Raw genomic sequence first — 144179 nt, 5'->3', positions numbered from 1 at the left:
ACAACAGGGAAAAGACCTCGTCCTCCAGTGACCGGACTGGAAGAAATCAGAAGCAGGTAGAAACAGGAGGAATTTGTCCTGAGGTTCATCCTGGTGTTAGAATAGGGTAGAAGCAATGTTTGTGATGAAGGGAAAGAACCCTCAAATTTTACTGATTTATTGATTTAATTTTCTATGGAATTTGAAATTCTTTTATGTACCTAAGAGCTCTGTCTCTTCTAGAAGAGGAGCATGGATATTCTAGATCTCAGAAATGGTCTCAAAGACTCCGTTCTAAAATCAAAGAATGACTCCATGCACAATGTATGCTTCACTCACATCTCTAGTATGTCCTAACTCGAATAACCAAGTTCACCCCTGAAATGTAAATTGAAGATAAATGTTTTCACGTTTTCCATGTGTAGAACCACTCAAAGTTGTTGAGATCACTGTGGTACAGCCTTACAGTGGAATGATCTACAAATCCAAACACCATAAGGCAAAACAATTGATTACTGTAGGAGAAAGTTCCCAATGCTCACGGCAAGCTGCAAAGTATAATTGCATAATTGCATTGCGTTGCACGCTCACACGTGCTTTTGCGCATCTTAAAGGGCGAGCGCAAAAGGTTTGTGATGATGACCAACCGACGGTGAGCTTTAGGAATGTAATTTTTAAAAGTTAGGAAACAGGATTAGGGGGAATAATTAACCCGTAATATTCAAAGTTCTGCCCCCTGGCCTGTAGAGGATTGAACTGCGGTTTGTAGCGCTTCACAGAACCACTGGCGCTGCTGAAGCGACTGCAGGCCAGACTTGCTGGAACGCTGTAAATCTCAATAGGAGTATCTTCAACCGAGATACAACAACAACAACTTGACTCTGCCTGAAGTCTTCCTCATTTGAACGCCTGTGCCTGACACATTTTGAAGGTACCAGCGTCAAATGTAACGCGGGCTTAGAGTCTGTGAGGCATTCTGTTTTCTTTCTTCATGGCAGCAACAGGACTGCAGAACGGGATGCTTGTGGCATCGTAGGCAACAGTCCCGCTGGTGTCCTGTTCTGCGTTACACACAGTGGTTTGCTAGCTCACAAGCGGGGGTGCCCGTCGGCCCGCCCCAGGGCCTGGGAAGGAGATGGGGTCCCCGAGGCCCTGGTGACGTGCACGTAGTAACGCGCGGCGTTGGGGACGTTGAAGGGACTGGAAGACACTAGGGGCGGAATCCTGGCGTGAGGAACGCGTCCGTTTACCTTCGGTGCCTCACTCACGGGAAAGAGCCGGTTGACACGTGGCCGCTGCTCCACGGCTGCACGCCTGCCTCGCCCGCCGTGAGCGACGGGGCGCGTGTCCCCCACACAGCGCGCCTTGGAAGAGCAACGGTTGCCAGGCTGGCACCGGGCAGCGTCTCCCCGGCACCCGAGGACCAGCCGGTGAAGCCCCAGCGGCCTCCGCCTGGGCCGTCCGGCTGCGGGGGGCGGAGGGGGGCTCGTGGGACCCAGGCACCAGTCTCTCACCACGGGTTTGCAATCCCCACCTACACGGAACCCCTGGGCGCTAGTTACTTCGCATTGACAACACAGCCACTTGTGTGACCTCGCCCTCTCTCCGGTTTCTCCTCTCCCCTCCCCTTCTCTCTCTTCTTCTTTCTCTCTCTTTCTTGTTTCTTTCTCCTTCCTTCCTCCCTTCCTCTCTTCCTCTCTTCCTCTCTTTCTCTCCTCCCTTTGTGCCAGTACTTGAACTCAAGGACTGAGCACTGTCCACTGGCTCTCTTGCGCCAGGCTGGCTCTCCACTCCATACGCCACACTGTGCTTCCAGCACTTTGGTGGCTCGTTGGAGCTGCATCTCATGGGCTTTCCTGCTTGGGCTGGCTTTGAACTGCCATCCTCAGTTTTCAGCCTCCAGAGTAGCTAGGATTACAAGCATGAGCCGCTGATGTCTGACATTAGTTTGGGTCCTTTAAATAGACGAAAGCTTATATTTCGGGGTGCAGGAGAAGCAAGCAAATTAAGAAAGCATCTTTGACATCAAACAGCTCTGACCACATACAACCTTTTGATTATTTAGGTGTAAATGAAGCAGAAGCATAGGGGTTCTATTTCCCATCGATCGCACACAGTTCTAAAGACGCAAGGAGGGATGGGTTCTGCACCATGTGTTCTATCTGATTGAACCCAAAACATCTGAAGACTACTTGGAGGCTGATGAATCCAAAACGTTTACCCATCTCCGTTTATAACATTGGGGGGAAAGGCCTTGATTGATGGCGACAGCTAAACGCGCACACCTGTCGGATGGGCAACTGGCAATCGGTGTGAGCGTTAAGATAACCAGGTGTGCTGTTTGCCCCGGTCCAAAGGCTCAACTCAAGCTCAGTTCAAAGTCACCCACGCCCCAGTGGAACAGAGCTGCCTGGTTTGCTATAGATGGAGATTTTCTCACCCGCAAGAGTTGCACGTGACATCAAATTACACGACATTCCTCAGACTTACATCACTATGGGGTAACAGCGTCATCCATAGGAGACTCCTGATGGTGCAGCCCTGACAAGAGTAAACCTGGCTCGTTTCCCCCTCATGAACCGCAGCTGTGGTGCCCACACAAGCCCTGGATGGGAAGCGTGTCTCCCCCGCCACTTGAGAGCCTTCCGCCCGACGCCACGCAGAAGCATCTGGCCTTAGAGGGCTGAGGGTCTCGAATGTCTTTTGTTCTTTAAAGAAGCAAAACTTTGACACAAACTCAGTTTTACATCCTTCATTGAATTCGGAAAGTTTAACAATTAAAACATGGCACAAAGCATCCTTGGGTCGATGAGGAGGAGAGGAGGAGGGGGGGCACGGCTTGGGGGGGACGGGCGGTGCCTTGGACGCCCGGGGCCCACCCCGCCCCCCTCCACTGGTGCCCCGAGGGTATCTACCTACGTACTGTGGCCTTGGTGGGCCGCGGCCGTGTCAGACCTGTTGTCCTCACTCAGGTCTGTGGTCGGCTCTTGGCCGTCGGGCCATTTCAGGGTCCAGGCGGTGTCAGAGAAAGCCACCCACTGGCGGGCCGTGGGCTCCCCGCGGGGCGCCCTTCCCAAATCGCCCAGACCAAGAAGGACGGCAAGGCTGCCTTCCACCGCGGCACGAAGCAAAACAAGACCAAGTACACAGTCAGAAAGAAGCGGAACGTGGAACGGCTTCTCACGCACCGGGAGATTTGTGTTCTCAAACAAATAGGAATCTGGGAGCAACGCTGAGCTTCAAAATAGTTCTCTAGACAGAGATGAGTTTCCTGTTTTGTTTTTGGCCAGTCCTGGGCCTTGAACTCAGGGCCTGAGCTCTGTCTCTGGCTTCTTTTTGCTCAAGGCTAGCACTCTGCCACTTGAGCCACAGCGCCACTTCTGGCCGTTTTCTGTATATGTGGTGCTGGGGAATCGAACCCAGGGCCTCATGTATTCGAGGCAAGCACTCTCGCCACTAGGCCATCTCCCCAGCCCGAGTTTCCTGTTTTTTAGGTTGATGAGGCATTTAAGCAGGTGACATATTTGTTTATGCGGCTTAGGTTTGAATTCCTATTCCAGCCTGGTGCTGGTGGCTCACGCCCGTAAGCCTAGCCCCTCGGAGTGTGAGACCTGAGGATTGGGACTTTAAGCCAGCCCAGACAGGAAAGTCCGTGAGACTCTGATCTCCAGTTAACCACCAAAAAGCCAGAAGTGGCGCTGTGGCTCGAGGGGTAGCCTTCAGGCCTTGAGCCAAAAAGCCAAGTAAGAAAGTGAGGTCCTGAGTTCGAGCCTTAGTACTGGCAAAAAAGAAAAGACACACGCGCACACGCACACACGCACGCACGCGCATGCGCACACACACCAAGTATATGTGTCTGGGCATTCACAACTCTGACTTCCAAAGCCATCATGGCCGTCCCCGTTCACTCCGCCATCTGACCCAACGCAGCATTCGGTGCTCACCATCCACTTCCCCACTACGTTCCACGTGGACCTTTTCTTCTTTTGCTATTAAAAGATATAAGGACGCATTGATTGAAGACGACCAGTGCTAGAAAGTGTTAACGAAGAGTCACAAGGGAAGTTTCCTACTTAATATAATAGAAAATAAGCTTACCTCTCTAAGCTTTATGGCATAGGCACAATACACGTTAAATGAATACTGACGAGTTTATTGCTCAAAGACTTCTAAAGCTGGCTCAGCGTGACCCCGCTTGCGAACAGTGCACTACTTTCTGTGTTCAGGTGCGTCTTGTGAAGGGGAATGCAACGTCCTCGCAGAAGACGGTAAGTTATAAGAGTTAAAAGCACAATTCAGCCTCAAAGAAAAGCTGTGCCTGGTCTGAGATGTTACTAGGACCGAGGCCGAGACGCGCGCTCCCGAGTCTGTGCTGAACGGGCTGGCGGATGAGCAATCGGCGACTTTTCCCACACTGTCGGAAGGCAGTGAATGTCTGTACAGGGAAGCAGCGGGTAGGAAGGAAACTCAATGTCTACGGCCGACGATGGGGTGTCTTGACATGTGAACAGTCACCCTGCCTGGCTCCCTTCACAGCCCGTGCATTTTTTTTTTCTCTTTTAACATCACGTGCTTTAAGCAGCAGCTGAGCGGTAGGCACACAGTCCTGAACGAGTGAAGGGAAAATCACCTTGGCAGCTGGGAAAAGAACAGGCGCAGCCGGGCGCCTGTCATCCTAGCTCCCTGCCTCCTGGCACGCACCCTTTGGGTCCCCAGTGCTCGAGCTCTCCGGCCTCGCCCTCCACCACTCCACCCCACGCCCTGCTTCTCCCGGCCTCCCGATGCTCCTTCGGAGCCGTGGCCAGTGAACGTGGTTCCCTGCCGCCTGGTGGGGACCTGTTCGGATGTCCCATTGCTCTTATTACTAATACATTATCACGTCAACAGGACGCTCAGAACACTAGGGTGTGTGTTGTTTTTCTTGCTGGGACTGGGGTTGGAATTTACGGCCCCTGGACTCATTCGATGTTCCTGTTCGTGGCTGGCACTCTGTCACGTAAGCCATACCTCGAGACCCACATTCGGCTGGCTAATTGAAGGTGGAGTTCTGTCAACGGTTCTTCAAACCACAGGCCTCCAGGTCTCGCCTTCTGAGTAGCTGGTATTGCACACATAAGCCACCAGTGCCCAGCTAGACATTTTAATTCTGTAACTTAGAGTTCCTGCTTTAGGAAATAATCATTCATTTTCCCTCCCGTTCACTTGATTGATTGATTGATTGATTGCCAGTCGTAGGACTTGAACTAAGGGCCTAGGCACTGTCCCTGAGTTTGTTTTGCTCAAGGCTAGCCTTCTGCTATTTGAGCCATGGTGCCAGTTCCAGCGTTTTCTGAGTAGTTCATTGCAGATGAGAGTCTCATGGGCTTTCCTGCCCAGGCTAGCTTTGAACTGCAGTCCTCAGATCTCAGCCTCCTGGCTACCAGGCTTCTTCCACTTTATTTTAAAATATAGGAACTGAAGTTCAGAGGGAGGACATGGTTTATCCAGAGCCAATGAAAATAGCTTTTCCTCACTTTGTCTTTGAGTGTTTGCTTTCTTCAATCTTATCTATTTATCTACCATCCGTCATCCACATATACTCTAAAAAAGGGGAGGAAAAACAAAACAGAAAAACAAAAATTGAAGGGGAAAAAAAAACACAGTAAAATAAAAAATAAAACCTCCTTTTCACAATGACTCACCAGGTTCCCATTCTAGAAGTCTCCCCCATCAGCAACCTTCCGTACCCACATGTTGGTAATCCTTCCAGACCCCCCCCCCACATGCCATTCTCGTCTCCAGACCTGCAGGCCCCTCCCATCTGTCTGTGGCCACAACGCTGCTGTTGCTCAAGACGAGACAGGACAAAACAGATGACACACCGTGCTGAAGGAAACCCGGTGACTCAGGCAGACAAAGTTGTTCCGTGCACCTCTCATCCTCCTTGCCAGGTTCCCGTGCCAGTGTCAAGTTGGACATTCTTATTTACCGCGAAAAGGAAGGGACATGACGAGAATCTGAAGGCACTGAGGTTTCCGGTTTCTTAGTAAAATGTGTGTGTGATTTCGCGAGGCTATGCTCTCCCTTTGAGTTGACACAGAGAGGAAGAAACAAAACTAGGAATTCTTGGGCGTCACGAGGTCATTAGCAGATCTGGACCTCGGAGCTCAGGTTCCCCCGAACTTCGGCCGTGCCTGGTCAGCGTGCCAGGGCGGAGGAGCCAACGCCCCCGGGCCCGGTGGGCCGACCGGGCGGAGCCCACGGCAGGCTCCGGGCACCAAAGGCAAGCCTGGCGCATGGTGGCTTTGCCACGTGCAAGAAGCAGCTCTGAACTCAGCCAGGGCTGCGTTTCTCTTGGCTCGTAGGGCAGCCCTTGGACGGAGACTCCGGCCCTCCTCGTGCTCGCGGCCAACTTGCCTGAAAGTGGACGATTTTCACAAGTTTGCTTTGGCACCGTGGTATGGAGCCTTATTGAAAGTCACGGTTGTTTTCGTGAGCCCGACGGCGTGCCAGATTTCTGAGGGGGGTTCCAGCCAGTGCCAAGAGAACTGTGTGCACCAAAAGCAGGCCAAGGGCTGCGAGGGGTCCCCTGGCCCCAGTTTCTGCCCCCCTGTGTGCGATCAGGAACGCGAGCACCAGGGAGTGCTTGTTTGGCATCTCCAACGTCCGGTGCGACTTCTTACTGAGACCTCGCTTCCCCGTCGCCAAGACGTCAGTTCCTCTGAACCGCGTCTTGTTGGTAAAGCAACAACGGCGGCTACGCCGAGCTGGGGAGACAATAGTGCGATGGGTTTATTTGCAACGGGGACTTGGTAGCCGTGGGACCAATCACTCCCTAAGAGGCTTCAGAATACGCAGGTCTGCTTGGCCCCCGACCATACAAATCATCCTATAATCAGGAGGGAGCCACGCGGAGACTGGCTTACATGGGGCTCACAGGACCCTCGTCCCAGGATGTTCCCTGTTTCTTCCTGAATCTAAGACGTTTTGCCATTGCATTTTGCCTCTATGTGTGAGTGGAAGGCTTGCCACGATTTCGTTTTATGAAATGCTCAGCAGTGTTTTTGGCATGGCAGCCCTGGGACTTCAACGCAAGCCCTTGGGGCCTGGCGCGGCCTCTTCTGCTCAGGCATAGCCCCCACCACGCCAGCCACGCCGCCCCTTCTGGGTATTTTGCTGGTTAATTGGAGATAAGAGTCACATCGCTTCTTCTGCCTGGTATTGCTTCAACCCTTAGCCCTCAGATCTCAGCCTCCTGGGTACGATGACAGACGCGAGCCACCAGTGCTAAGCTAATGGCTCAGTCTTTTCAACAGTACACTGCTCGTTTTTAAAATTCATCTGAAATCCTCTAAGCCAAGTTACTTTACGGTTTTGCACAACCTTCTTCGTAAATGTTTTCAGGAAAGCTACAAAACTAACACAGAGCAGAGGGGAAAATGTACATGAGAATAACATTTATTAGCTGTTCTAGTGGATAAAAAGATTTCATACCCACTAGAACTAAAAAGAGACTTGTCATTTTATGGGCTTCACCTTCCCTTCAATTATGCTGGCTCCCAAGCTTTCCCTTTGAATTCCTCTGGGTCAGACACTGCTCTTAACCTCAAGATTATAAAAACAAGAAACTTTTCCAAAATCACATGGGTCAAGTCTCAACCTGCTGTTAAAAATACTGCCGCGAGGCCGGAGCCTCGTTCTCGGGGCGTGTTTACAGGCCGCGGGAAGGCAGCCTCAGCGGGCAGCGGGGAGCTTCAGGGAGGACTGACAGCCCTGGGAACCGAACCGTCGGTCACCCCGGCAGGACCGGGGCCGCCTGGGGGACGTCTCGGGGAGTTACCCACCTCAGAGCCCCAGTTGTGGACACCAGTTGCCCTTTGCTGTTTCTGCTGAAAAGGATGGGAAAGCAATCAAGCCCAAACAGAAAGTCCATGAGGCCCTTACCGTCAATAAACCACTGAGGAGCTGGACGGGGAGCTGAGGCTTCGATGGTGAGATACCAAGCTCCGGTACAAAACGCTCCGGAAAGCACCAGAACAGCACCCCGAGTTCAACCGCGAGAACTGGCACAAACACCAACCAACCCAGAGACGTGCTTCCGTCTCTCACGGTGTGGTTCCAGGGCAGATACGCAGCCCCAGCTTGGGTGTCAGGGGCCTCAGCCCTCCTTCAGATTTTTTTTTTTTTTTTGCTCAAGGCTAACATTTCAGCCACAGCGCCACTTGGGATCTGGGGTGAGTAGTTAGAGATAAGAGTCTCGCAGACGTTCCTACCCAGGCTGACCTCAAATCCTGGTCCTCGGGCCTCAGCCTTCTGAGTAGCTACAATTACTACTCAGGAGTGGTAGAACCCCTTGTGAGCCATCAGCACCCAGCTTACAAGTGATTTGTGAAGTGTACGTTACCTTTTAGGAATAACTACAGATATTACATTTCCATCAGGGCGTGGCTTCTCCTTTCCCAGGGGAGTCATGACCCCCACAATGCAGATTTGGAAAGAAATTCTATAGTGACCACATAATAATCATTTTCTTTTCTCTTAGTTCATTGTAGTTAAATTCTATTTAGCTTTGATACTCTTCACGTACAATCGTGCTTCCAAAATTAATTATAGGAGGGTCCCTAGCTGGGCCTAACCAGTGATACCCTAAGATACTGATCAATCTGAAGAAATGTTATTCCAAGTCTGCTAAGTTTCTATGTGCATAAGAACCCAAGGAGATGTTTCGGCAGGAAGCAATCTCTGAGAGGAAGGAATCCTCTAAATGCAATATTCGATTTTGTTTCTTTCTTGCTAGTAATTGGGCTCCAACACGGGACCTTGCACTCTTGCCTGACTTTTTCACGAAAGGCTGTGCTGTCATTCTTGACACTTCCACTTCCAGTTTGTTTTTTTTGCTGGACAATTACAGATAAAAGTCCCATGAATTTGTCTGCTTTGGCTGGCTTTGAACCTTGATTTTCAGATCTCGGCCTCCTGAATCGCTAGAATTATAGGTGTGAACCCTTTGCATAGCTCTTGATGCAATGTTTCATTTGGAATGCAGAGCCGCAGGTGGTAAACGTGTGTGTGTGTGTGTGTGTGTGTGAGAGAGAGAGAGAGAGAGAGAGAGAGAGAGAGAGAGAGAGAGAGAGAGAGAGACCAGACCTTAAACTCAGGACCTCATTCATTCATTTATTTCATTCATGGCTGACATTCTATCAGTTGAGTTACAACTGCATTTTCAACTGTGTGCTGGTTAATTGGATATAAGACTCTCAAAGATTTGTTGGGCTGGACTGGTTTTGAACTGAAATCCTCAGATCTCAACCTCCTGAGTGGCTAATATTATAGGTGTGAGCCACCAGTGCCCAACTGCAATAAACATTTTAAAGAAAGGAAAGCAGAAGGCACATACACGTTATAAAGCAAAATCTACACTCTTGGGGAAAGTAAAACTTCCTTTGAGAGAATGGTAGGACCAGGATCAAGGAGATGCCTGGGACCAGATACAGTCTGTTGAAGAGAAAAGGATAGCACATTGAAAATCATGGCATGATCCTATAGGACGGACTGTCTAAGTTTCTTCAATGCAGCTGACCAAGAAAAACCATACAGCTGGTGTATATCTTAACATTTAGTAACAGCAAACAGCTTGTTGGGCGTGTGGAGGAATGGCTGACGCTGCTGTGTTTTCCAAAGCCCCGTGACACCCGCCGTCTTAAAGAAGAATGTGGTGTTTACTCGTGGATTTTTAAAGTGCTTTGGCCAGCCTTGCAGATAACATAAAGACTTCCAAGATGAGAGGAATCCCAAAACAACTGCGGCCTTTCCTCACCGAGCACCCAGATGGCTGGCGGGCGGAGTCACTGCGTAGACAGCGAACGTTTTCTTTCCCTTCCGCCCCCTGTGCGACTGTGTGGCAAGTGTGCTGAGCTCCGTTCAGCCATGCGTCTACACCACAGGCCCGGCGCCCGGGCTGCTTCTGCCGGCCCCCTCGGCCCTGCCCGCCCCTCAGGCGGTGTGCTGGGCCTGGCAGGAGGGAGGCCCTGGCAGGGGCAGCAGCCATCTGCAACCACCGGCGTGGCGGGAAGAGCGCATGCCCTGCGCGCACAGACTCCCTACACACAGAACACCGGCCCAAGACTGACGCAAAGCACTGTGTGCCCGCCAGGTCTAGCCAAACATGGGGTACACGTCACACCACTCCAGGACTGAACCTCCAGTCCTGCTCAGCTGAAGAAGAGCGCTTCCCCAGCCTTGAGCAAAAACGGTAAGGGACAGAGTCCCAGCCCTGAACGAAGCCCCAGGACCAACACACACACACACACACACACACACACACACACATACAATACACACACATACATACATACACATATACCCATACACACATACACATACACCCATACACGTATACACACATACATACACATATACCCATACACACATACTCACATACACACATACACGTATACACACATACATACACATATACCCATACACACACATACACACATACTCACATACACACATACACTCATACACATACACACATACACACATACATACATGCACATATACACATACACATATACCCATACACATATACACATACATACACAGACACACACGTTGGCATCTGATGGTTCACAGTAGTGACGTACTCACGCGCTAGTCATGAAGGACGTGGGATTTCCCATGAAGCTACGAAGCAGGCCGCCTCCTTCGGCCTCCAGTCACTTTGAAATGGCAGTGCTCTTCTTCCACACACGCACACAGCGTTTCGGGTTTCCTTACCGGGTATGTTCAGGTATTGGAGTTATCCACTAATGTGTGCCTAATGTTCTGTAAGACAGTGGCAAATCTAATCCTCCTCAAATGAAACTTCACTTGGAAAACCTAGACGCTAGAAGACTAACAGGATGGGGCTTGAACTCAGGGCGCTGCCCTGACCTTTTCCGCTCGAGGCTAGTGCTCTGCCACTGGAGCCGCAGCGTAGCTTCCCGTGTTCTGGCGGTTAGCTGGAGGTCAGAGTCTCCCAGGCTTTTTTTTTATTGTAAAGGTGACGTACAGAGGGGTTACAGTTACATAGGTCGGGTGATGAGCACATTTCTTTTTGAACAGTGTCCCCTCTTCCCTTGTTTTCCCCCAGTTTTTTCCCCGCCCGCACCCCTGTGTACCCATTACTGAATTTTGAGCCCCCTTTACATATTTTAGGTTCAAACCCTCTATTAGGTAAATTATATTTGATATATTTGAGTAGTTTTTTTCTCGTCTTTGATTATACATTTCTCTTTAAATGTATTTTTAAAAAAACACTAAATAATTTAACAACCATTTTATTTGATTTTAAGAGATTAAATTGGCATCAATTAGTTATAAAAGAGGTTTTTCATCGTATTATATACACCATACATTGTGATCAGAGTCACCTCTCCAATCGCCCTCCCTGCTCCCTTCTCCCTTCCCAAACACGGCAGCTCTTATCGCTCCGTTGTCACGTGTGAACATAAAGTCCTCTGACCACAGTCACCTTCCTTCATCCCTTCCACTGACCCGCTTACCCACGCTTAGCACCCACATACCCAAATGGGACAGGCTTCCCCTTCCTAATGGTCACTTTAGTTGAAGTACATAGTATGTGTTCAAAGGGTTTTCACCACGGCATGTCACATGCACTATACCATGCTTTAAGGAAATTAATCACACACACGTGCATAGATGCATACATTCATGTGCGTACATGGAAGTGGCGCTGAGGCCCAGGTGGTAGAGCGCTAGCCTTACGTGAATCAGCTGCACAAGAGAGCAAGGCCCCAAATCCAAGCTTCAGGACTAACAAACACAATCAATCTCTTATTAAAAGAAGCTCTTTTCTATTTGCTCATAGTCATCTTTGTGAGAACTGGAGAGACTACTTTGGGCTCACCATCGGGGTTCACAGAGTTTCTGTTTATTAATTCAGGTAGTGAGCCTTCCCGGAGCCCTTGCTGCAACACAGGAACCGTGTCGGAGGTCAGCGGCTGTTAGCGAGTCACTCCTTTCCAAAACCGCATGACGCATGGCGTGCATCTATGGAGACATCCCGTGAAACTGCTTTCTATGGCTAGTACCTGTAAGGAAAAAAAAGGAAGAAGAAACTCCAGGACCCCTCTGTAACACTTTAAAGGGGAAAAAAAAAGAAGATAAAGAGATAGCTTACTTGATTAAAGGATGAAAGTAACACAGATGGGTACAAGAAGTGGTGCTTGCTGAGCTGTACTTAAGAATGTAAGAAAGTTGAAGGATAAACATTTTTACCAACATTATTAAACTAACCTTACTAGAGCCAGTGCTCAGATACACAAACCTGAAGGCACACCACAAGGCCCTGCTTTTATAAAGACCAAAATTTAGAGGAAAGCAGCAGCAATGATGGAAGGGAGTTCCATCCCTTTTTACTTTTCGACGCAGTACTGGGGTCTGTTTCTCTCAACGCTGGCACTCTGCCACCCCAGTCACACCTCTGCTCCCACAGGCTTGAACGTGAACTAGAAACAAGATTCCCACAGGCTTTCCGGCCCAATCCAACCCCGAGCCAGGGTCCTCAGGCGTCAGCCTTCTTAGTAGGTAGGATTTGCGGGTCCGAAGCACCGGTGCCCGGCTGACTTTCCCCTTCACTTAGGTAGTGCTGGACTTTGCTTTCTGAGAAGAAGTTAAGTGAGGCTGACTTCTTTTGACATTGTTGTTCGGTTTTGTTGTTTCTCTAGTTGACTATGCGTACCACATCTCGGGACAGATAGAAAGTTCAAGTAGATCCCAGACTAGAAATCAGGCTAGAGGACATTTCTGGCTTCTTCCCAGTTCTGGTGTGATCTGCAATTGTGATTTCCCAGCAGAGCCATTTGGCACGAGAGTTCCTCATTCAAGCAGTTTTTAACCAAGTATTGCAACACATAATTTTCCAGCAAAAAGCCAGTAATATACTTCAGGTTTTGGGGGTTCTCATTCTGACACCCAAAACCTAAGGTACAATTAGGTGATTTCTAGTGTATCTCAGGTGTCACCTTCACTTTTTCTGGGAGATAAGAGTCTCTTGGATTTGAACCCCCATCCTCCGATCTCAGCCTCCCGTGTGGTTGTAACTGTGGGCCACTGGCGTCGTAGAATCCGCCTCTTACCCAACTGTGCACCCTTTATCTTCAGAGCTTTGCCTGTGGCCTGAAGTTAGGTTCCATCCTAACGCAGAACCCTAAAATAAGCTAACAGACACTACTCACCAAGACCAGAGGAGGGCGCCTAGCCAACCAGTGAGGCAACTCAGCCACGGGGGCTCTGCTGAAGGAACACGCCTCGGCCCCACCCCCAACACTGCAAGTCCACGCCGCTGTGCAAGCGCACAGGGGCCAACGGTCATGGCGCTCTGGCAGTCCCCTAAGACCCCACACGGGGTGGAGACTGGTTTGCCTACAGCAGAAGGGCAGCCCTTGAATGCAACCCAACTGGGAAGGAGGCGTGCGCGTGTGCAGATGGTTTCCGAAAACAAACACTTGAGGGCCACCACAACGAAGTCAAGCCATCTTTCAGGTGAGGTTAAACGCGTACGTGTATTTGGTTCCCCCCCCCCCCTATATATATGTGTGTGTGTCTGTGTGTCTGCCCTCTCTCTATATATATGTGTGTATCTGTGTGTGTCTGTGTCTGTCTGTGTGTATGAGTGTGTCTGTGTGTATGAGTGTGTCTGTGTGTATGAGTGTGTCTGTGTGTATGTGTCTGTGTGTCTGTGTCTGTCTGTGTGTATGAGTGTGTCTGTGTGTATGAGTGTGTCTGTGTGTATGTGTCTGTGTGTCTGTGTCTGTCTGTGTGTATGAGTGTGTCTGTGTGTATGAGTGTGTCTGTGTCTATGAGTGTCTGTGTGTGTGAGTGTGTCTGTCTGTGTGTGTCTGTGTGCGTGTCTGAGTGTGTCTGTGTGTGTCTGTGTCTGTGTGTGTGTCCGTGTGGCTCGGTTCAGACTGTAAACCGCCCTCACAGACCTCCCCTCTCCACGCCGCCCAGCCAGGGGCCGGGCAGGGCTTCGCCACCCGCACAACAAAGAAGACGACGAAATCCCGAGTCTGCGGTTCCGTCGGGGCCGAGCAGACAGAAACAGTCCGCCGGCCGGCGAGGCTCTTCCGACGTGCAATTTTCCTTCTTCCTGAGCCGGACACTCCCTGAGAAAACACCAACGGCGCCTCGTTTCCAGAGCCTTCCACCGCAGGGCGAGCGGGCCGCGGTGACCGGGCGGAGAGGGAGCCTGGCCCGGAGGCCTCGCGCGCGCACCTCGGCACCGCGCCTTGGCTTCACGCATTTATACCCCGGGGGGGGGACGGGGGGGGGGGGGGGCCGGCGAACCCACGGACTCCCCCAAGCGCGGGGGGGGGCGGCGAACCCACGGACTCCCCCAAGCGCGGGGGGGGGGGGGGGCCGGCGAACCCACGGACTCCCCCAAGCCACGTCGCCGCGGCTCTCGCGCGGCCCGGAAGGAGCCTCCCCGGCTCCGGGCCTCGGGACCCGGGACCGGCTTTGAGGGCCCCCCCCCCGCCCCTCGCGAGCCCCCGGCGGGGCGTCGTCGGCTCGGCGCCACGCGCGCTCGCGCTCGCACCCAGGGCCCCGCGGCCCCGCTCGCCTCCCCCGCCGCGGCGGGCGCCCCGGCGGCCCCCGCGCCCCGCCGGCCGTGGCCGGGCCCGTCGGGGGGAGCGGGTCTGGGCCGTGCGGGCACAGCCGGGCCTCGAACCCGGAGCCTCGGGTCCCGGGCCGCGGAGGAGCCGCCATGGCGGGCGTGAGCCACCGTGGTCCCCGGCGGCCGGGATCCGCGGGGCGCGAGGGTGGGCGGAGGCGGGGCGGGGGCGGGGCGGGGCGGGGGCGGGGCGGGGCGGGGGGGCGGGGCGGGGCGGGGAGGAGGGGCGGGGCGGGGGTCGAGGCGGGGAGGGGCGGGGAGGGGCGGGGAGGAGGGGCGGGGCAGGGAGGGGCGTCAGGCACAGAGGAGCTGATTCACCACCTCAAACCCAGAACCAGAGCCGCCCGCCCTCACCTCCCAAAGCCGGCCGGCGGCTGCCTCGCCCTGGGCGGGCTACCCAGCCCCTGACCCGACCTGACCTCCGAACCTCCGCCCCTTGACCTCCAACCGCCCCGGCCGGCAGCCCTCCAGAGGAGCGGGCCCCTTCCCGGTCCTCCTTCCAGATGGCCCCGCCTCTCCGCAGGCCCCGCCTCTCCTCAGGCTCCGCCTCCCCGCAAGCCCCGCCTCTCCACAGGCCGCAGGTCTCACCTGTTCCCAGGCTCCGCCTCCCCGCAGGCTCCGCCTCCCCTCAAGCCCCGCCTCTCTGCAGGCCCCGCCCCTCCTCCACCGGCCCCGCCTCTCCACCCCGCAGGCCTTACCTGTTCCTAGGCCCCGCCCCTCCACAGGCCCCGCCCTCCCCGCAGGCCCCGCCCCCCGCAGGCCCCGCCTCTCCACCCCGCAGGCCCCGCCTCCCCTCCCCTCCCCTCCGCCCTCGCCGGCTTCCCCAGCGCGGCTGTGGAGGGGGCGGGCTGGGCTCCCCGCGCGTCCCCGCGGCTCCTCCTGGGGACGCCCTGTGGGGCTCGGAGCCGACGCCGCCGGGCCGCGCCCCCGCCCCCCCCCGCCGCCCCGCGGGCCTGGCTGAGCCGGGCGGGGCTGCGGGCTGGGGCGGGGCGGAGGCCGCGTGGCCTCGCGTCCCTCGTTTGCCCCGGAGGAGCCCCCCCGTGCCCGGGGCGGGGACCGGGACCGCCCGGGCTGCCCGGGAGGCGGGGGCGGGGGGGGCCGTGGGAGGGAGCCGAGGCGGCGGGCGCCCCCCCCCCCCCGCGCCCCCCGGCGATCCCCCCCCCGCCTGACCCCCCCCCCCGCGCCCCCCCCCCGCGATCCCCCCCCGCGCCTGACACCCCCCCCCGCGCCCCCCCGGCGATCCCCCGACCCCCCCGCGCCTGACCCCCCCCGCGCCGCGCCCCCGCCCCCGCCTGACCCCCCCCCGCGCCCCCCCGGCGATCCCCCCCCGCCTGACCCCCCCCCGCGCCCCGCGCCCCCCGGCGATCCCCCCCCGCGCCTGACCCCCCCCCGCGCCCCCCGGCGATCCCCCCCCGCCTGACCCCCCCCCGCGCCCCCCGGCGATCCCCCCCCGCCTGACCCCCCCCCGCGCCCCCCGGCGATCCCCCCCCCCGCCTGAACCCCCCCCCCGCGCCCCCCCGGCGATCTCCCCCCGCCTGACCCCCCCCGCGCCCCTCCGCCTGCCCCACCGCCTGACCCCCCCCCACCGCGCCCCTCCGCCTGCCCCACCGCCTGACCCCCCCCCCCGCGCCCCTCCGCACTGCCCCCACCCGCCTGACCCCCCCCCCGCGCCCTCCGCCTGCCCCACCGCCTGACCCCCCCCCCGCGCCCCCCGGCGATCCCCCCCCGCCTGACCCCCCCCCGCGCCCCCCGGCGATCCCCCCCCCGCCTGACCACCCCCCGCGCCCCCCGGCGATCCCCCCCCGCCTGACCCCCCCCCGCGCCCCCCGGCGATCCCCCCCCCCGCCTGAACCCCCCCCCGCGCCCCCCCGGCGATCTCCCCCCGCCTGACCCCCCCCCGCGCCCCTCCGCCTGCCCCCACCGCCTGACCCCCCCCACCGCGCCCCTCCGCCCTGCCCCACCGCCTGACCCCCCCCCCCGCGCCACCCCCGCCTGCCCCACCGCCTGACCCCCCCCCCCGCGCCACCCCCGCGATCCCCCCCCCCGCCTGACCCCCCCCCCGCGCCCCCCCGCGATCCCCCCCCGCCTGACCCCCCCCCGCGCCCCCCCCGCGATCCCCCCCCGCCTGACCCCCCCCCCCGCGCCCCCCCGCGATCCCCCCCCCGCCTGACCCCCCCCCCCGCGCCCCCCCGCGATCCCCCCCCCGCCTGACCCCCCCCCGCGATCCCCCCGCCTGACCCCCCCGCCTGACCCCCCCCCCCGCGCCCCCCCGTGATCCCCCCCCGCCTGACCCCCCCCCGCGCCCCTCCGCCTGCCCCACCGCCTGACCCCCCCCCCCGCGCCCCCCCGCGATCCCCCCCCCCGCCTGACCCCCCCCCGCGCCCACGAGAACGACCGGCGCCTGACCCTGGGGACGTGGCGGACAGGAGCCGGCGGCCCGCACCCTCTGCCCCAGCCGAGCGCCCCCGGCCCGCGCCCGCTGCCGGGCCGGCCCGGCGGGGAGGGCCGCAGGGACGGAGGAGGGTGGTTGGCTGCCGGACCCCGGAGCCTGGGCGGCCCCCGAGCTGCGCGGGCCCCTGGCGGGGGGAAGGGCGGGGCCCTGGCCGGCTTAACCGCCCGGTTTCACAGGACGAGGTTCATGAACTGTGACCCACCCTCCCTGAGCAACCCCGGGGGACCGTGTCCCCCCCCACACCTCCTGGGGCGCAGAGCCGGCTCCGCGAGAGCCGGTTCCAGGGCTCGGAGGGCAGGCCCCGTCTCCCCAGCATGGCTTTGCGCTGCACTCCGTCGGGCCTGCGGTCCTATTCTTCCTGGGTCTCTGGCTGGCAAGGAGGGGCACAGCCAGGCGAGTGAGCGGCCGCAGGTCCGGGGAGGTCTGGGGAGAAGACCAGCTTTTACCCCAGACCCCCCCCCCTCTCCAGCCTGTCCATCTTGGGGCTCAGCTACAAGGTCGTCTGCTTTCCTGGGAACTTAGAGCCGTCCCCTAGCTAGAGTGCCCACCGCGAGCGCTCTACCCTGTGAGTCAAGTCCTTTCCTGCTGAGCTGGTGTTTGATGAGAGAGCAGAGTCCCAGAGATCTGCTGCCTGGGCCGGCTTTGAACGGTCACCCTCCGAGCTCAGCCTCCCGCGCAGCCAGAGTTGCGGGGCTGGAGTTACCAGCCGCTGGCTCTTGTTTGCTTTGCGAGATAGGGTGTCACTACCTAATTTTTTTTCCAGTCTGGCTTGGGCTCCCCATTCTCTTCGTCTGCTTGAGCTTACCGGCTTGCACCATCACTCCTGCTGGCTACAGGTGTTTGACGTCCAAAGAGACGTGCCTCGTTGCGCAGGGCCAGAGAGGCCACGTCTGCTAACGTGGGAAGGCCGGTGGACGAAATAAAACCCCGGGTCCTCCCAAGGACTACTGCTCCAAGGGTGAGTCTCGTTCTTTCCAAAGCAATGCATTTTCATATAGGAATTGTGGCCCATGGCGCTGGTTTCGGCGATGCTGTAATTTACCAAGCCAGAGGCCCAGACTCTGTGATTGATGTTTGGCCACATCAGCCCAAGAGCCACAAGAACGATGATGCCTTTAAGGCTAAAGTTTCCCTGCTTCTCTAACCACATCGCATGGATGATTGAAAGCCCTGGACTTTTCATTTCTTTTTAAATCTTGCTGCCTTGCACGGCTGCCAATTTAGTTTGCCCATCCCCGTGCTCCAGCTGCACCAGAGCGCTTCCCGCCGAGTCCGTAGTTTCCAGGGTGCTCCTTTCAAGGTGAATCCGGGTGATGAGAATGTCACTGCCAGCTGCCAAAGCTTACTGTTTCCCAGACGGACACGGTGGCTCACACCTGCAATCCCAGCTACTCAGGAGGCTGAGACGCAGAGGATCACATTTCAAAGGCAGTCCAGGCAAAGAGAGTCTATCTCCAGAAATAGCCAGCAAAATTCCAGGCTGGTGGTATGGTTCAAGGGGTGGAGCACAAGCTAAGGAAGCATCAGGCCCCTGAGTTCAAATCCCAGTTACCACTCCAAAAGAAAGAACAGTGCAGTTATTCTGTTACTGGGAAATTGATCTTAGCTTCCTTTTCACTTGAGTAGGCAAAATGCCAAAGCATTGACCGAAACATAGTTATCTGGATTCAGTTACAAATAACTGGAAACATGTTGTCTTATACAGAAAGGAATTTTAATCGGGTAATTAGGTCCTTATGAAGTCACTGAAACTTATGGGGAAGAGGAGTCTAGCTTAGCTTCTAGAAATAACTGCCGGAAGACTCCATTCACTGACTTGGAAGGTGCTACGTCGGCCATCGCTGGGGAAGGTAGGGGCCTGGCTGCGGGCTACGAACCCCTGTTCCTGTAACATCTGCTTCAGCCGTGGACCAGGGTCCCAAGAGCTCCAGAACCGTTCTGCATTGCTTGGCTCTGTTCTGTGTCCTAAATCCACCAAGATACTGAACGCACCTGGCATCTTCTGCCACCCCAAATTCCAATTCGCCCATCTTTATGTGCATCAGAAAATCAGAAGACACCTGTTAGAAGATACCAGACATTTCCAGAAACCACGCAGACATCCAGGTTCAGAAGAACAAAGCAAAGGTCTGTCGCCAGCAAAGGGGCTGGCAAGGTCCCCTCTCACCGGGAGACGTGAGAAGAAGCGCCGTCTGTTGTGTGGGGTGGCTTATAGAACCTAGGAGGTTTTCGGAGGCGGGGACCTCGGTGTGGATGTGCAGACTGGGGGCTCCACCATGTCGGCTATGATGGATGGCTGTTGTGGGGGGGGGGCGGTCCTCCGCTTCCTTGACCCTGGAGGTCACTTGTAAGGGGATCCTGCTGCCTTACACGGTCATAAGAGGTACTAAGGAAGGTCGTCCAGGGAAGTCTTACTACTCGGGCCGTGGTTGCTTAGGAAGGGAGCATCCGAAGCTACGGGAGGGGCTACCAGGCCTGCACCACCACCTGACGTGAACCTGGACGACTTCAGTGACTCTCTGCAGAACCTTTTCCTTTTTTCTTTAAATTAATTTTTTCATCTTTAAGTCGTTGCACAACAGGGCTACAATTCAACATGTTAGTTGCTAAGTCCGGTGCCTCTGGGTCAATATCACCCATCCCTCCTCTTCCTCCGCCTTCTCAACCCCCAGCCGTCCCTCCCACTGTCCCAGTTCCATTTTCATACTGAGTTCACACTGAGTTTTATGACCTGACTCCAACTCCAGCTTCGGGGGAGCCGAAGAAGTCCAGCTTCGAGCTCTCCACAGGTTCGGAAGGAAGAAGTCACAAAAGAAAAAGTCAAGAGAAATAAGCCCACTCGTTCCCAGACTGGTGACAGTGAGGTTTGGCGATGATTCATATTTTTAGTCTGATTTTAGAGGATGTTGGGAGGATGAAGAAATGGTCTCGGCTTGAGGAATTCATTGTTTGGTCTGCTGGCTTCTTTTAAAATGTAGTTATTAGACTGGGTCCTCGTGAGCCGTGCTTGTAATGCTAGCAGTTTAGGAGGCTGAGAGCTGAGGATTAGGATTCAACGCCTGCCCAGGCAGGAACGTTTGTGAGACTCTTATCTCCAGATAAACACCCCAAATCTGGAAGGGGAGCTGTGGCTCAAGGGGTAGAGCGTTAGCTTGGGGGAAAAAAGCTAAGGGACAATGTCCAGGCCCATTACTGGGAAAAAAATTCAAGCCCCAGTACACACACACACACACCACACACACACACACACACACACGAATAAATTAAATAAATTAAAAACGTGCCTATCTTTTATTTATGCAAACTGATAAAGTAGCCAATTGTAGCTTGATTGGATGTTGGGGATTATTATGGCCTAGGAAAGACTGCCCTTCCACCAGCCTTGGGACAATAGAAGCCCCTCCCACCTTTTGACCTCCACCCCTTGGGAGGTGAACACGTGCGTGCCACCATGATGGGGTTGTCCCGCCCACAAAGGGAAGTTTCGTGATGTCACTTGATGAACGTGACCCCTAGCCTATGACTGACCCTTTGGCCAGCCCCCTTTCTTTCCCGCCATTACTTCTATATAAGTGCCCTTCCATATTAAAGTCTTTGAGACGCTTTTCACCACCGCAGCGTGTCCCTGATGCCTTCCTTTTCGCCTCCGCCCTCGGTAACATGTGAGGGGACTGGGGGGAGGGGAAGCTTCAGCAACCCGTCCTCAACTTAGCGTTTGCCCATGTGAGCACGCCTTTGGCCTTCCGCTGGCGGAGGGCCAGGCTGGGTGCTCTTTCATAGAGTTTGTGGTTACCATTCTCCCCGTGGGGGGAGAAAGGGGGTGTCCAGAACCCCAACAATTGGATGCAGTGGTTTTCCAAGGTGAAGAAGCTTACAGCGGCTGGGAAGACATAAATGCAGAGCGGGGCTGGGCTCCCTCCACCTGCCAGCCCTGCGCAAGCGCAGCCCGCTCGTGGACCGGCCCGCCTGGAAACGCCTCGTGAGGTCAGAACAGCGGCACGGGGGCTCAGCGTGCGTCCAGTGGAGAGGGAGGGAAACCTCATGCCTTGTAATCACGTGTGCTAGTAGCTGCAAAGTCGTTGCAAAGTCGATGACTCGAGCGCACACATGCTCAGTAGATTAAAAGGGGGGAAGAAACGAAGGCTATCAAGTTCACTTTTATTGCCTAATAAATGTGCACTAGTGGAAATTTCATTAAGATGTTTTTTTTTTCTTTCTATTTGGGCCCATCTGAAGTAACACCTGAGAGATGAGCCAACCCATTCACAAATGAATGTTTTAATTAAATCTTGCACTGATGAGATCCCGCTTACACATTCTTCATTTACACGGAATTCCCACACGTGTTTGGCTCCCCCCATGGCCACTCAGAAAGGGTGACAAGGAAATTTGATTTCCGCGGCAAAGAACGCCGAGGTTCAGAACCGCGTCCCCCCGCATTGCGGGTGCTGGGGGACACGGTGGCCTTCTACTTACTTCTTTCTTGCCATGGTTTCTCAGAGTTTTATGGTTGCTGGGTTGTTTCCAGTACAGGTATATTTGTAAATAACCATAAAACTTCTTCCTCCTCCTCCTCCTCCTCCTCTGCTTCCTCCTCTTTCCCTTCCTTCTGTTGTGCAGATACAGGGGCTTGAACCTATGGCTTTCTGCTCTCTCTCTTTTTTTTTCTATTTGACTCAAGGCTGGTGCTTTAACACGTGAGCCACTGCCCGCTTCTTGCTGGTAAATTGGAGCTGAGTCTCACGGATCTTTCTGTCCAGGCTGGTTTTGAACCACGATCCTCAGGCTTCAGTCTCCTAAGTGGCTAGGATGACAGCATGCGGGCTACCGGCGCGTACGATGACTTGAGCATGGTCTTTGTGCTCCTAGAGTCAGCTGTAACCCAATGAATGTGTATATCCACATTTCATTACTATGAGAATGAGCAAAGATGAAAACTAGAAAGAGGAGACAAAAATGCTGAGAAGAAAAGGGGAGAACCAGCAAAGTCTAATGTAAATTTAAGCTTAATGTGTCCAATTTGAACAAAACCCACTCCGTGTTTCTTGGATGGCTGTGGTGGCTTTACCAATAAATCCCGTTGAGCGCGCAGACTTGAGCTAGCTCACCAGCTAGCTTCTCGGCACACAAATGTTTCCACCCAGATACTCATTCCAAAGTTAGAGTTACTGAGGCAAATGCCTTGGCCAATCTATGAAAATTCCACAAGTAACCATTACCGTACTTGGCAGAACGCCTGTCATCCACCACTAGAGCTTGATTCTTTTTATCGACTTAAAAATACATTTCTAAAATATTTGTTAGATTTATTGCTACTTAGGATGGTGCCTTATCAAAATATAAAGTAGAGGAAGAAGTAAGAGAAGTACTTTAGACTAACGGAGAACAGTATTCTCAAGCAACATACTCTGTAACTGAAATCTAAAGACAATTGGATCCCTACCCCAAATGGCCTATGCTCAAATAGTACATAAAAGATTTGGAGTCTTTACTAAGTCTCTTGGTAAGGAAAAAAAAACTTCTGGAAATAAACAGTGTGCTATTAATATAAGCCATGTGAATTAACATTTTTCTCTTCTTTTGCACAGCTTGCTTGTTCTCCGTCTCTTCCTAGTACTCAGCTCCGTTCCCCGTCACCTTTCCTCTCCGGCTGCGTGCCGCCATGTCCCTGAACGCGGCCAATCTCACCAACAGCTGCAGCCGCCTGCAGTGAGTTTCCCTTCGTCGTAGGCTTTGTGTTGCTCATAAGAACTATCCCCTCATTCAAACTCTACATAGAAGTGAGATCCAGACGGAAAGAACTTTTCTCCATGGGGGGAAGAAACGGGAGGTGAAAAGTGCTATGGCTATTTGTAAATTGATACTGTTATTGGTACTGCTCCGTCACTCCTCCAAGTTTATTTTGGTTAGCACTAGGGCTTGAACTCAGACTCTGGGAGCTGTTCTTGCTGTCTCTTAGCTTTCTCTCTCAAGGCTGGTGCTTGACCACTTGAGCCACAGCTCCAACTCTAGTCTTTTGCTGGTTAATTGGAGGAAAGAGTTTCATGGACTTTCCTACCTGAGCTGGCTCAGCCCCTCAGCCCTCAGATCTCAGTCTCCTGGGTAGCTGGAGTACAGGTGTGAGACACCAGTGCCCAGCTGCCAGTGTGTGCGTGTGCATGCGTGTGTGTGTGTGCATGTGTGCGTGTGTTACTCCTGGGGATTGAATTCAGGGCCTGGGTGCTGTTGTTGAGCTTTGTTTGCTCAAAGAGCGAGCTCTACCCCTTGAGCCACAGCTCCACGTCCAGCTTTTCGGTAGTTGATTGGGGATGAGCGTCTCATGACTTTCCTGGCCAGGCTGGCTTCGTACTGCAAGCCACAGATCTCAGCCTCCTGAGTAGCTAACTAAGATCATCGGCGTGAGCCGCCGCTGCCGGGCCTGCCGTTTGTTTTATGTTTTTAGTTAGTCTTACGTTTTGACAACACAGCCCACTCCTCACTGCACTCCAGCTTTTATTTTCTTCTTCACTTGAGCCAAGTAGATTTCCCACCAGAAACTGGCAAGTGTACTTAGCCTAGGCCTGAGTTTCTCACAGAAAATTGGGATGGCAGAAATCCTGACTGAAAAGTAATCCCACTGGATCCTATATTATAGCAGGAAAGAAAAGTAATGCCATGAAGTTCTTTGTATTATTTGAGCAGATATGCCAGTCCAGCACAGACAGGGGGGTACACGCCGAGTCACGGATGTTTTGGGAACCCTGCAGTGATCAGACAATGTTTTCACTCATCCTGGGCTCTATAAAACATAAAGTTATGCAACTAAAAATGTCTCCAGGAATCCAAGACAGGGGGGCCTGTTTAACATAGGGCCTGGAAACCCATTCCAAGAGGCTGGGGTACCCTGGCCTCAGGATGTACGCCTCAAGTTTTCCCAAATCTGGGAGTTGGCTTCCATTTCACTCCCACAAGACAGCTATCTCTCTCCTGTCCACCTTGGCGATCCTCCAGAACTCATGAAGATTCCGGAATGCTATAGAAGGGGGAAGGCTACTTGAGGTTTTCTCAAGCCTACGATTGTTTAATCTTTTCTTATGATCAGGAGCGTGATCCAATTAGTTCTGATCCCGAGTTGCTCTACTGCCCCTCCGGGATCACTCATGTTAGTGGTTTTCCATAGGAAGACTAAAGCGAAGCTTTTACCCACTCACTATTACCGCCTCCACAACGAAATTCCAGCACGTCTTCATTCTAGAAACCAAGGAAGTCAACTGTGGAAAGGAAAATATGTTGTGGGTTTGACTCCACTAAACCTACAGGGCACATTGTGTGTGTGTGTGTGTGTGTGTGTGTGTGTGTGTGTGTGTGTGTGTGTGTGTGTTCAAGGAGGTCTACTCACGTAGTTTTAAGTCATTCACTAGCCATACCTAACATTCCATTTCTTGGGGAGGCACCTCCCACATTGTCTATGTGGCTCCTTTCAAATTCCCAGGAGCAGCTAGCCTGAATCAGTAAATCCAAAACAGTGTGGCTTTCAAGTCTCCCAGGGGGAGCCATGTTCCTAGGACAAGAAGATTTTGAAAAAGGATCAGTGATCTTAAACAGTCTCTTACGATCTTCCCCCTGCCCAAGAATTATGACAAGACATTGCCTTGAAAATTTCAAGAAATCAAGAGTTTTGAGAATACATTAAAAATCAAGGCCACAAATCAATAATCACTAGTGAATGTTTAGATGTCTGTGATAGACAGCTTTTACACTGTGCTGATAAGCCTAGGCCTGCATGTACTACAAAGTGTTCTGTACTCAAAAACCACAAAGCCCCAACATAAAAAGGCACCGAGAGGCCACCAGGAGCAGGGCTTCTCTGGGCTAAACAATGCCATGCATCTGTACATCCTCTCTGGGGCTAAACAACATGGCGTGTCTGCAGTGCACAGAATGGCTGGCCTCACCTCCAGGCCTCTGGAGCCGGGTGGACAGCCCCCATCGCCTGGCTAGGCACCAGGATGGCTGGGAGAACAAGATGCCTTACTTACACCTAGTCTTCCCTTTACTCCAAAAGCAGGAAGACTGAGGCTCTGGCACACAGGGGCAGGAAGTGAGACTATCTTTAAAATGATTGTGGAAAATAGGACTAGATATGTGACTTGGAAATACTGCACCAACGTAACAAGCTCAAGGCCCTGAGTTCAAATCCAAGTGCTTCCTCCCGCCACCCCCCCCCAAAAAAAAAAAAGAAATCTCTAAATCTACAGCATGGCATCTTCATGTAACTTGAGCTCCCGAAAAAAGCACGGGGTTGTCAGCTCAATAAACAACGGGACATCACCACACTAGCAGTGCTGCCGTCGGGAGGTACAGCATCCGAGGAAAACGGTCACGTAGCAAATGCGCAGCATGTAACAACCCTTTACACAAAGTCACTTCAGACAAGTCCTTCAGATTCAATCTCTAGCTCACCGAAGATAAACACTGAGTCCTGAGGACCCGTCTCTGACCTCAGAGATGAAGTTAGGGTGTCAGGTAAAATATGCCTTTCTGAAGAAAAAAAAAGGATAATTACATATAGCGTAATATAGTGTCGCAGTACTTTATTGGAAGATACTAAGGTATCTCTAGGAGAGAGTGTTTGTATCCCCAAATAATTAATGTGATATGCTATAGAAATGAGTGAATTATTTCAATGTGATAGTCACCACTCACTTTCTTCTATGGCTGAGTATTAGTAAAGGGTTACAGCATAATAAGAATGTTGATAAAGTAGTCATTTCTTGTTTATGCTCCCTCCTTGTCCCTCTAGCTGCTTGGGTTTTCTTTTTAATCTCTTAATGGGTATGAAATGAGGACGGTGGGTGTAGGCAGCCTCACCTGGTCCTCAGAGCCATCCTGGTGCCTTGCTGGGTGGAGGGGTGTTTCCGCTCAGCTCTGAGAAGCCGGGAGGTGACCGAGGCCATTCATGGAATTGCAGGTGTCAAGCTGTTCAGCCCCAGGAGAGATCGCTACAGGGAACATCTGCTTCTGACTGCTTCCCTGAATGGCTTACTTTGCTAGCCTCTGTGTATCCCCCCCAGGGAGAGTGTCGCTGAACCCTGAGCTACTTCTGCCGATGGAAAGTTTTGCCTGTACCTGAGTATTTCCCTGTAATTTCTGCTTCTGTTGGAATTGGATCTCTGCCCCTAGCATGTGGTTTTTGTCTTTGAACGCTTTGTTCAAGCTGCAGATCTTTGAGACAGGAGTCCGCCTGTAGAGGCCGGCTCTCCAATAAAGACTCCCAATTCAACCTTTCAAAATGTGGCTGCTCTGTTTTCTCATGACTGAATTCCCATACAACAAGCACACTTAGAAAATGAAGCCTCTTTGACTGTGTGCACAACTGTGAACATAAATGAAGTCTGCTGCGGTGATTTGTGGATTTCCTCTGTGGTTAGCTCGAAAGATTAGTAAATGATCACTTAGCATTTTACATATGAAACGATTACCATTGGGTTGCAGGTGGCACTTTTGGCGGGGCTCTGCTGTTTCCCAGAAGGAGCAGTTTTAGAAGCTGGGTCTGAGTTGGGGAGAAGGATAAAATGGGGGACATCGATCACAATGCATTGTACTGACAATCACCTTCTGGTCACCACACAGTTTGCTATACCCGCCCACAATTCTTAAGACAGCTCACACAAGAGCTAGGGTCCTAAAGATGTGTGAACGTGACCGCTACTTAGTTCAAAGGGTCATTCTGTTGCAGATGAACTGTAAGTGGCATGTTCCTCACACTATTGATGTGGCGTAGAGCTCTTACCTTTTCTGAACTGTGAAGCTTGTGGCTTTCTTCTTTTTGGCATGTGTAACGTGAGACCTGACGAGAGCCAGCTTGGTGTGGTCACCGATTGGGCAAGAGTCCTGTTCCTTTCTGCCAAGGCCCTGTCATGTCGATGAGAGGAAGGCTCGAGACCGCACGCTGCAGACACTCTGCTGTTGGGCTTCACTTAGGCCCGTCTCTCTCCCCCGTCACGATCCAGGCTGAGACAGCTGCGACGACTATTCATTTGGCACACACCGATCCTGACAGTGGAACGCATGCTTGCTGAAACCAGGCAGGGTTGGCACAAATACTTTTTATGATTATTAACATGTTGTCAAAAGCAGAGATTGTACTTGGTCCACAAACACACACATAAAGCAAGCCATAATTCCTACAAGTGGACATAAATAGCCTGAGTGAATGTATTAGTGATGCGGACTGTAGGCTCATGGAGGTTACAGTTCAAGTGGGAAGACGGACAATGAACGCATAGCTGCACTTGAACAGCTGGGGCCAGCACCGTAGGGACTGGTGGTCTTGGGGGTGGGGGACAGGCTCTGTTACACGGAGACTCAGAGGGTGAGGAAAGGTGGGTAGCAAAGGAGCAGAGGGAAGACGGCTTCTTGAAGGGAAGCCCCACGGAAGGAAGCGGACAGTGGGTCTGGACTCGATGGAGGCCCGGCAGGCCAGCGGGAGCTGTGGTGTGGAACTCGGAGGGCTCCCGCCGGCCACGGCCTGGCTTCTTACACCATCTTCATGGGATTCTCCTGAACTGCCCATTTTTTATGTGCCACTACCGGGGCTTTCACTTAGGCCTAGGTGCTTGTCCCTTAGCTTCTCCCCCCAGGCTAGCGCTCCTCCCCTTGAGCCCCACTCCCACTCCCAGGTTTTTGGTGCTTCACTGGAGAGAAGGAGAGGCGCATGGACTCTCCTGCCCAGGCTGGCTTTGGAGCAACCTCGTCAGATCTCAGCCTCCGGAGGAGCGAGAGTTACAGCAGGAGGCGCCGGCTCCAGTGTGGAACCGTGAGCGGCGCGCGTGAATGGACGTGAAGGCTTGTTAGGAGGCTGGGACTGAAGACAGAACGGCTTGTGACTTGAGAAGGGCCATTAGAGCGGAGACAGGGAGAAGTAGCAACGACCCACAAAGCTAACGGGCTGGGATGGGCCGTACTGGGGGCTGTGTTCATTAGAGGCTGGGAGAAGGTGTAGAGCGACCGAAGGTTGAAGCTCAGCTTTCTGGAGTTAGAGCCATGAAGACAGAGAACCATGAAGAACACTACATTGTATATTAAGAGTTTTAGAACACATGTGCATTCACATACTCATATTTATGGTTATTTTATAATGCTTTTTTAAAAATCTTTTCTTTTCCCAATAAACCTATTAGGAAATGGGCAAAAGAGCTAAAGAGAGACTTCACAAGAGAAGATATAAAAATGGCAAAGAAACACATGAGGAAATGCTCAACATCCCTGCTAGTAAAGGAAATGCAAATAAAAACAACCCTGAGATACCACCTCACCCCAGTTAGAATGGCCTATACCCTGAACTCAGGCAACAACAAATGCTGGAGGGGTGCGGGGAAAGAGGAACCCTTCTCCATTGTTGGTGGGAGTGCAAATTAGTACAGCCACTTTGGAGAACAGTATGGAGGTTTCTCAAAAAGCTCAACATAGACCTACCCTATGACCCAGCCATACCACTCCTAGGCATCTATCCTAAACAGCAAAACCCAAGATATCAAAAGGACATTTGTACTTCCATGTTTATCGCAGCACAATTCACAATAGCCAAAATTTGGAAACAACCCAGATGCCCCTCCACAGATGAATGGATCCAAAAAATATGGTACTTATACACAATGGAATACTACATAGCGATTAGGAATCGTGAAATATTGTTATTCGCAGGGAAATGGTCAGAACTCGAACAAATAATGTTGAGTGAGACAAGCCTAGAACACAGAAAACAAAGGGGCATGATCTCCCTGATATATGACTGTTAACAAAGGGAGATGGAGAGACAGTAGAGACCAAGTCTGTGAGCATTGTATATGTGCTTGATACATTGTATATTGCATATGGGTCTACCTGACCTAGACAAGGGATGGGAAAACAGGTTGTAAGATATCACAAGAAATGTACACACTGCCCTACTATGTAACTGCACCCTCTTTGCACAGCACCTTGTAAAAAAAAATTTTATGTTCAATTAATAATAAAAAAAATTTCAAAAAAAAAATTTCAAAAAAAAAAAAGGAGTTTCTATGAAAACTGCAAGAATTTGAAAAAAAAATCTTTTCTTTTATCTAGGATCGAGTAAAAAAAAAATCTTTCTTATATAAAAATATTGGTTTGGCTTCCTGCACATATAAAGTAAATTCATGTTAGACCAAGGCGCAAAGAGGCACTTTAGACAAAGAGTAATCTTCTCAATAAACAGTGTTGGATCAATAGATATTCATGCAGGAAAAGCATAATCCTCACTCCCACCTCCTGTCATAAACAAAAGTGTTTCAAAGTGGAACGCCGCTGTCAACACAGAGGCAACACAAGAAAGCACCTGGAAGACAAACATGGAAGCCAGTCTTTGTGTCCTTCAGCCAGAATAAAAGTTCTTAAGGTTTGAAACACATTAACCATAAGAGAAACTAAATTAACAAACTAGATTTTATTAGAAGGTAAATTTCTGTTCTTCCAAAGATATCATTAAAAAAATGCAACAGTGCCAAGTGGCAAGTGCCGGTGGCTGACGCCCGTCACCCCGGCCACTCCAGATGCCGAGGGCTGAGAGTCGAAGCCGGCCCAGGGCAGGGAAGCCGCGAGGCGTAGCTCCAGCTAGCGACAGAAACAGATCAGAAGTGGAGCAATGGTTCCACTACACAGAGAGAGAGAGTGTGTGTGTGTTCATGTCGAAAACTGTAGCCATTAAATAATAACATATTAATTTGCACCAAACGAAAGTGACAATGTAAAACCACTTTATACACAAAAGACAGGAAGAAAAGCGGGGGTGGGGGGGCAAGAGTGGAACTGAACTGTAATCACAGAGAGTATAACTGTAAAATAATACTAGTACTTACAAAAAGATTTGAGGGAATTTTTTTTACCAAAATGAAACTACTAAATCACTAACTGTACTTTGAACATTTACCAAAAAAGAATGAATGTTTACACATTAAATAACTTTTAAGACAACGGTTCATAGTAGCTTTACTCATAATAGCAGCAATCTTGGGATGATACAAATAAGCAAAGAAACAAATGAACAGTCGGACCTTAGGGTAAGCTGCTCATAGAATGGAAAACTACCCAGTAAGGAAAACAAATGAACCACGAACTGAGCAATGACACAGATGAATTTTACAGACATCCAAAAGATCAGACACAAAAACGAATCTGGTATATAATTCTAATTTATATGAAGTCCTCAAGTAGAGAAAACTAACCTAGGAAAAATAAACCCAGAGGAACAAGCTCAAGGAAAGTTTCTGCCGTTATGGAAATTTCTCTTTGGATTGCAGTACTCATTATAATGGTATATATATGTTAAAATTCATTCAGCTGTGCACTTGAAAGTTGTACATTTTGTTATGTAAGTTATTATTTATTTTTAAAAATTCTGACCAAAGTAACAAGACCAACACTTTACACAATTAAGAATGCCGGGCTGGGAATATGGCCTAGTGGCAAGAGTGCTTGCCTCCTACACATGAAGCTCTCGGTTCGATTTCCCAGCACCACATATATGGAAAACGGCCAGAAGCGCACTGTGGCTCAGGTGGCAGAGTGCTGGCCTTGAGCGGGAAGAAGCCAGGGACAGTGCTCAGGCCCTGAGTCCAAGGCCCAGGACTGGCCAAAAAAAAAAAAAAAAAAGAATTCCCCTTTTTCTATTTATAGAAAACACCACTGTAGCTTCTATTATTGATGATCCTCTTGTATCCCCTTCCTGTGGTTGTACCTACACTATCTCTGTATCTTATCTGAGTATATTGGAAACCATGTATACTGGTATTAGAACCAGGAAATTGAAAGGAAATACCAAAATCGAGAGACAGAGGGTAAAAAAAGACAAATGGCTACAAAAGCAATACTTGCAAAACTGTTTGGTGTAAATGAACTGAACAACTCATGGGGGGGGAGAGGGAAGGGGGGAGGGGGGAGGGGGAATGAGGGACGAAGTAACAAACAGTACAAGAAATGTATCCAATGCCTAATGTATGAAACTGTAACCTCTCTGTAATTCAGTTTGATAATAAATACTTAAAAAAATAGAAAACACCCTTTCTGTCTGGTTGCCTGTATACAAATAGTCTTCATCTACCTTGGTATTCTACATTCAAATAAAAAGTAGTAATGACCACCTACGAAGTACCTCATATAAGCTAGATTTTATACTGTGTATTTCCAAATATTTCACCCTCACAAAACTCCTACATATTATATTCATTTTTGCCATGAAGTTCAAGAGCTTACTGCTATAAATAGTAGTTATTCAAGAACTGTCTGTCTCATTTTCTTTTCCCACTGGTCATCTTCCCAGCTAATTTGTATGTCATCTTTATCCAATGCCGTTGATTCGCAGACTATGCACCAGGGGGACATTTCTGCTGCTTCATCATCTCTTAATTGCCCTAGCCGGGATTGCAACCTGTAGTAAATCACATAGCTTATTTCTCCGAATAATTTTTAAAAAGAAAATGAGAAAAGTAACACTTCGCCTTCTGGCTATTGCACGTGGTAAGAGTTCACCATGGTAACACCGTGGTCACAAGAGCGCAGATCTGGGTTCAAGAGCCAGTTTGCCGATTTGTGGAGAAGAGGGTGCCAGTCCCTGGGCTGGAACTCAGGGCCTGGGTGCCGTCCCTGAGCTTTTGTGTTCAAGACTAGCGCTCAACCACTTGAGCCACGGTTTCACTTCTAACTTCTTGGTGGTTAATAGGAGACAAGAAGTACCACAGACTTTCCTTCCCAGGCTGGCTTCAAGCTGCAATTCTCAGATCTCAGCCTCCTGAGTGGACAGGATTACAGGTGTGAGCCACTGGCACCCAGCCAGGTGTATCAATTTATAACTAAGAATGTTGCTTAGTCTAAACACACACACACACACACACACACACACAGAATATTAGAAGCTTCACTTATTTAATCCATAAAATGAAAGCGTTAAAGCCACCTCTCAGGGTTGTTGTGAGCATATGATAAATCATACCTTCAAGCTCTTGCATGTGCCAGGAGCATGATAAACAATGAGAAATGGAAATTATTAACAAGAATACAGACATTGTTAAGTGACAACAATTAAGTTGTCCATTTTTCTTATTATGTCCTTCCTCTGCTAGGAATTCATTTAGTAAACTCCGAAAGATTTTGCCGATTTAGCTCAATTAGTGAAGCATCAGGGATCGTTTAGCCACAGATCACTTTGAGGGTTTATAAATCTATTTAAGTTTTTACTTAATAGCGGTTTAATTTTTAAATTTAATCAGTGTAATACTTTCCAAGAGGCCATTGTGCTATATGTTCTTGTATTATTAGCTGTTTGCAAAAGCTGAGAGATCATTGACCATGAAATGTCATGACGTGTCCCCTGTAGCTAAGCCTGCTGTGTTACTGTAAGAAGACCAGGAGTCATGACAATCGGGTTTCCAATTCTCTCCAAGTCTCTGAACCTTCTGGAAGATGACTATGATCCACAAAAAAATAAATGTTACAGCTTGGTGCCGGTGGCTCACATCTTTAATCCTAGATCATGAACCCAGCCTAGGCAAGGTCCAAGAGGCGCGTGAGAGGGCAAGGGAGAGTCAGACACGCAGACGCGCAGCTAACTTCTAGGCTAACCCCCTTCCTTCCCTCCATTCTACTCCACGGGGCTTTGTAAGCTTGATCTTAATTTTGTTTATTCTTTTGAACTGCTTTTAAGAGTGTGTTCATTGTTTTTACTCAAAACTCACCTTGTTCCCTTGCCTTGGGTTATCATCTAGTGTACTTAGTCGTTTTCTCTGTTCTCTGGCTGTCCACTTCCTCTATTGTATTTGCTGTGATGACATGGTAGAGCCAGGCCTGCGGGCTCGCGCCAGAGTCCAAGCTGAAGAGGGAAAGAGCAGGAGAATCACATTTGGAGGTTGGCCTCTTCAAAAAGTTAGCAAGCTCCCACGTCCAGCACAGTCTGGGTACGGTGGATTCATGGAACCTCAGCTGTGTAGAAGGCATAAATAGGAGAGCTCTGTTCAAAGCCAGCTCTGGGCACAAAGCACAAGACCCTGTTAGAAAAGTAAACATGGAAAAGACTGGGGCACAGATCAAATGGGATGGCTTTCTACCAAGCAGGAGGGCTGGCAGACACCAGTACCGAAAGGAAGCAAGCCAACAAACCCCTACAGCGTAGGTGTCCTGATCCCATTACTTGGGAGAGCGAAGCAAGAGGATCATGAGTTCAAGGCCAGGCAGCAAGTGCATGGCAGGACGCTGTCTCAGAAACAAAACCATACAAATGAGAACACCACCACCAAACCTCAAACCTTCTTCATAGGCAGACTCATCTACCGTAAAAAGGAAGCCTTGTCATGAAAAGCGGGCTCAGCCGTGAATCTCACGCAAATTAAACAGCTGTTGAGTGGGGAGAAATTGGTTCCTTGAGTTCAGTTAGTAGTCGTTTTGCCGCTAGGCAGACAACGAATGTGTGGCTACCCCGTCTCCCCTTCCCACGGTCCCAATGCGGCGGCTTCCTTTGCAGCTGGGCAGGTCTTCAGCCGGAGTTTAGAGTAAATGAAAGGAGGAAAATAATCCAGCTTTTCCTTAGGCGGTATGACAGTGGGTTATGAGTTACCACCTAAGTTGTGTACCTGTGTGCGTGTGTCTATGTGCCTGTGTGTGTGTGTGTGTGTAGAAGGATTTCACTGATGGAAAACGTGTCCAATGGTTTAACGTTCAAGGAAAGGAATTAAGTATTAACAGACACAGGAACCATGGGGAATAAACTGAAATCGTGGAAATAACGTGGAGGATCACAAAAGTCAATGGTTTTGAAATGATGATGAAAAATGCCTTAGAAACTACAGGTTCATCCTCAAATGCCACAGAGCTCCTTGGGTGCAGAAGCACAGGGTTTGGTTTTGTTTAATTGAACAAAAGCATCAGGATCGGAAAGGAGCGCATTTTTCTCTGACTCCCGGTGTGAGGTTTCTGCTACCCCGCTGGGGGCTTCTGTGGTCTTCCGTGGTCGGCCACTCCAGCAGTTTGACCTCAACTGCAAAATCTCCCCTCAGAAACCTACGGTCAAGTAACAGCAGTTTGGAGCTTTGGTCTCCTAGAGAACAAACGTGCAGCGCCTTTTCCCTTCCTTCCCGTGTCTCCTATCATCCCACCTGTCCATTCAAATCATAGACACCCGGGTCATCTTTGGCTCCCTCCGTACACCTGAAGAACTTGAGTAGTGAATTCTAAGCACTGCCCACAGCGTGGGAAAGGACAGCCCTGGAGATCTCTGGCTTTTGTTCAGAAAGGAGTTCACTGCTGACTGCTCACCGGTGCGTTTACACTTGGATTTCGATCTTCATCCTATGAGCGATAGATTTGTCAACCCAATGTCAAGCTTCCTCGTAATATCCCTCCGTGGCCAAGGATGCCGTGTGATCTCAGTGTAAAGCTAAGTGGACTTAAAGAAGGCGGAACTCATCAACCCGGACTCCAGTCCTGTGGCTTGCCTAGCTGAGGGGCAGCCGGTCCTACCTGCTGCTGGGTGGGAAGCGGGTCTGAACGGCACCCAGGCCTCCCCGTGGCGGGTACGGGGGCGGGGCGCCCTCCCTCCGCTGCTTCCCTCCAGGCTGGTGGTCCGCCCCGCCGACCCGGCCCTGCTGCCGCCTGGAGAGGAGGGTCTCCCGGAGGCGTCCGCGCGGGGCTGGCTGGCTTCGAACTTCCGTCCTCCGACCTCAGCTCCCTGCGCAGCGAGGGTTAGGGGACAGTCACCCCGAGCCACCAGTTCAGGGGTGTGTGTGCGCGTGTGTGCGTGCGTGTGAGCGCGTGTGCGCGTGTGCGTGCGTGTGTGCGCGCGCGTGTCCTGGGTGAGTAACCGGCCAGTGCGCAGGGTCAGCGGGGGTCGGCGCATTGGCTCAGCCCGGGCGCGGGTCCAGCACCATCCTCGCGTTGCGGGGGTCTCAGCGTTTAACGAGGGGGCTCGCAATCGCTCCAGGCCGGGGAGGCGGAGGGGGCGCCGGGCCTGCTGTCGGCCGGGTCCGGGGGGGCTCGGGCCGCCTCCTTCCCGCCGGCTCCGGGGCGCACCGTGGCGATGGACGGTTCTCCCCGTGGGGAGGACGCGCGCTGCTCCTCCTGCGCCACCCGGGCGGGCGGGGGAGCGGGGCTGGGGGAGCCCGGCGGGCGCGTTCCTCCCGGGGGGTCCCCGCCGTGCCCTCCCCCGCCCCCCGGGCCCGGCCCCCCGCGCGCCCCCCGCCCGCGCCCCCCGCCCCCGGGCCCGGCCCCCCGCGCCCCCCGCCCCCCGGGCCCTGCCCCCCCTCCGACACCCCCGCCCGCCCGCCCCGCCCCGCCGGCGGTGACCTCAGCGCATTGTTCCCCCGCGGCGGCTCTTGGCGCGGGCGGCGGCGGGCGGGCGCGCGGCCTTGGCGGGCTCGGCCGGGGACATTCCTGCGCGCTCGCCCCGCGCGGAGCCCGGCGCCTCGGGACGGGACGTGTGTTCCGTTTTGTTCTCCCCCCCACCTCCCCCCCCGCCCGGGCGCCCTCCCCGTGGTGCCACGTGTCCGGGGGGCGGGGAGGGCGCGCGGGGCGGGGCCGGGCCGCCCCCCCGGGGCGCCGTCCGCCCCGCCCGGTTCCCCTCGCGTTCCTGGGCCGGCGCGGCGGGGCGGCGGGGCGGCGGGGCCGGGGCGGCGCGGTCGGGTCGGGTCGGGTGGCCGGCGCGCCCGGAGGTTTAAAGTCCGCCCGCCCGCCCTCGCCGCAGACGCGGCCGCTCCCGCCGATCGCGCCCCGCACGCGCCGTCCGGGAGGGAGCGCGGGCCCCGACCCCGACGGCGGCCGAGCCCGGCGGGCACCCGGACCCCGCGCCGCGCCCGCCTCCGCCCCGCGCCCCGCGCCCCGCGCCCGGCGGACCCGACCCCGCCGCGTCCCCCCCGAGGGAAGGCGCGATGCGCCTCGCCTGGACGGCGCTGCTGCTGCTGGGGCCGCTGCGGCTCTGCCCGGGGCTCCGCGGCGCCCCGCCGCCCGCGCCCTCCGCGCCCGCCGCGCCCGCCGCGCCCGCCGCGCCCGCCGCGCCCGCCGCGCCCGCCGCGCCCGCCCCGGCCCCCGCCGCCCCCGCCGCCCCGGGCGCCTGGCGCCAGGCGATCCGCTGGGAGAACAACGGGCAGGTGTTCCGGCTGCTGAGCGCGGGCCCGCGGTACCGGCCGCCCCGCCGCCGGGGCCCCGCCGCCGCCCGCACGCCCGTCCTGCTGCTGCGCGACAACCGCACGGCCCCGGGCGCGCCCCGCAGCCCGCGCCCCGCGCCCCGCGCCCCGGAGCGCATGCAGGGCGACGACCCGTACAACCCGTACAAGTACTCGGACGACAACCCCTACTACAACTACTACGACACCTACGAGCGCCCGCGGCCCGCCGGCCGCCCGCGCCCCGGCTACGGCACCGGCTACTTCCAGTACGGTACGCGCCCCGCGCCCGCCCGCCCGCCCGCCCGCGCCGACGGCGGGGAGCCCCGGGAGGGGGGGCCGGGGCGCCGCGGACCCCGCCGGCGCCGCCCTCGCCCGGCTCCCGGGGACCCCGGGCTCCCTGCGCGCGCGCACAGCCGGGGCGCGGGGCGCGGGTCTGGCGGTGCTTGCGGGGACCTCGGGCGGGGCGCGGGGCTGGCGGGGACCTCGGGCGGGGCGCGGGGCTGGCGGGGCTGGCGGTGCTTGCGGGGACCTCGGGCGGGGCGCGGGGCGCGGGGCTGGCGGGGACCTCGGGCGGGGCGCGGGGCACGGGGCTGGCGGGGACCCCGGGCGGGGCGCGGGGCGCGGGGCTGGCGGGGACCCCGGGCGGGGCGCGGGGCTGGCGGGGACCCCGGGCGGGGCGCGGGGCTGGCGGGGACCCCGGGCGGGGCGCGGGGCTGGCGGGGACCCCGGGCGGGGCGCGGGGCGCGGGGCTGGCGGGGACCCCGGGCGGGGCGCGGGGCTGGCGGGGACCCCGGGCGGGGCGCGGGGCGCGGGGCTGGCGGGGACCCCGGGCGGGGCGCGGGGCTGGCGGGGACCCCGGGCGGGGCGCGGGGCTGGCGGGGACCCCGGGCGGGGCGCGGGGCTGGCGGGGACCCCCGCGGCCTGGGTGCGGAGCGTGCGGGTCGCTGTCCGTAGGTCTCCCGGACCTGGTGCCCGACCCCTACTACATCCAGGCCTCCACGTACGTGCAGAAGATGGCCATGTACAACCTGCGCTGCGCCGCCGAGGAGAACTGCCTGGCCAGGTGCGGGACGCGCGGGGATCACGGGGTGCACGCGGCGCGCACGGGGGGCGCGCGGGTGGCGCGCGGGGATCACGCCCCCCCCAGCCGGCACCGGGGCGCCGCAGCCGGCAGAGGGCGCGAGAGGCGCCCCCCAGCCAGGGCCGGCCGGCGGCCACGTGTCAGGCGGGCCCCGCCGCCCCGCCGCCGGGGGAAACTGGACGGCCGGCCCCGCACCACACACCCGACGCCGCCGGCCCCGGGCTGGCTGCGGGGGACACCGGGACCAAGCCCTGCCCGGTCCCGCCCCCCCGTCAGACCTGCCCTGCGATCCGGGTGCCCGGGGTGCGGGGACAGTGCGGGCCCCAGGTCCCCCGGCCCCCCCGCCCCCCTGGCCCCCTTGCCCCAGGCCCCCCTGGCCCCCGGCCCCCGGCCCCCCCCCGGCCCCCTGGCCCCCTTGCCCCAGGCCCCCCTGGCCCCCGGCCCCCCGGCCCCCCGGCCCCCCGGTCCCCCACCGTGATCAGGACCTGATCCACCGGGCGGAGTTGAAACCTCCCTGCTGCACTCTGCAAAGATGATCATAAATGACCTCCCCCCCCCCCCCAACCCCCAGCTCGGCCTACAGGGGCGACGTGAGAGACTACGACCACAGGGTGCTGCTCAGGTTCCCCCAGAGAGTGAAAAACCAAGGGACGTCCGACTTCCTCCCCAGCCGCCCGAGATACTCCTGGGAGTGGCACAGTTGTCACCAGTAAGTGTGTTGTGGGGGGGTGTGCGCCCGTGGGGGGGGGCTGTGTGCTCCCCGGTCAGACCCTTCACACGCCCCTCACACGCCCCCCGAGTTCACTAGTGTTCACCGTCTACTGCCTGGGTAGCATTTGGAGTTGTCCCTCTCTAATGTGGCACCATCAAAGGAGTCTGTTTCGAATCCATCCTATCCACTACCGAGCCACACGGTCTTTTTGTGTGTCACATTTACTCTGATTTCATTGTTGTCCTGGCTGTTGTGGTCCTGGGGCGTACCCTCCGGGCTTGGCTCTCTGGCTTGGCTTTTTCACTCCAGGGTGTCGCTCTACCACTTGACCACAGCTACGCTTCCAGCCTTTTCCTTTTTTCACTGGTTAATTAGAGGTGAAAGCCTCCCAGCCTTTTTCTTCCTGAGCTGGCTACGATCCTAACCTCCTGAGTAGTTAGAATTATACCTGGGAGCCACCCGCCCGGCCGTGTAAACCTGGGTCACGGAGAGGAGACCTCGTGGTCTTTTGAACTAGAAACTCTTAGTTCTTGAAAGCTGTTGAGAGGACACACCAGTCAACTTCAGTAAAACTTAATCAACTCCAGATAGAATTTCACAAAATGTCTCTTGTAGCCAAGATCATCCACAGTTTTCATCAAATAGCATTAATAAAGACCGGGTCCCATTTTTCTCCAAGAATGGAAGCTCACGCACTTGTTGAACTGGTGCATTTCCGTGTTTTAAGGCCTGTACCAAACCCAGAGTGCTTGTCTGATCCACTCCGCAATGATTTTAAATTTAAACATATTTAAAGTTTAAGTTACACAAAGTAATGCCATCATTTGCCTCGGCAAGTTGTCCAGGGGGGTTATTGTCTAGAAATCCTGATGTATGCCCTTAAATGTTTAAAAAGTTCTGTTCTTTTCATTTTTTTCTCATTGGAAAAGAACAGCCTAGCACCTTCCATTGAAGGAAAGGAGAAAAGTGGGTATGAACCGCTGAAGCAGATAAGAGAGAGATTTCCTTCCTTCCTTCCTTCCTTCCTTCCTTCCTTCCTTCCCTCCTTCCTTCCTTCCTTCCTTCCTTCCTTCCTTCCTTCCTTCCTTCCTTCCTTCCTCCCCTCCTTCCTTCCTTCCTTCCTTCCTTCCTTCCTTCCTTCCCCCCCCTCTCTTTCTGTCTTAGGGTGTGTATTTTGTGTGTGTATGTGTGCCAGTATGAGCTTGAACTCAGGGCCTTCTGCTCTTGCTCGGCTTTTCTACTCAAGGCTGGCGCTCTACCACTTGGAGCCGCGCCTGTATTTCTGCCTTTCTGATGGTTAATTGAAAATAATTATGTCTTGGCTTTGTATTCTGAGGCTGCCTTCAAGTCATGGTCCTCAGATCTCAGGTTCCTGAGTAGCCAGGGTTATAGGTATGAGCTACTGGTACCTGACTAAGAAATACCTTACTTCCAAACAAAAGCTTATGCTATTTAAATGCCAGGAATGTACACATCAATGCTACTTACTTTCTTGTGTTTGCATTAAAATTTAAATGTGTGAGAACTCTGTTTCAAATCTCATTGACTTTCAAGAGTTTAAGTTGCTTCTTCCTTCCTTCTTTCTTTTTTTTTTTTAATTTTAATGAAGCATGAGAAGTGGCAGCCGGGGGAGATAGAGGAGAGAACATACAAGTTGATGTACAGGGGAAGAAAAATACTCACACAAATCCTTTTTGTCTAGACACAAAGTTGAAAACTCACAATTTTGATAGCTTTTCTATCCCTGGAGGTAAACAATCTAAACGTAATCTCTCTGGAAGAAGATAAATTTAGCCAGGTGCGGGCGGCTCCTGCCTGTAATCCCAGCCGTAATCTACCGCTGAGATCGGAGAACCAAAGCTAGCAGTCAGGGGCTGGGACTATGGCCTAGTGGTAAAAGTGTTCTCCTTGTGTACTTGGGTTCGATTCCCCAGCACCACATATATAGAAAAGGCCAGAAGCGGCGCTGTGGCTCAAGAGGCAGAGTGCTAGCCTTGAGCGAAAAGAAGCCAGGGACAGTGCTCAGGCCCTGAGTCCAAGGCCCCAGGACTGGCAAACAAAACAACAAAGCAAAGCTAGGAGTCAGCCTCTGTAGACCAAATCCTGAGTTTCTTACCGACAATGAGTGAGGGAGAAGCTGGAAGTGGAGATCCGGCTGACGTTGTGCAACTTCACCCATGAGCAGAAAAGCCCAGTGTGAGCGCCCAGCCCCGAGTTCCATTTTAACGTGACCGCAAATGTCCTGTCCGTGTGCTTTCTCTATGTGCGACTCGTGTGGGGTATCAGACACTACCACAGCATGGATGAATTCAGCCACTACGACCTGCTGGACGCCAACACCCAGAGGAGAGTGGCTGAAGGCCACAAAGCCAGCTTCTGCCTTGAGGACACCTCCTGCGACTATGGCTACCACAGGCGATTCGCGTGTACCGCACACACCCAGGTAACCTGGCCCGAGACTCAGGGCTCAGACGCTTGGAGAGAAAACCAAGTCCTCCACTATTTCCTTCTTGTCTTTCCCTTCCCCTTCCCCTTCCCCTTCCCCTTCCCCTTCCCCTTCCCCTTCCCCTTCCCGTTTTCCTTCCTTCCTTCCTTCCTTCCTTCCTTCCTTCCTTCCTTCCTTCCTTCCTTCCTTCCTTCCTTCCTTCCTTCCTTCCTTCCTTTCCCTTCCCTTCCCTTCCCTTCCCTTCCCTTCCCTTCCCTTCCCTTCCCTTCCCTTCCCTTCCCTCCCTTCCTTTTCTTATTTTTAATAAATGGCCTCATCTGGGGGTTAATATTATCAAGATGGTAGCTACCTGGGAAATGACAACTTGATGCAAAGTATTAACTGTTTCCAGTGAGGGATGTTGTCCCACTTCTGATCCCAGAAGGCCGCGCGGTCCACCACAAAAAGCAGGGCTGCACTCTGACATTCGCCGCCACACCCGCCTCCAGCTGGCCGTGCGCAGTGGCTGAGGGCGTGCCTCTGTTTCCTCACCTGCACAGCCGCTCCCATTCCCCCCCATCGCGCTTGAACCCCAACAGCGGTTGAAGCTGGCAGTAGGAGAGGGTTTCTTCAAGTCACTGTGCACATTGTCTCGCTTATTAATTCAAGTACCAACAGGACACAGTTCTTGTTTTTACACGCGCACACGCACACGCACACACACATATTTAGAGCTCCAGTGTAATTGATGGCAGATGTCGCTCGATGGCTCTGCCCGCAGCAGTGCTGAGCTAAGCAGCGTGCGTCTCGGCATGGGGAGCTGGGTGTGTGTTCGAAGCCACAGCCGTATTTCCACTTGAAACCCCCGTTGGCAGAGGGAGGTTCTAAGCTTCCCCGGCCGAGGCGGGCCGGGAGTGGGGTGTGCCCGCCTCGGGGCCCCGCCGGCCTCGTGGGAGGAAGCCTGCGCCCAGGCTGCGGTCGAGAGCGTTTGGTGACCTAAGCGCTCTGAGCGTAGACCACAGGGCAGAGGGGGGGAGGAAAGGTCCAGTCTGACACGAGGGGCCGTTCTCACCTTCCCCGGGGAGGAGGGGGGCGGGGCCCGCCATCCGCGTCCCAGGCCCTGGAGTGGGCCGCTCACCGCGAGCCCACGCGCCACGTGGGTAAAGCCACGCACCCCCGACGCGCCTTCCTGGGCCGAGACACTGGAATCTGCATTGCATGCGCTTGCAGCATTCTAGATGCTTTCTTCCTGTTGCTTCTTTACCTACGCCCGTTGTCTGGTTAATTGTCCTCTGCGAATGTCCTACTGAACTATTATAAGCAGTTTAAAAAAAAATTAGGTCAGTGTCTCCTGAAGGACAAAAATCTCACCAACTCCTTATGTTGACTTAGATTAGTTTTCTTATAATGCTGCTTAAATGTATCCCATCTTACAAGTACGTATGGCTTCCTTATATTTATACTCACATACCTCTCTTGTTCTTAGTCCTTAAGTTTACATAGGCAACGTAGATGCTAAAATTATTGTTACATTCATCTCATTAATTTAATGAAGTTAACAGGTTGTGTTAAAACCAAATAGCTCAGTTTGAGCTAAGGTTCTACTTTTAATCTGTTTTTATATTTTGACTTTGAATCCTTGAAATGTCTGCTTACTTTATAATACGATAGCATTAGTAACTCTAGTTTTTGTTGTCTAGCTCAAATAATCAAAACTCATATTTAAATACTGCCAAGGGATTGCTCCTAGTATTTCCTTCCTTCCTTCCTTCCTTCCTTCCTTCCTTCCTTCCTTCCTTCCTTCCTTCTTCCCTCCTTCCCTCCCTCCATCTTTCCCTTCCTTCTTTTTTCTTCTTTGTCTCTTCTCTCCCCCCCCTCTTTCTCCCTCCATCCCTCTCTCTCCTCCTCTTCTGTTCCCTTCTTGTTTATTTATTTGGACAGGGCCTCATTATGTTGTCTAGGCTGGTCACAAACTCTCAAGCTCAACCGATCCTTCCGCCTCAACCCCCTGAAAAGCTGTGGTTATAGGCAAGAACCACTGTGCCTAGCTGATTTCCATGTAGTTAAAAGCACATTTGGCTTCAGTGGATAGCTAGTCCAGTTAAGTATTTACAACCTCGTAAGTGTAGTAATAGTAGAAGTAATAGCATCAGCCAAAATTTACCAAGAACGCATGACACACAAAAAATCAGAATTTTGTGCTGTAATCAGATCAGAAGTTCTTGGATATGGAGTTGCTGTTCTTCCTGTAGTACGTATGGACCAAGGTCAGAAACAGGTAATCACGGTGGAATATGTTCCATGCTTTGGCAGTGAGCTGTTTCTCTGTGCTATCACAGCATCTATATTGCCATGACAGCTACAGTAAACCTAGCAGTACCAAAGCATATAGAGAGATCTTTGCCTGATCTTGGGGGATAAAGTAGATAATAACTATGAAGGAAGTTTTTTTCTTTTTTTTTGCCAGTGGGCCTTGGACTCAGGGCTTGAGCACTGTCCCTGGCTTCTTCCCGCTCAAGGCTAGCACTCTGCCACTTGAGCCACAGCGCCACTTCTGGCCATTTTCTATATATGTGGTGCTGGGGAATCGAACCCAGGGCTTCATGTATATGAGGCAAGCACTCTACCACTAGGCCATATCCCCAGCCCCTGAAGGAAGTTTTGAATGCTCAAACTGAATGGCTTTATTGAGTTAAGTTATTACGGTGTCGTATTTTTTAAATTTACTTTAGATTACTATCAGAATAAAGAATATAGCAATTAAAACGTCTTATGGAAAGCACTTAAAGATATACCAGCAGACATCAATAGGAGGAAATTCTCCAGGCTGTAGAGTTCTTCAGAGGCCAGACTGCATCTTTTTGGTAGTTTTCTCCTCTCAGCCCATACAAGACACTCATTTACTATTGAAGTGACTATCTTAGCAAGACACTGAATGGGGCCACGTTTGCTAGCTGAGGCGTGTATCTGTCTCCTATATTGAACAACATATTTCAGTGATTACGGCAGAGGATACAGTGTGCTAGCTAAGAACACAGACGCTTGGCTCTGAAGGCTTTCAACTGAAAACCAGCTCGGTAGGGTACGGTTTGCCTCAAGGAGACCACCACGTGGTTCAGGCAGAGAAGCAGCCATCTCAGAAGCTGGGGACCTCCCACGGGGGGGGCGTGGCTGGGCCAGTGACCTCAGGAGGTGACCTCCGCTGATGAGGAGGGGAGGGAAGTCACGAGACCCCATCATAGCCACACGAGTGCTGGTTACGGTGGGGCACGCTTGCTCTCCTAGCTCCCAGGAAGCACCGTGAGGGCAGCGATGGCCCGTACTTACCCCGAAGCGCGAGGGAGTGCAGGGAGGAGAAGCCCAGCCCCGGCACGGGCGGACATACCGGGAGACAATACCGATCACCATACAGGGCTGCAGACGTGGCTGGCAAGCGTAAGGTCCTGAGTTCAGTTTCTAGTACAGCCAAAAGAAAGGAAGGAAGGAAACCAAAAGATAGCTCAGTCACTCACTAGCTCCACACCCCTGATACGTTACTGCTCGTTACTATTACGAATTAGCTGTGCAAGGGGGTTTGTTTATGACAGACTTGAATGAGTTACTTGGCTTGAATGTGCCTCCATGTACCAGATGGATCACGTAGTTGTGAGAATTTATATATGAAACGAGTTCAAAACACAGAAATCCTCCTCTGTATAACTCGTGTACGTTACTTAAAAATAATTCAGTGTAGACTTAGGAAGCTTATAACTTCTGTATTTTTACATGCTACTGTTTTAATGCAGAACTTAAGCCGGCTGTTTTTGGGCTCACACCCATAATCCTAACTACTCAGCAGGCTGAGATCTGAGGACCAGGGTTCAAAGCCAGCTCAGGCAGGAAAGTCCAGTTATCTTATTTGTTCTTATTTTATCTCATCTCCAGTTTGCCAGCAAAATACCAGAAATGAAACTGTGACTCAAATTCTAGAGCTCTAGCCTTAAGCACCAAAGCCCAGGCCCGATTTCAAGCTCTGGCACAGGCACAAAGATACATCCATTTTTAAAAATCAGTACTTGTAAATGGATAAACACTATAAAAGCTACTGTGATGAAAATACGGAAAGTTTCAAGTTCAAGAAGCTGCTGGGCGCCGGTGGCTCAGACCTGTAATCCTAGGCTGAGATCTGAAGATCTTAGTTCAAAGCCAACCTGGGCAGGAAAGTCCATGAGACTCTTATCTACAATTAACCACCAGGAAACTGGAAGTGGCGCTGTGGCTCAAAGTGGTAGAGCGCTAGCCTTGAGCAAAAAGAGTTCAGGGGCAGCGCCCTGAATTCAAGCCCCGCAACAGCCCCCCCCCAAAAAAAAAAGAATTTCAAAAAGCTCATTTCTACTAGGGAAGCACGGGAGAGGATTTCACTAGTAGAACGTTACTTACTAAGTGATCTTTATTCTTAAACAAGTAATATTCTAGAATTTTGATGGGAGTCTATTTAGTCACATCACTAGTGACTAATCGCCTTTAAGAACTGAGTTGTGGGGGCTGGGGATATGGCCTAGCGGTAGAGTGCTCGCCTCGTATACGTGAAGCCCTGGGTTCGATTCCTCAGCACCACATAAAGAGAAAAAGGCCAGAAGTGGTGCTGTGGCTCAAGTGGCAGAGTGCTAGCCTTGAGAAAAAGAAGCCAGGGACAGTGCTCAGGCCCTGAGTCCAAGGCCCAGGACTGGCAAATAAAGAAAGAACTGAGGTGTGTAAACTATACTTGGTGTAATCCAGTACCTGTTTAACTCTTGTAGGTACGTATGTTTTAATTGGCAAACCGTCGTATATTGTTTGGTATAGTCAGAACCGTGCCGTGGGATCACGGAAGTGTTTTCTGTGTACTTTCTTTTAGGGGTTGAGTCCCGGTTGTTACGACACCTATGCTGCAGACATAGATTGCCAGTGGATTGACATCACGGATGTGCAACCCGGGAACTACATCCTAAAGGTAACCTTTAAGAGAAGTCGGCCTCCCCCTGTGATTTTAAAAATGTTGGCCTCGGAAGCAACTTTGCACACTTTAAGGTGGTTTCTAAATAAATTGGGTAAGTGACATACTTCTCATAAAAAGAAAAAACCTCTTCTGCCTGGAACTCGTGGCTCCGGCCCGTGACCCTAGCTACTCAGGAAGCTGAGCTGTTAGGATTGTAATTCAAAGCCAGCCCAGAAGCCAGAAACGGAGACATGGCTCAGTGGTAGGGTGCTGGCGTCGAGTGCAAAAGCTGAGGGACACAGTCCAGCCCTGAGTTCAAGCCTTAGCACTGGCAGACGCGTGCGCACGCACACACACACACACACACACACACACACACACACACACACACACAAAGAAGGAAAGGAAGGGAAGGACGGAGAGAAGGGAGGGAAGAAGGAGAGGAAGGAGAGAGAGAGGGAAAGAGGAAGAAAGAGAAGCACGCAAGAAAGAAAATAAGGAAGAGGGGCTGGGGATATAGCCTAGTGGCAAGAGTGCTCGCCTCGTATACATGAGGCCCTGGGTTCGATTCCCCAGCACCACATATACAGAAAACGGCCAGAAGTGGCGCTGTGGCTCAAGTGGCAGAGTGCTAGCCTTGAGCAAAAAGAAGCCAGGGACAGTGCTCAGGCCCTGAGTCCAAGGCCCAGGACTGGCAAAAAAAACCCCAAAAAAACAAATCAAAACAAGAAAATAAGGAAGAAAGGAAGCATTTATTTGGGGGGAAATTGTTCCGTTTCCTTGTAAAACGCCTCCTGGGTGGAATCGGCTTGCTTAACGGAAGCTTCTGCTCCATCTGGCGAGGCTCCTGGTCAACAGCTTCCTTGGGGTGGTGTTAATGATGACGAGGTCTTTCTCCGCCCCCGTTGGTGGTGTCTAGGTCAGTGTCAACCCCAGCTACCTGGTGCCTGAATCTGACTACAGTAACAACGTGGTCCGCTGTGACATTCGCTACACCGGACACCACGCCTACGCCTCGGGCTGCACAATTTCACCGTGAGTCATCTTCTTTACCACAGATCTTAGCGTTGCGCCCAGCATGCCCCTGGCTTGCCTTTGCTCAAGGCGAGCTCTCTACCACTTGAGCCACAGCGTGACCACAGTGTGGTCCTGAGGAATCGAACCCAGGCTTCAAGCACGCTTGGCAAGCACTGTACCGCTGAGCCACATTCCCAGCCTTTCTGTTCTTCATGCTTGAGTGCCCGCTTCCTGGCACCTGACATGAATCATTGTTTAAAGAAATATGTTTTATGATTGTTAAATGGTTGTTCAGAGGAGTTGCCATTTAACAAAGCAGTTGATGAACACTAACTCATTCCTCCTAACCAGCCCTTCCCTCCCTGTTGAAAAGGATTTTGTAGGATATGCATTGAATTCCTGACTGCATTCTTCCTCTCCTCCTTCTCTTCCTTTGTCTATTCCCTGAGGAAGGAGTCTACAAGAATAGATAGCCAAAAGCGAGAAAGCTTATGTAGATAAGCGGTATCGCGAGGTTTGACTTGATCTGCTTTCCACCAGTGCTAGAAAAAGGAGGGTGGATTAAAGATGTAACCATCCTAAAGCTTGCTTCTCAAGATAAGACGTGTGCAAAGACCCCACGGTGCCCAGGAAGGTAAAAACCCCCGCGCGGTAAAAACCACTGTGCCTTGTGGTAGACAAGGGATTGGAGGAGCTTTAGAAGTTGAGTTCCCTACGTTCCCTGAAGAACTGAAGAAATTCCTAGAGTTCGTCACAGTACATTTGACAACCACTGAATTAACGTATTCTGCTCAAGCTATCAGACCTTTCTTTCTCCCTGGGCTGATTTTTACATGCTCCATTTCCACAACAACAAGAACTCTATGTGGAGATTCCAAAACTTTTCCAACAGAAGAATATTAGTCAGGAGGGTCTGTGAGGGAACCGTCTGTCCTACCCATTTAAGTGTTGCCCATTCCCTTGCTGCTTTGGTAACAGAAACCGGAGGGGCGCCCTCCCAATGGTGGGAAGACCATGGGAGAGCGAGGATATAGCACCGTAGGACGTGCGTTAGCTTTGTGGATGTCAGAGGCGCTGGGCCTCCAGGTCATCCAGAGGGAGCGATGAGAGAGCTAATGCAAGAACGTTACAGCTAGACGTTGCTGAGCAGGCGCCAGCCGCACACCTGCAGCCCAAGCTACTTAGAAGGCTGAGATCTGGGGTTCCATCAAAGCCAGCCCGGGCGAGAAAGACCCGAGACTAACCGACGTTCGACCACCAAAAAGTTGTTCCTAACTGTGACTCAGATGGTAGAGGGCCCGCTCTGAGTGAAAGTGTTATGGCCTACGCAGCTGAGTTCAAGCTGGTGCATCACACACGCACACACGCGTGCGCACACACACGCACACACCGTGAAAACCCCCCCTTCATACTGACACTGAATGGCAGTCTGCAGCACCTGGGCTTGTAGTTGGTAGACGTTCCCAAGCCCGCCTGAGTCCGACGGTGCGGGTTTCCCCTCGCCCTGATGAGAGGAAAGGGAAGCCCAGCCAGCCCCGGCCCCGCCCGCGGCCCCACCCTGCGACCCGGGCTCTGTGCACCCCAGAGCAGCCCTTTACCTCCTCTGCATTCGGAGCGGAGCCCCCGACGGTAGTGCTAAGCAGACGCAGTCATTCGCACAGGCGGACAGCACGGACGCCCGGGCCGGCTGTGCGGCTCAAAGGGCGAGCAGCTAGACCCGGCAGGTAATTTAGCATGGAAATTCGCAATGGGATCGTTCCCCGTGTTTGCGTAGGTCCTTCATGCGCTCGCTCGCTTTCGTTGGTTTACTCGTGTCTTCTCGCGCACTGTGGTATGTGCTCGTCAGGGTTCTGCCCTGGATAGCAGAGAAGGAATCCCTGCCAGCCCCCATCCTGCCTGCTAGGAGACTTGCTGATCCAGCTGGTGTCTTGTGCTCTTCTGTTGAACGTTTGTCTTCTGCCCCATTCCATGGTGGCCAGCGGTCCAGGCCTAGCATGGCAGCCTTCCACATCACACTTAATGCATAAACTGCCCTGGCTCCGCGGCCACTTGGAACTGAGCAACGGGAGGGAGAACCCCCCACACAGAAGAAATAACAGCGCAACCCCGATGGAGGCGGGGGGCTCCTGGCTGTCTCCCTAACTCGGTAGGCTGAGGTCTGAGGGTCCGGGTTCGAAGCCAGACCGGGCAGGAAAGCTCATGACCTTCTTATCGCTGGCTAGAAGTGAGAGCGTGGCCCAAGTGTAAGGCCCCAGACTTGAGCGAAAAAACAAAAAAACAAGAGAAAGCACAGCGTTTTTAATTCAAGCCGCGGGACCCCCCCAAAAGGAACAATGACCAGAGGGGAATATGACGAAGCAAAATTGAGTTAGTGAATCATACTAAAATGCGAGGTTCTGCTTAGTCTATGTGACATAGGAGGAGATGTGCCGAGCGCTTCGCTGGGGGAAAGGCCTGTTCTTTTCAGAATCCCTTGCCCCTTATCTTTGGATTTTCACCTGAGGGGGCAGAGCCAGGAGGGAGACGCTCCTTCCCGCTGAGCTTCAGGACATCCTTTCCTTGGCCTCGAGGACTGAGGACTGCGTGGGGAGGCATCAGGTGTGCCGGGAGGACGTTGCGGGGCCTGCCCGCCCAAGGGAGCCTTCTACTTTGCCTCAGCATAAACTTCATGGGATTAAGAGCTGGATGAAAAGGAGGGAAATGTGCTTTGGGGTCAGATAGTTGCAGGGAGGTAAAGGGAGTATCGAAGAGCAAGCTAAAGAGTTTGAACTTGGTTTTTGGAGGCCAGGGGGAGTCTTGAAAAAAAAATTTTTTTTTTTGCTTTGTAACTTGTTTATCTTTCTTTTTTAAATTTATTTATTAAACAAAATTTTTTTGACAAGGTGTTGTGCAAAAGGGGTACAGTTACATAGTAGGGCAGTGTGTACATTTCTTGTGATATCTTACACCGTGTTTTTCTTTCCCTTCCCCAGGTCAGGTAGACATATATACAATGTATCAGGAACATATACAGTAGCCACGTGGCCTACGCCAAAGAAAATTCGCCTAGGGCTTTAAATGTAATGTCTACAATAGACAGTATGTCGACAATAGTCTTATATGAACGTACATACATAGCTTTTGAGCTATTGTGATCCACTGAGAGGTCAATTTTTGACCTTTATGTGTTGAGTAGTTGTTTGGTTTTAGTTACATACTGTTGGGTCAGCTGATCCAATCCTGTGGGAAATACCATTTGACAAGAGGTTTTTGGTTTCACAGACCTGGTCTCTACTGTCTCCCCGTCACCCCACTTTAACAGTCATAGATCAGGGAGATCATGCCCCTTTGTTTTCTGTGTTCTAAGCTTGTCTCGCTCAACATTATTTGTTCAAGTGAAAATTTTTGAGCAGAAGGTGTAACTTGTTTAAAGCCAGATGGTCAGTCCAGTCGCTACGTGTAAGTTCCGTGCTAGCATAACAAAAAACTGGAATGACATATCACTCTTAGGTCCCGGTTGTTTTTGTGTTTCATACCAGTCAGGTATATGAGAGCATTTGATTGGTGTAGAAACCACCCACAAGTAGGTCTGTTCCGTTAAGGTATCTCCGCGATAAACAAAACGGGTGGGCCCTGGGACCTGAAGCCTTTTCAGTTCTATGATTCGGTTCTCTTCTCTTCACAGAATGTGCTCTCTGGAAACTGCTGGTTTATGATTAGGGCTTTGGTCTTTCTTATGTGGAATTCAGGGTCATTAGTATTTATCTACTTATACTTGAATAGTTGTAGAGGGGGAGTTGAACTCAGTGCGTCGGTATGTGAGTACAGTGCAGCTTGATCAATGACACGTGTTCCGTAGGATCAAAATGTAAACGCAGCACGGCTTGACTGCATGTCTGTTAGCATGTCATTCTGCATTTACAGCACGCTCCTGACCCCGCCGCTTGCTGGAATGCCACTTCCCTTATACAGGAAATGAACTCTGCTGTTGGGGGGCGGGGGGGTCCTCTCAGTCCCGCTTCCCTCTGGGTCATTTCAGAGGCTGTTTCTTTGATTCAATGTCGAGATTACAGGCACCTGCTCTCTACTGATAACGTCCTAATGCTAATTTCACAAGATGGCTCTCGCTGAAGTGGAGGGAATTGACCCATGCAGTAGTCTATGGGCTGACTTTAATTGTATTACTATCAGGTTAATAACCTGTTTTGTTTTGTTTTCTTAATCTAGGTATTAAAAAAAGCAAGCCAGACTCCCAGTGGATAATTGAGTGCCTGGTGTTCTGCAGTGGGAGAAAATAGATTAGTTTCAGTAGGATCTACGGGATTTTGGAAAAGAGGACAGAAACAACAAAGGAAATTTTATTTGGACTGTTTTGCAACAAAGCACATAACTGGATTTTGAATATTTAAATAAGCATTCTTCAAAGAGTTTCAAACACTTATTTCCATTACTTTGTGAATAACTCAGTGTTTTGATTCGGCAAGTGCATACGCAACTCTCTCAGAAATCTAAAATTTCTTCTGCTTCTTTTGAAACTATACTGCAAAAGGGAAAAACAATATCTTAAAGATAGAGCCAAAGTTATTTTGATTAGTCCCTAACATGCTGAAACTTAAGTGAAACACAATAATGTGCTCATTGGTGTAATAATGGGCTCATGTGTGTCTAAGTGTAGATTAACTTAGAAATGAGGCTCTTAGTGTGTAAATAATGTTTAAACGGGGACAGATTTGGTGCTGAGAACGGGAGAAACATATGACTATTGGTATGAAGAGATATTTCTATATAGTAGAGAAATGGTAATAGATATGTTCAAATAGTTACACCCCTATAGAAAAATTATGTTTACATTTTAAAATCAGATATCTTCCTTTCGGTCCGGTGCACAGTCTCATTCTGACTTGAGTCCACTTTCGTTTTGGGATGCCCAGTTTCTGTCTGATTCTTGTTGATCGGTCTCTCTGCTCACTTGTGGGCTTTTTCATGGGCAGGGGTATTTCTAGTGGCGCTCTGTGAATGACCATTCTCCAGGTTGACAGACATAGGACCAGCGAGTAGCCGGAAAAGCCAGAGCATAGGTGTGATATCCACAAGCAGCCCGCTTCTAAGCCCAGTGTAGTCTAAGCCCGAGCCGAGTCCTCCTTCGCTCAAAAGTGATAGCGTCTGTAAAACCATAACTGCCTGTCAAAGTCTATAAAGATCATGAAAAACACGCTCGGTTTTTCAACTGGTCTACATTTCTAATATCCAGGTGTTGGCAAAGGAATGCTAAAAACGTTCAATCAGACTAGACGACAGTTTGCCTAGAATGCTGCAATGGTCGCTCGCTCCGGGCTAGCCAGGTTACTCGCTCTGGCTGCGCGGGTTTTTGGGCGTGAAGGAGGAAAGCGGGAAGCGTTGTGAACTTGAGGAGCTGCTGGGTGAGGGAAAGAAAGAGGCCCAGCAAACCTGAGGACTGTACTCCATGACAAGACGGCTGCGATCTTATTTTAAACTGTGAAACGCAAGGGGACCAAAGATTCTGAAGAACCTGTTATTGTCCTGAAATTCAGAGGTGCGGAAAGGAATCGCATTTAGACTCTTGACGTTCCTGGTGCTTATGCAGAAACTTGGCTCCGTTGACCAGTAGTGAGTTGTTGCGTCTTTTGCGTCAGTGCTGCGCAGTTGGCGCCGATGGCGGATACCGCGGTGCACTCACGGGTTCCGAGAGGCAGGATGGAGCGCCGGGCAGAGCACCGGATCCCGGCCAGCCCGAGGGCTCACTTAGCGGTGAGCACAGGCAGAACTTCCGCTCACCTCTGCCTGAGCTGTGGGGTTGCTTGCTGCAAGCACCTCTTTGCCTTCAAGTGCTTTTTAGTTTTAAGATTGTAGAATGAATCATTGACATTATAATCTTTCTAATAGAGATATTTCAATATACTTGCTGTAAAAAAAAAAACACCCCAAAACTACTGTCAGTATTAATAGTAAGCCTGACTGGCACCGTCTTAAGTTCTATTGTTTCACTAAGATTTGTATCCCTAGAAACCAGCCAATATCATGGCCTCTCTCTCTATGGAAAATCACATTTCCAGTCATTTCAGTGAGGCTTTTCATCTGAGTGCACCCGTCATCAGTTGAAGTCCTGTGTAGTGTAAGTCATTTACTCACACCTTGGACGTTGGGACCTAAGAAAGAACATCTCTAACTTCAGTAAATACAACAAAAAACGTCCCGATGTCCCCATTGGGTTCAACTCGTTCATTTTTAACAACAAGAAGTAAGTGTCTACAAATTTCCATTTTAAGCTCTTATTTCTCATGGCCATATTTTATTTCTCAAAAATAAACAAAATTTCAGCCTTCTGCTGTGTATGAGCAACTCAGGCTTGTGATGCTAGCTGGTCACGAGCCTCAGACCTGAGGCTCTCAGTTCAAAGCCGGCCCGGGCAGAAAGCTCAAAGAGGTTCTTATCTCCAGTCACATGCATGAGGCCCTGAGTTCAAGCCTCAGCCAGTACCGGGACACACAGACACACAAAAGTTGGACATTATACGCATATATGTATATATATTTCTAATAATTAAAAAGATGCCTCAAATCCCTAAAATGTCTGTCTTTTGAATATAACATCTACTATTTGGATAGTCTTGAGAATTCTTTTCAGTTAGGAAACAAAATATTCTTGTTTATTCGCCTTCTTCAGAGCACATCGCTAAATATGTATGAATGACTCAGAGTTGAGGTAACCGCAGTTGTTTTGAGACGCAAGTGTTTTTTCTAAGTAACTGTTACAGCTTGCAGATGATCAGCTGGTAAAGGTCGTTGACAGAAATGAAGAACACGGTGCAGGCTTACCACATTCGAAATCACTTGACGAAGGCAGGGTGGAGACGGCCGAAGCGTGCTGGATGGAGGCTGAGGAGGGACTGGTTTGTGCACGGACGGAGGCTGTGCATCGAATGGAAGGCATTTAGCGAGCCTGCCGCCTGCCCTGAGGCTGGTCTCCCAGTCGTGCGGCAGTCCGCCTTCACGACAGCGTGGCTTTACGGCTCGCCAGTCCCGAAACACAAACACGCTGACCTGTTTCATGAAAATCCTGCTTTGTCTTTCTGCTGTGGGGCTTGAACTCGGGTCTGGGCGCTGTCCCTGAGCTCTCTGGCTGAAGGCTGCCACAGCGCCACTTCTGCTTTCCTGGGGATTCACTGGAGGAGCGTCTCGCCGCCTTTCCTGCCTGGGCTGGCTTTGAACCACCACCTTCACATCTCAGCCTCCTGAGTAGCTAGGATGACAGGCGTGAGCCACTGGTGCCTGACTGAAAAGCCTTATATTTTTATATCATAATGTTATCAACAGTCCCTATCTAATGAATCACCAAGCATTATTTGTACAAGCAATTTCTCCTTGAGATTTCACATGATCTCACAATTATAAACATTCTCAATGTTCAGGGTTTAGAGGACGCATAGGTCACAAGTCTTCCTAGCAGGGAGAATTTATCTTTATCAGACTGCACAAAAACATTACATTCCCAGTCAGGAAATACTTTGTTTTAAAAATAACTTGTTTGATACTAACAGAATTTTAAACTGATAAAAGTGCCCCTTTGTATATTTTTTTATTTTTTAAAGTTATGTACACCATCAATACGTTCAACAAAAATTATATTTCATTCCCAGCTATGCAAAATCCTGGACCACTTTCAAACAGAAAGAATTTCATTTATCCTTGAAACTAAAATGGTGCTGAATTATTTCAACTTGAATGTAAAATGCATTAAGTCTTAGCTCACAGGATATGGACATGTAATTAATATATACCTGCTTGTTGCAAACTAAATGACATGTCATTTGATATTTAATGTTTCATAATGAAGTTTCAGTTTCTCCCCCAATTTCCAGGAATCTTATTTGTAACATTTTTGAAGAGCTTTTGTTATACAGCCCAAACACTGGCTTTCTATTCTTCTTTGCTTTCATATATTCTATTATTACATGCCTATTCTGTAGTTGCAAGATTATATAAAAATGCCTTGAATAAATGACTTCAAGTGTCCATGGTGGTCGTTTGTGGTTCCATATAATTAAATGATACACATTTCATTTTTGATTAAAATGTGGAAGGCATGCATATGGTTGCTGGTCTTGATTAACTGCTTTTCTACACACGACGTTTTTTAAAAGTTCTAGTCTCCCAAAGGCTTTGCAAGGGGGCTGCAATTTCAGGTGCCCCTCGACGTGCCCAGTGCTTCTTGCTAAGTCTCTCCTTCCGTCATTCTCCTCCATCGAGTCTTACCCCTTCTCACAGACGCAGTTCTCATTGCTCAGCTCCTTTATCAGACTCTGAGTCCTCTGATTACATTTGTCTCCTGGCCCCTTTTCAGTCATTTGCCCCCTCTAGATCCCCCCATTCACACTTGTTTCAGATATTCATTTCCCTATGTCTATAACCAATTATTTAATATAAAGACCACTTGACTCATAGCTTATCTAACTAGGATAGAGGAAAAAAAACATCTATTTTATTATTATTAATTATTATTTGCTAGTACTGGCCCTTGAACTTCGGACCTGGTCATTGTCTCTGAGTTAATTTGCTCAAGGCTAGCTAGCATTTTACTACTTCAGCCACAGTTCCACTTCCTTTTTTTTGGGGGGGGGGGTGGTTAGTTGGAAGTAAGAGTCTCATGGGCTTTCCTGCCTGAGGTGGATTTGAATCTTGATCCTCAGATCTCAGCCTCCTGAATAGCTAGGCTTATAGTTGTGAGCCCCAGTGCCCAGCAATACCTAATGGTTTTTTTAAATTTATCATACATATTTACTTCATCTATACAGAACTGAGTAGATAAAATCAGATTCACATTAGTGAAAAATCTCTACAAAACGTCTTTGAAAAGCAAAACAAGACTGCCTCTTAACAATTCGTATCCTCATGAAAGACGTGGGCTGTAAAAATAAAGCAGTGTGTTTAGCACAAACTGGAAGATAACTGCATCATTTTTTCACAGTTATTTCCATCTACAGTCTGAAAGAGGTAGATTTTTCTGCAACACCTGAGAATTGTGATAATCAGGTGTAATAAAACACCTGTCTTAAAGTAAATACTATTGGACGTGAGTCATTCATGAGTGGACTCTAACTTTGGTTATCTTTACTAGCTACTTCTAAGGGCATTCAGCAGTCAATGCTTTAGGAAATATACAGTAATCTCTTGATATTGATGTGTGATTTGCTTCAGGACCCCAGGGATACCAAAATCTATGGCTGCCCAAATCTTTCCTATAAAATGACAGTACTTGTACATCACTTACATCATCCTGTTTATTTCAATATATCTAGCTATCTTACAAGGCAGGCAGACTGTTTTATTATGCCTTACTGGATTTTACTTTGCAGATACTATGTTATTAATTAAACCTCAGTGGTAACCCCACATCAAACAAACATATTGGTAATTTTTCCAATAATGTGTTTACTTTGTGTCTCTGAATCATAGCCTCACAGTAGTCACGGCTTTTCGTTTTCATTATTATGGTATCAGCTATGATGATCTGTGATGGTTGATAAGCTCTGGTTTAGGGGTGCCACATTCATGTACGATTGAGAACGTAGTAGATAAATACTGTGTGCCTTCTGGCCGCTCCATTAGTCAGTCACCCCATCTTGTTCCCTGTCTTTGGGCCTCCCTACTCATTGAGTCATAATAGTAAAACCAGACCAGATAGTAATCCTGCAATGCCCTTTGAAGTATTAAGTGAAAGGAAAATTACATGGCTCTCCCTTGAAGTTAGACGAGTAAACAAGCTAGATGTGGTTCGTGAGGAAGGCACGCGATGCGGAAAGCCGGGGGGAAGCTCAGATGGGCTGAGAAACTACACCTTCTTGCCAGTGAGCCAAGCTGCGAATGAGTGCGAAGGAAAACTTCTTAAACTGAAGGTGCGGCTCTCGCGAACACACGGTTGATGTCAACTGAAGCCTCCTGGATGATCTAGCTAGAGGATTCAACCAGCCAGCACGTCCCCTTGAGCCAAAGCCGAATCCAGAACCAGGCCCTAACTAACCAGGCAGACCGGGAGACTTGGAGACGCTACCGGTTGGATTATGAGGTTTCAGAAAATATTTCTAAGTCACAAAAACGCAAAGGGAAAGCCAGGTGCTGGCGGCCCACGCCTGTCTGCCGAGGTCTGCGCGTGGCGGTGGGGAGACAGCCAGGGCAGAGCCGTCTCCCATTGACCACTCAGGACCTGGACGTGGAGCCGTAGGGCGCCAGCTTGGAGCACAGAGGCCCAGGGGCAGCGCCCAGGTTCTGGGTTCTCGCCCCGCGACCACCGCCACCGGCAACAAAAATGCAAGGTGCAGCCGCAGCCAGTGCCGGTGTGGAGGCCGCAGCAGCGGCTGCAGAAGATCCAGGGCCAAGAAAACGGAGGAAGGCGGCGCCACCAGACCGGAGCTTCCGCGGAGACCGAAGAGCCAGACGAGGGCAGGCGGCACCTGGCCTTGAAGCTCCCGGCGCAGTCTGATGGTTGATGATCCCACTGGACGTGGAAACAAATTCTCTTCCCATTTGGAAGCCACAAAATCCTCTCCTTCTCGTATAGTTAATTAATTAAAAAGCCTGTGTGCCTAAAGCAGATGCATTCAGTGGGGGATGCTGTCTGTAAGTCATTTCCTGTCTTACTAAACATAGACCATCCCTGTCCGTGACGTGAGTGATTCCATCTTCTTTCTTTCTCTCTCCCTCCATTTATTTTCTCCTTCTCCTCCTTCCTTTTCCTTCTCTGTTTTTCTTCCTTTTTTCTTTCTCTTGAACTCTGGACCCAGGCATTGTCCCTAAGCTTTTATATGGAACGATGGTGGTATAGCAATCGAGTCACACTTCTACTTCGTGGTGTTTGTTGATTAACTCGAGGTAAGAGTCTCAGGGATTTTCCTTCCCTGAGTGAGGTTTTGAACCTCAACCCCCGGCTCTCAGCCTCCTACGTAGCTAGGATTACAGGCACGAGCCAGCAACATCTGGAATTTAGGTCTCTTTTTTTTTTTTATTACAGTATCTTCTTTTTCAAAGTGTGTTATTCATAATGACCCACAGGGTAAACAAAGGATTGTGTTGTTTCTTATTTTGTTAGACATTATTGCATAAATTAAGTTTTCAAGTAAAAGTAAATTAAGTTTCAAAATAAAGTTTGGTACTTCTCCTAGGAAGTGGGGGAGAATGGATTGGAATGAATGACTCGGCAGGGCGGGCACATGTACATCCACAGATTCACTTTCTGTGGTTTCAGTTACTGGTGGTGACCGTGGTCCAAAAATATTGAGTGGAAAGTTCCAGTTAGACTACTCACATGTTTCAAATTGTACACCATTCCAAGTGGCATGATGAAATCTCACACATTCCTGCTTTTTTCTGCCCAGAACTTGAAACCGCCTTTCACCTGGCCCTCCACTCCACGCGGCTTCGTGCGCACTGGTCATAACTAACGCTCAGTTATCCCCTTGTCTGCCGTGGAATCACGGTGCTTGTGTTCAAGCAACACTGATTTGACTGACACACAACCAGGAGTCATGATGTCTGTAATTTGCACGTGCCAAAAAGAAGCCATGAAGTGCTTCCTTTAAGTGAAAGAGTGAAAGCAGCTTCTCTGGTAGTATGTTATTATAATTCTATCTCAGCAGCTTATTGTTGCTAGTTGTCACTGTTCATTTCTTATTATGCCTGACTTTGCAATTGAGCTGTGTCACAGAGAGGCACCTCTGTGATCGAAACCCTATGCAGGCTGCAGTGCTGAACAAGGTTTCAGGTCTGCCCTGGGGGTTCCGAGAACACGACCCCTTAAGAGAGAAAGTTGACGAGTGCACCTGCAGTTTGCTTCCAACAATCACCTTCTTAACCATGGCGTCGGAACTGCTTGGCGGAGGCTCTCCTTGCTAGATCTGTAGAGAGAAGCAAGGGCTGTGGCTTTCTGTGTTCGAAGCCCCGAGCTCTGAATGCCAGCGGCTTACAGGTGGGCTTCCAACCCAGAAGCTTAGAACCAAGTCCCGACGACCAGGTCAGGGCACCAGGCTCTCAAGGCAGAGACTTGGTCCTGCTGCTGGGTCCCTGAGGAGGCTGCAGGTCGGCCAGGGTCACCGCCCGTTCACTGACACCGGGCATGGCCAAAGCCAAGTCTCCCAGGGCCGGCAGACGCTGTCTGGAACGGCCATGACTGGGCTTGAGATTCCTGAAGCAGAAGTCATGCTTTCACGGGGGTCACGGCCGGAGCGTCCCTTGCAGCTGGTATGGGGTTCTCCACGGTGGCCGGGGCGGGCAGGGCCGCCACGAGAGCCCAGCTGCTTGCTAAGGAGCGGCGGGCTCCACAGCTCCCCTTTCAAGGCAGCCTGACACAAAGGGAAGGGGCCCGGCTGTCAGCCAAGCCGCCCACCGGTCTCCCCTGTCTACCCCTCTAAAACACCCGAGGGCAGCCCCAACACAGCTCACCATGAAACCAACATTCCCCATCTCCTAAACCCTGCTCACCTGCCTTTAAGGAGAGTCAGGGTCACCCTAAGAAATGGGCACCAACTTCTGTCATCATAAGAAATGGGCACCAACTTTGGGGAGGGAGAGAGAGAGAGAGAGAGAGAGAGAGAGAGAGAGAGAGAGAACAGCCTCAAAGCCAACATGAGAACCATCAATAGTGTCTGAGAAATATGTGGATGCTGTCAAAACGTAATCATTGGTGGTTCCCAATTACTTTGTAATTGTACCAAATCAAACCAGGTTCGTGACAAAACTGTATATAATAGAAATCAAAGGAAGACTGAAATGACAGAGACAGATGAGGGATAACACATTTTTGGTGGGTCTTCATTTTACATAGTGTTAACAAAGTAAAGTATCAATTTTTAGCCTCACAAATTTGTAGCTACTGTTACCAATTAGTCTCTGCAAACTCCTCTGAGCTATATAATCACCATGTAGCAAACTCTTTTGTCCATCACTGTGCGCTGTATCTTTTTACCAACCACAGAACAAGGGTAGGGATATATGGAATAGTGGCCTCTTTTCAAATTCCTTGGCTACAAAGAGGGTGGGGGGTGGGGAAATGGAACCAATCGCCCGTGGGGGGCGAGTTACCATGGGTGCAGCCCCCTGTGAAGATGGCTGGGGGTTAGCAAGCCCCAGTTTATGTTCATGACAAGGATGAGTAAAATGAACATTTATAGAATCCAACTCAAAACCTATCCCTCTAAGATATTTACTCATTTGATGGTGAACAAAGCTCTCGTGTTCTCAGTATCTGTGGAGTTTTTCCACACCTTCTTCTCCTCTCCCGCATCATTTTCTTCCCCTGCTGGCAGTTCTGAAGAGTCTGCTCCTACCTAGCCCATTTCTGGGGTTTCCTGACGCCTTAGGGCGTTTCCTTACTCGTGAGAGAACAGTGAAGCTGCTGCTTATTCAACCAGTCACACTGGAGTCTCTGAAATGACAGCCTGCCAGGCACCTGACGTTGGCCTGGAAGCCGAGCTACTCAGGACCTCGAGATTGCTGCTTAGAAAATCCCTGGTGACCCTGTTTCCTATTAACCAGCGAAGTGCTGAGCTGGAGCAGGGCTCAAGTGGCAAAGCAAGGAAGCCAAGAAAGTACCAAGGCTCGAGGTCAATTAAAAGAAGACGAAATGGGAAGGAGGAGGAGAAGGAAGAGGAGGAGAGAAGGTTCTTTCGGGCTTTTGCCCCTGTATTTGCTACCAATTCCTTCTCACCCTACTTATCATCCTTGTTTCCGTTATCTTTGACCATCAGTCGGGGACACAGTCCGCTTTTAACATATTCCCAGGTCCTGTCGGGACGGTACAGATGGCAAGGTCAGTGAGGAGGAGGAAAGTCCTTTCCAGCATGGCAGACACGCTGTACGGGTCACGGTGGCTGGGGCTGGAGGGAGGAGAGGACCGCTCGGTGGACAAAGCAGCCCGAAGGCTCAGAGCTTCCCTCCAAGAATATCAGTGTCGTCCTGAATCTGCCTTGCAAATCACGAGCCCGAGGGGGTGAGCTCTTCAGGGGACAGCCTGGACCCCCACCCGAGCTTCCTCAGGCCCTAGGTCCCCTGCCCTCCGGAGAGCCACTCGCGGAGACAAGATCTCCTCCAGGTCCCAGGGTGCCGAGGGGCGCCTGTTGGTCCCCAGGGAGCTGCTCTGCCACCCTCCCCCGGGTTAGGAACCTCACCAGGAGTGAGGCCACTGCAGAGGGTCCCCCCCTCCTGACACACACAGACAGAGCGCAGCACGGTCTCCGGGTTGCACAGTTCAGCTCCAGGGGGGCTTCCCGGAGTCTCTCTTTCCCAAGAGCCTGGTGACAAGGGACAGTGGGGGGCCAGCCACCTCCCCGATGCCCCCCATGTGAAACTGCTAGACTAGCCGGATGTGGATTTGCCCGGTGGGAACTTCTGGAGCTTTGCTCCGAGTGCTAGTTCCACCCTGGCTCCTCTGAAGCCACTTGGGAGGGGTGTGATCAACACAGCACGTTTGTCTCCCCAGAAACCCCGGCTCCCACAGCTCCTCTCTCCGTCCCCGCTACCGAAGCTGATCTGCAACTGTGAAGTCAAATGCCCCTGCGTGTAACAGGACTCCGTGTTGCAAACACAATCTGGCATAAGCCAGCAATGGCCCTGTTTGAGCAGAGTGGGGGTGGGGGTGCCGGCTTTCCCGAGAGCTCAGATGGATGCCACTATCGTCAAATTAATGTTTAACGTCACCTTTCTATATTCTAGACATAGAAGGAGGAGTCAAGTCATTGTTCCATCACACCTTTGAAACTGAGCGACTCCAACAGGCTATGACACTTTTTGAGAAAACTCAAGATCAGTTAAATAAATTAATATAAATTGAATAAGCTAACTGTGTAAGAGACATCAAGTACTTTCCTATGCCAGTAACAACTAGTTTGAAACTAGCCATTCTTTTTTGTTGTCGTTGGTGGTGGTGACCGGGCTTGAACTCAGAACCTGGGCCCTGTCCCCGAGCTCTTTTACTCAAGGCTAGCACTCGACCACTCTGAGCCACAGATCCACGTCTAGGTTCTGAGTGCTTAACTGGGGATCAGAGTCTCAGGGACTTTCCTGCCCGGGCTGGCTTTAAACCCTGATCCGCAAATCTCAGGCTCCTGAGTAGCTAGGATGACAGGCGTGAGCCACTGGTGCCCATCTTAAGGTTCTATTTTTAATATGCTACAATTAGTCTTGATGAAGGCTTATGTAAAAAATGGAAGCCCAGTGGCTCACGCCTGTCATCCTAGCTACTCAGGAGGTGGAGATTAGAGGATCATGGTTTGGAGGGCAGAAAAGTCCGTGAAATCTTATCTTCAATAAACTACTCAGAAAAAGTCAGAAGTGGCGCTGTGGCTCAAGTGGTAGAGTGCTTGCCTTGAGCACAGAGATTCAAGGACAGTGTCTAGGCCCTGAGTTCAAGCCCTAGCCTCCGCAAAAACAAACGAAAAATAAAAACTTTGTTAAATAATGACAGGTATTATATAGGAAAACTGGGCACTGTAAAGTTTGATTTATTATATAACTTTATTATGTATATTATATAACTTTATGATACATTCATATGATGATACACAGATTTAGTTATAAGTAACATACTTTGAATCCCTTCACACCTCAATATTCTTTCTTTCTCCTTCCCACCTTTAATGTCAGACCCGAAAGCACAAAAGTACTAAAGGAAAATATAGGGGAGAACCGGAAGATGTATCAGGCTTAAATAGTTCCTGTTGGGAAGTAATTATACCCTGAGGTACCCATCTGAAGGAAATAATCAAGCATACAGGTAAAGTCTTAAGAAACAAAATCAATTAATTTAATCATTAGAAATAACTTTCATTTTACTCTAAAAAATTATTGGGCAACCTCAAAAGTTTCTGTTTTAAATTTGGAGATACAAGAAAATGCTCTTCTATAACACAGCTAGTGATGTTACTATTTTTAAATGACATGATTTTAAATGTTTCTACATGCCAGTGTTTGCCTTTGAGAAAGTTTAGCGTCTGGCTTAGCAGCATTTACGAAGGCTCGGAAGAAAGGTTTTATTTTATCTCTCACATTTTCCCTCCATATTATGGATTTTCTCTTGTGGTAGCCTGCATTATTTCCTAATGGAAATTTCCAAACAAACAGAAAAATGAGAGTGTGCTGTGTATGCTGACAACCCATGAGCCTTGGCAAGGAGCTGAGCCGCCTTTGCTACTCAGGCCTCTGCTCGAGCCTTCTCTTGTTTTTCCTGTTAGTTTAAGGCATATGGAAGATACAATATTATTTGAACAAAATGCTTCAATCCATGTCTCAAAGGAGTTAGGATTTTTTCCTAACAAATGAACATATTGTCACCTCACTCAAAATCACATTTCCTTAATACCATCGACTAGAATTTAAATGAAAACAATTGCTCATAATTTCTCCTCCCTACCAAAAAAAAAAAAAAAAAGACCAACAAAAAAATCAACTTTTGTTTGAATTGGATCAGACAAGGTGTGAGGCCCAGTGGACTCGGGAAAGTGGGGCATGGGAAGACACAAACACTGTATTAGGGGACCATTCTATTCGAAATAGAATTACAGCTTACAAGTGCTGTCTGCTTTAAGCCTTACACTGACTCCCACGTCAGCTTCAGAGTCCGTCTTTTGGAAGAAGAGCAGCTCTTCGCCGGACCTTGTCTGCTTGCCACAAGTAGTGTGCTCCCCAAACTGAGCAAGGACAGGGACAGGGGGCACTTGGGAAAATGGCGCCCGTTGGCAAGGGCTGTGCCTTGCAGGTTTTACTCACCACGAGGATGAGTATCTGTCTTCACGGGAGCAGGTGGCAAAATCCACCCTTCCTTTGAAGGGATGCCAGGACACGAATGAGCCCAGGTCCACAAGCAGGCTGGCGTCACAGCCTCTGTGCCCAGCTGCTCGGGTGACTGACGGCACCTGATGCGCTAACGCGGTACCCAAGGCCAGCCGGAGGCCCTGCCCTGCGGTCCTCACTGGAGCGCCGTGGCCATTTACCTGTCCGCTAATAGCCCTCTCCTGGCTCCACGGAGCTGAGCATCCTACGCTTAAAATGGTGGACCGAGCCAGTTAGTAATGCTAATTTATTATGAATACATATATTTTCTCCTTTATCATTCTTTTTCCTGCTACTAATGGGTGGGAAAAACAGGTATTCTGTCTTAAAGGATTCCCATAGTGTTGTTCCTTATACACCCCATCGTTCCTCGTATTTGCTACCCGAAACAGTTGGTCTACAGGCTTTAAGTATGAGACTACCTTACGATGTTCTGTCGATTCATGACTGCACCATGAGGGAGCCATAATGAGTACTGCAAGGTGTCTTAGCATTCTGTGAGTCACGAGCACTGGGTCATATTAGTACCTACTCAGTTGGGTGTGCGTGTGTTGGTACTTTGGGCTTGAACTCGGGACCTCCTATTCCACTTGGCCTTTTCGCTCAAGGCCTGCACTGTACCACTTGAATCAACGCCCCACTTCGGCTTTTTGTTGGTTAATTGGAGAAGCGTCTCAAGGATTTGTCTGCCCAGGCTGGCTTTGGTTCTTAGTCCTCCCATCTCAGGCTCTCGGGTTGGATACGCTTATAGGAGGGAGCCACCGGCCCTCAGACTCCCCTCCACTCATTTTAGCAGCATTAATGTTTATTCCTTAGATTTGTTATCAAAATCAGGTTTTAAAAAATACTGAGAAGGTCTCATGATGGCCTATTTTTTTTTTCTGTAACCCAACTTGTTTTTTTTCATGAACATAGTTTATTAAATTAAATAACTTTTAACATGGAAACCTGATAATAGGCCTTGGTTTTCCTTTGAAATCTGAGCGTTTTTGGAATCTTATGAAAGTCAGCAAGGTACGGAACTGTTGAATGAGAAAGGGCAAATGTTGTTTTTGGAGCCGCATGTGTATTTTCCCCCAATATGATCAAGTGGAATTTTAACCTTACACAAATGATCTGTTGATTTGAAATATCCTGGGACAAATTTGACCTACAGTATTTCCAAAGGGGTTAGTAACTGGAAAGACAAGAAAGCCCAGACCATTTGGCAAGGTGCTTACGTGACATGCTTTACATAACAGTCTTCTTGGTCAGACCTTTTGATTTTCAATTTGGTTTCTCAATTTCCTGTAAAATAAACCCAAGCACGCTGACACCCAAGGCCTTGCTTTACAGGCATCCTGACCCTGCAGTGACCCTGCCAACTGTGTGCTCCAGCTAAACTGGACAACGGACCCCTTCCCGGAGGCCCGGCATCTTCTGGCGCTAGAACAATCGCTTCTCCGTGTATGAAAACGCTTCCCAGCCACAGCTGCAGGTCTATCTTTCCTCACTGAACCTGGAGTAGACAGCTACTGTTTCTTAGCTGACACTTTGTCTTCCTAGCATTTAAGAGAAATTAGAACCGTGATTTCCTACGTGCAACAGCGCATCACTGTGCCCAATAGCAACCCAACCTAAGCTCAAACTAGATATATCTAAAGCTTAATTATACTCCAAGTGACAGGAAATAATCACTAGAAATGGCTAATTGACAAATTAACACAGATGAGTTTCTCAAGAATAGCTAATATTTCCTTAATGCTTGTTAAAAATCTTTTTGTACTATGATAAATTCCTGGTGGTAAATGAAGCAGAGTAGGTCTTAAAACTTTTTTTTTTTTTTTTTTTTGCCAGTCCTGGGGCTTGAACTCGGCCTGAGCACTGTCCATGGCTTCTTTTTGCTCAAGGCTAGCACTCTGCCACTCGAGCCACAGCGCCACTTCCAGCTTTTTCTATATATGTGGGGCTGAGGAATCGAACCCAGGGCTTCATGTATATGAAGCAAGCACTCTGCCACTAGGCCATAGTCCCAGCCCTTTTGTTTTGTTGTTTCCAGTGTTTTTCTCATCCTTCTTCCTTGTGGTCATCTTCCTACCCTCAATTCATATTCACTAAAAAATACACACTCAGTAGGCACTATGTTGAAAATGAACTTTACAACGGGGTGTGTGTGTGCGGGAAGACAGGGATGGGGAGGGAAAACGGGAGAAAATGAAGGAGGGAGTAACAGTATTCGAAATGTACTCATTACCTTACTTTTATAACTGTAACCCCTTTTTACATCACCTTTACAATAAAATAAAATGAAAAAAATTAGAGGAGAATGGAAAGAAAGAGGGAAAAAGATCTCTCAGAGGTGCTGGAGACAGACGGAAGGCCCTATGAGCTTTCAACAGGGCTGCGTGTCACTCAATAGCCAGGAGACCTGTGAGCCACCAGAAGAAAGGGATTAGGGAACCCGGGTACCTACACGAGGCTGGGACTGACGCCTCTATACAGCGTGAGCGATTCTTCCTTTCTACCTACCCACATAGATGTAATTATATATATATATATATATATATATCAATCATTTTCAACAGCCCTGTTCTCAGCTTTCAGAACAAAATTAACTGGAATTAGTAATAGCAATCATATTTGTTACATTTCTGCATTAGGATAAAATGGGCTATTAATCTAAGATATCCACTTTTCATGTTAAGAAAACATCCTTGTTTCCCTGGATTTTGTAAATGTTTCTTAATTTTTCAGACTGAGGTAAAAATATTACAGTAGTTTCATCGATGTATTTGTTCAAATTCACTTTGTAAAACTTATTATCTATGGTAGTAATGTTTAGAAGCTGGCCTGCTGTATTACTTGGAATGTTCATACCTACATTCAGATTGGGCTCTTCCACTTTTATAATTGTTCATCTCTCGTATCAAGACTCAGAGTTGGAGGCTTGGGGAGACGCATGGATAACGAGAGTAAAACGTGCTGAGATCAGGGGTCTTACAAAAGGAAAAGGATGTCTGTCTCTTCCACCATTCGAGGACTTCCCTACAAGACCCAGTCTAGGAGGAATGGGCTCCGGACAACCTTGGAATCCACCAGCTGTGTGCCTTGATACTGGATTCCCCAGCCTCCAGAACTCTGAGGAAACTTCTATCCAATGTACTTTGTTGAAGTAGCCGAAGACATTAGTATGATAAAGCTATTAACAACACAAATTATCCAAGTTTACATCTCAGCTCCACTCTGACTTTAAAACATTTTTAAACTGTTACTATAAAGGTGATGTGTAGAGGGATTGCAGTTATAGAAGTCAGGTAGCGCTCATTTCCTTTTGGACAATGTCACCCTTCCCTCCCTCTCTCCGTTTTCCCCTCTCGTCTCCACCCACAAGTTGTATAGTTCCTTTTCAACATAGTGTCCATCGAGTACCACTGCTGGATTTGTTCATCCGTCTTCCTGCCATTTCTATGCCTCCCCTAACACTCCCAAAGACGGATAAAATGAACAAAGAGGACAAAAAGAAAACAAAAAAAGGAAAACAAGCAAACCTCGTTTTCATTACCTAGGGTTCATTTCGATAAATGTTATTTTGAATGATGAGCACACCTACCGTAATTTTTAAGGTCGCCGGACTCACAAGATGACTAATTTTATTGTTAAAGCTACAAACTTTAACAAGATTGAAGTGATATCACTAACAAATAATAAGGTGAGAATAAAAAAACAACAACAATGATGGGGCAAAGGGTGAACCAATTCAGCAGTAAAACCCTAGACACTATGTTGGAAATGAACTACACAACTTTGGGGTAAGGGAAGTTGGGAGGGGAAAACTGGGAGAGAATGGGCGAGGGGGTGACATTGTTCAAAAGGAAATGTACTTATTCCTGACTCAGCTAACTAACCCCTCTGTACATCTCCTGTACAATAAAAATTTTTTAAAAGAAGGTAAGTTTGCTATTTCTTCCTATTTTTATAGCTAGGGCCGGAATATATAATTTAAAGCACACAAATATATCCAACTGCCTATATGTGTATTATAAAGATAAAAACCTTAGAAATGTGCTAATACTCAGAAGCAAGAGAGCTAAGGAAGGATAGCTTTTTCACTAGCCAGAAAAGGCAGTATATAGATAGTTTCTGACCACAGTCCAGAGCAGGCCCTCCGCCTGCTTCCACTGACAGTGAAACAGAGCCTCACTCCATTTTTTTTTTTACATATTATTTGTGGATGGCGTGTGCTACAATATCAGCATTGACTAGTTGTCACCAAGATTTATTGGCCTGCAAACATAAACTATTTAGCAGCTCAACTTTTACAGGAAACGTTTTCTGACTGTTGTTATAAAGTAATGGAATACTGTTAATTGTAATATGAAGAAAACACAACTATAAAGACAGCATCTACTAAGAAGTAGAATTATTTCATAAAAGAGTAACTGACACACTAAAGATCTCTAAAAAGAATGTCAGTAGATTTCTCAATAAAATCAGAACCTGAGCTATTTTCACAATCATCAAGAAAATTATTCATTAAAATTAGTGACTCTACAATACTGTCTTTTGAGAATGAGACTAAAATAATAGGCATTATTAAAAAAAATGGTCAGACTGTCACTAAGTTATGCTAAAAATATTAATATTAGCCCAGGGGCTCGTGTCTATCACCTCAGTTACTCAGCAGGACTGAGACTTGAGGCTTGGGAAGAAAAGGCCGAAAGACCCCATTTCCAAAACTAGCAAAAAGCCAGGCTGGACTGGAGGCATGGATCAAATGGTCAAGTATCAGCCATGAGCAGGCAAGCTGAGGGAGCTAGAGGACCCGAGTTCAAGCCCTAGTATCAACCCTCCCTTTCAGATTCGGAAAGAAAGTAGCAAAACTTTAGGAAAGAAAATAGCAAAACCAGAGAAACAAAGAAAAAAATTATGAGAAAAGCGAGCTGGTAAATAGGTGAATAAATCCATATGAACGCTGATTGTATAAAGTGACAATGATAAAGTCAATTTGAAAACAAAATTAAAAGGAGAGTTAAACTATCCAACACGATGAACACAGGATTAACAAGAAGGGTGAAAGTACACGTGTGAAGATGCACTGCCACGAGTGCAGCTACTCAGATGAGCTTGGGTTTTAAACAAGTTATTAATCATTTACATGACATCATTTTGTAGCTGTAAAAATGCAAGAGCCACCACCAAGCCACCACCCCAGGAGGTGAGAAAAATGATCAGCGCATTGACATTTGCAACCTCTAAATACACCTTTAAAACCAGTTAGGAGGTAAAAGACTCTCTTTAGAACATGACAAAGTCAACTACTCTGTTTGGTAAAAAACAAATGACAGAATGGAGATTCTTTGTCTTCTAACTTACGAAAAACTCCTATAAACCATTCACAAAAAGACTAAGAGCCTCAAATAAATATAGTAAAATACACAATAATAATGTACCTGCAAAAGGCACTGCTGTCCCTTCGCACATTAATGACCGAAGACGTAAGTGGCTTCCCGACACTGTTACAGTGGCCATCATGACACTTACTTCAATTAATCTCCCAGACTTTCAGGAGTCAGCCACACACCTCTTCTTCCATCAACTACCAGTTCTCCTCGTCTCTTTCTCCACCACTGCGGCCCAAGCCCAAGCTGCCCTTTCTCACTAAAGAGCCTGCCTCCTAACTCAGAGCAACCACGGAACTAGACTGAGTCTTTGGGTAAATTGAAAAGAAGTGTGTATATCCATGAGCAAATACAGGGCATTTTTTGAACGAGCAAACACTTAACTCAGCCCATCAATGTAGCAAGTACTCTGCAAAGTTGGGACATAGCAGAAAGAAAAATTCCTGGCACTTAACAAAGCCTGTATTCAAGATGACAGGACCGATAACTATAGAAACTTGTCAGGCAATGAAGGTCATAAAAGAAAACCAAAGCAAGCAGGAACAATCAATTAATATGTGTACCGAGACCAGGAAGATTGAGGAAGGGAGCCTTCCAGCAACGAAGACAAATTTATGTACTCAAGGAAGCAAACTGGAGGCCTATTAATAATGCAGTTATAGTGCTCACTTATTACAGAGCCAACAGTGTTTGATAAACCTTCCTTTTGTTATCCTATGTTGTGTCTGTGACAATTTTAATTCAGAACTCATATTTCTTTCACCCAGGAGCTAAACTGATTGCGGGTCCTGTGCGTGAAGGCTGTGAGCTCTGCCCATGACAGAAAGAGCAACACTGACTATTGAATATTCAGACCATGTTTAGTTTAAAAATAAACACAAATAACCCTCTTCCCTTCAATGACCCTCTAATTCTTGGCCTTCTTTACTGAAAAACATCCTTTTAATTTTATCCTGAAAACAACACGGAGAATCACTTTCTTTCAAAACAAGTTTTCCCTTGAAGAGAAACACATGTTCAGAGTACAAACAACATTCCAGTGTCCAGCTTCAGGCTACTTAATTTCTACAGGATGATATCATAATTCAGCTAGACTAGGATCCTCTACATATTGTTTTACAATTCTACAAGTCTATAATTTATTCACAGAGACAGACCCGGATCTTATACAAATAATTAAAGAAGGGCAAAGGAACATATAGCCAAGACAATTAGGGAGAAAAAGACTTGTAGGTAATCTACGGCTGAGTTGTCTGAATAAAACAAAGTCACAGTACCTGTCAGATCAAAGGAAATGGACAAAGCGGGGAGGGCATCTTTAATACATACAACAGACAGTGGGCTAGCATCTTTGATTTTTGGAGAAACTTTAAACATTAGTGGAAAAACTTAATGGTTCAGCAGGGTTTGTAACCCAAACCCAAAAGTTCTCACCAGTGAAAAAATGAGCAAAGATAGGAAAGGAAAATTTACAAAAATGGGACATAAAAGTAGCTCTTAAATATTAAGTATTTAAATATGCCCACAATAAAAGAAACTGAGGTAGCATTTCTCACCCACTAAAATGCATGGCATCAATCTATTAGAAAAGATGAAGAGAATTCAGTCTCTCTCACGTACTGAGGTGACAATAAAAATACATAAAATACTCATGGAGGGGAATTTGCCAAATCTTCACAAAACTATTGTGTTTACTGTGATATAATATCCCTACTTGTAGGAATTTATCCCAAAGACCTACGAAAGCATATTTTGTATGTTTGTTATTTTTAACTGTGATACAATGGTTGCTTGTAAGGTACACAATTCAGTGGATTTAGTTATATTCACAAAGGTGTAGAGCTGATATTACTGTTCAATTCCAGAACACTTTCTCTGCAGAAAGAAATGACAGATTTAGACATTTCCTACTTCACTTCCCCCTCAGCTCTCTGCATTACTCATGTATTTTCGGTCCACACAGATTTACTTATCTGCACTCTGGAACCATCTGGGGTGTGTGGCTTTCCAGTTGGCATGATGTTCTCGAGGGTTATCCTGGTTGTACCGCATCGACATTTCATAGTTTGAGCATAATTAAAATAGTTCCTTTAATGACTTTCACTGTAGCCCTTCTGCCCAGGGTTTAGGGATGCTCCTTGGTTCCCTGCTGATCATATAGTGACTTTTCTGAACTACTTTTGGGAAGTCTGTGGTCTGTGACTCATTGAGTGTAGTGTTTAGTCACTGGCTAGGCTGTCCTAGGGGAGGAATAAAGCGGATGACCGCTCTATATGCTGGCACTCTGCGGGTAGGCGCGTACCTGCAGCGCTTAGTCAGAGAGATGACTACTCTCTCTCAATCTCCACCTCTCACTGCGTGGTACAGCAAAGTTAGCCAGTGTGTCCCGTCTCCTTCCCTCCCTCCTCCCTTTCAATGGATGGCACTGTTACGTACAAAACATTTCCTTTTCTGCTCAGCCTTTAGTGGAAATGCCTTCAACTTACTTCTTGCTAGAATTTGTTCTTAGGAATTAAAACCTGTGATTCTTCAAAAACAAAAAAGTTTCAATGTCAGGCCTAGTGAGACTTGGAATCCAGGCCCGGGGAGACTGAGGCAGGAGGACTGCAATCTGAAGCCAGTCTGAACTACACAGTGAGTTACTATCTTAAAAAAATTCAAAAGAGGAGTGTGTACATGGTCAAGTAAACAGACAATGCACATTTTAGTTACTGATTTTTGGTTGTACTGCTATATTTAAACAAGTTAAAGAATATGTAATCAAGAAACCTAAATTTGTTCCAGAATACTAAGCACAATGAAAAAGTGTCACAAGTAATTAAAGGCATAAAATATGTACTTACAAGGTTAAATATCTCTATAATCATACAGAGGTTATTATTCTTATTTTGCTAACTAGGAATAACTGCTAACAATTGAACATCTTTTTTCCACGTTTTAAAAAATTTATTTTGACATGTGCCTATAAGGTGAGAAAAAAAAATTACCCCCCCCCCCCCTTTTTTCTTTTTGTCGGTCATGTGGCTTGAACTCTGGGCCTGGGCTCTGCCTCTGAAACTCAAGTCTCTATTTGAGACACAGCACCACTTCTGGTTTTCTAGTGGATAATTGGAGATAAGAGTCTCTTGGACTTTCCTGCCTGGGCTGGCTTTGAACCAAGATCCTCAGATCTCAGCCTCTTGATTAGCTACGATTACAAGCATGAGCCACCAGTGCCGGGCAAAAACCTTTATCTTTAAGCTAACACTCAATATATATTTGATAAACAACAAATGAGAAAAGCTATGATTGCTATCATCTCCAAATTCATAGCTAGGAGAGACTACTACAAAGAATCACTAGGTACTTGTGATTTTGTAAATATAACCTGAATTCACTTAAAAAAAGAAAAACATTCTATGAAACCTTCCCAGACATTTATTCCAATTTTAGTTTACATTACAATAGGGTAGTAAAAAAAAAAAGTAAGTTTTAGACAAAAAGCTCCCAGAGAGAAGTTGGCAATCAATCATCAAATGTAATTTTCTTCCCCTGAAACACGGCGATGTTAGACTGCTGCTCTTTCCGCCTCCTGCTAGCTTCCCACGAAGGGTGAAGAGGGAGATGTGACTGAGATGTGCTGGGCCCAGCTCTTCTTGGGGCATTTTTATTAAATTGATTCTTCACCTGAGCTTTGTTTTCTGGAAAATCTTGGAAAAGGAAGCAAAGATAATAAAAACTAAGTACATATAAACAAGAAAAGAAAGAAATGGATTACATCTTACTTGAATACATGACTAAAGAAATTCTGCTTTACTTAAAGACAGTAATAGGTGATTTAAAAGTAGTTCCACCAGGGAATGGCTGGAAGGGGACATTTTACGTGTGGGTGGTTAATTTTGGTACTCCTCCTTCCTACATGGGTGTGTATTGACTCCAAAGCCTGTCGTGCTGCCTTCTTCACCATGAGGTAAAGGAAAGGAAGCCCGGTCCTGCTGGAGTGCATTTGCAGCTGTGATTTCCTCCTTCCACGGGGCAAAGCGCGGCTGCTGCATGTGCAGGCGAGCAGCCATGGACACGTACCTGAGACTTTGCTCTTGGGAGCTCGTTCTCTGTAATCTCTAAGAGAAGAAAGACACCATTGTTACTGCTATTGTTATTATTATCTTTGTGCTGGTACTGGGGCTTGAACTCAGGACTTGAGTGCTGTCCCTCGGCTGTTTTACTCAAGGACGGCTCTCTGTAACTTGAGCTACAGCTCTACTTTGGCCTTTTGGGTGGTTAATTGAAGTTAGAGACTCACAAATTTCCCTGCTTCAGTTGGCTTCAAATCTTGATCTTCAGATATCAGCTTCCTGAATAGCTAGAATTATAGGCATGAGCACCCAGTGCCTGGCAAAAACCATGATTATGACCTTAAAAGGTAAATAAATCCTTTCAAGCAGATGACATAAAAGGCTAAATCTCACCCTCAGGCCTGTCATATTCTCACATTCAACCAACACGTAATAAATGAATGTGCATTTTAGCTAGTTCTAATGTTTGAGTCCAATATCACTCCAGACATATAAAGGAGTTTTGAATCTATTCTTACAAGGACTTCTGTTTATAACTTAAAAATAATCTGCCAGGCGAGTTGGTGGTGCCAGTTTAAGGATTACAGAATACCAGTTATGAAGGAAACAAAGACTAGGAGGATTATAGTTTGAAGCCAGCCTGAACAAAATGTTAGCAAGACTCCCATCTCAACAACCAAGCTGGGTGTAGTAGCTCGTATCTATCCCAGATACTTATTGACAAAAGGATCATGACTGAAATCAGCTACTTGTCAAACCCCAGTATCTCCAAACAACAACAAAATAAAAACAAAACCACAAACTAGATTTTCTTTTCTCTGCTCTTATGGCCTATCTAAAAGATTTTAAACATCTTACTTACATTTAAGATTAAGATTTACATTTTGTGGAAAGGAATAGCGACCTGTTATTTAAAATGAAGAAAAAAATCTTGCCCTTTAGGAAAGAATGTAAGTAATTTAAATTAATTTTAGGCTCCAAAGATATAACTGGGCACTGGTGGCTCAGGCCTATAATCCTAAATACTCAGGAGGCTGAGATAAGAGGATTGTAATTTGAAACCAGCCCGGGCAGGAAAGTCAGTGTAACTCTTATCTCCAAATCTGGAAATACAGCTGTGGTTCAAGTAGTAGAGCACTATCCTGGAGCAAAAGACAATCAGGGACAGCACCCATTCATCCCTGAGTCCAATTCCCAGGACTGGCACAAATTTAAAAAAAAAAAAAACTTAAAAAAAGACACTCTACCATTTTAATACTCTTGTCTAAATGTTTATAGTACATTATTCTTTTCCATTAAGGAGTATTGCTGACCTATAGTAAAATAATTTACTAAAGAAAGATAGCTAAAGATACTAAAGAAATCTGCTATACATGAATTTCACTCTAACATGTGCGATCGTCTAACAGATAAGAACTTAAATGACTTCTGTAAGGACAAAGCGATGCGAAAACTGTGAGGCCGGCAGCCTTACGTCGTGAATAAAAACCACACAGAACAAATATTCTACAACAATGGTGCTGAGTCATCACAACTTCCCACAACATCCTTCTCCCCACGTTCTGTTTAAGCAGAGACACAAAAAAGTTTCAAAAAGTTTTTCACCAAAAATGAGTGGTTTTGAAGGTCTGACAATTCGAGTACTTAATCCCTATGTCACTTGGCTATTACGGCCTCTCATTTCACGCTGACGCCGGACGACCCGGGCACTGTCAGACATGTGTCTTTGTTAAGTTAGAGAGGGGTAAGTCGAGTTTGGGTTGTGCAAACTACAGTTACGTGTGGGAGGTACTTCTTCCCTTATTTTTGTGAATACATTGGTATTTTCTCTTCTAAAAAGTTAATACAAAAGCACCCTTACCTTCCAGAGCTTTTAGATCCAGATAGTGAGTGGAAAAACACGGATTCAAACTTCCTGGCTTCTGCAGTTGGCTTTTGGTTGCCTCCTGCATTCCAATGGCCCACCCGTTTAACTTGGGTGGGTTCCTCCACCTTTTGGGGAGGTCTCTGTCCCTTAGCTGAAGAACAGGCACCACTCTCCTTCTTTCTTGTCAGCCTGACTTTCCCAATGAAGAAGTCATCGCCACTGTCACTCTCTTCAGACGCAGAAGACTGCTTGTAGAACCTCTCCTCTGTGCTGTCATCGAAGTACTCCTTTTCCTCCTCCTCGGATTCTCCCTCACTTTCACTGCTGCCATCAAGGGAGGGCTCAGCCACTTCCTTCTTTGAATTCCCGCGTTCTGGTTTCAATCTGGGCTCCGCAGGTGGCTTCTGGCTCGCAGCGGGACCCGGAGACCCTTTTCCTGAAGGCTGTGATGGGGAATCTGAAATGTCCACTGCTTTGGGTCCAGGCTGTGTCTTGGCAACTCTTGCTTTTGAGTCACTGGCAGGTTTCTTTGCTGTTATTTTGGCTTCTTTGCCCTTCTGGTCACCAACAACGGTCCTCTCATGCTGCTGCAACTTACGTTCCTCACTTGCACACAAAGTGTTCTTAGAATGATTGTCTTCTGAAGTGGTATTTAATGGCTGAACATCAGTAGCATTCTGTCTTGCATCTTTAAAGGACTGGACAGCAGCTGTTGGAAAAATAACGCACGACTTGTTTCAGCATCGACACTGTTTTACATGTAAGAGAACAAGTGGAATTTATATTAAATATGTAAAATGGGTCGGAATTCAAAAGAAATAATTTGACTTTCTTGAAAAACAGATTTATGGAACGTACTCAGATATATTCTTGTTCAACTGCCAAATGAAAATTGTCCTTTTTTACATGTTTGAGTTATGAAGAACAGAAGTCACTAACACAAGTAAATAAAAGAAATTTGCACCTTTAATTTCTCTGGAAATAAGGTAGAATCATGACATTTTCAGATATAAAAATAAACACTATCAGTGACAAAAGTAACCCCATGTATTTTATTATATACAAATAAAATTTGTGACAATAGAAGATAAAAGCAATAGCAGTCAAATATGATATATATATTGTTAAAATTTGAGAAAAAAATCCCACATTTAGTTATTTTTCTTTTGACAGCACACTTTCTATATAGTTTTAGGCATCTGTCCACATGTATAAATACTGACTTATGTTTATAACAGCAAGCATCCTCAAGAGCTGATAAAGAAGTACAAGAACACTGAGCAGACTCACTTCAATTCATACCTTTTAGTTCATCTATTTTTTTCTTAAAAAGTGGGTATGTTGCTAGCCTGGCAATTGCTCTTTCTGTTGCAGTAGAATCTGGCTGCAAAATTGAACAAAAAGAAACAAGCATATGAGGCTAAAAATAACTCAGTTCTGTTGGAAGTCAGTAAAATAAAAAAGCTTAAAGGATGTAAAGAAAGCTAAACCAGTATGAAAGAGTCTAGTGACATAGAGGGCAAAGCCGTCTTTACAGACCAGCTATGACTGCTGCAGTATTTCAAGTCCTATCGGGTGAAGGTAGAGGAACAATGGAATGCCGTATAGCACGCCTGGGATGCTTCCTTGAGGACGATGGGATGGGAATGGATTACGATGCAACATTTAACCCAATGAAAAGCTAGAAAATTCTTGGCGTAGCTTACCCTGAGAAACTATGTAGCTACAACTTGTACATTCCTCCTTCCAGCTCTGACATGGGCCGAGAATGCCGTGCATCCACATCACTACCACCTATCTGACACACCTTGGCTGAGTTCCTTGATTATCCCCTCAAATATGCTTCTACTGTCTTCACTATTCTTTTCTTTCCTCTTTCTGTTCTGACTTCTGTTCTTCTGATTGCTCAGGTACAAAATTCGGAGTCTTCTATTTCCCTTTCCCTCCTATTTCACAATAAATTCCTCAGCAAATGACACGGCTCTACATGCAAGACGCACACAAAATCAGTCGCGTCTCATGATTTCTACTCTTCCTAGCTTTGGTTAAGTCACCAGCTCTACCTAGAGCAACACTGGAAGCTTGTGCATCGTCGCTCTCCTTCACACTGTGCCCTGTATTTTCAGATGTGTAGGTCGTTCTGTTGCAAGCTCTTTTTTTTTTAATCTGTAATGTTTTACTCACAAATACACAAATGACTGGTCATCTGTCCTCAGTTCTCAAATGGCATCTCAAACAGCACAAAACATCACTGTTAATTTTATTTACTTTACATAATTTAATGAATGCCAGTGCAGGCATTTTCATTCATTTTCTGTAGTCACAGTTACAAGGAGCTTAGAACCATGGTAATAACTGAATGTCTACAGTTGGCTCTGGAGAAACAGTATGCCTTGTAATCATTTTATTGCTGAATCCATTCAGCAAAGCAATCTCTCTGTGCTAGAGGATGTCCCAGAACTCGCTTTGACTTAGCAATCTCATGCCTATAGATTCTACTTTTAAGAAGGTTCTACAGTAAGCTCCCCAATTCTACAGTTATCTATTAGTCTAAAGATGTTCTTCTTTAGTCCCTCTGTTAGTTGCAATCTTTGTTGGACATCTGAGGAGAATATCAGGCTAGTTAAGAAGGGAGAACAATTAGAAAAGGGCCACTGTACTGCAGAATCCCAGCGCACTACTCACGCTGCTGTCAAACTGGAGCTGTGTATTGAGTTCGGAAAAGAGTACAGAAGTTTACATACACAAAATCATACATAAATTTGAGTCATTATGTAAAATAACAAATATCATAGGTTGACAACCAAGCAATTTGTGTTTTTAAAGAAAAACAGCAGTTAATACAAACAAATATATATATACTATCCTATGGATAAGTATTTTGTTGAAAAGATAGTTACTTTTAAGGAGAATATAAAACCTTAAAATGATTCATAGCAAACTGCTAATGCTAGATAGAAATGTGGTTTATTCAGGAAAAGGATAAGGTTGGACACGAGTTCCTGTAATCATTCTGTATCAGGGAATACATTTTAAGTACCACTGGGGAAGTTTTGAATAACTGTAAACATGAAGTCCAAATTTCAATCATGGGCACTAGTCGTGTCTCCAATGGTGGCTAAAACACTATTATTTCTTTCTTTCTTTTTTTTTTTTTCCAGTCCTGGGGCTTGGACTCAGGGCCTGAGCACTGTCCCTGGCTTCTTTTTGCTCAAGGCTAGCACTCTGCCACTTGAGCCGCAGCACCACTTCTGGCCATTTTCTGTATATGTGGTGCTGGGGAATCGAACTGAGGGCTTCATGTATACGAGGCAAGCGCTCTTGCCACTAGGCCATATCCCCAGCCCCAACACTATTATTTCTTAGGTAGGAATATAATTAAGAAAAATGGATTAAACATAAATGGCTTCCACATTGTTATTAATTTTGATGGTATCCTTTTCTTTTAATTTCTTTTCAGGGAATCAAATGCAAAGTCTGTCCATTAGCACTGTACAACTGTACCACATTTCCAGCAGTAGGAATCTAACAAAAATATTTTTGGAAGAGGAGGTACGGTTCAAATAGTAGAGCATTGGCCTTGAGCAAAAGAGCCAAGCAAGAAATGGGAGTTCCTGAGTTCAAGCCTCACTACTGGCACACACACACACACACAAAGCTGTCTTGTACCATTACAGTACAAAGGCAACACACACATATACATACATATATATATATACATACACACATTACAATTTGTATGCATATTTATTCTGAAAATGATTTTACAGCTTCCAATTTCTACGAAGTGGAAATCCGGTCACATCAGCTAACTACATTCTATGAGCATAGATTCTACGATCTTAGAGGGTGAACTACTCGTTATACTGAGATAGGAACAATGTCAGAGTCAAGACTACTTAGCAAATCATCAGAAATGATACAATATAGATAGCACAACAAATCTTGCTAAATGGGAGAGGATGGATGTGACTATTCTCCCCCCTCAAAATAGATCTAAACACTGAAAGGATAAGCCCTATCTTTTTCATCTAGTGCAATAACAATTCTTAAGGGGGAATGAAATGCATCACTACAACATTTGATCTAAAGGGCTCATAACATAAACGGGAAAAAAACAATCGGCAGAGATGACAGGTAACCTGTCTAAACTCACAAAACAAGCAACAGGTATTAGTTGAAATTTTTACTTCTATAAATTTAAGCCACTTTCCTTTGCTGAGAGTGAATTCACAGCCCCAAACAATACTATTGGTTAAGTACTATTACTATAACACTACAATAAAGTTATAAAGTTTTACTGAAAACAATTTAATCAAAGCATTCATATACACACTTCAGATATACATTCCTTATATTTAGCTAGTAGCTACTTTAATTGAAATTTGTTGTTGATGGCATGTTATTGAATAGCAAATATCAACTGAATAGCAAATATCAATTGTTTATTTATAATGTGGGAGAGTAGGAAAACTGCTTTGATGGGGGGGAAATACTGAAAATGGGAAAAAACATGGACATGCACATTTATAAATTCTAAGCATGAACTTTCTCTCTTTTAAACAAAGTCTGCTGGCTGGGCACTGGTGGCTCACACCTCTAACCTTAGCTACTCAGGAGGCTGATCTCTTAGGATCCAGGTTTGCAATCAGGCCAGGCAGGAAAATCGGGGAGACTTTTATCTCTAATTACCAAAGAGCCAGAAGTGGAACTCTGGCTCAAGTCGTAGCATGCTAGACTTGAACACACAAGCTCAGGACTATGACATCCAGGTTCTGAGTTCAAGCTCTTGGACTGGCAAAAAAGAAAAAGACTGCTAAAAAAGCTATAGATGTTCCTTCTCCTCCATTTTTTTTTCGGAGTGGGGGGAGAGGCAGTATTAGTAATTGAATTCAGGGCCTTGAGCTTGCTAGGCAGGCATTCTACAACTTGCCCTAAAATGTCTGAAGTCTTATCAAACTGCTTAAATTTAAAATTAAATTTCTTCCTAAAGGTGAAAGTTAATACTTTAAGTCTTTTTAAACTCTGATTGTTCCGGGCCCAGGCACTGTCCCTGGGCTCTTTTTCTCAAGGCCAGTCAGTACTCTGCGACTTGAGCCACAGGTCCACTTTTAGCTGGCTAACTGAAGATAAGAATCTCATGGACTTTTCTCCCCACACTAGCTTCTAACTTGTGATCTTCAGGGCTGTGATTGCCTACTAAGTGCCATGTCTTGAGTTTGATCCCAAGTACAAAAAAAAAGTTGAAAAAAGCCCCCAAAACTAAATAAACTGTGATTGTCATTTCTCAGCTGCTAGGTAGCTAAGATTACAGGTTGTATGTAAGCCACTAGCTTTAATAGTATTCTTAAGCAAGCAAATTTAACATTTTTCAGCTCTAAGTCTATTCTTAGGAACGCAATTTCAGACCTACCTTTAATTTTGTGTTTAGGCCAGACATTTTTGCTATCCAACTGACTAGAAATCTAGACTTGACTTCAAGATTATTTAGCTAGTTAGGAAAAAGCTAGAACCCCAAATCGGATTTCTGAATTTGGTGTAATATTCCTGACAAGTCTGTTTGTCATAGGATAACTTTTCTAACATTGAGTCTTACCTCTAAATGTTTTATTTACATTAAAATTTGTAAAGCCTACTTCAATGCTATATAAACCTAAGAAGAGGCCTGTGAAGCAACTGGGCTGAGCTTTCTTTTGGTGGTGGTTAGGGTTGCATCTACATGTTCAGCATGTTCTGTTTCTTATTCACCAGCATTGGGCTAAATGCAGGAACTGTGGGTTCAATGTAGGAACCTATAAGAAAGGGTGAGGCAGTCTCGGCTTTGAGCGACCTTAACCCTTCCTTTACTGCTTCTCCTCTCTTTCTGCAATGAGCCTTATTATCTTATACCTGAGGACGTAAAAACGGCAGATGATCTTTGGAGGCTTACAAGGTGACTTTTAAATTAAAAGGCTAAGATAAATGTACAAATAACTAACCCAGTTCTCAAATGCTAAACTTCGTTTGATAGATTGCAAATGTTACAGAGAGATAGAAAAGGAACACAAATATGGTGATATAGCTGAAATTTAAGTAAATCTCTTTTAAAGCTTACAAGTCTCCTAAGTAGTCTCTGTGAACAGTTTTTACACCTGCATGAAAAACAAATATTAGGAGGTATGAAGGAAACCACAGCTTTCCTTATTTAAAACTGACACAATGTTTGCCATGGAAATTTCTCAGGAAACTGTGGTTTTCACACACCTTTAGTTTCTTCCATTTCAAATAAATTAAATAAAAAAGTAGAAAACATCTCATTTTTTAATGGAAAAATTCTGTTTTGGCATACTGGCATTTATTGTGAACACAAAGCATTTGGTGTTCAATGTTGAAAAGCATTTTGAAAATGTACCACTGAATGTAAACAGACTAAAAAATAATAAAGGTTTCCTGTGTGTAATATTAATTCTGTGGAATGGTGCCTAAAATGAACTGCCTCTACATGAACTGGTAAAGGAAGAATGCTAGGCGCAATACTTGTTATAATTAGTAGGGCTTGGTAATTCTAAGCTTTATGTAAGGATGTAAAACCAACAAAGGAACATTTCTGTTATCAAAACCATTTAGGAAGACAATGGGAAACAATCGTTTTGGCTGGATAAGAAAGAAGTATGGCAAACTACACATGGATATTTCAGAGTTAATAAAACAGACAATATTTCCCACTGGAGGGAAAATATAGATAATCTGTCTTATGTTTAGTTTGCTCAATTCTCATGTAAGATGAAATTTTAAAGCATATTAAAGATAGTATAAATGTTGTTTTATGTTAAAATTAAATAAGGCTTCTTCTCACAGACTTAATCTGATATATAACTTACTTTGGGCAAGGAGCATTAACAATAAAACCACCCATTTAGATGTTAATAGAAATATTAGTCATTGCAGCTATTTCTCAATCAACTGGAGAGGGTAAGGATATTTCAGCAACTGTATTTCTTCTCTATTTGAAAGGACAGAGGATTCCAACAACACTTTGTTTCCCTTAAGCCATTAGGATAGCTTTTAGAGGATGGAATTCATTACCTTCCATTAAATACAATTAGACCTTCTTTAGGACCTATATTCAGTCACGGATCAGTCTCTTTAACCGATCCTACAACACAGAATATGTGTGTCCACAGGCAGCATACAGTCTTTGTGAAGAATAACCGCATTAAAAAAAATGGAAGAACAATGAAAAAGTAGAAAACAGTGGTTCACTCCATGTAACTGTAATGAATTCTAGCAAGCAGAGGGCAGGATAAAGCTTGTTTCCTCTAAACAAGAAAATCATTTTTTAAAAACTTCTCTTTTAATAATGTAAAGCCATAGGGAGATGATAGTATGACAGAAATACATCAACAGTGGAGAAGGTAGAGTAGGAAATAAGAGAAAACAACACATTTTGAGTAGTAACATGATTTAATTACAATTAATGTTCAATTAATGTTCAATGTACAATAGTGATGTTACACATCACTATTTTATAGGCATTTGCACATTCTAATTTGGTGCTGGTGGCAGTGTAAGTGGGAAGGAGAAATGGAAAGAGGTTAGAGCTGAAGGCTAGGACAGAGGGCAAGACAGGATGTTCCGCACTGACACTTAGTCTCTTCAAGAGATCTACCTTTTTGCAGATCTTTTCAAAGCTGATGTCATCACCAAGAGCAGATTTAGTCACTTCATCAGGTTTCAATTCCTGTGAAAGAAAAAAAAAGTACACTCAGTCAAGTTAAGCAGCCACAATTTTGAAATGAATTCCTTCTCTATCTTGCTTTAAGAAACACAGCATTGATTTCAATCTAATTTGTTCAGTTTGCATGCCTGGCTGGTTGTAGTTCCCCACTGGAGTTAACCTCCAGCCTGGCTTTGGCTGTTTTGTTTTTTGCACTGTATGTCATTTTATTATTTATTTATTGGAAGGGTGACAAACAAACAAACAAGGGGGTTACAGTTACGTAAGTAAGGTAATGAGTATACTTTAAAAAAAATCAGTTACCCCATTGGCTGGTATTTTTAGATATGAAATTTAACACTTTTCTCCCTATGCTGTCTTTGACCTACAATCTTTTTTTTTTTCAGGACAAAGAAACTTCTTTATTTTTGTTAAATACATATTTTTTTTTCAAATTTTTATTATCAAACTGATGTACAGAGAGGTTACAGTTTCATACGTTAGGCATTGGATACATTTCTTGTACTGTTTGTTACCTTGTCCCTCATACCCCCCCCACCCCCAGAGGTGTTCAGTTCACTTACACCAAAGTTTTGCAAGTATTGCTTTTGTAGTTGTCTTTTTTTACCCTGTGTCTCTCAAATTTGGTATTCCCTTTCAATTTCCTGCATCCAATACCAGTATACACGGTTTCCAATATACTCAGATAAGATTACAGAGATAGTGTAGGTACAACCACAGGAAGGTGATACAAGAACATCATCAATAATAGAAGCTACATATACACATGGGACGTTGAAAGGAGTTACAACTGTGATATAACAATTGTTTCCATAACATGGAGTTCATTTCACTTAGCATCATCTTATGTGTTCATAAGGGTATAGCTATTGGGCCTTGTGATGCTCTGCTATGACTTGCCTAAACCTGTACTAATTATTCCCAATAAGGGAGACCATAGAGTCCCTGTTTCTTTGGGTCTGGCTTACTTCACTTAGTATGACTTTTTCCAAGTCCTTCCATTTCCTTACAAATGGGACAATGTCATTCTTTCTGATAGAGGCATAAAATTCCATTGTGTATATGTACCACATTTTCCTGATCCATTCGTCTACTGAGGGGCATCAGGGTTGGTTCCAGATTCTTGCTATGACAAATTGTGCTGCGATGAACATTGTTGTGCTGGTGGCATTACTGTGATTTTGTTTGTGGTCTTTTGGATAGATACCCAAAAGTGGGGCTGCTGGGTCATAGGGGAGTTCTCTATTTAGCCTTCTGAGGAATTTCCATACTGCTTGCCAGAGTGGCTGAACCAGTTTACATTCCCACCAACAATGAAGTAGGGCTCCCTTTTGGCCACATCCCCTCCAACAATTGTTATTGTTAGTTTTCTTGATATATGACATTCTTACTGGGGTGAGATTTTGACCTGCAATCTTCAGTCTCAGCTTTGTAAGGAGCTAAGACTACAGGAATGAGCCACCAGCAATCTTCTTACAATCTGTATTTTAAACAAAAGAACTACAGAGAGAGAGATGGGGGGAGGAAGTGGGAGAGAGAGAGAAAGAGAGAGAGATTACGCTTAAAAGCTTAAGAGAAGCCATTGGCCTTGAAGAAGGAAGGCTGAGAGTGAAGATGGACTATGTAGATGTTGAAAAGGCAGCAAAGAAGCTGCCCTGGAGCCTACAGGTGTTTAGTTTTGAGGATGTTCGAGCCCTTTCAATCTCCAAAACTTTAACTCTAAACATCTATGTGGTTTTGAGCCACTAAAAATTCATGTATATTTTCTTAAACAGAAGAAATTAATATACTTTCTCCTACCAATTTTCACATTAAAAAATAGTCATAGCATATTTTTTGATAGATAATAACAACAATTTGGGCCATGTCATCTATTGCTTTAAATACAACTATGTGTGTATTAAAAGGTATGCCATCTATTGAGAAGTTTCACAGGAAATTTAAGAGTCAAGTTTAGCAAACATGTATGGACAGGAATCCTGTTTTATACATGAAATGTTTGTCAGCATAGTTCTAAGTAGACATTGAGGAATAATAAACATTGTTAGACAGTGCAAAAGCTACAAATATAATGAAATATTGTGAAATCATTTCTCCCTTCCCCGTTGCTTTTATTAAGAATAAAAGTCAGAGATTGCCTCTCAGAATAAGGCCCTACTTTGTGTGTTCTTACAAATGGACAAAAACTATGGTAAGTGAGTGTTAGTTTTCTTCTCAAAACCCAAGAGGAAATTTTACTCATAGCCTTTCTAAATCCTCCTAAGTCTGCTCTGGATTGAAGAGTTCATACTAAATTGATGGGTCTTGTAAACTGTTTCTTTTTCTTAAACCTAGATTTATCTGTCTTTTGACTGAGAACATTTAATATATAATAAAAGGAAAACATGTTAAACAACTTTTTATATTTAGGATTGTATTACAATTTCAATGATAGGATATAACTTGGTAGGAAATTTAATTAATTTACTCCCATTGTAAGAATAAATAAGTTAAGCTGCAAACTGATAATGTAAGCCAGTCATTACAGCAAAATTCCCTAGGGTCTATCAGATTAATAATTCAAAGTGTAGAGGACAATGGAGAACTGACTTTCAAAGCTCTGAAGTCATTTTCCATTTTAAAAGAATGCCTGGCCTATGACTTGAGGCTTACCCAACAATACATCAACTCTCTTCATTATAAATAAATGAATAAAAGAGTGCTGGAAAGTGGTGAAGATGTCATGGGTTGAGGATGAAACTTAAAAAGTCCCCGCTTCGTTAAAATAAAAAGAGAACTCAGACAAATGGTACTCAGAGGTTTGTAGTAATACTAATTTGTTTCTTTAATTTAAGCTTTCAAGTATTAGGATTACCCAATCTGCTTTAATGGTAAAAAAAACCAATTATATTCTTTACAGTCTATGCGCTTGAATTTGCGAATCCACTGACAAACACCAGAACTGAGCGAGACTTCAGCTGCCGCATATTCTCACTCGCGGAGCAGTTAAGGTCTGAGAAGGTCGGTCTCTTCAGAACAGGCCCTTTGCCAGGTCCTGGGCCAGGACCTATGCAGGAGTCCTGTGGCTGACTCTAATCTGTATCCTTGCAAAGCAACAAGCTCTAACTATGCACACAACAGCTTCTGCGGAGTCCAGAGAACACTACTAGAGACTCACTGACTAGTCTTAGGGACTGCTGGCCCATTCATTTTTATTTAAAAAAAAAAAAAGGGACTACATGAGATCTAAGGCATCACAACAGAGGTAGGACTAGAATATTATTGCCATATCCTGTTGTCAATGGTCAGTTTTGTCTGCCTGTCTGCCTGCCTTCCTTCCTCCCGCCCCCTCCACGCTCCCCCCCCCCCCCCCCCGGGATCTTTTGACAAGATTTCACTATGTGGCCTAGGTTGGCCTTAAATTCCTAATCCTCTTGTATTAACTTTTGGAGTGCTGGGGTGCCAGGCCTATCGTGCCATGGTCAGCTTAGAAATTATTTTAGTTCCTTCCTAAACTAACATTATTTGGGTTTTCTACATTAAAAACTGTCACTAGCCAGACCCAACAGAATTCTAGTTCCCTATTGTTGCATGAAGAGGCCAGGAAGATAGATTTATGTGTTCTATAGTATAACTGATTGCACTGCACTGCTCAGGTGTCTCAAAACAGGGTACAAAACAAAGCAGACCTAACGAGAACACTGCTCTGTTCATAGGATATTTACCAGCTCTCTCTCGTTCACGTTTCTCCCTTAACCATCCAAGTTAGAAACCCAGTTAATCTTCACGCTCATCCATATGGAGGTCTGAATCTAACTATTATCACCCTAACACAGACTTTATGTGTAGCAACAAGTAAAATAATCTGAATCTAAGGACTAAAAAAATTTCCAGATACTTCATTACAGCATAACAAATGAACAAAACCCTTGGAGCCAAAGCCCCAAAGGACACACACTTAAGTACATCACCCTAACTTAGGGCGGTGCCCTTACATTTTAAGACTCGGCTTTCTGCTCCAGGAGCCTTCCTTCAATCCTCAGACAGAGCTAGGCATCCCTCTTCTCAGGTGTTAGCCAGGACTTTTAAACGCAGCATAATGGAGTGCTCTGTTCTTGTGTCTCACTGGATGACAGCTTCACAGGCCAAGAACCATATTAATTTCAATTTCTATACAAAGGAGCACAGAATGTGTGACACAAATTATAGACTGAAACTATTACTGCTGAGCTCAAACAAATTGCTAGTCATGAGAAAAGCTCTGAGATGATATAAAAGTATGTGAACTTTACTAAGTACAGGATTAAATAATAGCAAATAAAATAGACAACCCCTGATCTGGGTTTCCATGTCACAATGGTTCTGGTCTAACTTTTCAACGACATTTCAATACTGTAAGCAACGATCATGTTAATATTTCTTTCACGCCATGTAAATGAAGAGATTGCAAAAACTAAAGTTCTCAAAAATATTTCTTCAGTGCCAAGATCATCAATTTTACAGAACTTGCTTAATAAGTCTGCAGGAATATTTCCAGTTTAAAAAGACTGAATTAATGTTACAATCCTGCTGATCCATTCTCACTTCCTGACCTTAATTCCCCCTATGTAGCCTGAAACCAATGTCTACACCTCAAAATATGGCGAATGCTGTACTGAAGTGCTCTATCATTTCGTCTTTCTCTGCCTCTCATCCTGACTCTGACATAAGAGGCAAGTGGCCAAGCATGGAACTGTTGTTGAGCCTGGAGTCTAAAAATCCAGTTTCAGTCCAGCACCAGTCACTCAAGCAAGCCAAGCAAGTAAGCTTGGTGAGCAAGCATAAGGCTCTCAGTTTAAGACCCTATACTACCTTTCCCAATCTATTTTACATGTGTTCAATTACATTAATAATTGAAACATGTTTCTAAGAGCTTTGTATAAGAATAACACACACAGTGACAAGACAACCAAAACAAAGTTTAAGTTCTGAAATACTTGAACGTACTTGACATAATAACATAAAATGTATTAACAGACTGCTGAAAACATTCCCAATGTACTATACACAGGAAAAAAGGATAATTTCTGTTTAGTGCAGGTCTTAATAGTAGGAACAATAGAAGACTGCTAATGTATAGAGGAATGTGCTTCAATTGCCTGACACTTCTATTGATCATGATCTATTTGCCTAGGCATGAATTCTCATGGATGTCTAGAACTGCTTTAGTTTTAGAAGTCAGTGAGAGTGAGTGTGACAATGATTCACTTTAGTTTTGTGAGACTACCTGTGAACTGGTGGCAAATATTGCCTCGTTAGTTCCCTACCCTATGATCCAACAATACCACAACTCTCGGGCATCTATCCCAAGGATTACAAATCGAGATAGAGTAAAGACATTTGCGCAACCATGTTCACTGCTGCACTATTCACCACAGGCAAGTTAGGGAAACAGCCCAGAAACTGTTCAATGGATGAATGGATCAAAAAAAATGTGGCATTTATGTATGTGTATATATATATACACAATGGAATTTTATTCACCCATCAAGAAGAATGATATTACTTTATATGCAGAGAAATGGATGGACCTGGAAAAACCTATGTTAAGTCAGGCTCAGAGAAATAAAGGATGTAGCTTATCTCATAAGTACATATTATATACATATATGTGCTTTATGCAGATATATTCGTAACATATATATGAAAACACACACTATGTACATATACACACCAAAGTATTAACTAAAGTATGGTATATATGGGGGAGTGTTCCAGTGGTGTAATTCTTTTGACCAACTAACAGTCTAACAAAGTGAACACCAGAAAACTGGAACCTAAGGTGTCAAAGGAAGGGGGAGGGGGCAGGGAAATGAAAAGAGAAAGAATGGGAGAATGCCACTATAGTATCTGATATATGCTTATATGTGTGTGTGAGAAAATGGAACTAGGAAAACTGAGGTGGGGTTGGGAGAGAATGATGAAAGGGGGGCAACTGATCAAGATGCACTGTACTCACACACTGACATGCTCAACAGAAACCCCACTGTACAACTACTTAAAAGGTAAAACACAACCTCCAGAAACAGAAAGGAAAATGCACAAAGCATGTGTGGGATAGAATGGAAAAAGGGTGGGAGATACTGTTAGTCACGATGAGAAAAGCTTTCACTGATAATGGAGAATTAACCATCAGTCTTGGCAAGCACAAGCAAACTAATTTAGGTCTTGAACAAGAGTGATAAAATAAAGTAAGTATACTACTAGAACATTTTACTGCTGTCAGGTTTTTTTTTGCTGGCAGCCATTGTAGACACTTAGCCAATTACTAAATGTCTACAACAGTGCTGTCTCATTTTACTTCCAAGTTGAATTTCATGTCAGAAGTTAAATATTCAAACTCTGAGATGAATAGCTTTTACAACTATAATTTATTTTCATCTATTTATGAAAATGAATATTTTGGGGAGCAAAACCTCAAGAAATACTTCTATGGTTTAATAGTCCAAAGATCTGTACATTTTTCTAGTTTAGTAATTTACTAAACATAAACCTAGTAAATAATTTAGTAAAAGGAAGATCTAAACCTTTTTTCCCCTTTTATTATATACTCTTACAGAAAAAACACGTTTTAGAAAATAAAGCAAAATGAACAGCTTACTTAACCTCAGGGATTAATCACTGTCACATATTTTATGCCAAATAAAACCATAAACTGTTCCTGAAACACAAAAGAATCCCTTTCTATGGCCATTTAAAAGAAAAGATAGGTACAGACGTGAGAGCCAAGAATTATGTCAGAGTGAATATCCTGCAAGGAACACTGGAGTTCTGAGGAATATGTTACAGCTCACCAGACAGATTCCTCTCATTCTGGAAATTCCTTTCTAACCAAGTGGCCAGCCCTGGGAGAACAGTTTATGGTTTTGAGGTGGAATCCAAGCATTTGTGTCAAAAGCATGTAACACACACAAGTGGCAAACTTCTAAGAGTAAAGAAAAAACTTACAACCACTGTTCTTATGTCACCTGGCAAGGAAGTACATTAGAAAAAGAAAACAACAAATGGAGTGAGAGGAATATATGTATTATCTGTCAAATTACATCTTATAATGAACTTACTATATTTACTCTTAAAAGATTTCATCTTTCTATCTGCAAGTTTATTTTTCCTTATCAAATTCTAAGGAATTGGGGGAAAAAAAAGGAAATGAATAAAACCTGGAATTTAGTGAATAATTATGCAAGCACAAAAATGCAACTGGGATACTGTAGTTCCAGGCTAAGATGTAGGGACAGGGACATTCTTTCGTGGAGAAGATGTAGGGAAATATTTGAAGGGATGGGATCGACTAAACAGGACACAGAGTACATTACCAGGAAGAGGTCTTTAAATAAAAAAAAATCAGGGGAAATCAAAATCTGGGGAACTCAATCTATTTGTTATTGGAAATTCTAATGCTTTCAAATATTTCCTTGGGAACCTTTACGTTTTTAGCCATCTTTTCTAGGGTACATATGATTTGTAAGACATATACTACGTTATGATATTTCCTCGTTAATAGTTTAAAAAACCTTTACCCGCTACTTTAATACCATGTTCTATTCACATTTGTCTAAATGTGAAGTAACAGTTAGTGGCATAAAACATATCCCTTCTTCACATTCTTTATTGGAGCTTGATCAAGCAAAATAAAATTAACATTTGTGATTCATCTTTTCCGAGAGATTTCTTTGATTACTATTTGTGGCAATGTCTAGGTCTTGCAAAATTTCTTTAATTTTTTTTTTTGCCAGTCCTGGGGCTTGAACTCAGGGCATGGGCACTGTCCCTGGGCTTCTTTTGCTCTAGTACTCTACCACTTGAACCACCTGAGCCACACTGCCATTTCCAACCCAGGGCTTCATGCAGGCTAGGCCAGCACTCCACTGCTAAGCCACATTCCTAGCCCAGTATTTTTTTTTTATTTGAAAAAAAAAATAGATCATCTGACACCCCCCCCCCTTTTATAAAATAAGAAAGCAATGCATGGCTTCTATCACACAATGCGTCCAAGTTCAAGTGTGTAGATATCTGAAAATAATTTGTGTCTACTAAGGAGATACTAAGTTTCTTTTAAAAAAGGAATATCTCATTTCTTGAGACAACCATTCAGCTGCTTTTCTCTATGCCCCTTTTGTCCCCCCAATTGCATTTCCAAGGAACTGTGTTGTAATATTTGCCTCTTTTCCCAAGCACCACATTATTTCAACAGCAATATTGGTTGCCTAAAACGTTTTAATTAATTGTTGAAAAGTGCCTTGGATACATATTAGGAAATGTCCTACCGAGGTTGAAAGTTCAAATTTCTCAAATTACAAAGCCTAAAAAAATCAAAACAAATAAAAAGTAAGGATGGTAAACTCCTAAGGTAACTTAATACTGCTTCTTCTTTCTCAATCTTGTTTACACACCGAGCAGCCTTGGAAGCAGGCAAGTCCTGAGAAGCAATTCCAGAACCAGGTGCTAACTAACTAGTAAGAGCACTCTCCTCATCCCTCTGGACTACAAAGGCCTGCGAGCTCACGTGTTTTCACCCTCAAGCAGGAGGCTGTAGGGTAGAAGGCGGCAGCATTTCTATTTGCCACATCTGTGGAGGAATGGTGTCTTTAGCATACTGACAACCAGATGTATTGTTCTATCAGTGTTATCGCCCACGTGCCCCTTGACCCTCACGTATTTCACGTGTTACTCTGTAACCCATGTTGCACACTACACATGCAGTGTGGTTACTGCCTCAGGAATATGACCTGTGGAAAACGCTGATTCAGGTGTAGATACCAAATGCTGGGAAGCAAAGTGGGAGCTCACTATGGTGATGTTTTCAATGAGTGTGGAAACCAGCATATACTAATCCCTTCAAAGACACCAAAACTTGTTTATCCTTTCATACGTTACCAGAGGTTAGCAGGACATCTTGATTCCCCTTTTAGAAACAAGGAAAAGTTCTGCCTTAAAAAAAATTTAAATTAAAGCTGCATGGCCATAGGGTACAGGCTAAGGTGCCTGTAAAATGAAGAAACTTTCAAGCCTTTGATTCCTAATATGCACTAAAAGCAACACCACCACCAACAACACCCCCCCCCCCCAAACTATAGCACAGTGTGGTGGTGTTATCCTGCAGTCTCAGCAACTGGGAGGCTAAGGCAGGACGACTATGAGCATGAGGCCAGCCTGCGCTACAAAGCAAGACTTGTACCAGGAACACAGTAAATGCTCAGTAAAACACCGTCACTGCCATTATCGTTCCCATCTTCCACACTTTGAGTAATATTGACATACGACTTTAATTTTTAACATCTTTGTCTCCAGCTAAGTAATCTCAAGGATCCTAGTGTAGTGACACGGGTATTTTAACTCCCAATGAAAAGGGGACTTTTAAAAGTCAGTATTCACATTAATATAAAAGTGCCAAGTGTAAACTTTTTTGAAAAATGCATCAAAGGCTTGGGATTTATACATGATAGCCTATAAAATTAGAACGTATGATTTTACAGTATCATAAAGATCAGACCATTTTAAATTGTGGCTAGAAAAATCAACTCACATTTCTAAAAATAGCGTAGGTTTTCTTCAAGAAGATGTCATCTGGCAACAAAATACCCTATTATTATAGGGAACGAGTATAGGACACTATATCATGGCTAGTGGTATATGAGCCAACCAACACCACTCCCCCCCCCCCTTTTTTTACTTGAAGAAATGAGTAACCAGAGGTTTTCCTCCAAAGTTAATTAAGACTTCCAAACCTTCTGCTGTGGCATTATTTCTTTGGACTCCCATATATATGAAAAAGACCTCCCTCCAAAATTACAAATGGCTTTTTAACTACAAAAAAACATTAAAATGTATTTGCTTATTTTAGAAAAGACCAATTTTGTAAAAGCATCACAAATGGCTGGCTATTCATGGCTCATGCCTACAATCCTAGTTTCTCTGGAGGCTGAGATCTGAGGAACGAGGTTTGAAGCCAGCAAGGCAGACAAACCTGTCAAAGTCTTATCTCTAATGAACTACCAACAAGCTGGACGTGGAGGTGAGGTGTGGTCAGCCTTGAGTGGAAAAAGCTAAGCAAGAGCGTGGGGCTTTGAGTTCAAGCTGTGTGCGGGCACGTGTGCCCGCACACAAGCACATAATGAGAAGTCAAAGTTGACACTCAAGAAAAGCAAACATTACCCTAAGAAGAAATTTATGTACCAAAAAAAGAAAAGAAGGAATACCATCTTTGTAGTAGTACATTTCTCTTTTGAAATTTAGTGCTTAAACAGCATTATAAGAGAAGAGAACTTTAGACCAGCAAGCCCAGAACATACAGACTATTTTGGCTCTCTACAAGGCCACAATTCCACATGGTTTCGTACAGTTATCAAAACACAAAAAACCAAACTATGATACTGACATACATAGAAACCTTCTAAAAGTATAAACTTGATCACTAAGATGGATTTCCCTCTCTGAGATATAACATATGAGATTTTTTCCTTCTAATAATTAAATCAAATTAATTACTGAGCATTACAAAACACAAGTATTATAAAGACTGTCTTTTATTCTCAAACTCTTCAAACACTGCCCATAAGTTATTGTATAGATGGTATTCTTTCTACAGCAAAATAAAACCAGCAACTATATATAGTGGCTCAGAGCCTATGAATAATGTAAGACTACAAAAGTGACTATTCAGAAGAAATTACAGAGGAAAACTTAGAGACAGTGTAATTTGACAAGGACCTTGGTTTGGAAAATGTGAAAGAGATAAATCACAACTTCCTATTTTGGTGCTATCCTCAAAGTACAACTTTCCAAAGATTCCTCTCTCCTAGTACACCATGAATGGAAGGTATATGAAAAAGCCCAATGCTCTGCAAATGGAAGGGACACAAATATCGAGGAGTCAAATACAAAGCACTTCTTTTTTTCTGAATGTATAAGAAAAACTGGATTATAACTTTGAGAATGAAAAGTTATATCCAATGGATTCCATGAATTTTATAGTCTTATGAAGTAGGGAGGGACAAATACAAGAACATATACTTCATATCAAAGAATCACTTCCAATACCTGTTTTTTATCCAAATTAATTGAGATAGCTCTATCCTGGTTCCATACTTTACCCATCCTTTCAAAGAAAGAGTAAAAGTGCCAGGCACCAGTGGCCAGGCCTGTAATCCTAGCTACTCAAGAGGCTGAGACCTGAGGACTGTGGATTGAAGCCAGCCCAGTCAGAAAAGTTCACTGGACTCTCATCTCCAGTTAACCACCAAGCTGGGCACCAGTGGCTCACGCCTGTAAGCTTAGCTAATCAGGAGGCTGAGATGTGAGAATTGTAGTTCAAAGCCAGCCCAGGGAAGAAAAGTCCCCATGAAACTCTTATCTTCAATAAACTAAAAAAAAAAAAAAAAAAAAGCGGAAGTGGTCCTGTGGCTCAAGAGTGGTCAAGCACTAGCCTTGAGCACAAAGAGGCTTAGCGACAGTATCCAGGTCCTGAGTTCAAGCCCGAGGACCAGCAAAAAACAAAACAAAACAAAACACAAAAACACCCCCAACCATCAAAAAGCTGAAAGAATGCTAGTCTTGAGCAAAAAGGCTCTAGGCCTGATTTCAAACCCCAGACCTGGCACACACACAAAAAACAAGAGTGAGAAACTTTGATAACATAACTCAACTAAAATACTGTTACAGAATTTTCTTGCTTTTTTATCTAGCTAAACAGCTGGCAGTAAATGTAAAAAAGTATATGTAAAAAGTATCCCGTAATTGCAATAATTGCTGGTACCAAGTTCTTCAATAAAACCGTCTCCCAGACATTTAATGGTATGTCATTTGGTAAATGGAGCAGTGAGAAGGGCTAAAAGTGATGCTAGGAAAGAGTCTGGTTGAAAAGAGAAGAATGTTGTCCAATTCTAATTTTAAGTTACTACAGAACTGAATAAAATGCTGACCCCACCGCATAAAAATTTATTGGTTTGGCATTAGGCAAAGCATGATGTCAGCCACCAATGCCATCATCTACATTCTCAATGGCACAGACACTTTAATTCAGACTGTAAGCCCAAGTTACAGTAAAATAAGCACTGTAGGCCTGAGGTATTATTAAACATAGGTGAGTTTGACTTGGCAGTTTTGACTCAGAATTAGTCTAGCACTTCAAAAAAAGTCAGTTAAATAAAAAGCAAGCCTAAGCATAGGACAGTTTTGTAAATGTGCTACATTCTCTACTGAACAGACCCACAAATAAGTCTTGAGAAACTCTCAAGAATATTCAAGCAAGTACCACACATACACAGAGCTTTGGCTCTCAGGAGACACCAAAGCGCATACATACACACACTCTTAGCTCACCTTCATGGCGTGGATTTCTTCAAGCAATCGTTGGACTCGCCTCTGGTTCTTTAACAGTGAATCTTCAGTTCCCCTGAAATTTTAGAGCAATATGATTAATGTCTTTTCCTTAAAAAAAAAATAGCATTAAGTAAAAAATGCTCCATCTTGTACTACCCTTTTCTCACTCCACCCAAACACTAATTTTATAAACAATAACAAGTTGTAGCCAGGCAATTTACACATCATCCTATTGTACTATTCCTGATTAACATTTGCCTTCCCTAGGCCTAAATACTAAAGTAACATGTCTGCTCAAAAGAACTTTAATTTTAATGTAATGTGCTACAAACTACAATTAGATTAGATATATTTTTATTAAACAAAAAAACTCCTGTGACCTTGAATTATAAAAAAGAATAAAGATTGTTAAATACCTGTCCATGACAGAGAACAGGGTTATCTTCTAGAACATTTACAGAAACAAAACACATCTGAAGGCTTTCTAAATATCCATGCTTAAACAATAAAAACTATAGGAAAGAAACTCTTTCACAAATACTAATGTTGAAAACATAAACTTTTTCCAGTTACATGGCACACAATAAAGTGACAAACCCACAAGATAGTGAGATTTCAAATTTCTCAATAATTCACAAAAAAGGTGATAGAAAGTCTTTATAACTTGTTGTTGGTTTTACTTTAAAATGACCTCTACTTAACAAAGAACATAAATAATCCCAAGGCAAATTTCATTGTGAAGAGAAAAGGAGATATTTCAAACCGCAGAAACTATCGAGGGTTTTAAGTGACTATGTCCCAGACCACGGCAGGCAAGGCTGACAGGACCCATTCTAGCTGGCAAAACAGTGAAGCCTAGTAACGCTCTTAGTGCTCAATCAAAACAATGTTAACATTTTACTTGTCTCAGGAGTATTATTTCAAACCACTAACTTTTTTGTCTTCAATCTGCTCACACTCCGGACAAGTTTTCGAATAACCAAGACTCGTATTCGCTTCACTTCTTTTCTCATCTTCACAACCTTTGAGAACAAAAACAATATTCAAACCAAGTAGCTTAAAATAAGCACACTTTTTTTTGCCAGTCCTGGGACTTGAGCTCAAAGCTAGAGCTGTGGTTGAGCCACAGCAACCACTTCTGGCCTTTTCTGTTTATGTGGTACTGAGGAATCGAACCCAGGGCTTCATGCCAAGTACTCTACCACGAAGCCACATTCCCAGTCCCTTTATGTTGAATCTTAATGTTATACATTTAATCTAACTCTTTAATTAAATTCTTGTTTATATTCATCATTTTAGTAGAACTTTTTCCATAAATGGTAAAAATACTCTAGAAGGCTGAAGAGGAAAAAGTTAAATTTTTAAAAAAATCTCACAGCATTTCCAGTAATTAATATATATTTTTTTCTTTTTTTGCCAGTCCTGGGGCTTGGACTCAGGGCCTGAGCACTGTCCCTGGCTTCTTTTTGCTCAAGGCTAGCACTCTGCCACTTGAGCCACAGCGCCACTTCTGGCTTTTTCTGTATATGTGGTGCTGGGGAATCGAACCCAGGGCTTCATGTATACGAGGCGAGCGCTCTACCACTAGGCCATGTTCCCAGCCCCTCCAGTAACTAATATCTTAATGCCATTTTTTAGACCTTGATGGGTAAAATAAACTTGGCCTGACACGAACTACCACTTCCCTGAGATAAGAGACTGTCCCATTATTCATCCTTGTGTTTGTAGGTGGTTTTTAACTTATTCAATGAGCCTGTGAATGAACAAAAGTGACTGTGGAAGAGACATTTGACTTAATTCACTTAGAAAGCGTCCCTCGCTCTTAGGGAGTCGGAAAGGAGAGACGGTGACGGCGCAGATGACAACCGTCCGCGAGGGAGCGGCGCGGGGGCGACGGCGAGGGGCGCCCGGGAGGGACCTGGTGCCCGCCGAGGCCCGGGGGAAGCCGGGCCGCCTCCGGGGTGGGGGGGACGGTCCGGGCTGACTCACTACCGCACCCCCGCGGGGCACCCGGGGGGAGGGGGAGGGGGGAGGGGGAGGGGGGCAGCTCCCGGGAGAGCGCGGGAACCGCCCGCGGCCGCCCCCCGCCCCCGCCCGCAGCACGTGCCGCCCGGAGGGCCCCCCCCTCGCCGCGGGCACGACGGGGTGGGGGCTGCTCCCCCGGAGGGCGCACGCCCGCCCCGCACGCCCGCCCCGCCCCGCCCCGGCCCGCGAGCCCGCCCCGGCCCGCGCGCGCGCCGTACTCACCTCGTTGTTGAGGTTCAGGGCCGCGGGCCCAGCCATGGCGGCCGCCGGAAGAAACTCGCCGGCCGGGGTCCCGCCCCCGGATGCACGGACACCGGAAGCGAGGTGGCGACTTCCGGCGCCCGGCGCCCACGGGCCGGAAGCGCTCGTTCCCCTGGAAACCGGACGCGGCTGCGGCCGACCCGCGGTCCCGGCGGAAGTCCGGGGTTTCCCGGCGTGCCTTTCGGCCTCCTCCGTCGTGGCCGCCCGCGTGCTGCGAGGGCCTGGCGGGAGAACCAGGCCGGAGGCGCGGGGCCCGGCGGTTCCGTTCTCGAGAGGCCCGGGCTTTGCACACGCACGCCTCGCGTCCACACGGCGGCGTGCACACGCACACCCTACGTCCACATAGCAACTTGCACACGCACATCTTGCATCCACACGGCGGCGTGCACACGCACGTCTTGCGTCCACACGGCTGCGTGCACACGCACGCCTTGCGTCCACACCGCGGCGTGCACACGGCGGCGTGCACACGCACACCCTACGTCCACATAGCAACTTGCACACGCACATCTTGCATCCACAGGCCGGCTTGCACATGCACGCCTTGCATTCACACGGTGGCGTGCACACGCACGTCTTGCATCCACACGGCGGCGTGCACACACCTTGCGTCCACACAGCAGCTTGCACACGCACACCTTGCATCCACAGGGCGGCTTGCACATGCACGCCTTGCATTCACACGGTGGCGTGCACACACACACCTTACGTCCACACAGCGGTTTGCACACGCACGCCTTGCATCCACAGGGCGGCGTGCACACACACACCTTACGTCCACACAGCGGTTTGCACACGCACGCCTTGCATCCACAGGGCGGCGTGCACACGCACACCTTGCGTCCACACAGCAGCTTGCACACGCACACCTTGCGTCCACACGGCGGCTTGCACACGCACACCTTGCATCCACACGATGGCTTGCACACGCAGTCTCGCATCCACATAGCAACTTTGCACACGCACGTCTTGCTTTCATCCACACAGCAGCTTGCACACGCGCATGTTGCGTCCACCCTGAGAGGACCTGCCCTGGGATGGCCGGGACATCCTCTCACACACAGCCGCGTGCGCACGCACGCCTTGCACCCACACCGCCTTTCAGGCGCGGGGCGGCTCCCTGCAGGGAGGGGAAGGTGTGAGCTCAGGTACAAGGGAACCTTGGAGCCCGTGAGAAGGGCAGGTCTGGAAAACCCGTGTGCGGGCAGAGGAGGCGGGCAGGGAAGACGGGATCGGGAAACGCAGCCGCTCTCCACGGGCCTTGAAGATGGAGTCAAGAGGTAGGCGAAGCCGTTGACACAGATGAGCTCCCGCAGGGAACAGAGCCGCCGGGGTGGCAACCGGTGCTGGTTTGCAGATGCCCGGGCCTGGGGCCTCCCATCGCCAGCCCCCAGGGTTTGTGCACGTGGAGAGCTCACGAGTGTGGCTCACCCTCCTTGCACCACAGCAGTTGATGGGCCTTAACCTGTGAGTGATAATGGCAGGAATGGGAGAAGGGGCACTGGGGTGACCTCACAGCCGCCTCCGCTTCACCTGACAAGCCTCACCACTGCTTTTCCTGTCATTTCTTACTTTAATTATTAAACAGCAGTCACGTTTCCAGATGTCAGCTCACCAAAGATGGTAGTTGGCCCAACAGAATGAAGAAATAGACGGAAGGACTGCGGTTCCAGGCCAGCCTGGACAGGAAAACCCATCAGACTCTCCAGTTCACCACGGAATGATGCCAGAAGTGGAGCCGAGGCTCAAGGGGCTGACCTTGAAAGAAAAGCCCCAGTACCAGCGCACACACACACGCTTTGCACACATGCACACACCCACAATCATCATGGACAAATGGATTTTGACAAGTTTATGGAGACAGTTCATTGGGAGAAAGGTAGTCCTTTCAACCACTTGCAAATAAGCAACTGAATACGAAAAACAACCATTTTGATACATATCCTACCCCACCTATTAAAGACAAGGCAGCAAAATGGCTCATGGCTAAATGCAGTAGATAAAGCGTGTAAAAACACTATGGGTAAAAGCTTTGTGACTTAGGAAAAAGATTTCTTTGGTTTATTTATTATTATTATTATTATTTGGTCAGAACTGGAGCTCAAACTCTGGGCTTAGGCTCTGTCCCTGCTCTCCTTTTTGCTCAAGGCTAGTGCTTTACCACTTGAGCCATGGTGACACTACCGGGTTTTTCTTTTTTGCCAGTCCTGGGCCTTGGACTCAGGGCCTAAGCACTGTCCCTGGCTTCTTTTTGCTCAAGGCTAGCACTCTGCCACTTGAGCCACAGCGCCACTTCTGCCTTTTTCTATATACATGCTGCTGAGGAATCAAACCCAGGGCTTCATGTATGCGAGGCAAGCACTCTACCACTAGGCCATATCCCCAGCCCAAAAAAGATTTCTTGTATATCGAACTAAAGTAAAATTCATGGAAAATATATTGACAATTTGCGCTGAAATAAAGGATAGGACAAAGATAGTATTAGGAATAAGAAGAGAAACCATGGGAGGTTGAGAAATTTTGCAATTTTCTGTATAAGAAGTGTGTGTGTGTGTGTGTGTGTGTGTGTGTGATCTCCAAATCCAATAAATCAAGAACTTAGTAAAAAGAACACTGAGTAGATACTTCACGAAGGTGGTATTTGGGCAGGAAATACAGACATGAAAATGCACTTAACACCAATATTTTTCAGTGAAATCAATATCTGGGCGCCAGTGGTTCACACCTGCAACACTAGCTACTCAGGAGTCTGGGATCTGAGGATTACCGCTGGCAGCCAGACCAGGCAGGAAAGGCTGTGTGACTCATCTCCATTAACCACCAGAATACCGGAAGCAGGGCTGTGCTCAAAGTGGTAGAGCACTAGCCTAGAGCCGAAAACCCAGGGACAATGCCCAGGTCCTGAATTCAAGCACCATGACTTACAAGACAAGTTAAATCAGCAATATTACATATCTAATAGAATCATTGAGTCTATCATTGAGTCTAATTATATGTTTCACGTGCTAGCTAGCAAGCACCTTGAAACAACCAGGACTCTCATATACCACTGACAACAACGTAAAATGATAACAATCGCTTTAGAAATCCCCTGGCTATTGTTCAAGGAAGTATGCCTCTATAAATCATATGACACAGTATTTCTCCTCAATGAAAAGAGAAACGGCGCATGTGCCATATAAAGACCTGTGTATGAATGAGAGCAGTTTTAAAAAAAATGGACTAACATGTTGACTGAGCTAAGTCAGGCTCAGAGAGACAAAGGATGCATGTTTTCTCTCATAGGTGGAAGTTAGATCTAAATTATAAATAGATAGGTAGACATATAGCTGGTCATAGATGGTCATACATATATACACAAACACATTAAGTATGTTAAAATCCAACGCTGGAACTCCTTTGAAGAACGTAACTGTTGAACGTAACGACTATCAGGAAGCCGGAGCGTGTGTTGTGAGGGGGAGGAGGTGAAGAGGGGGGAGGTAGATGGGGAGAGGAAGGCGGTCAGATGCCAGCGTAGCACTCAACGGACGTATGTGAAAACGGAACCCGTTCCCTTGAGGGGATGGACAGTTTGGGGAGAGGTGTGAGAAATTATGAAGTTCCGACATTGATCAAGATGTGTTCTGTTCACACACAGATATGTTGAATTAAAACCAGTCCTTTCTACAACTGTTTGAGAATGCAAACAATTGAAAAATAAGCAAAATTGTGAGGGTGTGTGTGTGTGTGTGTGTGTGTGTGCGCGTGCCGTTATTAGCACTTGAGCTTATGTCCTCTTTAGGCTATTTTGATCATGCCTGGTGCTCTACCACGGAGCGACATCCTCAGCTCCATGACAGCAGTTTTAACAGCCAAAATATAAGAAACAATCCAAAATTCTATACAGCTGGAGTATGATGTTTTACCCCAAAATACACTGTATATACAGTGGGATACGAAAAAGGAATTGTAAGTGTTTCAAGGATGAGTTTCAGAATAATTACACTGAGGTAATCCAAATAAGAGTGTGTAACTCTTTTCCATTTACATAAAAACACACTCCTGTAAAGTTCTAAGTAATACAAACTAGTGCTTATTGTTGTTGTGGACACCAAGTGGGAGTATTTTGGTATATTTGTTATGTAAACATTTTTTTCCAAGTGTTTTCTGAGTAGGAGGGATTTTATAAACATTGAGTCATATTGCCAAGAACACACTTGCTTTCTTTCCAGGCTTCATTAACATTTTAATATATTCTTACTAGTTTTGTTAGAACTTCCAAACCAATATTAATAACAATATGGATCCATGGTCTGGGTGCTGTTCCTTAGACGTTCTTCTCAGGGCTGGTGCTCTGTATTAGTGCCTCAACGCCCCTCCTGGCTTCTTTTTTTCTTTTTTTTTTTGAGTAACCACACCAAAGGAAAAACCAAAGCATGTTGGACCATCCTGCCTGGGCTGGCTTTGAACAGCGATCTTCGGATTTCACCGTCCGGAGTAGCTAGGATTGTAGGAATGAGCGTCGAGTGCCCAGCGTGATTTTAATGAGAATAAATGCAATACTTCATCGCTCAAGATGATACTTGGTGCATGTGATCATGAATAGTCAAGGTCCAATAACTTTATTTTGTGATAGGCATTTTTGGAGAAGTAGTAGAAATGGTTGCTGCCTTCTCTCCTTTACAGCTCCAATTTGGATGCGTTTGGACATATATGTGTGTAATATATATATATATATTTTTTTTCCATTTAGCCCGTTTCCCCCCTGCATAGTTTTAGTTCACCATTTGAAAGTTGTGCACCTTAACCACGAAGTGGCTAGGAATCTTCACGTTCGTCTTGTCCTTGGACAGCCGGGTACAAGAGAAGGTGCTGTTGAACGTCCTGTCGTTTTTCGGAAGCATGGGCTTCAGTGTTTGGCCCTTGAGCAATGCAGCTAACAGGTGGAGCTCACGGTGCCCCATGCCTGGTGCAGGCCAGGGCAGTGGGCTTCCCCTTGCACCGCAGCACAGGGCTTCTTCACCCTTAGCTGGCCCCCTGGCTTTCCTTTCCGAACATACACGCGCAGCTCCGGCCCCTGGAGGGCAGCATTGGTCTCCAGATGGCACACTGCCGCCCAAAGGCAAAGTGGAAAGCAGGCCGAAGGAGAGCCAGGGCAGGGGAGAGACAGCGTTGCTGAAGCAGAGGGGGAATCCAAGGCTCTCCTAGCTCCTGTGCTACCACGGGGCTTCACAGGTGAGTGCTGGTGGCAAAAAAATTAAATGCTTATTATTTATTTACTTATTTAATTTTTGGCAATACTGGGGCTTGAGTTCGGGGCTTTCTTTGTTCAACAAGATTCACTGTGTGAACTAGAGCACTTTCAAGCATTCTACCCCTTGAACCACACCCGGGCCTCCTTACCAATTACCAATTAATAAACAATGATACACTCTCCAATTGAAACACTGTTGGATTTATTTAAGGTTGTTTCCTTCCTTCCTTCCTTCCTTCCTTCCTTCCTTCCTTCCTTCCTTCCTTCCTTCCTTCCTTCCTTCCTCCCTCCCTCCCTCCCTCTCTCCCTCCCTCCCTCCCTCCCTTCCTTCCTCTCTCTCTTTTTTTTCTTTCCCCTCTCTCTCTTTTTCTTTCTTTCCCTTCTCTCTATACTGCTACTAGGGCTTAAACTGAGGCCCGGGCTACTACCTCTTAGCCTTTTCTGCTTAAGGCTCTACAATTTGAGTCACAGCTCCATTCTGGCTTTAACATTTTGGGGTGGTTAATTAGAGATGGGAGTCTCGTGGACTTTTCTGCCTGGGCTGGCTTTGAACTACGATCCTCAGATCTCAGCCTCCCGAGTAGCTCAGATTTACAGATAGGATATACCGGCATCCAGCAAGATCTACTTTGGAAAAATGATATAATATACTAAAGAATGCACCTAGCTGCTATAAAGAAGAGAAGTCACTAAGTAGCAAGACACTGATATTTTTACCGAATCTATTGGCCAACAGTATTTTTTTTTTTTAGTAAAATTCTATTTGAATTTTTTATGGAATGTTTGGATTAAATTGATTACATTATTTCTGCGGAACTCTAAAACTAAACTAGAAATCCTAGCTCTTAATATTTTGAAATAGCTAAAGCTTTTTGCAAAATTGAATTTTATAAAACTTCATATTTAGCAGCTTGGCTAAGGGTTTCACTCCCCGAATCAACCTGAGTCCATGTGATACCAAACGCCAGTTCTCACTCCCCTTCCCCCTTGCTGTCTCTCACGCTTGCTGGCAGGTTCTCTCCCTTCCCAGCGAACCTACAGCCCTATGTTTTGCTGGTCATTTTTGTGGTTGAGTCTTGCTTCCTGCCTGGGGCCTAGCCAGGTCAAGTCCACCGAGATTATGCTTCCAGGTCCCTGTGACTACGGACCCAGGCCTCCCATGTACCTAGGATTACAGGCTTGAGACACTAAAGCCCAGCTTCCAATCCCTCTCTCCCCCCACCCCCACTTTTTCTTTCTCCTCTCTCTCCCCTCTCTCCTTTATTCCTTCTTTCTTTCCTCACTTTTCTCCCTCTCTGACCCTCTTCTTTCTCCTCTGGGGCTGGAACTTGGCCTGAGCATTGTCTCTGAGTTTTATTTTTATTTATTTATTTATTTATTTAGCACAAGGATAATACTCTACCCCTTGAGCCTAACTTCCCCTTAGTGGTTGATCGGAGATAAGAGTCTCAGACTTTCCCGTGGGGCTCGCTTCAAGTCACTGCTCTCAGATTTTAGCCGCCTGAGTAGGTCACGGGCAGGAGCCATGGATGCCTGGCCGAATCTGTCTCTCAAGAGTTGTAGAAAAAAAGTCACGTAGGGTCTCAGAGCTCTTACATTTACTTGTAAAATAAAATGAGAATGATGATCTATAATGTGAAAACTAAAGGAGAGACCACCAGCCACTTTTCTCAACAGCTTGGGCTGCTAATATCTTCAGGGTTAAATTTGGTCTTGACAGAAACTTTGTAAGACAGGCATGGTTTATCTGAAGGATTCTTGTCCTACTTGTAACAAATTTGCCCAAGATTGCAGAGGTAGTCTAACCATTTATAAAGTGATTCAACCTTACCAACTTTAATAATTCTTTCACATACATGATTTCTTTTAATTACTAGCTAGCCAGTATAAGCTCAATGCTATTGCACCAAAGCCTGTCATAGTTTAATGAAAAGTTCAGAAAACATATAGCATTTAAATCCAGTTCAAATTCATTTGCAACATAGAAATTGCCTTTTACTCATTTTAACAAGCATCTTGGACATCTATTTTGCAATCGTAGGTACAGAAGGAAATACAAAAATGATGAAGCATTTTCTCAACAATTCTAATACTCACACAGATTTTACTATGTGCTAAGTTACTACTAAGTACTAGTAGTGGATCACAGATCAATAAGAGAGAAATGTGCCTAGCTAGACATCTTCTTGGAGATTAGATTTGACTTCAGTTTTCCATGGTAGCAATAGGAAGCTTTTCAGTACACAGAAAATTCCCAGCAGATGCAATCAATTAGAAAACAAACAAACAACAAACAAACAAAAAAAAACCCATGTGGAAAAAGGCAGTTACAGGGCCAGCCAGGTGTCTGTGTCTGTAATCCCGCTAGGTGGGGAGCAGAGACAGGGTCACGTTCAAGGCCAGCCCAGGCAAGAAAAAGGGGGATCCTGTCTCAAACAACCAGCGGGCGGCTCTTCTGTGCCAGCCTGAGGGCAAGCGGAAGTGGGAACTTCATGATCCGAGGCTGACCTGGTGGACACCCTGTCTGACAAACAACCACAGCGAAAGGTCTGGAAGCTGGCTCCACTAGAAGCATCTGGAAACGGTGAGGCCCTGAGTTAGACTCAAGCTTGTACCCTGCTCCCCAGAGTAGACGTCTAGAAGATCGAGGCGCTAGGCCAACCCCAGTGAAAAGTCAGTGATGCTCTCACTTTGACAAAGAACTCAGGCAGGCTTCTGGGCACCGACATTCCTAGCCGGTAAGGAGACACAGGGATGACCATCGCTGTTCCACGCTGGACCTGGGCCTCGATCTGACCTGTGAGCCTCTATCTGAGAAACAACCAAGCAAAACAGGCCAGAGCAGGGGACGGCCAGGGAAGAGCTCTTACCCAGCAAGCACAAGGTGTCAAGATCAAACCTCAGTACTGAGAAAAGATCATACTGCACACACAGAATACATATTCCAAAGGATTTTCATAAATATCTAAAGCTTCCCAAAGTATTGTTAGGCACAGAATTAAAAATTATCTAAATGTCTTAAATATATTTTACACCTCCAACTAAAAATAATTTTGTTCCCATAATAGTTTCTTTAAGGTTTGAAAATGTTGAAAAGTGAAGCAAGGTCCTTTAAAGTAAAGCAAGTTCCTTGAGTTTGTGAACGAATAGAGGGAGGCCTGCTTCAAAATGCTTGAGAGTTTATGGCCTGCTAATGGAAAGTTGCTGCATTTTATTTATTCATAAGTGTGGAAATTTGGAAGATGGAGGCGAATGGTATAAATCCTGTCCAGAAAAAAGTTTTATTGACTTATTTATTTGCCAGTCCTGGGGCCTGAACTCAGGGCCTGAGCACTGTCCCTGGCTTCTTTTTGCTCAAGGCTAGCAGTCTGCCACTTGAGCCACAGCGCCACTTCTGGTCTTTTCTGTTTATATGATGCTGAGGAATCGAACCCAGGGCTTCATGTATGCAAGGCATGCACTCTACCACTAAGCCACATTCCCATTTCCCACATTTTAATGTGGATGTGATTATCCAGGAGCAATGATTTTGGAGCAAAGACGTTGGGTACTAGTCCATCAAAACTAAGATTAGCAGGTTACCTGGCCTCTCCACCAAGGAATCTGAGTTTGTTTCTCCAGTAAGCAGTGGAGTTGAAGAAGCGTTCTTGTTTCTTTTTTCCCAGTTCCTCGTCTAATGTTGTCTCTCTTTTTTTTTGCCTGTCACTTCGGAGCATCAGATGCAGGGCCCTTTGATGAGTTTCCACTAACAGTGTTTGTCAAGAGTACCAGTGACCTTGTAGCTCTAAACCGGGCAACATGAACCCACCAGAGTAATCCAGTTCATTCTGTTTTTGAAGAGACTGTCAAACGTGACCAGTTGCCATAAAGTCTGTCATACTATAATTGAAAAATGACAGGAGTCAGTCATAATAATCTGAAAAAACACTTTCTTACTGGTATCTGGGTTTGAACTCAGGAACTAGTGCTCGCTTGGCTTGCTTGTTCAGCTGGTGCTCAGTCCTGTGTTTTGCTGGTTAATCTGGAGTTGGAGTTTTGCGTACTTCTCTGCCCAGGTGGCTTAGAAACCGAGAATCTCTGGATTTCAGCCTCCTGGGTAGCTATAATTACACGCCTAAACCACAGGCATGTGGCTTCCCTTGCGATTTTCTTTGACGTACTGAGCTTTCCGGTTCTAATACTTGCTTGCTTAGACCTTCGCTGCTGTGTCCGAGCGCCTGAGGGAATAACTGAAGTGAAGAAAGATTTGTTTTCCGAGTTTTCAGCCCGTGGTTGATAGATTGCCCACTGGTGCTCTGGGCCTGTGCTGGGGATGACACCATGGCAACGGCAGACTCCACCGGGACAAGCACGCTCACGTCACAGTCATCATGAAGCAGAAAGAAGGGGCCAGGCGAGACGCACTGTCTGAGCTGCGCCCTCCGACCTGTTCCTGCCAGCCGGCCATGACCTCCCCACTACTGCCAAGGGCCCATTGGCTTCCCAGCAGAGCCGTGAGTTTGTGAGAGACACATCTATAGACCAGAGCAGCTCATTTTCTGCTGCTTTGTTGAAATGGTCTTTTATTTTGTGTATTATCTGTCTTAATTCATTCACTATGCCTTCCTTGATGGCGTTGATCGTTTTTAAATTGAATTTTTTGACAGTCTTTCAGTTCAATGGTTTTTTGTTTTGTTTTGTTTTGTTTTTTGCATTCAGTAGTTGAAGAGAGATGAACTTCTGGAGGAGTTACAGAATGTATATATATATATATATATATACACACACACACACACACACACACAAATGTATTGTGTCTCTATATTGATATTCCATATCTGTCATGAGTGGATATTTTCTCAGTTTTTTTTATGAGAATCTTTTTAGTAATCCTCTCATGAGGTCTTCATTTCTAATCCCATTCAAGGAAAACAAACACAAAAACAAACCCAGCGTAGAAATACAGGAACAATACATTGAACAGAGAAGTTGTGCGATCAATAACAAGAAGAAATAAAGGAAAACATAGGATGAATTAAAAAAATGTATAAAGGCAAAAAGAACCCCAAAGTATTTTAAAAGGGAAGGCAGAAAAAAAAAAGGAAGAGAAGAAGCAATACTTCAAAAGGCAGTGAAAATAAGAAAGAGGAATGATCAAAAGAGAGGAAGAAAATCCAAGAGTTAAAAAGCGTAAATGAGCCAGGTGCTGGCGGTTCACGCCTGTATTCCTAGCTACTCAAGGGGCTGAAATCTGAGGATCGTGGTTCAAAGCCAGCCAGGGCAGAAAAGTCTGTGAGACCCTTATCTCCTCCAATTAGCTACCAGAGAGCTGGAAGCGGTGCTGTGGCTTAAAGTGGTAGAGTGCTAGCCTTGAGCAAGTACTCAGGAAAAAGGAAAAAGCTCAAAGCCACATAACCACCACCACCACCAACAACAATAAAAAAGTGAATGAGCCAAGCACCAGTGGATTGCAACCACGATCTTAGCTACTCCGGAGGCTGAGATCTGAGGATCACCTTTAAAAAAATGCTAAGGGACAGCATGTACCCAGGCCCTGAGTTCAAGCTCCTGGACTGCTACCAAAAAAAAAAAAAAGAAAAAAGAAAGAAAAGAAATATGAAATTACATAGAACATTTAACAAATGGGGGAGGGGGCGGGGTAGAAGTAACAGCATCTCTCCTAGCGGAGGCACTGGCTTTTACAGCTTCTTTCTGGATCCTGTGAACTTGGCGTCTGCCAGGACAGGGGCGGCTAGGTCAGGACAGGTTTGTTCTCCTTCCTGCCTTCTCCCACCAAGCAGGTGAGTGCTCTGTGCAGGTGGAACGAATTCTGCCCATCCTTTCCTCCCAGAAGAGCTGGCGAATGGTATTTCTTTTCCCTCGGCAGGGCAGGGGGGCTCTGAGACTCAGCATCTCTCCAGGGCTGGAGGGTGGGGGGGTGGTGGTCTCCCACTGAGACTGTGCCAGGCACACGTAGGTGTGCGAGTTCCATGCACTCTGATCTCAGTGCCCCAGCCGAGCCCCCTCTCCTTACAAAGCAATCTTGGTGAGGATGAATAAACAGCACAGCGTCGTAATGCCTTCCAACACGCGCGTGATTTGCTTTGGTTGCACTTAGGCTGTTTTGATTACCTTCTCTTTTGGTAGCCTCTCTCGATGGCTCCTGAGAGCAGCCGGTGGGGACGCGGTGAGCCAGGTCAGGGATGTCTGTTTTCTCCCAAGCCAGGCTGCCCTGCAGGATGAGCCGTTCCCACAGCATTCTCCGGTGGGCTGTAGAGCTCAGGAGCCCTGGGCTTCCTGATGACAGCAGCCTGCTGCTCTGCTCTGTCCTCGTGGTGTTTCTCACTCAGTGCTTCCCACCCCGGCGGCAGGGGCTGGGAGGGGGGACAGCTTCCTGCCCCTCTCTGCCTTTCCTTCCTCTGGGCTTCCTAGCTTTGCCACCTCCCACCCCCCACCCCAGAGACTAGAGTTTCCTGTGTGATTTCCTGTCCTGTCTGATTTTCAGACGTCTGGGGTGACACTTCTATCCCTGTCCCCACCCTGTGCCCGCCTATAGCTTCCTTACGCCGGGGTGGCTGCTGCCCTCATTAAAACCGTTGGCATTTCCCGCTCTCCTCCCTCCCTCCCTCCCTCCCTCCCTCCCTCCCTCCCATTTTCTTTTCTTCCCCTCCGCCCTTCTCTTCCCCCTCTTCTGGATCCTCTTCTTCCTCAGGTGAGAAGGCTCAGCATTCGTTCTTCTTGAAGTGTAATTTCACTTGGAAGTGACTTGGTTCTGGATTTGTTTCTTTTGGAAGATACGTAATTAGGGATTTAAAGCATTCTCCTTCTCCTCAGGATAGCCTGGGAAGGCTGTATCATATCGTGGGGGTTATCCGCTTCTTACAGTGTGTCTGATCTGTTGGTATATAATTGTTCATTATAGTTACTTCTTGTTCTTCTTTTTTTTCCAGTCCTGGGGCTTGGACTCAGGGCCCGAGCACTGTCCCTGGCTTCTTTTTGCTCAAGGCTAGCACTCTGCCACTTGAGCCACAGCCACACTTCTGGCTTTTTCTATATATGTGGTGCTGAGGAATCGAACCCAGGGCTTCATGCATGCTAGGCGAGCACTGTACGGCTTAGCCACCTTCCCAGCTCTGTCTGTAATAGTTACTTCTATGGTATAGTAATTTAATCAGGGAACAAGTAAAACAAGGTTCTATTATTTCCTGTAGCTATCAGAAATTACTAGTAGTCCATTCAACTGCTATCTTCCTTTATTTTCCCCTTAGATTCTTTTCTGACAAGTGGAAGTATTAGCACATCTAAAGATTTTATATTTTCTAAAAGGAAAAAAAACCCAAAAGGATTGGAGACAGAATTCTAAAGCACAAAAAGAATAAACTATAGGCTGAGAGTTGTGGATTGTCAGTCGACCCATCTTGAGGAGAGGAGTCACAAATCAGTCAGAAAAATACTTAGTTGTGAGTAGTTGTGAATAATCCTTTGTCAGAATACTTAGTTGTGGAGGAAGGCTCTGTTTAGGCTTAGTTTGATCACGAATCCCTAGAATTAACCAGTGCAGGCAGAGCCAGGTTTCCAAGTGTTTTGTTAAATTCAGGAGGTGAATGCTGAGTTGAAACCTGGAGGAAAGGAGCGAGTGGGTACGCACGTGGGCCACGGGATAAAGGGAGGATTAACCGAAGCACTGACACCATGGCTATAAACAGGTCAAAGGACCCAAGGCTCACTCTCCTGGACTCATTTACTGAGGAGTAGAAAGATTGCAAGCAGGAAAGCTCACAAGGCTCGGCCTGCTCCCTTTAGTTTATTTTTGGGGTGATTGAAGTCTTGTCATATTTTGGAGAAGGGAGTTGATAATAAGCATGTTTGACCACATACTGAAACGATATACACATATATTAATGGATTTCACTTTTAAATGGAGTTGCTCCAAGTTAATCATAACAGTGCTTGAGTTAAGCATGAATTTTTTGTCAGAAATCTTGGGGGAATAATAGTCTTGATAACAGTATTAACTTCTGACAGGATGGGCTACTTTCTTGATCTTCAACAGAAAGTTCTGGTAACACTGAGGCAGGGGTACAGTGTAAGTATAAATGAGTGAAGCTGTTAGAATTGGATTTTACAATTACCTCAGTCTTATTCAGTTGGGTGCAGATAAAAATAATATCATACTTAGATGCAGTCATTAATACGAGAAACACGAATAATTAAATCAAAACAAAAATAAAATAAAATGTCTGCAAATTCTTTAGAGGACAAAGGATCCTCTGGGCAGATAGAACGGCAAGGTTGAACGGGTAGAACGAAACTTACTACAGTGTACAAACGTTTTCATTTTACAAACATTTTTGTGTGTGATTTGCCTTTTTATTTTCTTTAGCAGGTCTTTTTTTTTTTTTTTTTTTTCTTGGCCAGTCCTGGGCCTTGGACTCAGGGCCTGAGCACTGTCCCTGGCTTCTTTTTGCTCAAGGCTAGCACTCTGCCACTTAAGCCACAGCGCCACTTCTGGCCGTTTTCTGTATACGTGGTGCTGAGGAATCGAACCCAGGGCTTCATGTATACGAGGCAGGCACTCTTGCCACTAGGCCATATCCCCAGCCCTTTTTATTTTCTTTAGGAAATTGTACAAAAGGGTTTAAGTTCAACACACTGGTATGAAACTGTTTTTCTAGAGAGTTTGGTCTTTTCTGTGAGAGCAGCAGCTACGTCTTCAGCACAGAGCACGCTGAATCCGCGTGCTAACAGAGGCAGTTGAAGAGATGCCCAGTTGTGATGATAAACTTGACAATCATTTATCTTACATAGCACCGAGTGGTTTTTGTTCACTCAGTCTAGATCTTGGTATCTAAACAGAAATGGGAAAAATATACTAATGAAATCAGTAGAATGATGAATACATGATAATTTTGTGTTTAACAAAGAAACCCAGTGTTAGAGTTTTACATGTTTATCTTACGTTATAATTAATTTTTTTTGTGAGATACCTTTCCTAACAATGTGAAAACAATCTTTCCCTTAGAGATAGATGTGGCAATATTCTTTTTCTTTTGATTTTTGAGGAAGTTAACTTTTAATTTCCATTTTATATTTAACATGGGAAAACTTCATAAGATTAACTTTTTAGATTCTATTTATTATTATTTGAGAATTTTATTTATTTAGAACAATTTTACAGTTAAGTATATTATATATTATATGTATGCCTATTAAGTAGACTTCACCAAGTGGATTAACATTTTTTATATTTGCTTTTACATTATCTCATATGAATATATCTTCTTCTCAGCTGCCATTTTCCATCATCAACAATTTCAGAAATCAGTATGCTTTCCCCTTTTTAATCTTAGAATGAACGTCATAAACTGTAATTGACTATACTTATAATAATAGTAACTGTCTCTATTTTAAACCATCTATATAACTATATTTTCTATTACTATAAAGCTGTAAATCATTAATATATATTCTAGTTGTATAATTATAGATATGTTATATGTATATGCATAAATGTAATTCTGTGATACATTTGTGTGCACAAATCCATTTATAAACACACATAGCAAATATTTGCATAACTATTGTACCTTCGCTCCCTTCAAGGTACAGATAATGATCACATATATTTATATCTTCAATGACTAGGCCAGGAGCATTTGTGTGTGATAAATAAATGCTAATGGAATGAAGAGATCTCACAGTAGAGCTAATCTAGCCAATTCAGATTATCGGGTTGCTTCCACTTGATCATTCCATCCAAAATCGGTTTACTTTCACAAATACTTGAGGGAAAAGGTATAATACTAAGTTTCTTGGGTCAAAGGGTGAACAAATGCAGCAGTGATACTCACTAGACATGTTGAAAATGAAAGTTGCAACTTACGTGGGCAGGGAGTTGGGAGGGAAAATACGGGGAGGACGCAAGGGAAAAGGTGACATTGTTCAAAAAGAAATATCCTCACTACCTGGCTTGTATGATTGTAACCCCTCTGTACATCACCTTTATAATGACAATGAACAACATAAAAAGAGCATGTCTGATTTAATAGTTACCTTTATTTTCTGTTGTGGTTAAGATAGTCCTGTTAGTAGCTTCGTATACAGAGAATCACCATAGATATAGTCCCTGATACAGATTTTTTTTCTAGATTGTGTTGTACCTTTGAATTAGCTTAAACAAGTCTACATTGCATACTGCATAAAGACATCATCAAGGAAGAAAATGTTCACATTCAGTCTTGTTGGGCTGTACGGATTATGTCTTTAATAAAGGTCTTAGACATCTATGCTGAGATTTCATGGTTGTCTGTTGTGCTTGTTGTACTGATGTCATTACTTGGGCTATGTGAAATACCATCTTCCCACCATGTGTGTAATCTCCTCCTAAGATAGTTCCTCCTCCTAAGATAGTTTTACTGAACAGATGCAAAGAAAGATGTTTCTGTGTTGCTATGACAGGGTGACACCATTCGCTAAGCTAAACAAGAAGCAGGTGCTGTAACTGTGGGCATTATATGATAGAATAATGCCTTTCAAACAGAAATGTGATCACAAAACCATCTGCTCCATAGTTACCATGCAAATTACATCTGCTATTACTATATGGCTTTGTTAATTGTTCCTAAATGATCCTGAAAACATAAAGTGAATGACTAAATGTCCATATGGCTTCCTTTTAGTATGTATGTTAACTTCATCGTATTTTTTAATTTACAGTAAGCATTGAACGGTTACCATTATCAGCACATATTAAAGAGTTTTTGAAGGACTAGGTAAACGGTGGTTTTTAACTCAGTTTTGTAAGTTGACTATAATTACATTCCTATTTACTTACTTCTGCCTACTAAAATAAAATGACAAGAATCCTTATTTCAACTGTGATGTGTATGACATACTATTGTGGGAGAAAATAATAAAACTTAAACAGGTAAATTAATGTAGAGCAGTATGTGGGTTCTGGCAGATTAAAACAGTCTATGTTTAGAGACCATCCTTACTTTTATTGTCACTAACATTAGATACGTTACTGTTGCACCTTAATATGACTAATAATTGAATTGAGAATATTTTCTGGTTGATGAAAATTATTTTTTACTGTAAGGAAAATACTATTTTCCTTAACAAAATTTCATAAGGATTTGAGGCAAAGTGGAATGAAGAAAGAACAAAACTTCTTAGTGTGAAGCTAGGCAGAAACACGAACAAAATTTGAATGGTGTTAGTTACTAAAACATGCAATTCAATAAAATGGATTTAAATGAGTGAAAGTAAAACACAAGATTATCCAACAGGATTGAAAAATAGTTTTATGGTCTTTATAAGGGACTTATTTTTAATCTCTCACTTCGTATAGCAAATGTAGCTAGTATAAGCGCACATGTATACTCTGTTGTTGGCATTAATTGCTCTGATAATTTTAAAAGTAAACTTGTACTATGGTGAAGAACTCTTTGAAAATTCATAGTGAGATAAAGTTTCAATGAATACACTCTCCAGGAGTTTAGGATCCTTGCATAGCAGACAGATATTTAAATAAACGCATGTACGAAATTCATTCCCAATAGAAACAACCTAACTATGAAACACATATTGGAAACTTTCAACGTGTTTGAAAGTTGCAGCTCACAGCGATTTTTAGAAAATATTGACAATGCAGTGTTAATGGAACAAAACAAGATCTAAACTTCCTGGGTCATTCATGCTTAAATTTAGTGCAAACATACTTTTTTTTGGTGAATGGTAAGACTGTGGTCAGCTATTTTATTGAAAAAAGTGTTCATAAATGTGTTATAAATTTTTCTATCATGCACATTTATGTTATGATTAGCAAAAAATTAAAAATTGGAAACATTAAGCAATTGATCAGGAAATAACTGACTTCTGATCAACTCCTGAGATGAATAAAATCACTTAATGACATTCAAAATCTATAGATAAAAATCTATAGATAAAAGTTCTTAGAAAAGCTAGTATGACAAGGGAACTTCCCTAAGCTAGTAAAAGCTATACACTAAAATTAAATATAACAATAGGAAGATTACATGCATTTCTTTCTGGTGCTGCAAAGCAAGAAAACAAAAAAAATGCAAGATTTGAATGCAAGAGAAAACTTGGTTTCAAATAATGTGTGATTGCTTATATTTTGAAGTACCATTTATTATTTTTTGCTATTATAAAGGTGATGTTCAGCAGGGTTACCATTATATAAGTGAGGTAGTGAGTGCAATCATGTATGGACAATGTCATCCCTTCCCTCCTTCTCCAGTTTTCCTTGTTTACAGTACTATTATAATAAAATGTATGTGTGTGTGTGTGTGTGTGTGTGTGTGTGTGTGTAAGGGTGAGTACCTGCACTTAAACTCAGGACCTGCTGGGTTTTTCCCCCCCAAATAATAGTTTAAAATTATAAATGTGAAGTATAGAGGCGTCTGGTAAGCGTTTTTGCTCAAGGCCGACACTCGACCACTTGAGCAATATTTGCTGTATTGGCTTTTTGCTGGTTAAGTATGGTCAAGAGGCTCACAGATTTGATTGCCCCTTCTGGTTTCCAATTTCAGTCTTCAGATCTTAGCCTCCTGAGTAGCTAGAATTACCGCTGTGAGCCACCTACCCCAGGATAAAAAAAAAATAAGACTTTAAATGAAGTTGTAAGAACATTATATAGAGAGTTGTATGTTTTCTATAGCAGCAAGTAGCATACAAAATAGAAAACAAGATTATACAATATCCAAGAATTAATGTGGTGAAACAATGTAACTTTCACATAGGAAATTAAAAATATGGGTTTAATTGTTGAAATTCTACTAAAGAATAAAAATGTGAGTAGAACAGATTTACAGCATCAAAATTGGTGTGGAAGGATACTTTACTATAAGAAAAATCAGAGAAAGGATACTTTACTATTAGAAAAATATTGGCAAAGGGGCTGAGAATATGGCTTAGTGGTGGAGTGCTTGCCTAGCATGCATGAAGCCCTGGGTTTGATTCCTCAGTACCATATAACCAGAAAGAGCCAGAAGTGGTCCTGTGGTTCAGGTGGTAGAGTCCTAGCCTTGAGCCCAGAGGAGCTTAGAGACAGAGCCCAGGCACTGAGTTCAAGCCCCAGGATGGGAAAAAAATAAAATAAAAGAGAAAAGAAAATATTGGCAAAGTGCATGAAGAAAAAACAAAATGGATTACTTCTTCACTGTTAAAAATAAAATTGAGGGCTGGGGATATAGCCTAGCGGCAAGAGTGCCTGCCTCGGATACACGAGGCCCTAGGTTCGATTCCCCAGCACCACATATACAGAAAATGGCCAGAAGCGGCGCTGTGGCTCAAGTGGAAGAGTGCTAGCCTTGAGCGGGAAGAAGCCAGGGACAGTGCTCAGGCCCTGAGTCCAAGGCCCAGGACTGGCCAAAAAAAAAAAAATAAAAAAAATAAAATTGAAGTGAGTTAAAGTTATAAATGATATGACTAGAAAGAAATTTTAGAGAATAATTTTGGATTGGAACAGTTTCTTAGACAAGACTATTGTGAAGCTGTAATTATTTAGAACACAATTATTTTTATACAATAGATAAAACAAAAATTAACAAGGTTGTATAAGGTGATAAAAAGTAATGAACTCCAAAGACTAATATCTAGAATGTACATGGGACCACTTCATCAGTGAGATGATAGGAAAACTCAATTTAAAATGGATGTAGTATTTAAATACATCTTTTTATAAGAAAAAAAATAGAATGTCGAGGAACTAACCATCAATTAGAACTAGAAATATGCCACTTCATCAGTGTATTTGTCTGATTAGTGAATATTTAAAAGTCAAATTAAAAACAAGAACTAGTTAGAATGCAGGAAAATGGAGTGTTCTTGCTTAATTGGTGGGTGTTTAAATTACAGAGTTATTTGTGAGAGTAAAACAGTAAGGCAACAAGTAGACAAAGTGAACATGCTCATGTGGTGCAACCTAACCATTTCACTGTTGGCTGTCTTTCCTGACGCTTACAAGGACGGTAGGTAACAAGATGTTCATTGGGGCTGGAGGTACAGGATAAACCCACGTAGTACAGGCTTACTCTGGAACAGTGCCCAGAGACTGGGTAGCAGTACTCATTATTGTGGTTGTTCTTCTGTATTGGAACTGTGGCTTGACCTCAGGCCTTGACACTGGCTGGGCTTGCTTCCTGCTCATGGCTTCTGAGGCATCCTGCTGGCTCACTGGAGACGGAATGGGGTAGACTTTTCTGCTGTTGCATCCTTATCCAGTTTTGGTACCGAGGTGACACTCGCTTCACAGAGTGAGTCTAGTAGTGTACCTTCTTTTCTATTTTATGAAATGGTGCATTGGTGTGAGTTCTTTAAAGGTCTGGTAGAACCCAGGCCGGCTTCCAACAGCAATTCTCTAGACCTCCTCCTCTTGGGGCCCTAGGATTACAGGTGTGACCACAAGTGCAGGACTGTTTCTGGGTCTTTTGTTTTGTCCCGTTGTTCTATGAGTCTGTTTTAGTTCCAGGATCATGATATTTTTGTTACTATGGCTCCGAAATATAATTTGAAATCAAGTATCGTGATACCTCCAGCATTGCTCTTTTTGCTAATGATTGCATTGTTATTCTGGGATTTTTTTTTTTTAAGCACTGATTTTTCTACTTCTATGAGGAATGCCACTGAAATTTTGTGGGGACTGCAATGAAGTTCAGTGATATTTTCAGTATTAATTTTTTTCTGTTATATAGTATTCAAGTTTTAGCACTAAAGTAATAATTGATAGGTATTGCGAGAAACTATTTCACAAGCTCTAATCTGGTAGACTGCTCCTTATTTCAGAACTTGGCCATTACTGTTGTGGTGGTAATGACACTCATTTTTTTCCTCTTACTCCTGCTGTCATTAAAAGAGAATATTCAAATATGCTTTTTGACTATGAATAGCATAAACAGGGTTGCATAAATACCAGTATTATAATTAAATAGACCTAAGGACTACAAAACAATAGATCCTATCTGTAGTCCTATTTTGTCAGAAAGGATTTAGTAGTCTGTAGTGTGACACATTTAGGTTTCTCTTCTGCTGGAGAAATCCCTTCCCCCTCCTCCTCCGCCTCCCCCCTCCCCCCTCGCCTCTTCCCCCACCAGGAAAAAGTATTGAGTCCTGATGGTTCACAACATTAAACATCACTTAGACAACCAACAGGAGGCAAGGATATTTCCACCATGTACAAAGCCATGAAGGCCTGAGGGAGCCTGATATGATCAAAGAAAACAGCTTTACTGCAAAGTGGATCTGGTGGATGAACGGGTAGCCATAGCAGGTGAGGTTCAGAGATATTAACTGCCTGGATTAAGCTCATAAAGCTATCTAATGTCAGAGAAAGAACCAGAATACAGTTTTTTCTTCTTCTTTTAAAACCTAGTATGTGAGAACAAGAGTATTTATTTCAATTTCTATTTGTGGATTTCAAACCCCATAGCAACAAGGTGCATAGCCACATCCCGGAGTGCAGAAGGGCAGTGCACACGCCCATCCGGGTTCAATGTTGAGGGCCATTTCTTTCAGACCCTTTTCACGTACGTCTCCAGCCTCTCTAACGTGCAGACAAAGGGTCCATCTGGATGGAGAGGTAGGATATCAATGGTATGGGGAGATGGAAAGGTACGGGTAGCTGGCCTTCCAGGAAAGAATAAGCTAGGTCATGGATTCGTACGGCAAAGTGGGCTTCTGTGTTGTTATTATTACCATAAGACTGATTTACTGAAGTAATTTAGAAACCATTTAATAAAGGTAATTTAATAAAGGTGTTGACGATGCCGTACACCTTTAGAGCCATGCCGGCAATTAGTTGAACATTGAATTCTCCATGGTTCTCACCTAGACCTCAACGGATGATGGCTCAGACTTTCGGAGCCGTGGGAGCCACTGTGGGACACGTTGTAGGAAATTTTGCAAGCAATACATAATGAAAGCTTGGTGAGAAAATATGTGGAATTCATTGGGATGTAGAAAATGTCTTGAAATCATATACTGAAAGCTGTAGAATGATGGCTCCAATCTTGGTATACATTGGTTTGCTACATACTTACTGGGCGATGACTGTTTATTAGAAACAAGTTCTACAGTCACAAGATAAAACTAATTTGCCTTATTTTAAGTAGCTTATTGTATAGGCTATTCACGAGAGCAGTACTCAAATCCTTATCTCCAACTGCACAACCCACGGTGCCTCTTTTACAAATTCCGTGAATTTTTAAGAAATTGCTTGCGCATTGGCATGCAGTTCTGTATGTGAATGTGGAAGCTCAACCTTTTTAATTCAACCTGTGTTTATTGACATTGTTATGTGTGCCGAGTATTCAGTGATTGTTAGATACCCTTTAAATAAGACCTACTTCTTGCATTAAAAAACCCGCTAATTGGGTGTAAAACTGTGGAGAGATGAATGGCAGTTTTAAAACATATGAACATTCCAGGCACAGTGGAATGCCTTGGACGTCTTGAGACTAGGATCACTGAGGCAGGAAAGTTTTGAATTTGAGGCTAGCCTGGCCACTGAGTAAAAAACGGAGCCCAAAGGCAACAATCACACAAACAAAAACTTCAATGTTCAAAGTGAATCCACAGCTTATAAACCAGCCAGAGGAAGGAAGGAATGTTCTGCGGTTAGCTTTTGATTCCTTTTTTTTTTTTAAACTGTTGAGTATTTAAAAAATTTTTTTTTCTCTGAGTTTTGTTTTATTTGGATCAGTGCATTGGTTAGGATTGTTGATGGTAATCAACAGAAACCGACTTTACTTAGTTTAAGCAAAAAAAGATGGTGTGATTTATAAGTAGGCTAGAGCTTTATACATAATGTAAAATGATGACAGAAAGCAAAATTCAGGAACAAAACAGTAAGCACTATAGATGCAGGGATCTCGGCAGTGAGAGCTCATCATCATTATTTACCTACTTATTTATTTTAAATTTAATTTAATGTAACTATTTACCAGTCTTGAGGTTTGAACTCGGGGCCTGGTCACTGTCCCTGAATTTCTTTTGCTCAAACCTAGCACTCTAACACTTGAGCCACAGTGCTACTTTTGGCATTTTCTGTGATTACCTGGAGATAGAATCTCAGGGGCTTTCCTGCCTGGGCTGGCTTTGAACCATGATCCTCAGATCTCAGCTTCCTGAGTAGCTAGGATTACAGGTGTGAGTGCCTGCTTTTATAATCATTTTTATTAGGAAGAACTTAGTTCCATGTCTCTACCGTTTTCTTTCCACTCGGTATTGAGAGAATCTTGTTGCTCTGAGTCATGTGATTGTATTTGGGATAAGGTGTGCAAGAGCAATAGCATAGTTTGTAGTTTTGCTGGAACGACGTGGATTAAGAGAGCGAATTCCCAAGAGAAGAGTGGGATACGAATACTAAAATACAGTGTGAAACGGAAGGCAGGTGGGTAACGTTTCTTAGTGAGTAGAAATCAATGACTTCTTTCACTTGAAAGCGAAGCAATCACATTCCTCAATGTGGTTTTATCTATCACTACGAGCAACATTGTAGAATGGCCAAGCACTTCATAGGACTGAGTACGGAAGACTAAACATGTCCACTGCTGGTTTCTTGGTTTCAAACAACATGAGAAATTAACCCAATAGCATCATATCATTGTGTTCTTCTTTCCTGTCCAGTGGTCCTGTTAACTCGAGAGCTGGGGGATGAGACAAAGTTCTTCATAATTTCTGCCACTCGTATCATCTCCAAAATACTCCTATGGATAAAACGTAACTCATAAAGTCTTATTTTAAAACATTGCTTTACTGTGACAGGCGAGTTTTTTGTGTGTCAGAATTGGATCATATATGAAAAAACGCAGTTTCAAGGCAGGTGCTTTTTGGGTTGCATTCTTGTTCTGCCGTGTACACAGGAAGAGTTCATTGTCCTCTACTTCGTGGAAGCAAGTTCATGATTTCTGTTTTGAGAGTGCTCCTTTGTTTAGATGAAAATCCATGTCTGGACTTCTGTTTTAGATTCATGAACAAGTCATCGTGATGGATAGGAAAGAAGAAGCAGGTATTGGGATAATGAACAGCACTCATGTGAGAGGCCGATAATTCAGGATGTGTAGCAGTTAGATTGTCATAAAAATGGACATATAGGTTTCATTTCTCTCTTACAAAGCCTTTTATTAGATGGAGAAGAATGAGAGAAGCCATGTCTTTTGTGGATGACTTCTTTATGGTATTAACTGATGCAGGGCAGGAAAGCATTCCATTTATGAAGAGAAGTAGACTTTTATTAATTTGTGAGTGATGATAGTTTTGGTATTTTAACTGTGCTATTTCTTGTCTTGCACAGTTGGGTAGTACTGAAAACAGAAAAAAAATCCTCTAAGTTTTAGTATTGTATAAGTTAGTGTTTGAACAACCGGTTGCTAGGTAGTATAAGGTTGTTGACTGGAGAAGAATAAAAGGTGGCTGCCTCATTTTTGCTTCCTAAACAAGAGGAAAAGTTGGCCTTAATACTAAAAAAAGAGAAATTTAAAAATTGTTTTGCTTATTTTGAATGTTTTTCTCTCATCATACTAAAGATTTGGGTATTGAACTCGGAGCCTCATGCTTGCTAATAAGCAAGTGGAACCACTCGGCATTTAACTCAGGCCTGATGGTTTTTGTAAGTCTGCCTCTTAGATATGTTATCCTGATAACTTTGTTCAAACTGGCTTTGGCCCTTGGTCTTCTAGTTCTTTCTTACAAGTAGCTGGGATTGTCGGCCCAATACCACCACGCTGGTGAGAGAAGGTTTTCCCTGAGGGGCCAGAGGCACCGTCTCTTGGCAGTACAAGTGTGTGTTCCCCTAACGTTCCATAACCATGCGAACAACTCCCAACAGACACAGCGCAGAAATGACAAGGGCACCCCTGCTGGGGAAGCGTGCACGGTGCTGCAGCTGTTTCAGAGCACGCTGGCGTATTTGTATACACAGGTTCTAGAGCTGCTTTGGAAGCTCAGAAACTGCACTTGGCACTAGCCAGCAAATATTTTGTTTTACTAAAAATCTGACTTTTTACCATATATATGTGTACATATACATACATATATAATACTTAAAGTCATTTAGTACATGTATATGAAAAAAGAAAGCGTAATAAACTTCAAGAGGAATTTGAGCTATATGAATGAACAATTACTTTTGAAAGTTTTTTTTGTAATTTATTTATTAATTAAACAAAAATATTTTGGCAAGGTGTTGTGCAAAAAGGGTACAGTTACATAGTAGGGCAGTGTGTACATTTTTTGTGATATCTTACGCCCTGTTTTTCTTTCCCTTCCCTAGGTTAGGTAGACATATATACAATACACAGTATACCAAAAACATATACAGTAGCCACGTGGCCTACGCCAAAGAAAATTCGCCTAGGGCTTTAAATGTAATGTCAACATTAGACATGTCGACAGTAGTCTTATATGAACGTACATGCATAGCTTTTGAGCTATTGTATACCACTGAGAGGTCAATTTTTGACCTTTATATACTTTTGAAAGTTTTAATTGTCAAGTTGATATACAGAGGTGTTACAGTTACATACATAAGGTAGTGAGTACATTTCTTGTCAGGCTTGTTACCTCTTCCCTCATTTTTCTCTCACCTTCCCTCTTCCCTGAACAATTACTTTTAAACACAGTAAAAAAAAATGAGCTTATTTAGGATTCATAGAGAAGCTCAAGGGTTATGACCTTTGATGTAATAAAATTGATAGCATCAATTTATACTTTCTAGGACAGGAATTTGTACTGATTATCTAAAGTCATAGCAAATAATCTTTTTTTTTTTTTTTGCCAGTCCTGGGGCTTGAACTCACGGCCTGAGCACTGTCCCTGGCTTCTTTTTGCTCAAGGCTAGCACTCTACCTCTTGAGCCACAGCGCCATTTCTGGCTTTTTCTATACATGTGATGCTGAGGAATAGAAACTGTGCTTCATGTATGCGAGGCAAGCACTCTACCAGTAGGCCATATTCCCAGCCCAGAGAAAATAATCTTAATCTGTCATCAATCAGTTTTTAGGTGTGAGTTTTCAATATATATAAGCAACTAGTATAAATAAATATTTACAAAGCACCACCTGCACATATGCATGTAAGGTACTATCAGGGAGAAAAAAGTAAAAGTAAGCAAAGCATGAAGGCTTTAGGTAAGACAACTATCGCACTATCATGGCAGATTATTTCAGTGTGCGTTCTTCTCAAGAACTACTGGAATGTAGGAACTAAAGAATTGCACAGAGGGAAAAAGTGGAAACAACTCACCTCATTTCCAACTGCCAGGGATACAGAAAAAAAATGAACCCCATTTTGTTCCCTAATACTTGCTGTCTGTGGCAAGAACAGAATTAGACCATTAATTAAGCAAATAGTCAATTAGTCCTCCGGGCTGTGACCCCTGCAAAGGAGAAGCGTGGATTCCGGGAGAGTTTGAGGTCAGGCCCACCTTACTGTGAGCTTTGGACAGGGCCTTCCTGGAAGACAGGGTCTAAGGAGACGGGAAGGAAGGCGGCCAGGGAGTTGGCAGCCAGTTCTCCCTGGCTGCTCTGTGGCATGGTTAAGGGGGTGCTGGGGGAGCCCAGCAGGATCTGGAGAGGAGCCAGGAAAGTGAGGGTGAGGCTGGGTCTCAGTGCTGACTTGATCACATCATCTGATACCTGACCAGATACGTTGACTGTATGTTGTGACGGGCAGGAATCTGCTTTGTTCTCCTAACTCCATGGTGCTCCCCTTCAGACCCCGTTGTTCAAGGAACATAGAGCCTCGAAGGGGTGAGTCGGAAGAGTACACTTTTGTGACAAATCTCACTTAATGGAAATGTAGAGAAGACGCCGTTGTTTCTGCGAACGTGCTTATTTTGACTAGATTGAACAAATGATCTATGTCTGCAAACTGCATTTTAAAGTCCTTGCTCCTTTGTTTTCGTTCCTCATAGGGATGTAGTAGGGTCTCCAGAGGAACGGAGAGGAAACACACAGAGAAACGCCGCTGATGTTTGATGTTGAGTCCTGCTGCCTGGCTCCCAGCTCCGTCAGAGGTCAGCCAGGACAAGGTCACTGCTCTGCCCTGTACGGAGCCATCCTTACACACATGCCTGGCTGCTGGCTTATTCTGTTGCCAGATGCTCGATTTGCAGTCCCAATCGATTTCCGAGTATCTCATTCACTTAAAAGGAAAGGTCAACCCATCCCAATTCTACTAGAAGAACTAGCCGGGCTGAACCAATACTAGGACTCTAAAAGTGAGTTTGCATTCATTTAGCGCACGAAGCACGCCTGGCCAGTCCACACTTGCTCTTTATTTGTTCATTCTTAAAAGTGTCGTCTTTACTTTCTCATCGGTGTGGGCCCCGTCAGCACGCTGGCTGACCGCAACAGTATTCACACTTCATCTTTAGTTGTGGATGGAGTTCCATCATCAAATTCTCAGTAATTGGGAACACTCCCTTTTGGTGTACAGTGCTAGTTTTTGAAATCAAGGCCTCTTTTGTGCTAGGTAGTAACTCTACCAGTTAAGATATATCTTCAGCCTTGAAAAAGTTGTATTTTAGAGAAGGCTTCATGCTTTTGCCTGGGTGGCCTGTGACTCCCTTCCTTCCTTCCTTCCTTCCTTCCTTCCTTCCTTCCTTCCTTCCTTCCTTCCTTCCTTCCTCCCTTCCTTCCTTCCTCCCTTCCTTCCTTCTTCTATTTTTTTCTTTTGCTGGTCCTGGGCTGGGGCTTGAACTCTCGGCCTGGGCATTGTCCATGAGCTTTTTTTTTTTGCTCAAGGCGAGCACTCTACCATTTTTACGCACAGTGTCACTTCCAGTTTTCTGGTGGTTAGTTAGAGATAAGAGTCTCACACACCTTCCTGCCTAGGTTGGCTTTGAGCCACTCTTCTCTGATCCTCAGCCTCCTAAGTAGTTAGGATCACAGGTTTGAGCCACCGGCATCTGGCTCGACAATAAGCATTTTAACTACAACTTCTTGCACAGTTGGCTCCGCAGGTGCATGCCACCATGTTGATTCCCAGATTTTTGTTTTGAAAGATGCAGTCCCAGTAGTCCCTTGCCTGGGATTGCTTCCATTATGACCCACTCGATCTCCGCCTCCTGAATATTTGAGCTACAGGTAAGAACCATGAGTCCCGGCAGATGGGAGCATTTTTTTCTGGACAGTATGCTCTACCAGTCTTAAAGCTGCTTGGGACATGTACTCGACTTTAAAGATGGGAATGATGAATGGACAGTTGGAAGCAGAGGATAGTATTATGGAGGACGTTTATCTACAGCCTCCAGAAAGACACAATGTTCAGCTAGGTTCAGTTAGGAGTAGTGTTTGGAGCTCGCTTAGGCAAGGTGTATGGAGATCAGAGCTGCTGGCTGAAGCACGTAGGAGTATATCTTCTGAATCTCATCAAAGAAAGGTACAGCTTCTATAATTAATTGAAATTTGGGGGTAAATTTTGTACTCATAGTACAAATTGAACCACCGTTATATACACGGGCTGACCGTAGTAGAAAACTGTGATCAGCTTAATATAACAAAGCCTATGATTTTAGAGGAATAGCGTCATTTGAACAGGTTAAGGAGGCAGGTTGTCTAATTCACGCTGGGTATGAACTTACCCCACGTCTCCACACGTAAGGCACCTGTTTGCCTGGTGTTTGAGCTGAATATAATGAGCACACGGCACTGGGTTGAGACTGTGCCTTTACAACAATGTAGACATTTGGGAAATGTCTCCCTTCCACAAGGTACCTTAAACAACCACGGTGTCACGTTAAAAATGGCAAGATTTAACCTTGAAACCCGAAGAACTTCTACAGTTTGGGAATCTGCTGAGATGATTTGGCAAAGGCACAGAAGCATCATAAACCTGACTTTATGAGTGGAATTGGGCAATGGATAAAAATAAATGACATCTTCTGTCAACTGGGGATAAAGAAGGTAAATGCAAACTGTGTATTTCCAAGCTTTGGCATTGGGCTGATTTCTCTATTTTTATTGTGATGAAAGCAGTAATTTTATGTTGAATAGTCCATGAGAAAATTGACTTACCTAAAAATACAGGGAAGTCTTGATCTAAGACTATGTGCAACTTGGTCTATTATGGCAATGATGTAAATAAGCCTCTGTCATTTTGACAATATCAATTTTCATATCAGCCAGATAATATACTTTCTGAGATACTGTAATCTTTTTTTAAAAAATGGGATGTATCGTTCCAATTTTAGTATCTGTGCTGCCGAAGCGAGCAGATACTGTAATCTTAAACACATTCGAAATAAGCCATCTGGAATTGAAAGCCTGACAACATGGGGAGGTTTAACTTCTGTTCACATCATAAAGGTGCTGAGGGAACGCACACTAAGACATGTTTGCCCAGTGGGTTATTATGACGATTAGCACATAGGCGGCTATCCTCAAAGCTTTCCATAAGCATTTGCTTGTGTAAACAGACAGATCAAGGTAGAAAACCACCTGAACATTTCTACATCTGAGTTTAAAAATGGCACACTTTACTTGAAAACATATAAAAGGATGTAGGGAGGTTTGTGTTCCATTTCTTTTACTGGCATATCTTAGTGCTGAGATAGTTTTCCTCGTGTGAAATTGAGAAGATTCACGGCAAAGGTTCTTTATGATGACAAACTGCGACTAAGTCTTGCTGGGCAGTAGATTAGAAATGATTTTTTAAAATGAGGCTTGTGGCCACGAGTGAATCATGGTTAAGGTTACCAAATAAAATATTTATATACATATGCTAATAAATGTATGAAACCATTATCAACCTGGAAAACACACTGACTTTACTGCCGTATGTCTACAAAGCTAAGCCTTGCTTCGGCGCCTCCCGGTGGCCCTGCCGTGTGTGTACTCAGCAGGAAGGGGACACCACAGCACCCAGTGCAAATTGGTAAAGTGTATCCTGGGAATAGAGTGGCCCGTCCGTCATCCAGGACACGGAGACTCACAGTGCCCTCCTTGTCCTGAGGTCCAGCGGGCAGTGAGCAAAGGCAAGGGGCTGACCGATGACCTAGCAGACGTTCCCCCGTCGTCCTGACTTCAGTCTGACATGAGCCTTGTAACAGAAGGTTATTTAGGACATTATCAGTCTCTTCCTCTGCTTTACATCTCTCTATGTAGGATCATAAACTGAACCACCCCTCCCCAAGAAGAAAAGAAAATCCCCACAAATCGGAAATAAGCTGAACAGGAGGATATGGCTCATGTTCATTTGTATGTTTTATTAGGTGTGAATTTAATATGACTTCAACATTATTTAAGTTAATATTAATATTACTGTATTAATAAATATTAAATATAATTTGCATCAATTTATTGCAATGAATATGTTCATATAAATAACTATAATCAGTGAATATATTATTATTATTAAGTATTAAACATTAAATACATAATTAAGTTAATATTAATCAATGTCAATATTAATAATTGATTTTTGTTAATATTACTTTAAGTTAATGTTAACTAAGTTAATATACTATTAATAATACAATTAATTTAACTTAATATTTGTTAAGATTATTAAACTTAATATTAAGTTAATAAATTAATAATAGTTAATTAAATTGATTAATCATAAACAGAACTTTTTATGTGAAAACTTTCATGTACCAGTGTCCCAAGCATTCTGCATGCAGAACCTGAGTGAATCATTTAGCATCAAGTGCTTCTCAATAAGTTTCAGTTGAATTTCTGTTTCATAAATCAAATACTACTCCCCATGTGCCAGTGACCTTGAAAAGAAAGCCTGATGAGTAGAACTCCTGTCTTCTCATTGGAAACATAGAACAACTTTACACCACCACTATGGGTCTACTATTAGAACAAGGACAATAAAAATATGCACAGTAGAGAAAATAGTACAGTCTCTCTTTTAGTTTTCTTGGACTGTGACAGTGAGCTAGTACTGTAGCTTTTCTAGCTCAGAAAGTATGCTTTAAAATGTCTTCTTGATTGGTCAATACTTGTTTTGGGATGCGCTTCATCGTGACACGATGAAATTGAACGAAGGAGGTGAAAAGCTCAGTTCCAGAATGTCTGTGTGAGTGAAGGCTGGGTTAGGAGATGCCCTGGGAAATGGATTAGGCTGTGCAGGTATCGGAGCCCATGCTCTTACTCACTGTGTATGGTCTGCAGGGCTCCTGGAAATTCTATTCAAATCTCCTTCTTTCATGTTGGAATAAGTGGAATTGAAATGACTTCAAAACGTTGATGGAACTGCAGCCTAGAAATGAGAGTATTTAATCCAGTTTATCATTTAGCTTTTATCCTTTCATGTGCTAAAATATACCTTAATTTTATAATAAATTATTTGCCAGTGACATTTATCTATTATTCCTAAAAAGCATCAGAAAGCACAATCAACCCAAAATTTCTGGTTTTCCTCATTGGAATTTAGAAATGCCTTCTTTTCACTTGGTGTTAAGGATATGGTTTCAAATGTGAAAGCTGATAACATGATGGTAAGGCAGAATTCTGATGTAATTTAAACAGAAGTGTGGGACACACTTGAATTTCATAGTTTTCATGTTGTGTGTTAGTGAAGTTGATTGGCCATTCAGAACAGAATTTGTGCTTGGGAAAAGAATTTCATCAGGGATTATAGTTGTTATTATGTCTTCCATTTTTATGACGCTTGATGATAACATTATTTATTTTAAATGAAAAGAAGTTATAGTCTCATTTGTTTAGCAATACATTCATAATTATACCAAATTGGTATTTTACATATTGTCATTATAGAATGAAATACTTGGCAGAAGATGGAGGAAATAAAGGAAATTCAGTACATTACTAATGAAAGAAACTTGCCAGGAAATCAAGGCCAAGTCCAATTTAGCAGTGAGTAAGTAGCAATTATAATTTGAGAGCTATCAAGACAACTGTGTCAATGATTTCGTTCCATGTGGGTCCCTTGGAGGTATTCACTGCACTGTGTGGTGCTTGGGCCTGAATCTGGCCAGCTGTCTGGGTTGCTGCTCTACCAGGAATTCTGCAGTTCTCTTATTTTGTATCAGAAATTCTTTATCTATGATAATATTACAATTTCGACTTTTTCTCCTAGAAATATTTTGATGGTCAGTGAATTCTAAAAAAAAAAAGAACCCAACACAGTTTAGACAGTGTTTGCATGTTTCTGATGAATTTGCTGTCTCAAAGCACAACCAAGAACTGAAAAATGTCTGTTATTAAATAACTGTGACAGTTCAGTGGTGTGAGGCACACTCAGTAATTGATACAAGGGTTAAAAACACGCGTTTTCCTAGACCAACAACTTCTTTTATTATCTTTTCCAAGAGAACCTTGCTCTTGTTTCCTGTGTTCTCCTAGTTGCTTTCCATTGTCTCAGCTGCTGCCCAGGGTCTGGTCTTGCCCAGCTCTCTGCAGGCCAGCGCTTCTGCCAAGCTCCAGGCCCCGGCCCAATTCTCAGCCATCTCAAGCAGTTTACACACACACACACACACACACACACACACACACACACACACACACACTATCTTTCCCAGCAAACCTCTTTCTTTCCTCAGAAGCTCATTGAACCTGGCAGAATGTTATTGTAAACATCTTCCCTCCTCACAGTGGTCCATGGTGAACATAGTCCATGGTCAGACCGTCTTGGAATCTCAAATTGCAAATGGATTTCGAAACGCCTGTCTGTCTTGGCCTACCTCTCTGCGGCCGAATGAGGACCGTGTTCAGGGTGTAGAACAAGCTGAGGAGGGACCTAAGAGGCTACTGGAAGGAGGAGCGCTTTGAATACTCGGTTTCTCGTTGCATGAGCTGTCCTTTGTTGGGCAGCATAGTTAGACTTGTTGAACTTAGATTTTCCCCTATGTGTAATAATAGTAATTTTTTTTGTGTTGGTCCTGGGGCTTGAACTGAGGGCTGGGGCACCGTCACTGAGCTTTTTTGCTCAAGGGTAGATCTCTACCACTTGAGCCTAAGCACTTTTGGGTTTTTGGTGGTGAATTGCAGACAAAATTCTCTTCACAGACTTTCATGCCTGGGCTGGCTTCAAACTATGAACCTCAGATCTCAGTCTCCTGATTAGCTAGGATTACAGCCGTGAGCCACTGAGGCTCAAATAATTATTTTAAGAGACTTAAAAAAAGAAGTGATACAAATGCGTTTCCAGCATAGTGCCCGATAAATCTCAGGATTTCAGCAAGGAGGAGGGGCAAAGGCCTAGTGTAAACATGGTCTTTGAATGAGTCTGGCTGATACAGTTTTCTTACCTATAATTCACTTGACATGACTGCCCATCTTCTATCAAAATTCATGGTCTAGTTAAGTCTATTTCAAGTCCAGAAACCTTCTAAGCTTCCAACTGCCTGAAACTGGGGAGCTTTTGAGGATCTCGCAAGGGGATCCTCTCCTCCATGATTCCGGGTTCCCTTCTCACACCTTCTGGTGTGAAGACAGGTCTACTTTCCTTCACTGGTCTTGCTTGTTTGGCTTTTCCTGTCTAAATTGCCCGGTGCCTTGTTTGTCCCTTGCTTTTGTTTGTTCATTTTTATTTTTTGCTGGAATCGCCTTTGGTCATTTTCCTTCATTATAGGCTGCCAGCTCTATGATCTCTGTTTTGAAGCCTACCTTGACTCCTGCATCTTATTACCCACAGAAATAATTGCTTTCTGCTTGGGCAGTCTTTTCATTGTTTGTTCAGACAGCTCATTATAACTTGGCTTTTGTTCACTTTGGCTCCTGACACTCTCCAATTGTTTTACATGTGTGAACTTATATACACTCCTGTCAGAAGGTAGCTGCCATCTAAGATGAGAAAGTTGGGCACAGAGTGGTTAAGAAACTTTGTCTAAGGTCAAACCAGTCATGGTGAAATCAGACTTGAGGCCGCCATTCTGATTTCTTTTCCTATGCAGCTATTCACTCCTTTCTGTCATTTCCCAATAGTACTTAACATGGACTGTTGTGTCTAGTTATAGCTTTGACCTCAAGAGAAGACCTCAGCCCTTGTTGTGCATACATTAGTTTTGGCAGGAGCAAGTACAAACAAGAGCAATTAGGTTGCTAGTGTGTAGGACTATGTAAGTGGTAGTTATTTGCGAATGAGTCTCACTGAAGTGCTTCTGAAAGGGTAATTATCTATAAAGCTGCACCCGATTATTCATTTCTGACTTGCTTTGTGTTACTTGGTGACTTCATCCTTGCTCAAAGTTTGTAAAAGCTATGCTCATTTAGTATGCCCAATGGAAGAAAAATGTGATGAAATCTAATTATCGATTTTTTTCTTCCTCGCTAGAGTAGGTAAAGATAAAACTACGGGGCAACATAATACTATGGATTGTAAGGTGATATTTTTATGTATGTCCTAATTCCCATTATCATCAATAATACAAATGGAAAGACTTGGAAAAAAATCATATTAAGTGAATTAAGCCAGACCCAAAGAAATACAGGCTCAATGGAAGCTTTATTTTTGGATGGCACATCCCAAAGCCATTGCCCTGTCCTGCCTGCTCTGAATGTTCCCTCCCTCCCTCCCTCCCTCCCTCCCTCCCTCCCTCCCTCCCTCCCTCCCTTCCTCCCTCCCTCCCTGTAGCACTGGGATTTAAAGTCAGGGCCTCACATTTTCTAAGCAAGCATTCATTCTATACTTGAGCCATGTTCCCAGCCCTTTTTTGCTTTCCTTGTTTTTTTTTTTTTTTCCAATAAGTTCTGACTATTCTGTGCAAATCAACCTTCACGGTGATCTACGTAAGCTTCCCACATAGCTTAGATGACAGGTTGAGTCACTGCGTCCAGCTTTTTACTGATTGAGATGGGTGTCCTACAAACTTTCGCCCAGGCTGGTGTTAAACGTTCGAGTCTCCAAATTTCAGCCTCCTAAGTAGCTAGGATTACATGCACGAGCCACATGAGTTGCTTTTGCTTTTGCTTTTCTCTTTCTCTTAAAGCTCAATCAAGCTTCACAATATCAAGAAGTGTCTTAGAGAACTGTCTTGTTTTCTATTGCCTTTGTGGTGAACATTTATAGTGTTTGTTACTTCTGTTAATAGCACTTAGCTCTTATTTACTGTTCTTTATTTTCGATTTTGCTTGCGCTGTCTCACTGTTTGATGTGATAGTGATAATGCAAACTGCCATTTATTAAGCCGTTTTTCCAAGTCAGGAATTCTACTAAAGTTTTAGGTCATTGGTTATTTACAATAGCCTTGGAGGTAGGTAGGGAAATAACAAGGCTCAGAGAAGTTAAGACATTTGCTCCAAATGCCACAGCTTGTGACGAAGCCTCTGCTTTTCATTATGGGGCCTTTTGATCCCAAGAGTCAATTCTCGCCTCTTTTTGAGGGTTAATGTGGAGTAGTAACAAGATAATGCCCTTAATGCCTAAGCCCTGGAAAGGTACTTCAATTATGTGTGTATATCTACACCATCCCTTAAGATAGAAAAGAAATGGAAACATTGATTCAATACTTACTCATTTACATAATTTATATTATTCATCTGAATCGATGATACCTTAAGTCATCAATTGATTTTTAGAAAAATAGGATACCATCATTTTATAAATTATTTGTAACAATATAATAGTAAGCAGGAATAGCAGTAAGGAATCACCTAGATCGTCACTGTATTCTAAAAAACCTTTAGCTTTTTACTTTTTAGTTTACTTTTAATCACTGTATTAAGGAGTGTAATGTGATACTTCAGTACATGTACACAAAGTATAAGGCTCATGTATGAAGAAGTAGTGCATCCATCACCTCAAACATTTATCATTTCTCTGTAGTCAAAATATTCAAAATTCTTTTAGTTTTATTTAAAATTAATTTTTATAAGCTGGGTGCTAATGGCTCACATCTGTAATTACAGCTACTCAGGAGGCTGAGACCTGACGATCACCGTGTTAAGTCAGATTGAGCAAAGCAGTCGGTGAGACATTGACCTCCAGTTACCCAGGCAAGAGCTGGTAATGGAGCTGGAAATGGAGCTATGGCTCAAGTTGTAGCCTAAGCAAAAAAGGGAGGCCCTGAGGTCAAGCTCCAATACTAACACACACACACAGACAAAAAAATTAAATTTTATTATTTCCCATGTCAGCATTTTGATAGATGTTTTTATGTATACTGGCTTGTTTAATGTATTAGTGCAAGCATATAAAATATTGTCCATTATTTGTATGTATACAAATATTTATTGCTAAGCATAGCCACTTTGCCATGCAATAGAATACCAGCACTTATTTGTACTATGTGTATCTATGAACTCATTGTCCAACAACCTCTTTTCACTTGGAGTCATCCACTGATTCTATTAGTTTGTTGCTAATTTTTGACTTATTTGTGAGCCATACCAACATTTTAACAATGTTCATCTTAAGGGGGAGGTTATTGATGATGATGCCCTTAGTTTTCAGAAACATCTTTAGCAATCTACAGTTGTCTCATAAGAAAAATAACTTGGAAAACACTGACAACTACGTAAATGCTGGTTCTTAATCTGATGTCCTATCTTCATGTAGATTGTTTTTCGTTGTTGTTGTCATTTGTGGGTCTTGAACTCTGGGTCTGGGCGCTGTCCCTGAGCTCTTCAGCTCAAGGCTAGCGCTCTACCACTTGAGCCACCGCGCCACTTCCGGATTTCTGGTGGTTCACTGGAGATGAGAGTCTCATAGACTTTCCTGCCTGGGCCGGCTTTGAACTGAGATCCTCAGATCTCAGCCTCCTGAGTAGCTAGGAGGATGGGTGTGAACCACCGACACCCAGCAGTGTTCACCTTTTAAGGCAGAGATTTGGCAACTGTGAGAGTAAATGTTCACAATCACATTCAGGTCTCTATCTTTAGTTTAAAGCCCTTTCTTCAAGTGTCGACTGAAATAAGCTTTTCCTTCCCAGGAACATAGTGATTTGTGACACTTTCGTTACCTGCTGCTTAGGGTACTTGCAGTTTATCCACGTGCTGCTGTGGCGGCCTGGCCAGGCAGGGGCTGGAGCTGACGGCTGCCTGGCCTCTTGCTAGTGAAGATTGGAGAAAAAATGGACACCAACAACAGAGGCTGCCATTTTCTCTGGTTTCTTTGGACATATTTCAAGCCATTTCCCGCCCCCCCCCCACATTTTACATTTTGTCTAAAAGTTAGGACTTCAGTCATCGTTCAATGAATTACAGGCTACCGGTTCACCTGTGGGGTCACTCACACGATTATTACTGAATGTCAGCGGTCCATCTGGTGTGTTTCCTTTAGATGCTATTCATGATTGTACGTTAAAGTGTATCTTTCATTTTAAATCAGTTCCAGAAAGGTACAAATTAAGCTCATGGGGGTATTTTCTAGGGGAAGTGGTTTTATATGACAGTTATTATAAGCCATATTTTATTTAGGGGCTTTAATCCAGACATAGTTTAGTTTGGTAATAGGTTGCTCATTGAAGTCTGTGTCATCCCTGTGTTTTCAGTAGCTTCTTTTTCATTTTCTCCAGCAGTGTCATCCACAGTGGGAGATTTGACCACCACTTCTGGCCATTTTCTGTATATGTGGTGCTGAGGAATCGAACCCAGGGCTTCATGTATATGAGGCAAGCACTCTACCACTAGGCCGTATTCCCAGCCAGGTTCATATTCTTTTTTTTAATTTTTGGCCAGTCCTGGGCCTTGGACTCAGGGCCTGAGCACTGTCCCTGGCTTCTTCCCGCTCAAGGCTAGCACTCTGCCCCTTGAGCCACAGCGCCGCTTCTGGCCGTTTTCTGTATATGTGGTGCTGGGGAATCGATCCTAGGGCCTCGTGTATCCGAGGCAGGCACTCTTGCCACTAGGCTATATCCCCAGCCCCAGGTTCATATTCTTAACGAAGATCATTCTGATTGGAGTTGGATGGAGTCTCAGTGCCATTTTGATTTGCACTTACTTTATGGCCAGAGATGTTGAATATTTCTGCATGAATGTATTCTTCATTTGAACCTCTTCTGAGAAGTATCTATTTAGCTCCTTTGGCCATTTAGTGATTAGGGTATGCTTTTTTTTCCTGAGAGTTTAGTTTTTGTAAGATCCTTGTAGCATATATAAGGAAATAGGCTTCATAAAAATGGTAAAATTTAGGGCTGGGAATATGGCCTAGTGGTAGAGTGCTTGCCTTGTATACATGAAGCCCTGGGTTCGATTCCTCAGCACCACATACACAGAAAAAGCCAGAAGTAGTGCTGTGGCTCAAGTGGTGGAGTGCTAGCCTTGAGCCAAAAGAAGCCAGGGACAGTGCTCAGGCCCTGAGTTCAAGGCCCATGACTGGCCAAAAAAAAAAAAAAGAAAAAGAAAAAAAATAGTAAAATTTTACTAAGCTTTTTTAAACTAAAATTCTAATGTAAATTTTTATGTCTGATGGAGTTCAGGTATTTTGGAAAAGGCAGCATGTTCTTTTAAAGTTACTTTTAGCACTTCAACTAAACATCTTCATGAAGGATGTATACACAAGTTTTGGGTCATCTAGAAGACCACTTAGTAACCAAATACTAAAACAAGCCGTGGCGGCCACAGTTGATCTTCCCTGGGTTTGACTCCCCACTGTGTACACTAACATCATTTTGGACCAGGTGCTTCTTTGTAGTAGAGACCAGTGCTTTGTGTTTTAGGATGTTCATCAAATTCCCTGGCTTCTACTCTTCTTCTCATAGGCCTCCTCCAAGTGTGGAAATAAGAAAATATCTCCCACTGTTGCCAAGTGTCCTCTGAAACACAACTTGTTCCAATGGAGAAAAACTACACTTTGTTGGTGTCAAGGAAGTTTCTTAGACTAAGTGACACTTTCCATGGGAGACAATGTGAAGAAAACACAGGAAGAACTTAATAAATAATTGATGCCTTTCATACGTCTTTGTCCTGCACTGCACAGTTGATGTGGTTATAGTATTTTTTAAAAATAGAGAACAGAATACTTGACTCATTCATTTTTCACATGGTAAAAATAAACATTGTGAACTAGATAATAATCTTCACAGAAGCAATTGTGACATTTAATTTGGTTACAAGTATAATAACATGTTTATCACATTAATGTCAATTTGGACTATATTGCTTTTTCTCATTTTGTTGGTATATATTACTAAATACACTTAGTTTTAGAATTATGTTTAATTTTAGACTTACCTAAGCTTATCTTACATAAGCTCTAATCATCAGAACTTTATATTGCTTTTGTCTTTATTCATATTTTACAAGCATAGTAATAAAATATACCCTATCTGCACCGGAAAGCCTCTCAGAAAACTTTCATCCTTGTAGAGGATTCAGTTAATTTGGAAGGCTGAGATCACTGGAAGCATTTGAGGCTAGGTAGAGGAAAAGCTACAGGCCACTGGGGAGAGAAGTTTGCTAAGAAATTTGAACCAAGTTCTAGACTTCATGGACTTCTGCAGCATTATTTAAAAATTTGCCAACCTTGTAAGAAAGAAAACTATCATTCTATGATAATATTAAAAAAAATGACAGTGTTTCATCGATACAGTTTAGCTGCCACACAGAGCGCATGATTATCCAAACAAGACTAAAAATAATTGTCCCGAGTGAAAGAAAAGGAGAACCAGGGCTATACATAAATACACCATCAGATGAGTTGGACAATTCACTGTACCGCACTGTACAGAGAGCAGATCATCCCTTATGATGTTAGAGCTGGAAGCAGTCTTCGTCGAGCCAGCTCTCATCTTGGAGGCCCACGCGTAGACATTCTTGTTCGTTGATGGGCGTGGGACTTGTCTGTTCAAGGGCTCCACGGGACTCCGCTGTCCTATGCACCGAGGAACGTGGAACAGACCCTTGCCACCTGGGGTCTTCTTTATCTTCCCATTCTTGTTTCTTGGCATGCGTCTTGCAATGGTGGGAAACACGAGAGGAATTGGTACCGTCTAGGAGCAGGTGCATTTTCTTTACCCATTAAACTAACACAAGGCAGGGAGACAAAGGGACACGAAGTAAGTTTATTTGGAAGTAACAGGAAAGCTGTGAGAGGAAGAAGAGGAGACTCTCCACTTGGGAAGGGCTCCCCCGGGGGAGTCCAGCGGAGTCCTCTCTGGGAGCAGTTGTGATGGTATGGAGAGCCCCCCGTTTCTCCTCCCTGGGCTTTGGGTGATGGCTCGTGTCCACACTGCAGTGGCCGTTGGCCCTGGTGGAGCAGGACCGAGGGCATCATGGGGCAAGGGGGAGTTGGAGCCTGAAGCAGCACCTGAGCAGCAGTGCAAGGCGCTATGGGAACCAGAAACCTCGTGGTGGCACACCTGCAACCTTTTATCCTCATCTACCTATCGCTTCCCCTTTCTCAGAAGCCACCACCACCTGGTTTCTTCCCATAGCTGCAGTGGAAGAGCCGGAACCTTTCTGTGAAAACCAATTTCTCTTCACCCCCAGAAAGAAGACAGGCCTGGAATGACGTATCCCTGAGTGTCATGCTGGGCGGCTGTGCTCTGCCTTGGTCCTCACGGCTAGGGAGCACCGGTGCAAGAGGACAGGGCCTTGCTAGCACCGTAGAGCTAGTGTGGACCTGGCGCTAGCCCCAGGTTTCTGTTCATGTCACCCTTATGACGTGCAATGTCACAGACCTGTTTTCACGGAGCTGCTAAGGAAGCAGTGCCGGCTCGCAGATTCAAAGGAGAAAATAATTGAGGAACAGACAGAAAGTCTTCTGCGGAGTAAGTTTTGGAGAGCATTTTCTGGTCACTGGGAGCCTTGTTCTTTTCTCTCCTAGGTGAAGGTGGAATCTTCGGTGGTTTTGTTTGTCTCCGTGGAGTTTGGGATTGTCTGCAAATGGAAGGTCCTTGTGCCTTCTTCAAAAAGACACAATAAGAAACCAAACAACGAAGGCAGGCCACAGACGTCACGGCATCACCAGGTTGACCCTATGCTCATCAGGGCCCTTCTTTTCTTGTGAAAAGTCGGATGACGCAGGGCGTGTCAAACTTTTCTAAAGAAGGGCTCCCTTTACACTCCGCGTGGAGCGATGAACACGAGTGTGAGAGAAAGGAACAGTCCTGTCACCACACAAGTGCTACTGTACAGCACTTGTGTTCCCAGAGCCTGCCAGTTGAAAACGCAATTATTCAAATTGCTATGGTTTTGAAATCTAGTCTCTCCTTAGAAATGAGCTAGTGGCATGATTTGTTAGAAGAGTGGAGGCACTATTTTATAATGTCAGGCTTCAGGAACAGAAGTGAAAATGTAGGTGAAATATCTTGCAGGATGGTTGTCTTATGAAACTGCCAACACATTTCATGGGCACAGCTTGTACTGAGCTTACTAAAGAGAGAGCAGAAACTTTAACACGAATGCTTGCAAGCCATTAGAAATAATGTTGGGACATATTCCTGATTATCTTTGCAAAAGGGGTGTTTTTCCCCCAAAGACAACTATGCCAGGGGATATATGGGTAGAGTTCATATAGATGTCTCCTGAGCTGTAACTTACTGGACTCAGTGAATCGGAAATGTGATGAAATAAATGATGTCATTTCTGTTTCTGTAGTCCTGACATTCGAACCCAGGACCTTAAGCTCTACCCCTTGAGTCATGCCCTAGTTCTTTTTACTTTGGTTACTTTTGAGCTAGAAACATCATATATTTTCTTTTAGCCTCAGCTTGGACTTAAACACTTTATTGTATGGGTGTTGTACATAGGGATTTGCAGTTACATAAGTAAGGTAATTAGTACATTTCTTGTCTAACATTGTTACCCCTTCCCTTGTTTTTCTTCCACTTTCTCTCCCCTTTACTCCCCTCCCCCTATGATGTAAAAATAATTTCCAACATAGTGTCTTGTTTTCTTGATGGTGGCCATTCTAACTGAGGTGAGGTGGAATCTCAATGTGATTTTTTTTTTTTTTTTTGGCCAGTCCTGGGCCTTGGACTCAGGGCCTGAGCACTGTCCCTGGCTTCTTCCCGCTCAAGGCTAGCACTCTGCCACTTGAGCCACAGCGCCGCTTCTGGCCGTTTTATATATATGTGGTGCTGGGGAATCGAACCTAGGGCCTCGTGTATCCGAGGCAGGCACTCTTGCCACTAGGCTATATCCCTAGCCCTCAATGTGATTTTGATTTGCATTTTTCTATGGCCAGAGATGTTGGACATTTCTTCATGTGTGTTTTGGCCATTCTTATCTCCTCTCTAGAGAAGTTTCTTTCTAGTACTCTCGCCCACTTATGAACAGGTTGGTTGTTTCTTTGAGAATTTGTTCTTGGGAGATTTAATTTTTTGAGCTCTAAGTATATTTTTGATAGGAGGTCTTTGTCTGTTGTATAGCTAGTGAAGATCTTCTCCCGGTCTGTGGGCTTTCTATTTATCTTGCTAGCAATGTCTTTTGCCATGTAGAAGCTTTGCAGTTTAATACAGTCCCATTTATCTACCCTTTCTTTGATTTGTTGTGTTTCTGGATCTTTCCTTAGGAAGTTTCAACCTGTGTCAAGGAGCTCTAGTGTATCCCCTATCCCTAATATCTTCAGAATATCTACTCTTACCTCAAGGTCTTTGATCAATTTGGAATTGATCTTGATACAAGGCGATATATAAGGATCTAGCTTCAGTTTTCTGCACATGTATAGACACTTCCACCAGCACCATTTGTTGAAGAGGCTGTCTTTCCGCCATTTGCTAATTTTGGCTCTCTTATCAAAGGTTAAGTGGCCATTGGTTGGTTGGATCATGTCTGGGTCTTCAGTTCTGTTCCATTGGTCTTCAGGTCTATTCATATGCCAATAGCGAGCTATTTTATAACTACAACTTTATGCTGCCATCAGAAAGAATGACATGGCCCCATTTGTAAGGAAATGAGAGGATCTAGAAAAAAATCATATTACATGAAGTAAGCCAGACACAAAGAAACATAGACTCCATGATCTCCCTCATTTGTAATAATTAGTGTATGTTTAGGATAGTCCTAGAAGGGGATCACCGTATCTCAATAGCTATGTACATATGACCATATAAGATGATGCCAAGCAAAATGAACTTCAAGATATGGACACAGAGATTTTTCTCCATTGTTGTTGTTTTTAATGTACTGTGGGAAGATATTTATTTGTTCTTTCATTCTTTCCCCCTCCCCTACAGTTTATCTCCTGTTGTCACTGTATTTGATTTTGGTACCCTGTGTCTTGTATATATGTTTATCTGAGTTGTAGAAGGGAAGGGGAACAAACTGGTGAGACAAAAGACAAGGGCTAGTGAATGCAACAGCGATACTCATAAGACATTATGTTGGAAATGAGCTTTACAACTTTGGCGGGGGGGAGATTGCAGGCGGGGGGGGGAAACTTGGAGAAAAACAAGAGAAGGGGGTACCATGTTCAACAAGAAATGTACTTATTGCCTTATGTATGTAACGATCACCCCTCTTATATTACCTTCCCAATAAATTTACATAAAACAGTACAGCTTTATAACAAAGTGTGAAGTTTGGTGTTGCTATTCCTCCAGCACTTTTTCCTGCTAAGGTTTGTTTTTGCTCTTTGGGGTCTTCTGTCATTCGCTATGAATTCTTGGATTGCTTCCTCTATTTCACGTAAGAATTGGGGTTGATGGATGTTCCCGGCTTGGACCTTGTGATCCTCCTGCCTGGGCCCCCGACAGGGCTGGGAACGCCACACTAGCTCCTTTGTTGACATGGATTATTACTCTCTGTTCAGGCTGGCCTTGAATCATGGTCCAGAGGATCACGAGGCTGAGATTACAGATGTGGGCTGCAAATTTCTCTCTGCCTGGAGCTGTGGATATAGCATGAGGAAATAGGCATCACGTTTATTTTAAAACTGCATTCTTTAATTCTGTTGCATTACGGGTAACTTCGGTGCTATACAGATCAAATGCAGACATTAAGCTAATATGCGTTTAAACTATTTTCTGTTGTAAATAGAGGCAATTTCTAAGTGGAGTGCCCTTCATGAATTTGCATTACTAGCCACCTATTCCCTATCATCAAGAAAAAAGCCTTCATAACCAAAACCAATGTGGCAACTGAAAATGGGTATTTCAGGAGTCACAAAAGGAAATATGTTTCAAGATTTTGAGCTGAGATAAGAGTTCTAGTTGGCTGCAGTGTGCTCAGCTGCTTCCTCCTTCGCATCCCAGCTAGAATTCTTGTTCATGACTTGTAATTATGCACCGAGCTGCTTTGCTGTTCCACTGCCCTTGGACATGGGGGAACAGAACCTGAGCAACCCCGGATACATTCAAGTGGTGCTTTCTTTCCTCGCTGCTCCTCTGTGTTTCTTTCACTTCTCATTCTTCACTAATGACAGAATTTTGTGCATCCAGGGAGACATATGGTTCCACATATTTGAATATACCCATTTCCAGTTAAACCATTTCTCGTGAATACTTCAAACATTAAACAGAGGCATAAGCCCTTTCAACTAAAGAGGGTGCTGCATCTGTCATGCACTTGACGTGCAATTATTGAGTAATATGTCTACCACACGCACAGCACAGTACATACATCCATCTGTCTATTAGTCACTCATGCCTTCCTGGAGGACGAATGGTTAAACTGGAATTGCGTAGAAACGTCATAAAATCCACTCTAGAACAAAAACTCTCCCTGGAGGGTAAACAATAGTTTAACTGCTATGACATAAAAGAAGAATCTTGCCACAAGAAGAATATGGAAAAGATATTCCAAAAAACAAAAAAGAAGTATATGTGCTTATCTGTGGAAAGGTAATAGGAGAGTTTCAGACTTTGGGCCTCTTGAACTATAAGAGAATACATTTCTGTGGTTTTAAGCCAACAATAATTTTTAAAATGTAGCCCCTACTACTTGTTTTCCTTCCAATGTTTGCTTCTTCTAGAGTGATCATCCGGAACAGCCTTGGCAACCACGACTGGCAAACAATAGGGCATTCCAGACAAAGCAGCAGTACTGCATGCAGAAAACAAATGAACAAAATTGGGACGGACATGAGCGTTGATCAGACTCAGATTCCCATCCAGGTCTGACACGAGTTACCACACTATTTGGTGCCAGTATGCATTGAGGCCAGCATCTCCCTCTCTCTACAAAGGCCAGCATCTTCTTCTTCCTATTGCCTTTCTTGGAGCATTCTCATTTAGTGTTTGGTCTGTCTTGGGTTACTTGCCTAACATCAGAATCCAAAACTTTGGCACCAAGGAACCCCTTTGTGTACTTGTTGGACTAGGGAGAGTCATAAAATACATTACCATCCATCATTATAAGTTGTAATCAGAACACTAAACAGTAATAGCTCTAAGACTAAACATTTGAACTAGATTAAAATTAATGACTGTAGCCTCCCCATTATTCATAGTATTGATTTCTATGGTTTCAGGTACTCATAGCCAGGGAAGTGACAGTTCTGTATAATCATTACAGGATATTTTGAGAGAGAAACAGAGAGGCATAGAGTATACCTTCTATGTTCAAATAACTTGATTATATTACATTGTTATAATTAGTTTGTTAGTTAACATTATTAACTTCATATTGTTCTTAATTTAGAAATTTAATTTTATTGTAGATATGAATATACAAGGAAACTATTGATATACTTTGGTAGTGGATGGGTTTTACAAAGTGGGATTCTTGGGCATGTCCTTCATGAGTAAGAGAGGGGACTTTACTGTATAACTACTTCTGATCATGTCTTCTGTAGCATAAAAATGAAGAGAATACTGTGTGTGTGTGTGCGTGTGCGTGCGTGTGTGTGTGTGTGTGTGTGTGTGTGTGTGTGTGTGCTGGTCCTGGGGCTTGAACTCAGGGTCTTGGCACTGTCCCTGAGCCTTTTCGCTTAAAGCTAGTTCTCTACCACGTGAGTTCCAGCTCTGTTTCTTCTAGCGTTTTGGTGGTTAATTGGAAATAAGAATCTCATGGATTTTCCTTCCTTGGCTGGCTTTGAACTATGATTCTATGATCTCAGCCTCCTGAGTAGTCAAACTAGGTGTGAACCAGTGGCACCTGGGTTGAACAGAGTAATTTTAATGCCAGTTGTATCTGTGCCGACTGTAGGTTAATATTCTTTATAAATATGACTTTTAAAATAAGATGCTATGGGGCTGGGAACATGGCCTAGTGGTAGAGTGCTTGCCTAGCATATATGAAGCCCTGGGTTTGATTCCTCAGCACCACATATGTAGAAAAAGCCAGAAGTGGCGCTGTGGCTCAAGTGGCAGAGTGCTAGCCTTGAGCAAAAAGAAGCCAGGGACAGTGCTCAGGCCCTGAGTCCAAGGCCCAGGACTGGCAAAAAAAAAAAAATGATGCTATATTTCTTTTAATTTAACAATTCAATGATTATTCAAAAAATTTCTTAGATAATAATATTGTAACTATTCAAAGATACGAAATCCTTAGAAAAGATATTTCTAATATCTACCCTATAGCGATTGTCATTCTTTTCAACTTTATCAGTCCTGAGTTTATCTATTGTTTGTTTCACATGAGCAGGCTGATAAGATAATATTTTTAAACTTTTCAGTCGAAACAACAATTCGATAATTCTGTGAGGTGTCACTTATTGTCTTGGGCTACATGTTTAATTGCACATGTGAAAGTGTGTAAGTCAGTGAATTAGAGACAACTGTAGTTTTCCATAATTATAGACAATTTTTCTCAATTCAGTTCAAGTCTGATGCCAATAAGGTCAAAATGACTGAATTTCACACCCTGTTCCAGAGGCATTCTGTAGAGATTCTTTCTCCTTACGTTCCTCCACATCCATGGATTTGTAGATTCTGATGCGTGCTCCCTGGCCTGGAGCACACGGAGTTGTTACGATGGGTTGTTATGAAAACAAATTCAGCAAAGCTACTAACTAGGACTGCAAAGAAAGCAACCCAGCACTAGGATGTTTTCATCTAATAAAAGTGCTGCTGCCATTTTGTCTTAGCTGTTGTCAAAGTGACATGACAGAATTGTCAGGTTGTAAGAATTTAGATGCAAAAAAGCACAAAAACAATCCCACAGATATTTTAAATTGCTTTTATTTTAACTATTGCCTATAACAATGATGATCTGAGACTCTTTTACCTATTTCAACTTCCTCTGCAATAAATTTCAGAAGAATAACTTGAGGTAAGTGATAACATTGATCGTCCTGGGTTAAAGGACGGTTCATCTTTTATTGTAGGGAGGTGGGAGGTGAAAAGGCCGTTGGCGTCCGCAGAACAAGCTTTGCAACTCGGCTTCTTCACACGCAGGGGAGCACTCTTAACTCAAGCCGCGCTCCACTGGTTTCACGGAAAACAATTCTTAGCATAAATGTCCTGGATCGTCTGCATCCAGTGGAAAGCAATACTGTAATGCATTTCTCTTAGGTGTTTGCTGCCAGCAAAACAGTACATAATAGAATGCATAATAGATTTCTATTAAAAGGTTATTAAGTAGATTGTGAACACATAAAACTGTAAAAACGATCAACTTAACAAAGCAGTAAAATGATAATATAATGAGCCAAATGTTCTTAATTCAAACTCTATTAGGAAGTGCTTTAAAAACTCATGAGCTTTGCACGAACAAAGTCTGGAGTTATGGTAGAGGCATGTAAACAATAGATTCCCGGGAAGTCCTTATAAAGTTTAAAGGTCCACACTAGGTGCCTGGTATAGGCCCCGATTATTCTAAAATGCTGGTGGCAGTCAGAGTTGTTCTGTTCTGGGATACTGGAGTTTGGATGGAGAGCCTAGGCAGGCAGGAGCTTCACCTCTTGAGCTGCACCCTCAGTGGTTGGTTTTTAGTTATTCCCCAGGTACAGTTTCTCACTTTTTGACCAGAGTAGCAATCCTACTTAAACTTCAGAAGTAGCTGAGATCACAAGGCCTGCGGGGCTCAACGCCCAAGCACCCAGTCTCTAAGTGACATGGAACTTCTTATACTTCAAGCTTATCTACATAAAATTTCAAGGTAAAAACCACATTTCACCATTGCAGACCTAAACATGAGGTGGGAAGGTAGAGAACAAATTTAGACTACAACACCAGCTGGCAATTATAGGAAACTGACAATCGTGATAGCTGAATTTCTGACTGGCAAATGAGGACATACAGGCTAGTAGAAAACAGTGTTTTCTTTTTTTTTTTTTTCAGTGTTTTCTTCTGTGTACAGTTTAAGCCTTCTCACATGTCTTTTA

The 144179-nt window shown here is 45.3% G+C and overlaps 2 protein-coding genes across 4 annotated transcripts; one reads left to right on the top strand and one right to left on the bottom strand.

The window, feature by feature from the left end:
* Positions 1–35995: 35995 nt before the first annotated feature.
* Lox (lysyl oxidase) lies at positions 35996–52826 on the top strand. Of its 2 annotated transcripts, XM_048347277.1 has the most exons (7): positions 35996–36503; positions 37187–37295; positions 37885–38022; positions 40312–40468; positions 45327–45422; positions 46327–46442; positions 50631–52826. In XM_048347277.1, exons 1-7 carry the CDS (start codon positions 35996–35998, stop codon positions 50635–50637), a joined length of 1131 nt encoding a protein of 376 aa, XP_048203234.1. In that variant the 3' UTR covers positions 50638–52826. The 2 variants fall into 2 exon arrangements, with proteins under 2 accessions (XP_048203234.1, XP_048203235.1); XM_048347278.1 differs by lacking the exon at positions 50631–52826 and having other exon boundaries at positions 46327–46446.
* A 19191-nt stretch (positions 52827–72017) lies between these two features.
* Srfbp1 (serum response factor binding protein 1) lies at positions 72018–96894 on the bottom strand. Of its 2 annotated transcripts, XM_048347274.1 has the most exons (8): positions 96842–96894; positions 95528–95616; positions 94595–94667; positions 82187–82258; positions 75841–75922; positions 74533–75247; positions 72679–72716; positions 72018–72305 (listed from the first exon to the last, which is right to left on the bottom strand). In XM_048347274.1, the coding sequence occupies exons 1-8, from the start codon at positions 96875–96877 to the stop codon at positions 72121–72123; spliced, it is 1290 nt and encodes a 429-aa protein (XP_048203231.1). In that variant the 5' UTR covers positions 96878–96894; the 3' UTR covers positions 72018–72120. The 2 variants fall into 2 exon arrangements, with proteins under 2 accessions (XP_048203231.1, XP_048203232.1); XM_048347275.1 differs by lacking the exon at positions 96842–96894 and having other exon boundaries at positions 95524–95616.
* Between the last annotated feature and the right edge of the window lie 47285 nt (positions 96895–144179).

This window comes from Perognathus longimembris, chromosome 5 (assembly GCF_023159225.1).
Source record: "Perognathus longimembris pacificus isolate PPM17 chromosome 5, ASM2315922v1, whole genome shotgun sequence".
NCBI lineage: Eukaryota > Metazoa > Chordata > Mammalia > Rodentia > Heteromyidae > Perognathus > Perognathus longimembris.
This window is presented reverse-complemented; position numbering and strand designations above follow the sequence as displayed.

Bases quoted from the DNA above. Each gene is read 5' to 3' on its own strand.
- Lox (XM_048347277.1), top strand. From the start codon at position 35,996: ATGCGCCTCGCCTGGACGGCGCTGCTGCTGCTGGGGCCGCTGCGGCTC. The intron at 36,504-37,186 runs GTACGCGCCCCG...CGCTGTCCGTAG, and splicing joins CACCGGCTACTTCCAGTACG to GTCTCCCGGACCTGGTGCCC. The intron at 38,023-40,311 runs GTAAGTGTGTTG...GTGGGGTATCAG, and splicing joins GAGTGGCACAGTTGTCACCA to ACACTACCACAGCATGGATG.
- Srfbp1 (XM_048347274.1), bottom strand. From the start codon at position 96,877: ATGGCTGGGCCCGCGGCCCTGAACCTCAACAACGAG. The intron at 75,248-75,840 runs GTATGAATTGAA...TTTTTCCAACAG, and splicing joins AAAAATAGATGAACTAAAAG to CTGCTGTCCAGTCCTTTAAA. The intron at 72,717-74,532 runs GTAAGGGTGCTT...TTCTTCTCTTAG, and splicing joins GGATCTAAAAGCTCTGGAAG to AGATTACAGAGAACGAGCTC.